Raw genomic sequence first — 144,179 nt, forward strand, 5'->3', positions numbered from 1 at the left:
ACTTAAAGGTGATAACAGAGTCACAGATAAAACGGACAGAGGCAACACGCACACGACGAGCAGCAGCGTGTTCAGACGGATGTGTTGGAGAGCTATTAGAGCCCGTCACAGTCGGCTTGTCACGGATCAGCTGTACACACACATTGCACAATACTAATTCTGTGCACACATACGAGCTGACAGGCCCCCCTGCTGTGGCACTGATGCAGAGACATCCTTGGCTCAGTGTTACTGACATGCACACTGCCTGCCTTCTGTGGGAATAAGACAGCAGCAGCAGGTATTTCTGATGTGCAGACTTGAGCAGTCTTCAAAGATAAGAGCTGAGGCTGAGTAGCTTCGCTGCCATCTGGGTAGAAAGGAGAGAGAGAAGGAAACACCGGCGGTCCTTCATCCACCGGCGCTGGAAACGTTTTGCTGAGACCTGAGAAAGTAACAGGGTTTTACTGTCTTCTAAGAGATTCTTCCCCAACAGAAACAAAAAGCTTGGTTGACAGTAAATTTACTCTGAATCAACAGCACGTAAATCAAAAGGAAAAATGTGTGGAAATGGACACTTCCTAATCAAGATCTACTCAGTTTGACACAACTAAACTATGTTCAAGACTGAAGCAATTTGTTTCTGGCAGACTCAGGTTTCTTGTGCATTTTTAAACCTTCATTCAGAAATCCATAATTTTCCTTTCTGAAGTGTAAATGTGATGCGACACAAACCTATTTTTCTTAAAGTAGTTTAAACTCAGGGTAGCCTCGCTCCAAACGCCCGGGCTAAGCAGGCCGAGTGAAAGACCAGAAATGAGCAGCCATGAAATCAGACGTCTAGCGTCCAGATTTATTCCGGCCCGGACTTCGGCGTATGTCCTGTAACCTAGCAACTGTGACGGCACTAACCACAATAAGTGTGCAAGGTTCATTTCACATTTAGAAAGTTCTGGTCATTTACTGAGAGTTTTTTCAGATGATTCACCAGAAAAACAATTGAGACCAATTATATTTTAACACCTAAAGCATATTATGAAATCTTGGCTGCCTAAACCGAGCAGAAAACTATTTTAATGACTTCAGCAAATTTTAAATGAAAACAAAAAGTCAACTAATTTATAAAAGCAGTTCAGATGGATTATCTACAGTACCTATATCTACAAAAAAAAGTTTATTTTTTTTAAATTAAGCCGAATAAATGTTTAATTTTTTACTTCAGTGGCACAAAGTTCTCAAAAAAAAAGAAAGAAAAGAAATTAGAAATCAGTTACTGAAAGTTTTACAGAACTACATGGGAAAAAGCTGCTAAGTGAAAAGTGTTGCAGAAGTAAATAACTCTCAGCTCACAAAAGACACTTTAGATTATTAGAACATGAACAGAAGGTAAAATATTACATCTGCATCAAGGTTAAATGGTTAAATGAGGAGGAATGTACATCCATCTTCTTAGAAACCAGATTCATTTATAGAGTCTATTGGGTCATTCAGCCTTCAGAGGAAATATAAACAGTTACATGTTGTCTGTATTATGAATGAGACCTTGAATATCTTGAACATTACATATGATGATGAATGTATGAGATCAGGTGCCTGAAGAAAATCTATTTTGAAGGTTTTGACCCTAAACCTAGCAGTAGTTACACATTAAAATCAGATCTAGAGTTTATAAAGAAAGATGCAACCGAACGAGATTTTTTTCACATGATTTTGCTTTTCTTTTTAAATGTGTTAAATTAAACTGATTCAGTACTGAGGTCACTTTAATTAGATTGTAAATGTATTATTTTTACCTTGCTAACCAAATTAAATATAACTCAAAGGACCCAAACAGAAAATGCCCCACCTTTAAGGCTTCACACTGCCAGGCAGCTCAAATTGGTAAGAATATTTCAATTAGATTTTCCTTTTATCATGTAATTTTGATGGTTCAAATTTCATCATAATGATCCATTGTTACTTGTATGTTGCAATATATTTGAATTAAATTAATATTTTTAGATATTTTAACATAACAGAATCATTTTCTCTGCAGTAGTTCTGTGAATCCAAAACCCTGAATCTCCATGTTTTAAACCAGACTATGGTTTAAAACATCAAATCAAGCATGTGTCTCTGGCATCTGAGAGACTGAAAATTTGTTGCCTTTCAAGTCAGCACCAGGGTCATGCATTGCTTTTCTCCTCAGTGCAAAGCTGGCTAAAGCATCCAGGAGAGGCTGCAGACGTCTGGTGCCAAACATCTGTAATTTAGGAGGAATTTACGACAGGTCAGTGTGAGACGAGGAGACGCAGGCTGAGCTGCTGGGCTGTCTCCTTAATGAGGAGAGGAAGAAACTTCCTTTAAAACAGAATATAAATGTACAGGAGAAGCCTCTGTGAATGTGTCTACATACCGAAACGGCTCCTGTTTTTAAAAACATTGCCTAGAGCCATGAAACTGCAACTATATGCAGATCAGTCTGATTTACATGTGGTGTTTGAGAAAAAACAAAAACAGAAAGATGGAAAAGCAGGAAGAAGAAAATAATGACAGAGTAAGAAAGGGACAACGATGGGGGCTCAGAATCGCTCCTCCATGAGGGAAGCAGCCATCCATCCATAATGCATCACAAGTCTCCTAGCAACAGCCAGAACCTAGCAACAGGATCTTAGCAACTGCAACAAACTGCCCCCTCTTTGTGTACTGGCCAATAAGGGCAATGTGAATCAAATTCGAGGTGCCCAATCACGAGCCTCGGTGCTGCAACAAGAGTAGAGTGGGTGTGCTGCTTCACACGGCTCTGCTGGGCTCTGCTGGGCTCACAACACAGGGAAAGTACAAACACAAACAGGAAATCATGGTGTCAAAAGCTGTCAGGGGTCTCAATCAGTGCAAGTCCCGAAACACACACATCCAACACGGGATGATTGGGACGCCCACAGCTTTCACACACACACACACGCGCACACACAAGTTTTACCAAGCACTAACACTCCCATATCATATCCACTGTTTAACACAGAGCACTAATAAAGCAGGTGATTAAACGCTGTCTGGAAACGCGTCCACAGGGTGTTGGTTGCAGTTTGGAGCTTCATTTCTCAGCATGGGAAAAAATAATCAGAAGATTACAGGACGAAGGGGACGAGTTGGTTCCTGTGAACGAACCCCAATAAAATGTCCTGTTCATGCATCAGTCTGTACAGTATGCTGTTAAATGGTACCTCATTTAATCTCATTAACAAATGCTGCCTAGATAAAGAATTAATGTCAACAAATTAGATGAAAAAAAAGACCCTACTGAAAAAACAACCTTTAAGCAGCTTCAAACTATCTATTAGGATATATAGTTTGAAGCGTTTTTACTGCGGGTCTGAAGTATTTGTGGATTTTAGCTGTCGCAGCCGGTTGTTCCCTCCAGCCACTGAGAATACCAGTGCTCCCAGTGATGCCTTGGAGTCAGTGGTGGTTCTCCAGCGTTCCCAGTCCAGCTTGTCACATTGATTTTATACTCAACATTTAAGGAATGCACACCTGTGTGCTCATTTTTGTTTCATTAAATAATGGAAACAAAGATTGGGGGTTGGATGTGGATAACGCTGAATATTTGCATTACTGATAAATTCAAGATTGTTGTACACAAATAAAGTGGTTCATCTATGTATGCCAGAAACTTACTGGGATTCCTTCAGTGCTGTTATTCTGGCTCATTCAGGCTTTCATTACTCTGTGAGTTGTGCCATTTCTCCTCTCTCCTCTGAAACGTCCCTCAGCAGAACAGCTGATCTCTTTGAAAAGGCTCAGCAGCCATCAGTAATCAGGCCGATTTGCAATTCAGATGCATCAACCAGGTGAGAGAAAAGGTTTAAATATTAAACATGCTGAAGTCCAAACGTGACTCTGGCTGATTGCAGGTCATGTCAGCTGGAATCTTGATCTAATTACTTATTTAGAGAGACTCATTAAGGCGGCTTCAAACTTTTTTTTATTTAACAAATGCATTACTGGAGATCACAGACTGTAAATATCTGAATGAATTAAAGTTGGAAAAGTTGATATGCTGGACATTTTGATATTTTTATTGTTCCTTTTTATGATGTCCAACAAATCTTTGCATTTTAAACTATTTGCAAGTCTTGTAAAATCTTAACTTTTGCCCTTGTTTTAGTTTTACCAGATAAAACAGGGTCTCTGATCCTGAAGTAGTTTAAATATGATATTCAAGGGGAATCCAGGATTCCACCTGCTGCTGCTTCCTTTTCCTTTCTGTCTAAATCCACTAAACAGTGAAACTTTCTCCTGAAGTAAAGTCCAAACAAGAGTTTCTTAGCGGATGTTTGTGTGATGTTATGGAGATTTGACCTGTTTGTGGCTGAGAGGTAGACTATCTTTCACTCCTCTCACTCTGCTTCAGACTCCTCCATCACCCCTCAGATTAATCTGAAGCTTCCCACTGTGGGCTGACAGTTTCTTCCTAGTTGGGGAGTTTTCATTTCAGACAGTGTCAGACGGTGACTCCACTGTCCTTAACAAGTGTCTGAGTCTCTGTCAGAATTGCATCAGTCTTATTGCTGGAAACCTGCAAGTTATTTTATTCCCATCCCAGCCTACAGCTGTTCAACCTGTGGATGGCTTTACTGTAATATTGTCTTTTTTGCCAGAATGCATAGCAGCAATAACTGATCAAGCTGATCAGAAAGTGGGAGAGGCTGAAACACCAGCATCCAACTGAAACATGAAACAAAGTTTGACATAATCGTCCAGATAAACTGCAGCTGAAGCAAGCAGGCACATTAAGGCAACCTAAAGGTTGAAGCTTCAAAGCTCTTTAAAATCTAAATGAACTGTACAAATTCACACACTTAATCTTAGCACCATTTGTCTGTGTTGCACTCTGTCAAAGTTAACCTTAAGTTAATTTAGTGAAACCTAATCACAGCTCTACATTCATGACTCGTCATTCCTGCTCTGCTTTCTCTCATCTCCTCCTTCTCGTCCTCTGAATCGATGTTTCCCTGCTTCTCTCTCCATCTCCTTGCTTGGCATAACTACTTTTTTAATTTGGTCGTGGAGGAGAAAATTAATTACAAAGCATTTTGAATTATGAATTGCAGTACAGTTTTGTAACATATTGCCTCATTTCTCACTGAAGCCGAGATGAGAATCTGCAGGTATGGAAGGTGGGCGCAGTGTTCGGAGTGGTCTTCTATATTAGATGAATTTTATATTAACTCGATATCATCTTCTGACAGACGAAGGCCTTTATTCCAAAATGATATATAAATTAAAGATGAAGATTAAAAAAGTGCTAAGTGACGTTCCTTATAGGCATTTTTTCTTGCTTAGCTGTAAGTTATTGCTCTCTTTGGCTGCAGCCATTTCAAGCTTTACATTATGTTGATGCAAGATTAAAATTTAATTCAATTTTGTTTTAGAATTAAAATCCCTAATTTTTGGATATACATTTCATCATGTTTTGTTTGTTTTTATTTACAAACGAACCTTAAGTAAAGATGTTACCGGACCATTCTCACTCACTGTTTGACATTACTCACATAGAAGATGACAGGATGAAATAGAAAAAGGTGGTTAAGTCAAGCAGTCTGAGTCACAAGTCCACTCACAGTGCATAAAAACTGCAGAAATACACTGCTGTCTGTGAACATGTCTGTGGATGCATCCGAAACCATTAAACTAGAAACATACAAGTTGACTGAAGCAAATCTAAGCTCATAGTTCCTTGTTGCTGTGGCACCACATTCATTTTAATTGCTGTTGTGAGCAGTCAGCCAGAGAGCAAAGATACAAATGTCAGGAATTAAAACAAAGCTTTTCACATTCTTCAGTATTTCCAGACTACAGGCAACATCTGCTATTCCACTGAAGTTGCTGAGGGAATTCATTTTTGCAGATGATCCAGCAGTTAACGTCAAGATAAATGAAGATTTGCTTCATGGTGGCAGCATGTCTTGAGTTTGGATTTTCCCCAAACTCCCTGGACAGGATGTGGATTCTTTATTTTGCTGACATCAGAATCTATCAACTACAGGTTATCGATGGCTTAGTTCAGGGGTGTCAAACTCAATTTCACCGAGGGCCACTTCAGCATATTGGCCCCCCTCAACGGGCCACATTGACGGTACAAATCAGGAGAGCATCCCTGCTAAAACACCCCAGACAAAAGGTTGACTTCCCTCATTCAGTTCTGTAGAGGCTTATAATGAGTCAATGGTCCAGGTGTGTTAGAGAAGGAACCATCTAAAGCTGCAGATGGTAGCTCTGGAAAACTAGACTTGGGCACCTCTAGCATAAATGTATAAAAATACAATGTTAAAAATAAATTAAACACCTCATATTGTTAAATAATTGTTTTTATGCATTGAAGTTTTAAATATTACATTTGAGTTTCCATGGATGTAAAATTACTGCTCAGTTTAAAAATTACAATATTTAAATCAGTGTTTAAAGGTAAGAAAACAAATGATAAAAACAAGTCACATGTGCAGACATTATAGACTTTACGCAAAGATGGCCTTGAGTTTGACACACGTGCATTACGCCATAGAACTGCCAATTGGTAATTGAAGTAAAGTAGCTTCGATTTCAAAGAAGCCTACATTGAAGTCAATTGGCAAATGAACCATCACCAAAGAGGAAGGCTCTTCTTGTCTCACTGCACCCCAAGAGATGCATAACCTACAAAAACCATTTCTGTCTGGTTTTGAACCAGAGACCTTTTGCATGTAAAGCAAACATGATAACCACTACACTACAGGAACTGAACTTCTCTGCTTTGTTTCAGTTTGAGGTTCCAAAGTTGATGATGTGAGATGCAACGCATGAAAATGTCAACTGAGACTTGCACTCAGATGCCTGGATTCAGAGTACAGACCATGACACCACAGAGCCTTGTTGACCTTTAGTAAACACCTGTGATGAATAGAATGTGCAAAATCTGTTTCTGTCTGGTTTCGAACCAGAGACCTTTTGTGTGTAAAGCAAACATGATAACCACTACACTACAGGAACTGAACTTCTCTGCTTTGTTTCAGTTTGAGGTTCCAAAGTTGATGATGTGAGATGCAACGCATGAAAATGTCAACTGAGGTTTGCACTGAGATGCCTGGATTCAGAGTACAGACCATGACACCACAGAGCCTTGTTGACCTTTAGTAAACACCTGTGATGAATAGAATGTGCAAAATCTGTTTCTGTCTGGTTTCGAACCAGAGACCTTTTGTGTGTAAAGCAAACATGATAACCACTACACTACAGAAACTCATGCTGTTTTCACTGTTCCTGGTAGATGATCCACATTTTGTTAGAGACTAATGTCAACGATGGGCATGGAGCAATGTCAGATACTTACAGATCCTCTCAGAGAGCACAGTAACTTGGTGAACAAACTTATACTTGTGCCTAATTTCACATTACAGTCCATAAACTAAGCCTGGGATCAAAAAATTGTATTGAAGATGTCATTAGCAGAGACAAATGGTTCTACAGAGACTTGGCTAAATGCCTATAAAATAAAATCAATACTTACAAATAAAAAATGGTTCAAAAATAAAATTAACACATTAAAATAAAAAATATCTGAAATACAATCAACGCTTGAGAATTAAAGATGGTTCAAAAATAATATCAACACTTCAAACTACAAAATCTCTGGAATATAAAATATTATGTATGTTGTTTTGAAAAACATTAGAATATAAGCACTTTTATCAAATCTACATTGTGGTAAAATCATGTAAGTTCTTCTTAAATCCATGGAAACTCAACAACTTGTAAGGTAGGTGAGTTAGCTCAACAGGTTAGAGCACCGTGCTGGTAATACTGAGGTCAATGCCGAGGTCGTCGGTTCAAACCCCGTATGGGGCAATTCATGTGTAAGGTCTTTCAGACAATCAACACTTCAAAATAAAATCAACACTTCAAAAATAAATAAGGGTTCAAAAATAAAATCAATACTTAAAAATGGTTCAAAAATAAAATCAACACTTCTAAGTAAATAAGGGTTCAAAAATAACATCAACACTTTACAAAAATAAAATCAACACTTAAAAATGGTTCAAAAATAAAATCAATACTTACAAATAAAAATGGTTCCTACAATAAAATTTACAGTTCTGTTCAGTCCATAAAGTAAGCCTGGGATCAAAAAATGTATTGAAGATGTCATTAGCAAAGACAGAGTCTTGTCTAATACTTAAAAAATGGTTAGGAAGCACATTACAAACCTTTGGTTGAATTCAAGTCTCCATTACAGATCAGAGAAATCAACGTTGTGTTAATCCATTTGGATCAGACAGATCCAACTGACTGATGAATTAGCGCAGATTTTTCTGCAGATGGGAACCAGGAGGAAGTGCGTTCAGACCCCAGCGGGTGATGCTAATTTAAGTGAAGTCACTTAATTTATTATGTTATTGGGGCCAGTCAGTGGTTTTTGTCACTACGAGAAAATGTAGATGCATTTATCTGCTTAATCTGTGATGGGATCTGGATTCACGGTGAATATTAACTAAACCGCATAAAATGCGACTAAATAGCCGATGTTAATATGATTGTGATTTCACGGATAAAAATAGTACATGACCGGCTTGTGTTTTTGTTTTTTTATGTTGTCGGTCAAGATAACGGTTAACAAAAAAAGTCTAGCGCGACCTGCCGATGTCTCAGTTTTATTCGCTGGTAAAATCAATAAGCAGCTTGAGGTGACTCTGCTGCTCTCTAGTGGCGAGAAGCCGTAATGTTGGCTGGTAACAATCAGAATGCATTGTGGGAGATGTAGTTTGTAGTCAATTCGTGCTCAAAACCTATTTTAAGTCAATCATCAGCCTATAAAATGCTGGGCGGGCCACATAAAATGACATGGCAAACCACATGTGGCCCGCGGGCCTTGAGTTTGACACATGTGGCTTAGTTTATCTTAGACTTCCACCATCTCAGCAAAGAGTTAAAAGCAGGCACATTGGTCAGACAGGTGCAGTCATGCAGAACAGACCTAAAGTCCTCAGATGTTGACCTGAAGCTGGAGCTTCAGCAGCTCATTCTGACCGTTCAGAAAGGAATACTTCAGGTCCATGACTCCTCATGGGTCCACCACTAAGAGAGCCGAAGTCAGACAGCTTAATGCAAACTTACTTCAAGACCTTTGCTTTTCAAGAAAGCCACTGCTTGGCGGAAAGCATCAGAGTCGATATCCAAAGCGAAACTCCCCGGTCCTGAAACTAAAGGTGTCTAGTTACTCGTTTCCTCAGAGTGGGTCAACATAGGTTGGTGCAGTCCAGTATGTTACTTTGTTTGTTTCTATTGCAAAAGCAGATCATACAGCCGACCTGTTCTGGACCCTAAAGTCGCAAGTCTTTAGGGTCCAGGACAATACCAGGGTTACAATGGAGATATTGGTGTCACACAGGACAGTCCATTTATTGGGCGACAGGAAAATGTTAGTGCTTGTGACAAGCACAAGACATACTAGTGTTTCATGTTTGTGGTCGCATGTTGACTTCAGATTAAAAAAATGACAAATTCAGTTTCTCAGAATTGAAGAATCACATTGAAAATAAAGAATGTTTTTGTCATTTTTAATGATGGAACATTGTAATATCCATTTCTTTTTTTCTCAGACGAGCCTAGGAAGAAGAGAATGATTGTGTTAATTTGGTGAAAATGTTCAAAAACCACTCTTCATTTTCCTTTAATCAAAAGAAAAGGTGTTAGAGAAGTTCCTCAGATGCAGCATGTGACTATTGTGAAAAAAAAGAAAAGAAAAAAGTGTTTTACATATTTGCTATGTATGAGACAGTCTGTGAAAAAAAATTAAAAAGCTCTCCTCTGCCTTTTCCCAGTGCTCCCAGAACTAACTGCAGGAATACACCAGAAACAAGCAATCAGAGCTGGGTGGGGTGGGGGGGGTCTCACCGCTGGCAATCATGCTTGTGTATGTGCTGCTCACACTCTCTCCCTCACAGTTTGCAGAGCCTGCCAAAAATGCTAAAGCTAGTTAGCATGGCCACCGATCACAAGTTGCATTTAGCACATTGAGCAGCATGTAGACGAGTGTGATTGACAGCACTAGGACACTCCTCCTTGCTCTGGTTGGTTGTTTTTGACCAGGAATGGCGCATTCCTTCAGATCATTGGACATGTTTGTAATTTTTGGTCTTTGCAGCCGTCCTCTGGCAGGGTGAGGTCAGCAGAGCTACAAACACAGACGCTCAGAAGCAGGGATGCAGGTTTACTGAGAAATTAGACTCCCACTTTCACACTCTATACTCTTCCCGAGCCCCTTCTCCCGCCCTCCAGTCATTTACATTTATATTGAATTAGAAGCCATGGTGGAGAGCGAGTGGAGGCAGCCGAAACTGATTATAATGGGAGATTATGGGCCGACTGCACCACCATTATGTCGTGTAATTACAAAGAGTTGGGTGGGGGGGAGCAGGAGAGGGAGGGGGCACTGGATTCCCAGATGCCAGGATCTATTTCATTTAGGGAAATACTGTCTCTCTGCTTTCTCCTCCACTTATTCTACCTGTAAATATTATACAGGGCTGAATGCCTCCTGCTGTTACACCGCTCTTTATGGGTCACGATTTATTGAAGGCAAATATCACATGAGGCACTAAGGAGGATGTGTGGATTCTCCCCTCCATAAGGTTTTTACAGCTGCAGCTCGACCCACTTTATAGCTTCATTTGATTGCATTGATCTGGTGGTGTAATGCATGTAGGATTACTGGTCATGCACTCTAGAGAGGCTCTAATGGCTTCAACATAATGTAAAGCCTGTTGGAAAAGATCATCCATTGTGTTTCTGCTTATAAACTAGGTGGCAACTTGAATGAAGAGTGTCTAGTAATTCTATTGGCAGTTTGAGTAAATTCTGTATTATGGGAGCAGTAATGGGAAGGGATGCACTGCTAACTTAAACAGGAAATTACAGGGAGTGCAAATCAATTACATGCTTACATTTAAAAAGCAACTAGGAGTTAAAAGCCAGCATATAACACTACCTAATTTACCCAGCTCCCATCAAATCAAATACAATTAACTCAATTTGCATGGATGTTTGAACAATATATCTCACAGCACTTTTAACACCTGGACAGAAAACAACAATTGTGGGTGATGGAGTCTCATCCTGGATCATATGGAGGTGCTGCAGAAAATTAAAGGCGATCCACAAGTTATCTCTGGCAGACAATTAACACAAACCAGAAAGCAATTGTGTAGCTAATGATAGGTTTAAACAAGTCTTCCATTTTTTCTAACCTCATTTAAAGCTTTACAGGCTGGATCGACACTGCACAGCAATGCCAGTATATCAGAGTTGATCAATAAACACAAATGCTTTAAGGTCAGGAGTTTAGGTTTTTCTTGAATTTATACACCTGTTAAAGTTTTAGTCCCATTAGTTGCAAATAATTTGTTTCTTGCAGTCAATTGAAAAACAAAGTAAAAAAAAAAGTGTTTCATGTGTTTTTTTCTGCAACTTACACTTGAGTTGTTTGAGTTCTCCAATACAATGATACTTAAAAAACAAACTGAACAACAAAAAATGTTAGCATTTAAAAACAGATCAGCCTAAAACATCCAGATATTTTAAACAGCTGAGACCATTTAATGGCATTACATTGCTTAAACGTCTCCATTTACTTTTTTTTAGTTCAGGAAAGTAACCTGTAAGTAAATCTGTGTGTTTGTCGCAAATATTTGGGGTCAGAACTTTTTAAAAAATTCTGAACTTAAAGAATTGTCTTGCTTGACTCAAGATAAACACAAACAAGAACAAAAAAAAACTAAACATGGAAGAACAGGAGTACGAAAAATGTTCCATTATGCAATCAGACTGAAAGTGATCAGAATGTCACAAAGCAGATCAGCAGAGAAGTTTAAACGAAATAAACAGTCTGTGCAGAAGTTCTTGAACTTTTACCTTTAACAGAACTGAATGAAGTCTTAAGAACAGCTCATCTGTTAGTTCAACTTTATGACATTTTCCTGCTTCATCACATCTGATTCAGATATTTGCTCATCAATAATCAGCAGGATATTCTTACAGACACACAAGATGATTTTTAATGACTTATTGCATTAACAAACTTATTCACATGTGATTTTAATTTCATTTCTGATTTAAACACAAAATTGTGTGGTTTGTTTATATGGGCAGAATATCAACAAAGATTTGCACACAGGAAATGCAGCTTGTGTTACCAGATTGTTTGATTACCTCAAGCTTGTGCACTAATGCCTCCCATGACAGCTCCCGCTGTGAAGAGGTTTCAGCATCAGCTTCCAGCAGACTGCTCTGCAGAATAAACTTAAGAATTACACAAATCAATGTCCACACTGCCCCCCTTCTTCCTTTGCTTTTGCAGAAAGTCTTCTGGTGCTGCACAGGCTTCTGTCCTAATTGCCTTTATTGGCTGAACCTCTGAAGGTGTGAACAGACAGGGGAAGATGGCAGAGGGGATTTCAGTGTGGCTGCAGTTCAGTCTGCCATTCTAACGCCGATCTCACAAAACCATGTATTTAAACTGAACAGTGCAGTGCAACACTCCCAAAGCTCTCCAAAGGGTTGCTGTTGCTCTGACTATCAGCAGTCCAGCAGACAGAGCAGGATCTGCTGTTCATTATCTGTTCTCACTCAGGGATCATTGGATGATGTTCAAAGCAGTTAGCACATTAGAACAACATGATTTCCTCAATACCGTGAGCACCCAGGAGGAAGTCTGCTCACCGCAGGAGTGTAATCATAGCATCTTATGACTCCCACATATAATATGGCAGATAATTAAACTAAAGAGCAGTCAGTAATGCTTAGGATGGTTTCTAACTACTCAAATTAGTTTGTATGTATCTAAAAGGTGAGCACTGGATGAGTTCTCTCAATTCTGCAGAATAAAAGCTTCAGCAGTTCCATTATTTTCTTTAAAAGCATCTGGTGGACAATCTTGCATGTTAGTCAAAGACATTCAAAGCAGTGCAGACTCCATTAGGGCCACTTCTCCTGGATCCTTTTAGTGGTGGTTATGTGCAGGTTGTCGAGGCACAGGTGAGGATAAGTGGGAACCTTTGAGTGACTGTCTTTGTTCCTCTTTTTAGTGATACAGTTCCGAGGTTTCCTCAAGTTATGACCTACAGCGTGTTGAGTGTGTCAGTTCCTCCACAGGTTCAAACATTCTCCACCAGATGAGAGAAATATGTTCTCTCTCACAGGGCGGCAAGAAAAATGACACCATTCTGTTCTTGCAGTTTGTTCTTGACACATCGTCCTGGCTGAACCTTTCTCTGCTGTGGGCTCTGACAACCACTGTGCCATTAGTCAGAAATTTGAAGTGGGTGAGGTTAGTACTCTGATTCATGCAGCAGTATGAAGGGCCCTGTGATGACTTCCCAGGAGTTTGGCTTTTGGGTTTCTTGTAAAGTATAAAATGTGCTGGCCAGAGAAACTCAAATAAAAGGACAAATTTCCCTGTTCTTGCAGAATATGTGCAGAGCTGAGGTCTAAGGCTGTTCCTTTACCAGAAAAGGTGGACTGCTCCTTCCAGGCAGGAGGCCAGACTTTGCCTCAAGCAGAAGAGTTAAACGACTTTAGTGTCTTTTTTTGAAAGTGATGGCAGAGCAAAACACAACACTGATAAATGGAGAGGAGTTTCATTTGCTGTTACGCAGGCCCTGCTCCTGTCTGCTGTGGTGGAGAAAAACCTGAACATTACAACCAACAGGTTCTATTTCAAATGAGCTCCCTTTCTAAAGCATGGCAGAGGTAAAATGATGGGGGAAGACACTTGTACTTTAACTCCTTTGCTGCTTAGTACCTTTATATATCAATGTTTATACAATATCTATAGATAGCATAGAAAGCAGAATCAAGAAATGACTTTAGGTCTGTTTCAAATGCAAAAATCTGTTGAGGAACCAGAGTAATTTTCTGCTCTGGTTTTTCTGCCACTGCATTTTCACTGCTGGAAACAAAACTAAATCAGACAAGCTGGTCAGATATCTGTCTTGAAATCAGCCCTGCTAGGGAGGCAGTACTTTTTGGACGGGACCTGAACTAAACATAGAGCTTCATGGTGGGAGGATGCTAAATATTTCTCACTGGTTGAATATCCTCAGTATTTTATTTCAGTCCTCCACTGCAGGAGTTCTGCATTTTTTGTTTGCAAACATAAAAATGAAGCCCTGTCACTCAAGATGAATATCACAGTGTTTTACAGAGTTTGCATTCAAACAGACTGATATGATTCGCCAACATTAGCAGAAATATTTAATTGTTAATGCATAAGCTTTTGCTTTTAGCATATTTCCAGAGACTAAACCTCTCTTCAAACCACGTCTAAGAGTTGTTAACTGACAAAAAACATATTTTTCAGTGTTTATGTTCTGAGATACAGACTAAAGCCCAGGACTGTTAATCATTCACCAATTTTAGATTGGACAGGAGCAGAGACCTTGTGGCAGCAGCTTACCAGGGTGTGGAGAGGAGAAACATCCAGATCAGTGGGTGATTACTAATCGTCTCTGAGGTAAAGCTGAACAAAAGTTCAGCCAGCCCAAATTCCAATATCTGTCTAAATGGAAACGTTATCGTTGTTAAACTCATTCAGAATCTATTTATGTCGTGTAGTGTCGCGCTATTTTAAATGTGTGACAGTTACAAAACATCTGCTTTAAACTGATGTGTCATTAAAAAACATCTTGATCACACTAAAACAATCTACAGAGGCAAACAAATTGTATAAACTGACCAATGGCTCCACCTAGTGTTTTTTTTTTTTTTTTTTTTGCTGTGCTGAATGTAAAGCCTTCACATCTCCGTCCAGGAACAGCTGCCTGCAAGAACATAATCATGCAAAATTCACGGAAGAAAAAAATTCCAAACGGAAATAACAATTGCACAATGCAGAACGAGATTTTTATAATTGTCAATTAGTATTAAAAACGACTCAAAGGTATATAGTTAATACTGCAGCAGCGAGGACCGGAAGTTCCACAGTTAAACTTAACCTAACTTTTTAAAAAGTGGTTTGATAAAAATGCCATAACAAGAAATTGAGCACAAACGATTAGATCAGTGAGTTTAAATCATTTTACATTTTTAAATTAGGCTTGCTTTTAGAGCACAACGTTCCAAAACCTGTTGCTTATTTTCTGTAAAGGTTTCAAAATAAGATAGATAATAATTGTTCATGCAAAATAGATAATATTGGAAACATTTAATTAAAAAAGATTAAATTAAAAAGGGATAACTTTAAAAATACAATTAAAACTTTTCATATTTGGACACGTAAAACCCCACACAAAGTGGACCTTGCTAACTTCATATTTCCATATATATATATTTATTTTAGAGCATATACTTTTCTTTATAAAAAATCAAATTTAATTCTAAATCATAGCTTATTATTTTAGCAATATTTATTTTTGTTAAAAAAACATTATTTTAGAAGTATATTCAAACCAAACCTTTTATTTTGAAGTGGGCACATTCACCGGAAGTAAACACGTGCGTTTCCTGTTTTACGACGCTTTAAGGTTTCTATTTTGAACTTTTACCTCTTTAATGATATTTTTTGCTGTAGACAAATCGTTGTAGCGATGACCGCCATTATTCCTCGGATAGAGCAGCTTTCTGCCAGAGTTGTTCGGGTTTTAGGCTGCAACCCGGGTCCGATGACTCTCCAGGGAACCAACACCTACCTGGTCGGAACCGGGCAAAGGTGACTGCTGTCAACACGTCAATTCATGTTTTTGATCCTTTATCGTTGTTTTATTTAGAAATAACCGTTATGAACTCTGAGGAACACCTACTGTTCGTATTTTATGCTACTTTCAAACCTTGTCAACCAAATTCAGCAGGGAAAAAATCCTAAATTTAAGCAATACTTGCTCAAAAATATAGAAAATGTGAGAACGAGTGCATTATGAATTGTAAGTCTCTGTTGATTGTGTCGGCTTTTTTCCCCCTACGATACTCCTAAATCACATCCAGGGCATTAAAATTCCTGCAGAAGTCGTTTTCTAGGGAAATAGTTCTTCATAAAAGCAGCCGAGAAAACTGTTTGCCTACATTCAAAATGCTTTCTAATAGAAAACTAACCATCATGGTTAACCAGCATCCCCACAGTTAAACGGCAGCATCATTGTGTGGGCAAACTGGTCAGAAATGATGGGAGGATGAATGGAGCAAAATTCTAAGCAATCCTTGAAGATAATTTTGCATTAACTGTTTCTTTTATGTACGCAATATCTTGAGATGGCCTGTAACATTTTGGTATGTCACTATTCACTGACAGTTATTTGCTGATCTTAAGCTCCTTGAACTTCAATTAAACAAAAAAACATTGAATTTCTTTCTGACTTTGGTTTCAGACGTGTGCTTATCGACACTGGAGAACCTGCTATTCCTGAATACATCAGCAACCTGAAAAATGCTTTGGGACAGTTCAGCACCAGCATCCAGGAGATCATCGTCACTCACTGGCATCACGACCACACCGGCGGAGTGGAAGACATCTGCAGAGATATAACTGGTTTGGTTTGTTTCTGTGGGTTCAAACAGGGCTGGGCTGTTTGATTCTGTTTTTAATCAGTGCGTATTCCTGCATGATTGCTTACTGAAGGGGATGAAATGAATGCAAACAGCTTTTCTATCCTGCAGGATCTGACGTTCGGGTCAGCAAACTCCCACGTGCCACCCGGGTCACAGAAATGGCTGGAAGCAAGTCGTATTCTTACCTAAAAGACGGAGATGTTATCCAGACTGAAGGAGCCACTCTCAAGTCAGTTCACATCTTCCACTGGGAATTAGCATATTGAGTAAACTAAAAAATAAGTTACAACTTCTAAGGTGAAACATGTTTGAATGGGAGGTCAGTTATATCTGAGCCAAATTTCCACATTTCAGAGTGCTTTTCACCCCAGGCCACACTGACGACCACATGGCCCTGCTGCTGGAGGAGGAGCAGGCCATCTTCTCCGGAGACTGCATCCTGGGCGAGGGCACGGCCGTGTTCGAGGATCTCTACGACTACATGAAGTCTCTGAAGATCCTGCTGGACACACAGGCTGACCTCATTTACCCCGGTGAGTACAAAATTAGCTTTGGCAACATGTTTGTACACATTACCCCAGAAAGTTATTCTTTGGACACGTTGCAGTGTGATGTCGCAGATGCTAGAGCCCGCCCCCCCATCTCCCTGCTGGAGGGCAAAAAGCTGCTCACCGACGATGACAAGTATTGGTTTTAGCTGTCAAGTTGTCAACATAACGTGTTAAATCTTAAATGTATGCGTGCTATGTAAAAGTGTTTTTCTACTAATTGTCAACATAACAACAAATAGATAACAAGATCAGGAAGAAGTTTTAATCAAAAATATAGCAAGGGAGAGAGAAGCAGGTCAGGTTTGGGGTCTGTGTGTATCATAGCCGACACAGAGAGCAAGGAAAAAATAATATGAGTGGTTTTCAGTTGTTCTTCAACAACCTTTCAGATGTTTTCCCTTTGTTGTGGCACACTGCACTACATTAATAATACCCACATCTCCAGGCTTCATTTAGTTAACGAAATTGTTCGACCTCGGTGTGCGGCTATAGATGGCAAGTAAAAGAAAAAGTCTTTTTGCCCCCCAGCGCTGTGTGCATGCCTGAAACCTCCAGATGTAAACAATAACATGGAACATGTCTACACTAAAATGCTGAGAGCCAAGAACACCACGTTTTTCACTACACTGCTGCGTGGTGACAGTGTAGATAGCGCTGTTTTCCTGGTGTTCCTATGCAGGACACGGACCTGTGGTGCAGGATGCTGGCGCCATGATCAAACACTACATCACCCACCGAGACCAAAGAGAACAACAGATCCTGAAAGCTGTTCAGGATGGAGCAGGAAAGCCTTTTTCTTCAATGGAGCTTGTAAAACTCGTCTATAAGGTCAGGAAGAATACTCGGTCTCTTTGAAGCTTTTTATTTTAAGCTCTTGAATCACACAGGTGTGAGTGGTTCTACACTAACCATAAATAAACACACATAGTCTGCTTTTCTAAGTTAGATTTGTCTATTAAAAACACCACAGGTTTGCAGAACCACAGTATGTACAGAAATATTTAAAAGCAAAAAAGTGTAAGTGATCCAATTGTTTTTATGACAAACTTTAAAATGAAAATGACCTACTCCTCCCTGAATATTTCAGCTTATTACAGGTATCATATTCCTACCATGTATGTATTATTAACTTTGATAAACAGACTTTCAGACTCAATTCAGAAAAGGCTTTCAAGTTAATGTGCATTATTTATTAAAAGCACACAGTATCCTCCTTTTAATTTTCACACTGTCTGTATTTTACAAAGTTGGAAATATTTTCTGATGAATTTGTCTGTATTGTTGGTGAAGGTTTTCCGAACATGAATGGCCAAACCGTCATGGCCATTTAACCTTACATTTAACCTTTGTGCCTGTTTTTCTCCAGGACACCCCTGAAAACCTGCACCAAGCAGCTAATGTCAACCTGGTTCATCACCTCACGAAACTGGAGAAGGAAGGCAAGATCACTTTAGGTATTTTATCACTTCCTCTGCTGCAATAGCTAATGCAACAATCCATAAACCACTTCAGTTCTCATTCTGGTCTAATGCAAACATGCTTCTCCCCCAGTGGATCACTCTTCTACGAGCAGCAAGTGGAGAAGTAATCTTTGATGTCCAGCCAAACTTAGATGAAATAATATAAATGCAACGTTCAACCTGAGTGATGAAAATCCATCCAGACGACATCTGGGAATCCTTTTTGAAACCTAGTGATCACATTACACAGTGATGGGTGTTGCTGAAAGCCTGAGAATGGAAAGTATTGCATGTTTTTTTTAAACATGTTGCTTTACATGTTTTTTAAAGGGGTAAATGTCTTGTATGGACCATGTTGTTGCTTGCATCACAGATTTAAAATGAATCAAAAGGTCATTTACAGCCTTGGCTTAGACATCTCCTACAGAGTGAGCTCCTGTCTGTTTGAATTCTTCTGCTTCTTAAAAATTAGGTTTATCATACATATTTTCTACAGTTTTTCTGCCCAACCGAAAATTTGATTTACTCTTAACTGCTTATCATTTATCTTTATGCCTTCATACAGGTGGATTTTGTTTTATAACTGTGGTTATCATTTTTTAAATTACCAATTTCTCTCCTTAACTTGGTAGATTTTGTCCCCTTAACATTTGTTCTTGGACTGTAATGTGACGTCTGTATGAAAATAGGTGAACACGGATCCAGGTTATCACTAGGTGGCAGCATCTGTTCAGTAACCTGATCTGTCAATTGTTATGAAAAAGTAAAATAAGAATCCAGTAATATGAAGTAAAAAGGTTCTATTTTTCTTGATGAGGTTGTAAATAAATAAGATTCACATTGAGACTTATTGTCTGTCTTTTATGCATATGTTATGTGAGTTGTTCTATTTTTCATTGTTAAACTAATGTTTAATTTAATTTTAATAAAATATGACATTTGGAATGTGAACAGCTGAACATGATTCCAACTAAATCATTATGAAGAACCACTATAGAGTTCCCTCATTGGTTCTGCTGGGTGACCTCTTGAACTCTGGATCTCATCTGTTTCTATATTGACTCACGGTGCTGATGCAGTCTGACTACATGGGACTTTCTTTGTGTCAGTGCTGCTGTTTTGAACACAAACCGCTTTAGTATTTGACTGGTAATTTTACTTACAGTTAGCAAATGTCATTATGAAAGACTTTAATGACAGAAACATGGAGAACACAGAAAGGTCGATGAGAAGAAAAAAAAAGTCAATATGCTGCATTTGGATACCAGGTTACAGAATTTAATGGTTGGTTGGTTCCAACTTTCACAGTCCCACTTTCAGGGAACTTGTTGGGAGGTTCCCTGAAAGCTAATTGAAGATTAAAACATGACATCTCCTAATGGTTTTCTGATAATTACTCTATTTTGGAAACTTTCCAACAATATTCTGTGAAGATTTCAAGAGAGGTAAATGCAACTTCTGCCACAAGATCTTTGAAGAAACTTCAGGCCACATTTACTAAAATGTTCTTGTCAAGATTAGATCTTTAAGAACTTTTCCATGAGCATATATACAAGATCAGTTATACCAATCGTAACTTGACCTTCTGGGAACCTTAAAGGAATGCTCTCGAAACTACCTTTAACATATGTACCGTAGTTTGAATTTGTAGGGACCTCCAGGGAACTTTTTCTGAAATTTGGTTGCAACAATATTGGTGTTGGCTTTGAAGATCATAGAATGGTCCTTAAATGTCTGCAAAATGTTTGTTCATCCTTCACAGCTTGACCTTTAGAAAACATGCAGGACTGTTCCAACATACATCTGAACCTTTAGGGTACCTTCCTCCAACAACGGTTTCCTAAAAGTTTCCTTAAGTTTGATTGTCTTGAAGGAAACTGAGTGAATGTTCCCTGAAGATTGTTTGACCTTAAAGCGACGTTCAGTGTCAGTTATCACATTCAAAGTGTTTTGTTTTCCTGAAGGTTGACTGCCACTTTTCAGAGTGACTTTTAGGGAAGTTGAGAGGTTCCTTAAAAGCTTGTAAGTTGGTTGCAACAATTATAGGGTAGGTTGGTTTCCACTTTCAGTTTGACTTTAGACAAATCTTAATTAAATGTTTCTCAAAGCTTACAAAGATGTAGGTTGTCACATACATGGTGTGACCTTCTGGGTACCTTTCCTAAGTGATGTTTTCCTTAAGTTTGGCTGCAACTTAGTTATAACAATAAACTTTCTTGATTTAACAATATGATGCTCCTGTATTTATTTCCCAACTATGGCAGATAAACACCTCGGTACTGTTGCAGCTTCTTAGTGTGACTTTTAAGGGATTTGAAGAAGCATTCCCTATAGGTTCCCTGTAAGTAGGTTGCTTTATAACAGTTCCAGAATCTGCAGGAGTTGTTCCTAGAAGGTCCCTGAAGGGTTTGTGAAGAAAGTTCTCATTTTTGTTGCTAAAAATTGACTAAAATATTTTAGACCAAATATGCCCCAAAATTTAGGAAACTGTCTGCCTCTTATTAAGATAAAGGAAATGCCACTTTGTTCAATTAAAATTAGCAGATATAAAACATTTTCCAACAAAATTATTTTATGTTGGAAAAGCAAAATGGCCCCCAAGTACTTTCAACTTTGGGATTGTGGCAAAACGTTGGTCCACCCCCACCCTCATGCTTAACTGGATATTCAGTATAACGTTCTGAATATTATTTACTGTATTATTTAGAAGATTTGTTGTAATCCCCCAGTTTGAACTTCAGGAAACTTGAGGGAATGTCCTTAAAGGTCTCTTGTAAGGTTATATCAGTCATAAAGGAATTATAATATAATCCTTAAAACGTTCCCTGAAGACTGATTTTAGCTTTGACTTTGGTTTTCAGGAAATGCTCTTAAATGGGTTGTTTTATGTTATCTCCAACGTTCAGAATTAGAATATATATTAAAACTTTTGTAAGCCAATGTAAATGACATAATATTCAAAACAGCAAATGTTCTCATCCGTTTTTTCCCCCCGCAGCGAGTAGCTTATTCATTTACAGCCACAGAGACTTGCTTTCTCAGGTTCAGTTTTAAACTTTAGATGCGAAGAAGCGGTGAGGAGCTGAGTTGGTGGCGTTACGAGAAGAGAGGAGGTGGAGGTGTAGCAGCCAGGAGGAAGAGGAGGAGGAGGAGGAGGAGGGGGTCTACTAGTAAAGATAAACAGCCGAGGAGCCTCTGAGCCAGATGAACATGGCGGCTCCGGCTCTGGACGCTCCTGCCGCTCCGTCCCGCTGACCCTCACAGCACCGACGAAGTCCCCGCTCTACAGCCGCCCATGGCACCTCAACTCCCAGGTAAGTCTCTGCTCGACCCCCCCTCTGCTCCTCCAGTCCCACCCCCTCGGTAATTTCCAGCACCAACAGTGGTGGAGGGGCTTGTGCAAAGTGTCTGTCAGTTAACATCAAGGTTAACCTACTTTAGGCTGAATTTATTTTGTGCTGTCTATGGCGCGACAGTAAGGATATGACATTTATGGTGGGATAATAAAGATTTAACATGGGAATAAAAACAGCCTTCGGGAAATAACGTTTCTGACCGAGAGAAGCGGCAGCTGCTGGGTTTTATTTATAAGCGTCGCTCTTTTCGTTTAATTATTTCAAGTTGGATTTAATCTCTAACAAATGTAACTTGTTTGAGTTCAACATGGATGAAATATGACTGAGATGAAGGCACTCATGTTTACACTTGACATCTCAAGTTATTCCGTGACAGGTTCGTTTATCTAGGACTTCCTCAAACATCTCAACCGTCAATTCAAATCAACATAAGTCACGACTTCCGGTTTAAGGTTTCAAAATAAAACGCGAAATAGTTCTGATTCCTGAAATTGAGTTATTTTTATGGTTTCACTTAGTTTGGCGTGACCAGAAATTTATTTATTCATTTATTTTTTTTTATCAGTAATTAGATTCAATTAATTAATTTAATTTATTATAGACATATTATTCAGACATTGATCTATTGAGGCTCTTCTTGCATGAATAGCTGCATCTGTGAGACTTGGCACAACAGTGCCACAGATGATCAGCCCTGGTTTTGTCTGGGATCTCTCCTCTTCCTCTTGGCAAAAAAAAAATCATAGATTCAGTATGGTGTTAAGGTTGAGGCAAGTTTTACACATTTGCCAAAAACCATGTTGATTTTCACGACTTCTGGAAAAACATTTGGCAGCGTGACAAGTATAAAAAGTGGAACTTTTTGGGCATAGAATTAAAACTAAATTTGTAAAAACAACATCATAGCAAATATGGCGGTAGTCTGCGTCCTATTTGCTTCTCCAGGGCCTGTATATAATTTATAAAACCATAAATTCTGCTGTCTATACCAGGATATCTTGAAAGAAAAAGTCTAGACATAAATTTGTCTTGCTTAGCCCTAGCGAACAATTCTCCAAAGGTCACCAGCAGGTTCACATCTGCATAGCTCAAAGTAATAAAGTACATAAATAAAGTAAAATAAAACTAACTGAAGATTTTGGAGAGGCTTAGTCAAAGTCCAGACTTAAATTTAGCTTAAATGCTCTTTAACAAATTCAGCATTTTTAAGGATAATTTTCATAAATACTTGTACTTTTTTATGCAACAAGCATCTTAATATTATCACTTAATATGCACTTATTTTGAAAGTACATTTCCGGTGTTTCTCTAAACAAGAAAGTGACTCCTATAGAGATTTGTTAGGAAGTTGCTAGAAAGCATTAATATGAAATACAATGAAGTGCCAGCGTTTTTGTTATTTTACTTTATATGTAATTTTCTTTTCAATAATTTATGTAAATCAATAAAACGCTGTGCAGATGTTGAAGGAATCTCTGGACTGCTGACCCATTATGTTTATTTTAATACAACCAATAAAGACTTCATCCTCTTTTAACAGGAGGTGACAGGTTTCTGCACAGGTCTTCTGGTGTTGCTGAGAAGTCCCATGCACTCTGTTCAGAATTCACAATCCAACACGGATGTCATGTCTAAAAAACACATTTTTTTATTGATATATGACTGCATGTTTTGCATTCTTTGTGGTGGCTGGTTAAAGCTCTTCGAAGGCAATTGACATACCAAAACATAAATCATTTGCACCGCAGAAAGTATTTTCCCGTATTTTCCCAGTGACATTCTTCCTCTCAGAATCCCATATATCACATTGTGCTTGAACGCATTCTTGAATCATGGCATCTGATGAGGATCGTGTCACCAGCCAAACGTGTTATTCGGGTTATTACACACTAGAAATTAAGTGCAGGTCCTGACTTATTGTTTAACTCTGCAGTTTCGCTCTGTCAGCGCAGCGGAGGAATAAGAATGTGCCTGTGTTTGCTGTTGCGCTGGTATGTTCATGTAAGAAACCTGTCAGTTTGCCTACGTGACAGGTGCCATCTGACTCCTCTGGCTCGTCTGGTTGTGTTATCTTTGAGGGCTGGACTCTTGATTTAGTTTTTTAGACTCTTTTTAAGGCCTGTTTGCTCTTCCCCGCACCCAAAGGTGAACTTTGTAATGGATTACAACATGTATAGCAGGTTTCCAGAGCCTCTTGGCGTCTAGCCTCCTGCCTTGGAGGATACCTGATTCTTCAGATGCTTATTTTCCTTGTTAGGAATTTGGAGCAAGTGTGAACTTTGACTGTTCCACAACATGAAAAAAAAAGTCTTCCACAGTTTATTGTTGTTCAGGGATCCACCTGGATGTGACATAATTGTGTTTTCCAAATGCCTTTGGTATAATTAACCTTACGTTCACTACCAGGGTAGTAATTTCACCCTTGAAGCATGTGGTTTAGAAAAATGTTTGTCTATTCTAAAACCAACCTGTAGTCCTGCTGGAAGAGTGAAGGAATATACGCCAGATCAAGATCTTAACTTCAGGTTGGCAGTTTGCCCAGGGAGGGATCCTTAGTGGCTTGAATTGACTGAACCACGTGAGAGATCAAGTGACGTCCTGACCAATGACAGACAGAGGAGGAGGAGGAGGAAGGGCTGAGGACTGGCTGCCAGTACAAACAGCATCATGGGAGACAGTGAAGCTATAAAACAATATGGCTAATGTCTCACTGAGCCCTGTTCAGTTCATCATTTTAACATTGGAGAAAGTATAGCACAACTACATGCCTACTGGGGATAAGACAGGGTCTCATCCCAATGGTGATGCATGGTGGTGGCAGCATCATGGCGTTGGGGTGTTTTTGTTCAGCAGGAACAGGAGAGTCAAGAGCTTATGGGAAAATCGATTGAGCTAAATTCAAGCTATTTTGCAAAGATGAATGGACACAATTTCAGCATTAAAGACGTTTACTTGGAGTTCCAGAGAAAGGCACACCACACTTTTCAGATTTTTATTTGTGAAAAGGCTGAAAATTAAAGATACTTTGTTTTGGTCTATCACATGAAGTTTGTGGTTATAACAAAATATTGGAAGACAATGCAGCCTGGAAATGCAGCTAGGTGCGATGCTATGTGACATGCTGCGTGACATGCTACGTGACATGTTATGTGACATGCTATGTGACATGCTGCGTGACATGCTATGTGACATGCTATGTGACATGCTGCGTGACATGCTATGTGACATGCTGCGTGACATGCTATGTGACATGCTATGTGACATGCTATGTGACATGCAACGTGACATGCTACGACATGCAACGTGACATGCAACGTGACATGCAACGTGACATGCTACGTGACATGTTAAGTGACATTCTACGACATGCTATGTGACATGCTACGACATACAACGTGACATGGTATGTGACATACTACGACATACAACGTGACATGGTATGTGACATGCTATGTGACACGCTACGTGACATGCTACGACATGCAACGTGACATGCTATGTGACATGCTACGACATGCAACGTGACATGGTACGTGACATGGTACGTGACATGCTATGTGACATGCTATGTGACATGCTATGTGACATGCTACGTGACACGCTACGTAATATGCTACGTGACATGGTACGTGACATGCTATGTGACACGCTACGTGACATGCTACGACATGCAACGTGACATGCTATGTGACATGCTACGACATGCAACGTGACATGGTACGTGACATGGTACGTGACATGCTATGTGACATGCTATGTGACATGCTACGTGACATGCTACGTGACACGCTACGTGACATGGTACGTGACATGGTACGTGACATGCTATGTGACACGCTACGTGACACGCTACGTGACATGCTACATGACATGCTACGACATGCAACGTGACACGCTACGTGACACGCTACGTGACATGCTACGTGACATGCTACATGATATGCTACGACATGCAACGTGAAACGCTACGTGACATGCTACGTGACATGCTACATGACATGCTACGACATGCAACGTGACACGCTACGTGACACGCTACGTGACATGCTACGTGACATGCTACATGATATGCTACGACATGCAACGTGAAACGCTACGTGACATGCTACGTGACATGCTACATGACATGCTACGACATGCAACGTGACACACTACGTGACATGCTACGTGACATGCTACATGACATGCTACGACATGCAACGTGACACACTACATGACATGCTACGTGACATGCTACATGACATGCTACGACATGCAACGTGACACACTACGTGACATGCTACGTGACATGCTACATGACATGCTACGACATGCAACGTGACACGCTACGTGACATGCCACGTTTTTTCCAACAAAAACCAACTATGGGCTGTTTACATCAAGTCTTACCAGTGAAGTTTACACTGCAGTACAGAAGTTGCATTTATGTGTATCTAACATCTCAGTGGTTTTAGGGATATCCATTTGCTGTAGTTATAGCTCACGTTTAGCTTTAGTTTCCACTTTGTGATAACTTTACTTCTTCTAAAACCGCAGTTAGGAGTTGTTTTTCTTTTTTTTGTTATAAAGCTTTTCAGTGTATGGTGAACCACAAACCACCCTTCTGCCATGTGTTGGACTCTGTTAATAACAATGTTACCACATAAAACAAAACGTACAAACAATAAAAAAACAGCCTTATTGTAAATAACTAGACATGTTGAAGTTCACCATTTTGGCCACCATCAATTTAACTTCATTTTTACCTCCTTTTTTTCCAGGATTGTTGATGCATTTATAGCATAGACAGCATAGACAACCAAATCTATTGTATTTTACATATTGACCTTTTAGGGATAGTTTGGAAGCAGTGCTTCGCCCAAGGACACTTTGATTATGGCGCTGGGCAAACCACAGTGTAATCAACAACCTTGTGATTGTGGGACGTCTGTAGCCACTGCCACTGCAAATTATCTGCAAGTTTAACAGAATTTCACGTTCGCTCTTTTCCTACAAACTACTTTAATTCTGTTTCTTATCCTCTTTACTTCACAGAGCAACATCTCAATCCAATTGCTGAAGTCCTAATCAACCAACACTCATGTAAATGCATCTTTACCACACAAAAGAGATAACTTCAGCATGTGTGTGTGTTTCCAGGTCCAGTTTGTCCATGAAGTTCCACACGTCCGGTTCATTTTTACATTTATTTAAATGTACCATGGGCGTGTGTCAGCTTGTCTGCTAATCTATGTTTGTTTACGTCTAGCCTTTCTTGCTGCCACTAACTAATCAACCGCATGCTGCCCCTGGCTTTCTGTCACGTAGCAGAGACAGTCGTCTTCCATGTCTGATCCTCCTGGGACCAAGTGCTCTAATTAACCATCACAGGCACATGCACAGACTCACTCACTCCCAGAGCCGTGCCACGGCTCCTTTCAGAGCCTCCTGTTTAACCCCAATGCCACAATCACAGCAACATTCTCTCAGCAAAGTTTAGAAAGAGCCACTATAAGGGTACTTAAGGGTTTTATTTCTAAATTCTAGCAGGCACATGGACTTTTTTGGATAAACTATGGCATTAAAAGTCCACCCATAAGGATTCTAATGGCATGTGTGAACAGGAAGAAAATGTTTTTTTGTGCAAATTTGAATCTGGCTGCATTGTTGGATTTTCTATGTATTTTTACAATGTAAAAATTGTACTACCTATTGAACACAATGAATCAGTGTAAATGAGCCAATATCTCCCCCTCAGTATTTTTTCTTCTTCCAATCATTTCTCATATTCCAACATTTATTTGTTGAAACTCTGACTTTCTCATTAAATACAAAAAATCTTTAGGAAAGGCAGCAAAGTTGCTTTGCTTATGGAACATGAACAGTTCTGCGTGTACAGTCTGCAGGAGCCTTCTACGTGCAGACCACCATACCGAGAGCTGTGCAGGATTACGCTCCAGACCAGGGAGCCAAGTGCAGCAGGTTGCATAACAAGTGCTAATTTGGTTAGCTGGATCTGACGGCGGCTGTAATTCTCCAGCACTATGACAGCAGAGCTGAGGTAGAGGGAGCGAGTGACTGCACAGGCCTGCAGTTGGATGTTACAAGCTAATGGCATAACAAGCTTTTGCAGAGCAAACAGTGCCGCTGGCCAGAGCTCATTCAGATGTTCCCCAGTGAGATGGGTTATCCACACAATGGGCAAAATTCATTCAAGCCAGATTGTAATGCTGTGAGCTTTTCTTTTTTTTTAAACTTGACTCTTTTTAAAGATGAAAGTTTTGTTTTTGTTTGTTTGTTTTTTATTCACATGAATGAGTCAGCACAGAACTTTCCTGTCCCCAGATGATGTCAAAGACTCGTAGAATGTGTCGCAGCTTGGTTTATTGTTTTCAGTTGTTGCTGGAGGGCACGTGCTGCGAGGCATTTCAGGAAACAGAACAATTGTAAAAATGAAATGGGTCTCACAGCAAAAGAGACTCATCTATACTACATTAGCACTGAGAAACAATTAGCAAAGAAGAGACGAAACAAGAAAAACTCTGATGGGGATTATATTGTGATTTTTAAAACTGATCCAGTATAAACTATTCCAAATAAATGGCTTCAATTTATTTTTTGACTTTTATCCTGACTAAAGTGACGCATAGAGTTCACACAGTGATCTGATAAAAGTAAAATATACTTAATGTCACAATGGAAGTGTTTAGATTAAAGCATATTCATGTGTTAGAATGGCTTAGTTAAAGCCCAGAGAATCTGAGGCACTCACCACCTAATCTGACAGATTATGAACTATGCTGCAAAAAAGAATGGACAGAAAAAAAGTCTCTGTGTAAAGCTGGTAGATGACTTGCAGCTGTAACTGTAGTAAGATGGTTCTGCAAAAAAGGTTCAGGATGACATTTCAACTTTTCACTACTTTGTATTAGTGAATCACATATAAATAATAAAATCTACTGAATGTTGTGGTTATAATGTGACAAAGTTTTTTAAAAAAGGTGCAAGAATATATTAGCACCTCACCGTGTTGTGCATTTTTCATGAATGTAACTCTGACCACGACTGATACGTGTCTGATGTGTGGTTGCACTGTAAAACAGCTCACGCAGCTACTGATGTCTGTGTTACCATAGAGCTGCTTGGTAACAGAAATTAATCACAGCCAGGAAGTAGGCCGTCTCTCTGCGTGGCCCTCGTTGACTCTCCACTGCTCCCCTGTGCTCTCCCATCAACACGTGTGCCTGCGCCGTAGAGTTTTCTTACCACAGTGTCGAGTATGCAAATAATTAACAGTCAAACGCTCCACAGCATCCTGCAGCATATACCTGTGGCTTTGTCTGTGCAGGATGAACTTTGCCTTGGGTTGAAACATGGGGATGTTTAGTGTCTGTGCCAGAGATGGTACAGACACAGGAACATTTACTGCCGTCACCAATAAAGATGCAACAACATTATACCACACTTAAAAATGTAGAAAAGTTAAACATTCAGCTTTAATCAATTTATTCAGGAGGGAATCAATTCCATCTTAATAAATAATTTTTTGACAAAGTTAAAGGTGGTACAACTGTTAATATCCCTGATAATCTCTTTAAAGGAGAGGAATTTTGGAAAATTGACTTGAGTTTTAAAACTTGTTGTAATGCTATCACCTTATCCAAAATATACCCAGTTTTGCTTTGACTCAGTCATGCATGTTTGAGGAATCCTTGAATCTGCCGCTGCAGCCATTGGGGGTGCCTTAACAACTGCAACATGCAATGCTCCGCCCGTTTACCCAAAGCTCCGCCTTTGTGCATCAGTCTCCAGCTCCTCTAGACTAGTGGCAGCAGTAGATGGAAAACACGTGGTGGAGCTTATCATGCAAACTGCAGTGCTCCTTAGAACGATTAGCGGCATTAGTGGACAGCATGTAGAAGCGTTGGTATGATGACCTGTGAAGGGGGAGTGTCAGAAAGAATAGGAGTAGGAACAGAATCCAATTTAAAGGCATTGGGTATGCCTATGATGAGAAGTAAAAAAAAACAATTAATTGGCTTTGATATACACAGCATTTTATTACAAATGCAGGTAACAGAGTTACTCGATTCTGGTATAAAATGGCAGAATGTTCCTGGAAAATAAACAACAGGTTATCTGTTTTATTCTGCTGGATAATGATCCATACTTTATGTCCAAGTAAAGACAGAAATGTTTCACAAGATGTAAACACAACCTTCTTCCTTGCAGAAATGAAAGAGAAATTTATGCAAGAAGGAAACAAATAAGATCACACTTCCTATTGCTTTGAAATGTTGAAGAAGACTAAGCGATGTTCTGGCCTCGTCCTAATGTCTAATCAAATTCAATTAAATTACTTTTTTTTCTGCATGTTTCAGTGAGTTATAGTAGCGCATTAATTATAAAACAAGTCTTTTTAACAGGTCATCCCATTTATTTGTTTATTTTTTATCCACCTTTGTCTGTTTGCAATGGTCAACACAAACTTCTTCCTGAAATTAATCATCAATCTGAAGCACACTGAGTCCTTGTGTCATTGTGCATACAGGAACGACATTTGTGCTTGTGTGTGCAATTTGTGAAGTTTGCACAGCAGTTGGGAAGAGATCAGCTGTCCGTCCCTCCTACACGGACACACACTGATGCACACACACTAACTGACGAGCTCTGAAAACATGCAACCCTCCCAGCAGTGGCAGGTGCATGCTGAAGTTTCAGCGGTTTGCGTTCTCCAGGATGACTGCGAAGGCCGCAGTCCCACATGTATCTGCCCTGAGATGTGCACGCGCTGGGAGGGAGGAGGCGGCAGCAGACGCTTTGACTTTGGACGCCAACCAAAAAAAACAACTTCTTCTTTTTGCTACATTTTCATTTGGTGTTTTTCAGTTACACTAACCCCTCCCCCTCTTTCACACTGGCCCAAATATTAGACTGAGCACTAAGAGGTGATAAGACTTGGTTAAGATGAGCTGCATGAATTAGATTAAAAAAACTTAACTGTTCAATTTTTAAGCCAAACACAATGCTGCAAAAGCTTTCATACCCCTTGAACTGGTTTACATTTTGTTGTGTTATAAACTAAAACACCAATGTATTTTATTGGGATTTAACGTATACAGTAGCACATAAACCTTGACACAAATTCTTAGTGAAATTTAAGTCTGGACATTAATTGGCTCTTTGAACCTCTGTGTATATTTTAAGTCTTTTGTAGACTCAAGATTTTTTTCATTGTTGTCATGTATTTCATAGGAAAAGCATCCCTACCACCAAGTTTTACCACTGGGATGTTGCACAGTTTTAGTTTTCTGTCACATGAAACTTTATCTTAAGTTTCTCTCTTATCTGAGCAGAGCACCTTCTTCCTCATGTTTGCTGTGGTCCAATTATGACCAAATGGGATTTCCTCCAACACTGGCTCTGATTATTTCCAACAGTTTCCATTGCAACTTTGCGGAATACACTAATGTCAATACGCCTGAAAAACCATCTCATCCTAGCACAAAAATTCCTGTGTTTCCATTAAGCAAATTTATTTTCAGAATTCCAATTTGTGCAATTGCAGGCAGGTCAGCTTTTCTCCCTGACCTGTCTACTGCTGTCCATAGTCTTCATGCTGTTTGTTCTCTAATGTCCTCTAAAAATCTCTCAGGACTTCACAGAATTTTCACAGATTTTTTTTTCTTCTTTGTTTAAGATTTATACTGAGATTAGATGAGGATTCCTTTTATAGACTAGGGGACTTCTAAAGATTGCACTGGATTTTACTTCAGGGTATCAGAGTAATGGGTGCTAAATGCAAATACACTGGACCTGTTTATTTGTAATCACTCCGTTTGTTTAAATGAGGTTGAGGACAGGAAGTGATTCATCAGAGAAGCTTGTAATATTTCCTGAAAAGGTGAGGTTCATCCAGCTTTTCCAAGGTGAGGCAGAGCAGCGCGGTGCTACCAGCGCCTGGCGAGCAGGTATAGGCTCTCTGCTGTTTTTGTTACGGGAACTGCAACGTGACACCCGATCCCCGACTCATCAGTCACAACACAGCTTTGTGTTTCTTGAAAACAGTACAGCAAAAGTGTGCCGATTAAAGTCAGATTCAAGCAGGTTTTCCTTCAGCATCAGCTGTTCAAATAAAAAGGAGACGTCTTTTTTTCATCATCAATGTGAACCCCATAGCCAGTGGGAACTCTGTGAATCTGGACCAGCACCACACTGGTCCAGGTCAAGCTCGCGGTGTGAAAAATGCCTGAAAGCACTCGGGCTCGTCCTCTGCTGTCATTATCTGGGAAAAGCTCCAGGTTTTGTTGTTGCTGCTGGCTGGCGTGAGATTTCCAGAATTACCAGTGGGGGATGATTCAGGTGATATTCAGCCCAACTATTTCATTATGAAAGCTCAGCATAGTATTTATGAAGCGCCGAGTCACATACGTGATCCCAGGCGTGGTCAATGGATCACAAAGCAGTTAAACACCTTTTTAATTCTGAGATTCTTCTAGGGATATTTGGAAACATTTGATTTTACTTATTCAAGAAAAGTACGCATTTACTGTTTCAAAGGTGTTTATTTTACCACCTTGCGTCTGATTCGTCAAAACGGGTAAAACGTCCTGCTGGTGTTGTCTGGGTCCACCTGCTGCTGCCTGACGGGTTCTGACCCACCGGTTGGCCTTGTGGTGAATGCCACCTGGGTGTTGTTAGTAAAACAGGTTGTGTTCTCAGATGGAGTGGTTGCTTTAGTATCGGTGTCTATGTGGCCAAACTTTGACTAAACAGCAGGACAAGCCCCTTTAAGAGTTACCGTATATTGTTATGGAAAATATTTAATGATTTGCAGTCATTAACAACTGAAATAAAAATAATGTCACTAAAGAAATATTATTTATTGTTACAAAACATTAACCTTCCAAAGTATTACCTTCCTTTCGTTCAGTCGTATTTTGTCGCATTACGACTACAAATGTCAATGTATCAAGGTTTGAATTGTGTTTTTATCCAGCCTCTTTTTCTCTGAAACCCCAAAATAAAAGCCAGTTCAAAAACTTGTCTTCTGAAGCCACTTGAATCCTCCTAGGTGTAATTTAATCTCCATATTTACATGCTAAACTCTGGACCTTTATATTAAACCCGATGTTTTGCTGTTTGTTACAGAGAGGACAGACTAATCTTCCAAAGTGGATGCTTACCAGGATGCTTTGTGTTAGAGGTTGGTGTGCTTTTGTTTTCTGCCTGTTTTTTTCTTACTTGCGTTGTGTCTCATTTGTTACCCATATTTTAAAATCATACATAAATAATTTAGATATAACATCATGTTTTGTGAGACTCTCAAACATCTTCACTCTATTACAACTTCCACACTGAAGAGTATTATAGTTAGCAGGATCTTTTGACACACTGTTTCCTTTCTAAAAAAGAAATTTGAGTTTTAATTTGGTCACCGACCAGAACTTTAGTTCATCTTAACACTTAGATATAGAGCACTAGCTGATATGGTGGTGGATCTGAGTTTAAAATCTAGGCCTTCACCTGCTCTCCAGCCCATTTCTCGGTACACTTCCTTTCTCAACTGCTAGTTTCTGCAAATTATTTCTAGTCTCTTCATTACATTTCATTTGAGCAGCCTAACAGAGCTCAGCGGTGGGTGGCCATAAATGCGTTATCTCAAGTGTACAACATGATTTCCTGAATGGGGAGACTAACTTATGAGTACTCACACTGGAGCTCATACTAGAGTTTATAGAGCCAAGCTTCAAGAGTAGAAATTTCCGGAACGCGCAACAAGCTACTGAAGCAAACAGGAACACCCTGACATGACAACATAGAAAGTGAAAGCTGAGAAAGATGTGAGGGAGGCAGTTAGGCTGACAGTATTTGTGTGAGTGTGTGTGTGTGTGTGTGTGTGTGTAGTCCTGTTTATGTGGGAAGCTGCAGTTGTTCGCTGAATTACCTTCATCACTGTTTCTTTCTCTGCCGCTCGTCTCTTTTGTGTTCTGCCCTGTCACTTAGGCTAGAACTTGTTATCAATGCAGCGATGAGGTTTATTATGAAGGTGGCGGATGCAAATCAAGTGTGTGTTCTTCTGCTTTCACCGGCTTTGGTATTTGCTGCCACTAGTTAAAGGTAGTTTTACAAAAAAGTAGGTCTTGGACAATTGCATTGTAAAATGAAAACCATCCACAGTACGATACACCAAAACAAAAGAACAACAGGTCATGCAAATCCTTTTGTACCTAGAAAGGCAGTGAGAGATAAGGGAGACAGGTTTTTTTTCTGGACATCAGCTAATAGGAGGGAGGAGTGTGTATGTGTGTGTGTGTGTGTGTGGTGGGAGGAGACAGGGAGAAGTTTGCGTGTGTGTCTGTGCGGTAGAGAGAGAGAGAGAGAGAGAGAGAGAGAGAGGCAGGGGGAGGGGACAGGGAGCAGAGAGGATTTGTGGCATGTAGTTAGTCAGCTGTCATTAGATGCAGATGACACACACACGGGTAATCTCACAGAGAAGAGAGGGGGGAATACACAACGTGCAGATGACAGTGGCGCGTGTGTGTGCATGCGTGTGTGTGTTTACTGTGTGGACCGTGTGAAAACCAGCTCGCTGGCCCGGTTGGCATGAGATTTTCAGCCGGCTCGCGACTTGTTATGGACTGCTTCAGTTGTTGGCAGAGGTGAGTTACTATAAGGATATATATGACAGCAGATTTAAAGGCACAGTCCGGGAAGTTGAAGTGGTTCAACTTTATGAATCTATTTGGTAGTTTTCTGTTCTTGTATACAAGTTAAATATTGGAAGAGCAAATTATAAGCTAATTATTTACCTCTGAGAATGTTCATATGATAAATATTCAGTTTCGGATCCTTATTGTTCATAGATTTATTGCATTTCCAAATCTCTCCGTTTTTATATCAAACAAAATACTTTTAGAGCACTAAGAAACTTTCACTTATCTTAAACTGTGTGATTTGTTAGTCACCATGTTGTCTTTATGTTTCATTATTACCAAATGGGGATGAATTCAATTCACCCAGTTGGCGTGGTTGTCTTACTCAGTCCTGGACTTTGAGCTGTCATGTATTGTTGTTGTGGGTTGTGACACAGTGTGTGCGTGTGTGTGTGCGTGTGTGTGTGTGTGTTGCGAAGGGGAGTGGTTATGATGGACTGGTGGCTCACAGATTGTGGAGTCAGCAGGCCTGAAGCTGCCCTGTCACCTCAGGTCTAACCAGCCGACTGTTTGCTCAGTTTGCTTCACGTCCAGAAAAACAACTGTTTTCATTAAAAAGCAGGTTCCCAGACTTTACAGGTAAAATCCCAGGATTGAGTCTTGAGGCAGGTTTTTATTACAGGTTTGTAGTTTAGTTTAAAATGTAGAGATGTACTAATAATTTTGTTTGTACCTAGTCTAAAAAATAAAAGGTTATAAGTTCTTATATTTCCCTTACTTATAGCTTTTATCACTCCATTGTGTGTCAGTCTTGCTTTTTGATGATGTAAGTTGCATTTGACACGGCACCACACAATCTAAACAGCAGCTTGGCCAGGCTGCCACATATTTTGTTTTATTTATTTATTGTTTGACATGTCCAAATAATTATCAGGCTGGTTGTGGCTGTTAAACAATACTCAGTTGGTTCTAAGGGGTCAGGGAAATATATTTAACACAATTACAAGCGTCACCTTAAAGCCTTGGTTTGAGGCGGGTTAAATCTGTTGCTTATGTAAAATTTGAATCGTTCATCTGAAATTCACAACTAAATACAAGACTGATCAGGCCAGGCAGCATCTTTTCAATCTGTAATTGTCCAATTTTGGTGACTCTGCATGAACATCCTCAGATTCCTACTTTGAGCTGACACATGGTGTGGTCACCTGCTGCTGTAGCCAGTCCAAAGTTTGATATGTTGTGCCTTAAGAGACAGTTGCTCAGAGGAGGCTATCTGAGCAACTGTTGCCTTTCTATAAAACGTGAACCAGTCTTGAACCAGTATTTTCTCTATTCTCATAATTCTCTTTGGACCCAGGAGAAGGTTGTGAAGAAAAATCTCAGCCTTTTATGAAACGCCGTCTCTTGGCAACATCCATGATAAATGCAATTTCTTCTCCATTCAAGGCACAGTTTGAACTTGTTTGAACTTCAACGAGTCATCTTAACTGCATTTAGATGCCTAAATGTAGCTAGTTTTCCTAGAAATTTGTGGCTAGTGTTCGGCAGGTAAAATGTTGAAAAATCGGATTCTTTTTTTCTGGTTTATGAAATCGAAAAATGCCCACTTTTACTAAAGATGTCCCATCTCCAGTCCAAACAATGTGAACTGTGGTTGAAGTGTCAAAAGAGGTCTAGATAAAGACGTTTACTGATCTCTGAATGTAATTTTTAGGCTTAACAAGCCTGACTTTCAGTGTCTTTGCTTAAGCTGAGGTTAAATGAGATGTGTTGTCTTTCAAAGTCCAATATGCAGTGTGTTATTCTTGGATAAAAGTAAGAAGAGCTGACCTGAAACATTCATAAATATATGCTTGTGAATGTTGTCTTTTGGAAGTCAAACAGAGGGATACATTTTAATCATAACTTAAAAATTATTTTAAAATTGCTTTGCTTTGGTGCTCAGTTTGCTGTCTAGAGACTGCAGTCCTTGATGTGGTTGTTCTGTTTTGGTTCCCAGTCTTGGCTCAGTTGCTGCATGTCTTCCTCCTCTCGCTCCACAACCTTCCTGTCTATTTACTGTTCAATAAAGGCCAATAATGCCAAAAAATCTTCAAAAAAGACATTTAATTAAATTAACCTGCACGCAATTCCTTAGTGTTATGTGTATAATTTGTTAGTAGATCTTAGAAAAAAAAAAAAAAATTATGTCTAAATTGGCAGGTCAGACATCAGAGAAAACCAGTACAATATTTAAATTTAAAGCTCCCACATGAATTTTGCATATTTGAAATTTATACAAAATGTGTTATGTATAATCTGAATATGTTTTATGCAAACATATTCAGATTGGTAGAATGACCACAACAAAACAGCCACTGATAATTTTACTGCCTTAAATACAAATGGAAATTATTTTCCGCTAGACTTGCAGTCATATTAAACAGCCACGGAAGATTCACTGAAGAATTCATAACACTGACGCTGCAATGCGTGATGTAGCAGGATGTGGTGAATCTTGTTTCTTTTACAGTAGGAATGAATTTCTAAATGTGGACAAGGACTAAAAGCAGAGAAATAAAATTATTGGCAATGAGAAACTACTTATAAAACACCTAGTAAGGTCTGGTAATACTAGTTAGACATCTAGTAATCTACCTTTGTTAGAAATATGAGCATTGAATTGTAGCTTTTGAAGGAACCACATGAGAAGGCATTTTTGTGTAACATCATTTTCTCTGTGCATTAAATGATTGTAAAAAAGAAGCACATCATTTATCAGTGCTAGAGTTTAAATGTACAAATAATGCTGTCTCAACTGTGTTTTGTCTTTATTTGACCACAGATTTCACACTTAATCATAACAAGAGAACATAAAATGTTCTCGGAGTAAGAAAACATCAATTGAACATAAAATGGGGGTTAGAATAGATCCCTGTGGAACACCTGTAGTTACTGTTAGGTGCAGGAAGATCATCCTTTTTGATTTATTATTACAAAACCACCGGAAATCAATCAAATCAAAGCTTGTGACTGAGAGATTCAAATGTCACACAAAAGAAACTAAACAGAAAGACTGAAAAGTGACCTGGTCACAGATGAAAGACAGCTGAATATTTATCCCAGAAGTGATGAGCAGTGTTGCTCTTTGCATTCTTATCTGAGCAGGATAAAAAGTCTGAGTGTCAAGAAGTCACTCAGCTGTGACTGTATGTTAATTTTCTCACTGACAACCTGCAGCTCCTGCTGCATTTCAGTCAATCAGTGAGCTGTAGCTGGACTTTGACCGACTGGTCAATAGGACAACGTAGAACTGCTGCCATATCTCCCTTTTTACACCATGTGATTTACTCTTCCATTCTTCCAAGTTATCAATGTATCCCAATGCACATTTGAGCTTATTTTAGTGTTTATCTGATGAGCCAGAGTGGTTGAGGTTGTTTTCTACATGTATGTCGCATACCGAACGGAAAAGGTCTTTATTGTGTCACAATGCATTTTTAGAAATAAAAACATAACACAAGGCTACCAGCCTTGTGTTATGAAATAACTGTGAAACGTGAGCTGAAGATGAAGAAATCCTGCTCAGGAGCATGTGTGTGCACATTGAGACCAGTGTATCTGTGTTTGCAGTGCAATCCTGCAGTTATTACACATGGGACAGAAGACAGCGAGCGTTTCTGGCAATAAGCAAAGCTTCCCTCCCTTCTTCCCGCTAACTCTACAAGTTTCACTCTGATTTCCTGAGAGTGATTTCTCATGCATGTATTCAACTTTTCTGAAGAAGCTAACTATGGACACCAAGATTCAACTTGGTTTCATTTCCTCCCTTACCGCCATAGCATGTAGTGCTTCCTTAAGGGTTTTTTATTTATATTTATTTGCAATTTCTTATTTTTGTGATTGTCTTGATGTGCCTGCACACATGTGTCAGTTGAGTTAGCATCCGGGCATGTTCAATGTTATTGATTCTGGCCTATAATCGATCAGGCTCTAGTATTACATGAGGCTGCTCATGCAGAGTGACTATTATCTACTGCAACCATCCACACACAACTGTTTGTGTTAAAGGTGTTATTTCATTTAGTCTCCATTCGTGATTAGCTTTCTTGTTGTTGCATAAAATCACTTTTAAATCAAACAGTTTAGTTCCTAAATGATTTACTCTTAACCTTCCTCTCTTTCCTCTCTTTTCTATGAAGTAATTCTTATAATGAGTTTATTCATTTTTTCTTAATTTAGAAATGAAAACAACATTTTAATTGATTTCTGTTGACGTAGATTAAAGATAGAAAAGTAACAATGGCTGAGACTTCCAGCCGCGCCCCGGTGACACCAGATTACGCTGCTACACAAATACCAATTAGTGTTGTTTGCTACAAAAAAGAATACGGTGCGGTTGGTCCGATTGTTGAAGTGGGTCAATTTGTACAGATGGATTTTAAGTGGACTCACTTCTCAGCACACAGGCAGGCATTTACTTTTCTTTCCAGCACACTGGTGCCAGAAGTCTTTGGAAACCTAATCATAAGTTGTGGGTTTTTGTGGGTGAGGGGTTCAGTCTTATCAAGTCCTTTGTTCGTTTGCGACCGCAATGTTGGATGTTCAACCCGATTTGTAAAACTGGTTGGTTTTTATTAGGTTTCGGTAAGACAGCCTGATTAACAATAGTGTTGAACAAATTATAAAAGTTGTCTAGATTTTGACTTTGAGCATGAAATTTTTCTTCTTCTTTAGCTTCAGATGGATTTCAGATTAAATTATACTGGATGTCTTAATATGCAAAGAGAGTTTTAGCTGCAGTGCGTTTTGTGTTAATACCAGTTAATTCCTCTTTGTCCTGCAGCATGATTAATGAGATTTGGTTAACACATACAGCTTAGGTAGCCAAACTAATAAACTTAACTGAGACAGAGTCTTGGTCCAATTGTCAAACTTAATTACTAAACCTTTCCAACGTGTCCCATAGCTCTTCATTGTCACTTGGTCTTGTAACTGTATTCCTGTTTAAGTGGTAGTGCCTTTTTTAGTGTCGGGTCAACAGCTTTATTTTGTAATTTACTCAAATTCAAACACTTCCAACTTCAAAACTGTGATTGCTGCTACTCGACTGGCCATCTGTGTCAATCCTGATTGGTAGAAACCCACTAGGTGAATGTTACTTTTACTTTAAATAATGCTAAAGTTAATTAGATCTTTTTACAGGACACGTAGTGGTCTAACTGGGACCTCTTTAAAAATTTGCTAGCTCAGCCAAACATTTCTTTGGAGGTCTTATTTGCTTTGTGATTATTTGCTGAGTCAACTCCCATGAGCCTCGGGGTTGTCAAAGGAAGCAGCAGTCGAACTCTTTCTCCAGTGCTGCCTTGAAAGGGCAACAAGCCACCAGCCATTAAGGCAACGCCTCAGCATAGCATCACCACACCAAACACCTGAGATGTACGGAAACAGATTTGATTTACTGCTGCATGTAGATGTATGCATAGACAAAACGACTAACCCAGCTTTCATCACAGGTCCTTCATCATGGCATGGTCATAATACAGCCTCTGCAGGATATTAGGCCAACTTTACTGTGCACTTGTGTGTCATCAGAGAGTTTGTTGGTTTTTGCTCTTCTGCCTTAACAGAAGCTGGGAAACAAACAGGAGGGGTCCCTCCTCCAGTTTACAGATGTCTAATCCACTGGTGTCAAAGTCTTTAAGTCCTTAATTGATCCTAATTGGTGCTTTGTGATGAAATGATTCCTTACTTAAGTTGGTGATGCATCTGTTTATTGGGGACACATTTTTTTATGGTTTTTAAAATTGTTGGTTATTGTGAATTGTTTATACATAAGCTAAGTTTCCCTTTGGTTATTTTATTTAGCAGCAGAGGATGAGGTGAGATCCAAATTATAACATACCAGGGGAACTTAAATGTCAAAGACCCTTTTTTATGCAAGAGATGGGATAAAAATCTTCTTTGGAACTATGTATAAAATGTTGAGTATGAAAACAATAGCCCAGAATAATCTTAGAATAGTTGGATTGCTTTACTTTGGTAACCGTCCCCTTTTGACAGACCAACACCGCTACACCTCTCTAAGTTGGTGTACAGACAGGGAGATCTTTGACCATTACTTTGCACATTATCTCTGGATTGTCTCTTTAATCTCTTTTCTCATCTCACCCCACAGGTTGTCGATATAATTTATACCTATTTTTGAATCATTATCCTGTCGACTCATGGCCATGCTGACCCATTTTCAGTTTTCCAGCAGAGACCACTGGATTTTTATTAAAAATATCCAGATATTTGAATGAGAACATGTTGCCATGCACTCCATCATGTTTACCAGGACATTTAAAGGAGAAGCACTATCACTGATTCTCCACAACACTTAAGAAAAACAATGTTTGCTTTTTCACAGTAAACCTTGTTTTACACCACGGTCTGTCGTTAGGCTTGGGACGGGTGCTTTCTGATAAAAATATTCACTTTTAGTTGAATGTGTGAAAAGCACATAATTCTATCCAGTATAATTATTCAGATGGAGAAATAAAACTTTATGTTGTGGCTAAAATATTTGATTTTAGAAGCTATAAAAACTTTACTGTGAAAATCTCATCAAAAGAAAAGATTTACAGCATTCTTCAACTGTGGAGAAAGACAGACAGATGGACGGATGGACGGATGGAACTGGAGGCTGAATCAATCAATCAATCAATCAATCAATCAATCAATCAATCAATCAATCAATCAATCAAATTTTATTTGTATAGGACATTTCAGCAGCAAGGCATTTCAAGGTGCTTTACATAATTAAAGAAAAAAAAAAATAAGAAGAGCATGTGACATTGAATAAACCGTAAGAAAGAATGTCCTACGTCAGTGCTAGTGAGCCATGGAGGGAGTCATTTAGGGAGTAGGAGTACTGCCGAAATTAACGTGGTGGTTTCAATTCACAATGAAGAGGTGTGACCACCTCTGTCACACATATGAGTTTTTGAGAATGAGGAAAAATAATTTCCTGAACTGTTCTTTGTGACAGCGGAGCTGCACAGTGTGTTAGAAAAAGAGCTCTGCTGCTGCTCCAGAGAGTCGTGTAATAGGTGGGATGGATTCTTTATGATGGAGACCAGATTGTTCAGAGACTTCCTGGACCAAGGATTTTTCCAGCTTTGTGAATCAGTTTGTTGATCCATTCTCTACCGAAGGCTGGTAGAAGATCAACGATACTTTGTTTCATACACGAAAGGATCGAAGCCACTTCAGGAAGTAGAATCAACTCATCTCAATCCAGTCCATCCCTGGTAAACCCAACCACTGCAGATTCATCTCAGTGTTTCTACTGGTGGCATGAGACTGAGTTTCACCAGAAATCCAATGTGTACAGAGTGAAAAGGAACGGTGAGAAGACCGTCCCCTGAGGGACTCCTGACCACATTAGCTCCCACTCTGGTTTAGCTGAAACCCCGCATGTTTATGATGAGGATGGTAGGAAATTTTTTTTTTCCTGGTATAACTCACAAGCAAACAGTTGGCATACAGCATCAGAATGTTTTCCTGAAGACTTGGAGACTTCCTGATGCCACGCTTTGCTGCAGTGCTTTAACATTGGTCAGTAGAGGCTTTTTTTCCATCTTGGTCACTGTGGTGAGACACAAGTAGGTCATGTTCTTGTTTGTAGATTTTGTAGATTAGTTTTAAGAGAGTAGATCTTTTTCTACCTGCCATTAAGATTAACCTGAACACTCCCTGGGAGAAATTGACCTTTATGCCATATTGTCATATTTATACCTAAAAGGAAGTGAATTGAACTTTACAGTCTACAGACTGATCTAATTTGCTAAGTAGATCTATTTAAAAAAATGGTACATTTAAAAAAAATGCTTCAGTTTTATGGATTCTTATTGTTGTTTTAAATAGTTTGATAATAATTTTTAATAAAATAAATCTGTGAATTTTCTTCAAAATGAAATAATAAAAGATTGTATCTTCTTTATTTCTTCAGTCACTGAGATCTGATCTTTGAACAGAGGAGCTAATAAGTGAGAGAGGATCTGAAAACAAAATGCTGATAGAAACATTAGGAAGAATAAAATGCACAATGGCTCTGCTGATGTGAGGTTCATTTCATTCCAACTAATTAATGGAGGCGCTTCTTTCAAAAAGTTTCTCGGAAGCAATTCATCCCAACAAACACACAGACCTAAAGGGAGTGAAGCTGCGACTAAACTGATTGACTCAATTCATTTCTGGGGATAAAAGCTCTGACATTTACTCAGTCAAGGTGTTATCACATTAGGCATAGAGAGGCTCTCCGTTATCCCACTATCAGCTTTAATTTTCTGCTCTCTGTCATTACATAAGACATCATGGTCCACTTTTTTGTTACAAGCTCAAAACCTCAATTAGTGTGCAAGCTAAGGCCTGGGGATGACTCATTACCTTAATAACAGCCCGTAATGTATTGTACTCCTATGACAACTATCATTTTGAGAGTCTTAGGTCTTTCACAAGGGCGGCTGTTGCCTCATCTTCCCAACCATTAGCTCAGTCGCAAATGAAGGGGCTGTTACTTATTGATGCATTTTGTAGAACCTTCACTCGTGTTTTGCTGTTTTTTCGTCTTTGTAAATGAAGCTAAAATCAAGAGCAGCTCTGTGTCTCTGCCTCTTCCCCAAGCCTGACCTCCATCTGAGTGTAATCTGACACCTACCTGCTCTCTGTCCGCTGCAGCACAGCAGCGCAGAGAAACCACAGGGGTTTGTTCTTTGAAAACCAGAACGACGGTTTGGTAATAAATGACTGCTAACACTTTCAGAACCACAATCCTGACACTTTCGTATGAGTTCATTCACAAAATTTGTAGAGATTAAAGAAGTTTTGTATATGTCTTTCACAGAAGTATTACTTTGCTTTGTGAGGAACAGTTTTGCCTTCTTGACTTTAGATTTGCAGAACCCAAACACATGCTTGGTTTCTATTGGAGACGAGAGCCACTTAAGCAAGCGGTGATCAATCCTCAGCTTTAATTTCTTAATGGCAGCATTGACCCTCTGGCCCTGTCCCTTCTCTCCAGCTCAAATTGTTTTTAAATGGCTTCGCTTTGCAAAGCTCTCAGCTCCTCTGATTGCATTAGCATTGGGCAGAGCTGGATGAAGGCTTTTGTTGCAGCCTGCATTAGTGTTAATTTATAATGCACATGTTTACGTGCCATATGTGTACCTTTGCGCATGTGTCTGTGTATTGTGATGCAGACAGATATTGACGTGAACATCCAAGCGATGTCAGTCGTGAGTGCTCAGACTTTGTGTCTGTGTGTGGAGCTTCTTTGTGATTGATTGGAAGTTTAAAGGAGCCTTTTTGTATTGATTTCTGACACCATCATGTGGGACTGTTGCATGAGGTGCAGCCATGAAACGTGAGGACTTCAACGTTGTGTGATATTACCTCTTAAGGTCACCTGTTTCCTCTCAGTATGATCATAATTAAAATATAACTGGTTCATTCTGGCGTCATCTCCTGAGAGTCTGCTGTGAAAGCGTCGCTGTGGCGCTGGGTACGTTTAAAGTTCGGCAGAGTTTCAATGCAGTCGAGGAAATTTCCACTAAAATGTGACGTATTCATTTATACTCGTCATCTTTTTGAGTTTATTAGCTGTTGGAAAATGGCTAGTAAGTGGTGAAGTGTGGGTCAGAGTGCCAAAATTGTTAAAATATGCTTAAAAATGATGAATGTGAATTAACTCAGTTTCCAGAAGAAAATGAGAATGATTTGTGTTTAAATATACTTCACTGCAATTTTAATATGGTACTATTATCTTTTAGCTTTTGCACTCTTTGTTGAGCAGAAGTGGTATTATTCTATGGTTTTATTTTACTGCTCAAAAATGTGAATGAATACACTGTTAAAATACTGTATGCCACCATGGCTGTTTACAAAATTGAATTGAATTGCGAGATTCAGTAAATGTAAAAATGACATTTTGTAGACATGAATAAATCTCTGACATATTCTTTCTCTAATTATTGTGGCATTTAGCAAACGGGGATAATCCTGCTGATTCCAGCTGACCTTAAACCAGAGAAGTTTGGTCTGATTTAATTCAGACAGAGAAATAAAGGTGTGTGTGTCTTCCTAATGGGTGTGTGTTGTCTTCTGTATATCCTGAAGCTCAGACGGAAAGCCTTGTTGTCTGAAAAGTTGCCTGCGTCTTGTCGCTGAATGAATGCTCAGCTTTGGGAGGGCGTGCTGCCCGGACCAAGTCAGGGAATCCCCGAAAATCTCATGCTGTGTTTTCCGGGTATTTTCTCTGCACAATGTTTCAATTTTTCTCTTATCAAGTAGTTGCCTTCAGGCAATCAGATGATGGATGTTACAATGCTTTACCAAATTGGCACTCGCTGTGTACGGAGATATGATTTTCGATGCTGAAACCATGATGTTAGCATGAAAGTTCAGTCATGAAAAGAAGCGTTGATGATATTAACTAGCATACTTTCTGCACTAGTTGTCTTAACGTTTTTCATTTGTGTTGTCAGTATCATTCTATCTGCCGTTTCCTCCCGTCCTCTCATCCCGTATGGTGTAATTAGGCCATACTTTCCTCTGCCTTCAGGCCTGATTATTTAGAGCAACAAATGACCCACCTCCCGTTTTCTTCCTGCTGTCACTCTCTTTACCCCCGCCTGTATCATTGAACAGCATTTGTTCTTGTCAACATAATTTCTGTGTCGGAAAGATTTTTCCTAACGACACATAAAAACTGACGGCTCGTCCGTTCTTATATTTCCCTTGATACAGTTTTAAAATATTTCTGCCTCCTCTTCTCTGTCTTACTGTGATTCTTTCTTGCTAATCTCCTTTCTCTCTCTCTCCCTGTTGTTTTCCCCTTTGCTTATCCCTCTCTTCTGCCTTCATCTGCGCAGTATCAGTCCCACTGACCAGCTCTTATGTAACTGTCAGGTGATGTGTCCCAGCCTGTTGAAGGGCCTTAAAGGCCCACTGTCCCTATAAACACCACCTCCCCCCTGCGTTTAATTATTGGACTTCTTCATCATTGTCTGATTGTGTGAAAATGATTGTCTTAGATGCACTCTTGCAGAATAAAACGGATCCTTTCTAATATTTTTGAACTGAAAGGAACAAAATTGAGATTTTATTCTCCTTGCAGATGCCAGTTGTAGGCAAGCCCAGAGAAACACTGATGGCGGGAAATTAGAGTCTGGGCACACGTTGAGCTTTACTGGAAACACTTTATCTCTACTTTTAGCCATCAGGTTGGTTGGAAAATAGTAAATTGGCTCTTATTGCTCACTGAATGCATCAGAACTTGTTCTTTATTAAGGTCCTGAATGTGGTATTATGTTTGTTGCCATGCCTTTGGTTTTAAGGTGTGTTTCACCAGTTCTGCTCATTTGGAGGTGTACAGCGGTAATCAAACTCTGCTGTGGATCAAAAAGGTGAATTCTGGTCTCTTGCAAAAACAAAAGAGAGACGCTTTACAGTTTTGTTTACATTTTGTATAGAAGGAAGTTATGTGTCTTCTTCTGAGGTTTGGTGTCATTTCCTTCACTGGTTCTCAGGGGATGATGTGAAGCTGGATATTGGAAACAAGCTGGAAGCAGATGGTAAATTAAAATATATTTCAGACAACAAACCTGCACAACCAACCATGTTGTTGTATTCAGAAGTTCATTTAAAGGATGGAATGAAATGTGTATTTTTATTTTGGAACGTAATAAAAACTAAAATGTGGGTTTAATAATAAAAGTTGCTTTGCAAACTTTATCTATAGCACATGTTCAACTAAAGGCATGTTATAGAAAATATTTTTACAACTTAGTGTACGTTGTGCAGGCCTATGAAGTAACTCAAACAGAGGTAGAGGGCAGAGGTAGAAAGATCAGCTAGAATAGAAAATTTGCTAGAAAATGTAGAAAAACAAATTGATAAAGCAAGATTAATTGTTTGCATCATGAACACTGGGCCTTGCTTCATATTGTTACTGCAGCTCAAGATCTAATTCATACTAAATCACAAGCCCATGATTTAGTCCAGGTTTGATTGGTCTATCCATTTTAGATTTTGAATCAGAGCTGATAAAAGTACCCCAGAAACTTAAAACTTAAAAATACCCCTTTACTGAAGTTCCAGATCACAACGTGTGAATTGCATGCGTACATATTTACAAAAAATATATATTTATTTCCCTTTTTTTAAATTTAAGTTTCTTTTTTTTTCATTTTGGGTGCAGAAATTTGGCAAATAAAGCTGATTTTGATTGTTATTCCTCCACCAGAAGCTTTGTGACTACACTGTATCGGCAGCTCAGGCCAGAAAAAAGCTTATCCTGGCATTTCACATGACTAAATTGTGTCCCTTTTACTGAACCATATGGGGCAAGTCTAGCAGCATGATACGGCCATATGGTGCGTCTTTCTTGCTCCATGAAAGCTTTATTTCAGTGTGACCTAAGTTATGTTTTGTCTCTATTTTTGATTGAGATTACAGGAATATTCCCCAAACATCCCAACCGTCATTCATACTGGAGTCTGACATGTTAAAGTGAATGAGGGAACAGTGAGAGTGCCTACGTGAATTAGCTATTTCTATCTGAAGTAATTACTGACACCCACTGTATTCCCACTGGGCTGCCCACATATTGCCTTCAGGCTCATTACAGTGGTACATTGTTTTTTGTGACTCATAATCTGTGTTTGATAATGCACTCTGCGGGTTGTTTACATCACTGGGAGATTAAAATTTACCTTTTTTTAAATATTGTGATTTATTGTGCTGACTGAAACTTTTTTTTTTTAATTTTCAACTTTACCATCATCTTTTTTATTTGTAGGGATCCGATCTTAACTCTTCTTACCTGTATGACTGGAAACTTCAAACACTCAGAGACGAGTATACATTGTAATGAGGCAAACATTACTATTAATAAAGGAAGTAAAACATGGATGTTTGAACTTGGGAGTTAATTAGTCTGCTGCTGTCATATGTCATGGGCATGTCCAGATAGGGCTTGTTTAAACAGCCCTGGTCTCTGACCTGGAAAGGAGTCCTGACCAGATAAAGTACTCTGAAAATGTATTTACCAACCTACAGATTTCTGCAGTTTGTGGGTATTTTTGTCAGACATAAAACAAAAACAGCAAAGTTTAGATTTATTAGCCTGATTTCTGCTGCTGCTGGAGAATCAAAGAAAAAGTGACTCTTTGATTCTCTTTAAGCGTCAAAGAGAATCAAAGGTTTGCTCTGTCTGTGTAATTTGGTGTGTTGTCACTAAGTGTCTGCTTTCCTGTCTTCCTTTGGTTTAGGTGCTGATAACTGCTGAAGATGAGTAGTGGTGGGGGGGACACTCCTGAGCCCCCCAAAGGGGAATCTGTGAAGAGGAAAGACTGTCAGTCAGACCTCCTGGGACCCAGGTGAAAGACCTTCCTTCAAGAAAAAAAGAAATAATAATAATAATAATAATGATAGAACATTTTTAGATGTAGCAGTACCTTCATTTTCACAGTGTGCTTTTTGTCTCTTATCCTTCCCTTTTTAATTCTTTGGGGTTTTTTACTTGAGGATTTAAAAGGGAGACATCTTTTCTCAAGTTATGAACTAGAACTGAGAACAAACCAAACTCTGAAAAGCTAATAAGGATTTGGACATTAGTTTTAAATCTGAACTCTTTTCTCCTAGGCGAAGTACAGACACAATGCCTTTGTACACCTTGACCTGTTTTACATTTTATTATGTTACCAGCAAAAAACAAAAAAACACACAAAAAATGTCCATTTATATTAAGATTTTAAAGTAATTAAGTAGAAGAAATTTGGTACATAATTTGTATCTTTTCTTAAATGAAATTCTGAAAATTAGTTTTACATTTCAACCCCATTTTCTCTCTTACAGCTAATTTAATCTCAGTATAAAAACGGAAACAAAAGGTTCTTAGATGCTATTAGAGTAAAAACAGCACCATGAAGACCAATGAACAGGAACAAATGCATAAAGATTACTATCTTACAAAATGTAAAGCACTTTAAAGGTATTTCACATTTGTTATAAATGAAGGATTGCTGTTAATGGTGGTTCAGGAAGTAAACAGTTGTGGTTCATTTTTACAGACAATAGTTTATGTAATGACACAAGTTGTCATAATGATGCTCAGTTCTTTGCACAGAGGTCATATTTCTCATTAATGTCAGGTCACTGATAGGTCACAAAGTTAATTCAGGGTCACCAGGCAGGTCTTTGTCTCACAAAAAAGCTGGTCAGTGCACAAAGACAAAAGCTTTTCAGATGTAATGTCCAGCTTTGTACAGTGATGTTTGTCTTCACAATTTCCACCACTTAGTTCTTTTTTCTCCAGTTGAGTTTGATTCATGTTTCTGGCGTCATTCCCTGCTGTCCTGCAGCCCGAAGCGAAGCACCGAGAGGCGCAACAGGGAGCAGGAGAACAAATACATCGAGGAGCTGGCAGAGCTGATCTTTGCCAACATCAACGACATCGACGACCTCAACGTCAAGCCCGACAAATGTGCCATCCTCAAAGAGACGGTGAAGCAGATCAGGCAGATCAAGGAGCAGGGTGAGCTTTTGTGTCGCTTCTTCCTTTTTTTGAAGGATTTGGTGTTGGATCCTCAGCCCTGCTAGATTAAATAGGAGAACATTGCTTCACAAAAATCACTGCTTTCTACCTATTCAGAGCGGAGAAATCAAGAAAATTATTAATATGATTTTATTTTTCCTTGGGCAGCAGTATACAAAGAATAGTTTTCTATTTCTGAATTTATTTTGATTAACATTGTCTAAAATTTAAAAAGTATAGAATTTACTAGATATTGGTTTGGATGTTTTTCAGTGAATAAAGTAGCATAAGCAAACATAGCCGATGCCTGGATAGACAAGATCATACACCAGTTTAACCGCTTAAAGTTTATTTTTATTGCACGTTTCAGCAACAAGGCAGTTCACATCATATTTTGCTAGTTAAAAAACGATCAATGTTGAGGTTTAGAAATTTTCAGCTGTTCCTGAAGGCAACATGTTTAACTGTTGGGGAAAATCCTCAGAACAGCATTTTATATGATCAGCACTGAGTTTGGGCTGATTGGATGCTACTGTTAGCCATTAGCGCTAACTAATTTTAAGGCAGTTTTGAGAACAGGTGCCACTTTTCCCAGCTCATTAATGGGGTTTTTGTTATGGTAGTTTCTGGACTTTCCAGTTTCAGATGTCCTGAATAAAGAAATTGAACGGCTGCATAAGCAATTTAATTTGTTTTTCCATTAGAGTGTCACAAGCAGCTTATTTTCTCAGATAACCATTTATTTATCACTAAGTGGGCCTTTCAGTGTTTCCCGCCATGAAAGGGGAACATCTGCTAGAAGAGAGTGTGATAGCTGTGGGTACTAGAAGAGCTCAGAACTGATGTTTATAAAACTGAAATCTCAAGAGCCAACGTAGACTCCTTAAATTTAAAAAGTAAATAGAAAACAATCCCCTTCACAGTGGGAGCCCACAGACTGTGAAAGGACTGTAATGGTGAGACAGCCTCTGCTGGAGCGCTTATATAAGAGTGACCAACATGAAATGAGCCTGCAGAGAGAAGCAGGAGGATCTGCTCCTCCGATCTGTCCCTCACTTTCTCTTAAGCTTTACTATTTCTTCACAATGTTCTCACCTTTTTACACTCTTCTGCCTCTTATTTAATCCTCTTTGCATAAATGTCACAATTTTACAAACCATCATTTTAATATTTGCAATCACTTAATGGATTTCTCATTATTTTCGTTCTTCCTCCTGTCTGTTCTGTTTTCAAATTTTGTCTGCAATCTTCTCTCTTTCTCTTTACTTGATTCCTCTTCCTGTTTGGCTCCAGTTCTTTTTCTTGGTCTTTTTTTCTTTTGTCTTGGTTATTCTACTCATTAAACACATTTTCTCCCTTCAGTTTTTTCATTTTTGCTTTCTTTCTTTCTGTTGCAATGGAGAACACATCAGATATTAAAAAGAAAGGAGGCATCCTTTCTTTTTAATATCTGCACTTTTACCTGGTTAGATTTTTCTTTTATTTTCTAATCTTGTTCTTTTTAACCCACAGCTCCAAGTTTGAATACAAAAAATATGGACATGAATGTGAAAGCAATTTGGGTGATTTCATTGATATTTACTTAACATTATACATAACTGCATTTATTTTGGGTTGAAAACATCTCTGAAGCATGATGCTGCCACCACCAAGTTTGACAGATGAGATCTAGTGTTGTAAGAATTAGAAATTTCTTTCAAGTATTTTTCCCCTGAGGAGGGAAAGTTTCCCCAGACTTTGAGAAACTCAGACATAAAATCATTAAAATCATTTCTGGACTTGGATTTTGTCGTTATTCTAGAGTCTGTTCAGTCCAGTGACAGTTGCCAAAAAATTACATTATAGGGAAACAGAGAAACTACTAGCTGCACCTGAACTTCATCACCAGTTATTAAATGATTGGATTCATCTTTACTGTGTGGAAGTTATTTTGTTTTAAATTATTCTATTCATTTTTATGTTCTTGAAAAGACTCCATAATAACTCAAAATGTATATTTATACACATACGACATTCATGCCTGTTGTGAGTGTAGAAACTTCGGACTTGAACGCGCGTCCTGTCATCTTTCCTTTCATCTGTTCATCTCTCGCTTGCTCATCTCCTCCTTTTGTGCCTGCAGTCACCCAGTTGGTGTCCATGTGTCATTGCACTGTTTGCATCTGAAAACAACAGCTGAATAAGCACGGGGATAATGCTCAAGTCACACAGCTGTGAGGTCAACAGCAGAAAAACACACTATTGTTGAGGAACATTTAACTGATGAGCAGGTTTTTTTAAGAACAGTAAAAAGGAATAGGGAATGAAGAAAATACCACTGGAAAAATGTTCATCCTGTGCTCAAATCAGTTTCCAGTTTAGTTTTTACACTAATCTTTAGGTTAACCGCACTCTCAGATTGCAAAGGAATAAATGCATGTATTGGTGTAGGATACAAATGCTACACAAATGTTATGGTGCAATTCCTAATATTTAGCTTGTTGGGTGTAAATACTTTGTACCTGAAATGTCAGATAGAGCCGCACTGATTGAAGTTTCACCACCAGAGAGAGAGAAAAGAAGCAATATTATTAGGACAGATTGACACAAAATCATCAAAGTTCATGGCCAATCTGTTTATTCATAACCATTATCCAAATGACATAACTCATTAAAAGTTAGGGAGTTTTGGCTTTTGGGTAAAATTAATGGAAAACTTGCAAACTTCAATACAATGACACGATGAAAGTAGGGTATTTAAGTAGAAGCATACAATGATGAGTCCCCTCAGTCACACAATGTATTGGAACAAAAGCCAACAACAGTGGGTTGTGCCAAAACAAAAAGTCTCAATGTCTCACTACCATGTGGCCTTGAGGAGCTGCTTGACAACGACGTCTCATGCTGTTCACAAGTCGACTTATTGTCTGCTGAGGCGTCCCACTCTTCATGAGGGGCGGTCCTCGGGTCATTGAGGGTCTGGGGTACAGTTACAAACCTCTTCTTGATGACTCAGCTGGTCTGAGGCCTTTTCTATGGGATCCAGGTCTGAAGAAAATGCAGATCACTTTGTTACAGGTTCAACAGTTTACAGCTGCTGTTCCCTAATGATGCATTGTCGTCCATAAAGATGAGATTAGGTCTGGGTTGTTCATACAAGGGTGCAATGACAATGGATTGTTATTCAGGTAGTATCGACTTTTCACTAAAGCATTCACAAAATGAAGGGCAGTTCTGTTTTCACTAAACACACCTGTCCACACAGTAAAACTACTGACACCAAAGGCTCATTTGGTGACAGCGGTGGCTGGTGCACATCATAGAACAGCACTGAGACTAACGGACTGCGCTGTGGTCAGGTGCCCTGCAGGTCTGGCGTGACTCCTGGGTGCCTCTCACCTCCCTGAAATTTCCTGGGAGTTAAGTGTCATTGAACTGGACGTTTCTATTCGTTTCTATGATTCTTTATGTGTCTCTTTGTCTCTGTTGCAATCTTCTGATGACACTCTAAGCTCAGCGGCTGCTTCCGTCTGAGAGCATCCTCTTTGAAACCTGGCAATGGTGAGGTACTGTGGATCAGTTGTTAGATGTCATCTTGGTCTAATGATATCAAAATGTCAGCAGTCTGGTTGCCATTTAAATACCAATTCTGACTGAAAAAGAAAATGTAGTGTTTGATTCATGTATTTAGTCGTTAAGCTTCTTGTTGGAGAACAGCAAGTTGTGCAGGAAGTACTTGAACATTGAACTGTTGGACATGTGGATTCAAAAGTATAAGGAAGGTCACATTAAGTTCACCTGTAAAGGTTACAGTGTGGTTTCGGCTCATCTGAAAGCTGAATATCCCTTGCTTTTATGAGTTGTGTAAATGAAAACTGCTGCTTGGCTCGTGTGCTGGAAGTGCTGCTGAATGAAGTTAATTTGAGCTAATGAGTTGTGCACTGGGTAATAAGGAAGATATGCGGCACCAAACTGTTAAGTTGTTTATGGGCAATCCTGAAATATGTCAGCTGTCGAGAAGTTCACAGAGGATTTGTTTTAATTTATTCACTAGAGATGATTCTTTTGTTCTTTTTGAGGAAAAAAAATAGGAAACTCAAACATAAAATCAAGTCTGGTGAAATAAATTGTAATAACAAATTTTATGGATTAAATAAACTTTGGCAATGCCTTGAATTCCCTCCTGCTTGCACTGTAGTGCCATTCCAGGCTCTGCAGTGACAGAGTTTTAAAGGCTGATGACTCCACAGCTCCAGTCCCACAAAAGGAATGTCAGCTATGTGGCCGAATGGGGCCATGGGAGGCTTAACAGTCCGGTGGTACGGCCATGAAGGAAAGGGAAAAAGTTGGTGCAAAAATGTACAGGAAAATTGTGCAGTGAGCCGTGCTGTGAAAACCATGCCAGCCACTCAAATCTCCATGTCCTCTCACTGATTTCCACTCTTTGTTTTAGAGTTGAGGTATAACCGTGAGGTTAACTTTACCAGAAGAGAACGGCTTTCCAAAGAATGCAACATGTGGAAGGTCTTCATGCCCTGTGTATGAAAACACAAAGTGGGTGCGTGGGTGACGGCTTCATCAAGATAAAAACAACACTGTCAGCATTGTCTGCTTAAACAGACGACCTACGGCAAAAGCTTTACCATAACAAACTGCTTTTCCTACAAGGAGACATTTAACATACAAAATTATTTATTTTGATCTGTGTCTTCAGATTTGACATGTCCCTTTGACCACAGCATTAATTATTCAAGCATTTATAACATTCTTTTCTCACTGACAGGCTCTATTATCTTAACTTAAAGGTGACGAGAGATAAAAACATGACAAAAATCCCCTGATCCCCTTTTGAACCACCTGCTTTTATGTTGCTCATCTCAGAAAAGACTCTGGTGGCTAATGCAGAGGAGGTGCAGAAGGCAGACGTCTCCTCCACTGGGCAGGCCGTCATCGATAAAGACACTCTCGGGCCAATGATGCTGGAGGTAGGTCCAACTGTCTATGTTTTTTAAAACCCTTCTCTCAATATTTTGTGAATGTGTCCTACCTTGAATGTGAGTGCAATCTAATGTGGAAGATGCTCACGTGGGATCAAGCATGTTACACCAACGGGTTTTCAATCCTGCAGACTTATAACACAAACTTTGATCTTATTGTTAGGGTAAATAATAAAAAAAAAATCTAAACAGGAATAGCCTTAAAAGTTGCTTTAATGAAACCTGTAATTTCTCGAGTCTTTCTTCTGGTGTTAGAAAATCAAACAAAAATTCTCATTCTTTCTTGAAAGTGATGATACTTCCTGGAAGGTTTGCGTAGGAACCTGGTGTGACTCCTTGGCCAGCAGTAATACCTGTGCAGCAATCTGCGATCAGTCTCCATGGTAACCAGCCTCCATGGCTGGCTCCTCCTCTGCCATTACCAGATCAACTTTTAAATCGGTTACTCATCACAGGATTAACATATTTCACAGTAGACGCGCTGCACTGCCATCTTGATTGAAAATGAGCTAATAGGAAGCTCTAGTGCCAGACATGTTGCTATGGGAACACTAGTAAACAAAAACACAGCAGTCTCTTTACTGCTGGAGGAAATGCTCTATGTGGGCAGAGAAAAGCAATAGTGTAATGTTTCAGTCAACTCTGAACTAGTCTCGGCTGCCCAGCCTTTATCTCGAAGACACCACATTATGTGCGTCTTCACTGGGCCAGTTCAGCCTGTCGGGCCGCCCCTCAGGAGATAGGCATGTCCCTCTCTCTGCCCTACATACTTCCCTGAAGGCCATCCTTATCTTTAATAAAATAATAATAAAAAAGTCTTTATTAGAGTGTAGAGTTAAAAACCAACTTGATTTTCCTAGAAAAAGACAGGCTGCTGCAGATGTGAGCCATTCTTGAAATAGTCCAGTAACTTCCTTAGATTTCATAATAATTATTAGATCAGCTGCATGTGTCTAAGTCCCCTTTCCTAACCTTAGCTGTACAAAAAGACACAGCACAGATAAATAATTATTTATTACATGAAAACAAAATGTAAGTACAGAAAAATACCCAGATATACGCATAATGTGTAAGATCTTATATTTAAATGGCTCTATTACTGTGTCTTTTGAATGTAATGTAGCTCAGGAAATCAATATGCTATTTGGAAATGTAATCCAGTTATTCAGTTTTTACTTTCATATCAAAAGGTGAAGTTACTCTGCCTACTCTGAGCAGCAGTTCTCCACAGATCTAATCCACTCTGAATGCATCAACGTGTAGCCATGCTCCTGAACAAACGGGACAAACTCCATCCTGAGGGAGACGCTCAGCCTAGAACACCTTTCTGACTGGATCTAGTGTTGCTCTACACGTGACTAGTGGAGATAAGAGCTCTGCTGACTGACAGTGGAGCCTAAGTATGTCCGTGCACGAGTGAGAGATGACGTTTACCATGGGACCCAGCGAGGTATAAATACCTTTGGGAAAAGCCAGATTAGAAAGGAAGGGGCGGAGCCTGACCCCATACACACAGACTAACTATATATGTAGTATTCAGAAGCACCACCGTTGGCAAAGGTGTCTGCTTGGGGTCTGGAAGATAAACATTAACATGCAGTCAACATTTCAATTTATGTTTTTTCAGCAGCAGTGCAAATGAATGCTTGCATAGATTGAGTTATGTAAAACAGAATGAAATGCAGCAAAGGTGTTTCCTCCTTTGAACTTATTAATTTTCACAATGTTATAGAAATATATTCATCCATCCATTTTCTATACCAGCTTTTCCTTTGCTACTTAATATTCTGCACAGAATAAAGTTGTGTAACTCAGGTAATGTTTCTGGCACATTTATTTTTAAAATACAGTGGAAGCTGTTTATTACCAACAAAATGTTGAGTTTCATTATGAAGCCATTAATGTTTTACAATATATTTTGAGCTAAGCTTCTTATCATCAATGTTTCTTCTTTTCTCTTAATAAAACCAAATAAACTGTATTTGCAATTAATTAATTTCCTTATTACTTCCACTCCTAAACTTCCCCAGATCTTTTTAATTATCTTTTTTCTTTCTCTTTGTCATTTATCCTTTTTTTTACATTTTACCATCATGCCCGTCACTTTTGCCCATCTCTTCTGCCCTCAGGCCCTGGACGGCTTCTTCTTTGTTGTGAACATGGAGGGAAACATCGTGTTTGTGTCGGAGAACGTCAGCCAGTATTTGCGCTACCAGCAGGAGGAGCTGATGAACACCAGCGTCTACAGTGTGCTGCATGTTGGAGACCATGCAGAGTTCATCAAGAACCTTTTGCCTAAGAGTCTGGGTGAGGAAATTGGTAAATTTGCCACAATATAGTGTATTTACTTCATTTTGGAGTTTTTCAAAAGCTTTTCAAGTGTGTAAGTTAACTTTTCTTCTGTGAACATATTTTGTAAAAATCTCTAAATTCTTCTAAAGTAATATGTTTTAGTGTCATTTTAGTGTTTCTGATTTCTTTAAACTTGTCAACTGTGTTGTATTGGACAGTAGATTCATAACAAACTTTACATCCTAAATAATTATGTTTATTACATTTTCCTGTTTTTTTGTGTCTTTGTCATGCAGTCAGTCATCGCAGCACCGACTCCTCCAACAGGAACAGTCACACCTTTAACTGTCGTATGCTGGTCAACCCTCACGCCGACGGCGAAGCGCACCAGGCCGTCGATCAGCAGGACGCAGCGCAGCAGAAATACGAGACCATGCAGTGTTTCGCCGTCTCTGAACCAAAGTCTATCAAGGAAGAGGGGGAAGGTATGCTTGTTTTTCTAACCTTGTCTTTAATTTTGTCTATTTTGTACTTTAAATGTTTTTTCTTCTCATTCTTGTTTGTTCTGCTAATTAGCCGAAAATTGCTTTGGTTTTTCTTTTTTACCTGGATTTGGTCTGCCTTTCGAAAACCATCTTGTTATGTTTGTGAATTTTCTTTACACATTTCCACTGCTCAAGAAATCATTTTCTGCTGCTTTTCCTCATCTCTTCGTCTGAGCCTTGACTTTCTGTCACTTTCCCATCACTCGTCCCAGTGCTGCCCTCCCAGTCTCCTGTGTCCTGTCCTCCTTCCGTCACCACTTCTCTCTGCCTCCCCTCCCATCTACTGGGAGAGACTAATTAGTGTGTGGCACTTTGTCAGCTTCCCATCTAATCCAGTCACACACACATGAACACGGGGGAGAAGAATGTGTCTGCCACTCTAATTTTAGACGTCTGACAGCCAGATATTTTGCCAATCTCTCCCCTGACACGATGAGGATATCTGGTGGACAGGCAGAGGTTTGCAGGCTGACTTGAAGTTGCATCACTCTGTTGGTTGACTTGTTAGTACGACCAGATAGATTTTGATTTATTTGTCAGTAATGAATCTTGTTAATTCAGACCAAGTGGAAGGTTTCTGAACATGAACTCCCTGTTAGGATCATGCATCTCTCTCCTCTGCCCCTGAACTCTTCTTACAACACTGGTGGAAAACAGCATTCTGAGAATAATTGGAAAGCTATTGATTAACCCACTTACAAAGATGAGTAGAAACCTTCAGAAGTAAAATGTAAAAAAATAACGAGTCGATATTTGTTTACAGGACTGTAGATACGAGGACGTTAATGATGGCTGTTGATTATTAGGTCAGACGCGTTTTTAACTTTTATTAATGCAAATAATGTAGAGCTCTGGACAGACAGCTGGCGAGGTTTTCTAATTTGTGAAAATACTAAAATTATAAAGGGCTCAGAGGTAAAATAATTCTATCCAACAGAGACGGCCACACACAGCCGAGCAGGAAAACCCAAGCCTGGATGAGATCAGTGTTGCTGTGTGTTGTGATGTAGCCTTTGCCATATATAGTTATGGAATTACTGACAGTTTTTCCTCAACAATACAGATTTCCAGTCGTGTCTCATCTGTGTGGCGAGAAGAGTTCCTGTCAAAGAGAGGCCTGTGATGCCGGCGTACGAGAGCTTCACAACACGACAGGACCTTCAAGGTACGGCATGGCTGACGCACTGGGCTGTTAAAATACTGTGACGTTTTGCACTGTGTGAGTCAATTTCCATAACATAATATTAGTCTACATATTTACATTTGGCACTCAAAACGAACATGCTCTGTGTTCATAGGCAAGGTTAGGCTAAAGGCTTATTTTTTATCTGTAAAATTCTAGAAACCAATTTGTTGTGTTAACCTGTTCAGGTAAGATCACCTCTCTGGACACCAGTGTGCTTCGGGCATCTATGAAGCCCGGCTGGGAAGACCTGGTCCGGCGCTGCATCCAGAAGTTCCACCTGCAGAGTGACGGGGAGATTTCCTTTGCCAAGAAACACCAGCAAGAAGGTTGGCATAATGTCTCCTCACTAAATTTACATTACATTTTGAGTTTTTGGATCTCTCAGATCCAAAAAGATCAAATATCACAGCAGGTTTCTTTAATCGACACCCTGTTTTTTTCTCTGTCTGTATGCAGTATTAAAGAACGGCCATGCCCTCAGCCCATTGTACAGATTCTCCCTGGCAGATGGCACCATAGTTTCTGCTCACACAAAGAGCAAACTGGTCCGTTCTCCAGGCACCAATGAACCGCAGCTCTATATGTCGCTGCACATCCTGCAGAGGTAACCCCCCCTTTTCCTGACTTTTACTCTCCTTTCACACACAAACCTGGTAGTAAAACCGTCAGCCACTGCAGTCCTGCATCAAACACCCACTGAAAATCATATCTGGGAATACTGTGCACATTAAAAAGTCAAAAGAAAAAAGTTCCTTTGAACTCAAATGGTACAAACCATTTCTCAACTTTTCTTCCAGGGAAAACCTGGGGGGCATGGCTACAGACATTCCCAGTGGTCAGGACTCGGCCAAGTCAGTGACCCCAACAAGTATGAGCGGGTCCTTCCCCTCACCTGATGCCAGCGTCGCCGGCAACAGCCATCACTCCACCGGAGCCTCCTCCACCCCTGGACGTGGTTTTGGGTCTGTTCCAGGAAGGGCCATCACACCTCAGGGAAACGGCCACGCTCTGAAGCTGGGCAGCCCTTCTGGCCAAGGAAGTCCAAGCGTCAGCTCAGGGGTCCAGAGTGCCATGTTGTCTCCTCGTCATCGCCAGAGTCCCAGCGCTGCCGCAAGTAGCAGCAACTGCAGTAGCCCTCATCTCCTCCAACATACGCCTGGATCTTTCTCCCCTGCAGCTGGTTTGCATTCACCTCCATCCGTGTGCAGCACCACAGGAAACAACCAAAGTTTTAACTCCCTCAGCGCGCTGCAGGCTCTCAGCCAGGGCGCCAGGATTTCCCCAGGGCTCGCTGACGGACAGCATCCAGAGTCACCTGACAGAAAACCAGCCGCTCTTCAGAGTAATCTTCACAGCAACAAACCTGGTAGCCAAATTAGCAAGAGCAGTCTCAGCTTAGAGACTGACTTGTTTGGAACTTTTGAAGAGCAGGAAGAGTTTTTGTCATCCCATGACGGTTCACAGGCTGATGGGAAAGATGTTGATCCTGACACTCTGGGCGGTAACGGAAACCTTGCTGATCTTGCCGATGCTGCAAACCACCATCTGACCACCAAAGGCCACACCAAGTTGCTGCAGCTCCTCACCACTAAGTTAGAACCCTCTGATCCTTCCTCACCACCAGGTCCCATAGGAGATGACCAGAGCTGTAAGGACCAGCTGTGTGGAGGCGCCGGACATAACAACCAAACCACCTCATTAAAGGAGAAACACAAAATTCTCCACCGGCTGCTGCAGAACAGCACCTCACCTGTGGAGCTGGCCAAGCTAACGGCGGAGGCTACGGGAAAAGATCCTATTGGTCCAGAGTCCGCCTCAGGGGACAGCATGGCTGCTCTTAGTGAACTCTGCACCAAACAGGAGCCGGGGAGCCAGGGAAAGAAAGACAATGCATTGCTGCGCTATCTTCTGGATAGGGATGATAATGGCATCCTCGACAAAGCCATCAAAATGGAACCAAACGACGGACTCAAGCTGACCTGCATTAAGACGGAGAAGCAGGATGAAGGTTTTAATTTGGCTGAACAGGTAAGAATTCAGGCAGTTTATCTAGAGAGGAAAAATCTAATTCTACACGGTGTCTACCTCTTAACTTGTCTGGGTAGAGCTTTCATTTAGATTGACTTTCGTAATTTTGATGAAACTTGGCAAAAAAACAAGAAAAAAGAACTTCCACATCTTCATCATTGCCTCAATACTCAGGAATTAAAGTGAGAAATGTACATAAATTATTACACTGTCCTTTTATTTTACTGAAACAAAGAAAGAAGATGTAGAAACAACATGTGACAAACTTAGCAAACACCTTGCATCAGTTAAACCGTCTTTTTCAGTGGTAGGGTTATGGTTATGGTCTTTGGTTCAGTAGGAAATGGTTTTACTCCAGTTAACAGACCTTTGTAGTTTATTGAAACCTGTGGACAAACATTTAAGTTAGGCTCCTATTAAGTTGAGGCTTGGACTTTGATTGGGTTAACATCTTCAAACTAGATGGCCGCTCATTTGGCCACTCTAGAATATTAAAGAGGCCGGGTCCTGTGCAAACACCGGCCCAGATCCACAGCCCTGCCTTGTCCTTAAAAGTCAGGTTGTTTAAAGTGATTCTGACTAGTAAAAGTCTTACTTGCAGCTGACAGGAGTCTGGAGTAAATTTACAGAAACTAAAACTTTGCTTTACATGATGTCATGTAAAGCAAAGTTCATTGAGTTTGCACTTTTTGTCTTGTTTGGAAAGAGCATGTGGATTGGCAAACATTAAGACAGTTCAATGAGTGAAAGGCAGATGGCAGAGGTTCAGTTTCCAAACAAAGGATCTGACCACCCGACCAGTGGTGCGTCCGGCGAAGGGGAAGTTGGAGCCAGAGAAGAAGAGAGTTTTACCCAAACTCCACAAAAGAAAGCCTTTTCCATGAAGGGGGTTTTTGTTAAGTGGTTATTAAATCTGTTGTGATTGTGACTTACCAGCTTACCAAAAATATTAAAATGTCAATTTGGATAGTTTAATATCATGCAGTTTTTAAAAGATAGAGAAACATCAGTTAAGTTATTGAAATTATAAGAAAAATGCAGAAAGCAAAATCATTTATTCTTCCTAAAGATTTCAATTTCTTGAACTATTGTTTTTTAAACAAAAAAGATTGGGAGCTGACATGCAGTTAAGTTTTATAAGAATTAGAACTAATCAATCTTTGATCTGTATCAACTGCATTTACAATATCCACATCTGAACACTAATTTACTTCAACCACTGTCATGATTTGCTGGATTTTGACAAGAAAAATATCAAATTTAAAAAATTGAATAGGAGGTGTAGTTCAAAAGGAAGAGGAGGTGTTTATCATATTGTCTCATGATATGTTGTGTCTCATTGCATTGATGCAGATGCAATGCTTTTGTCGACCATTATGCCAATGATTTCAAATATAACCTCTAAATATTTTGCTGTCCTCACATGTAAAGCTTCCCAAACCTCTGTGCGTCCTACTGTACATCACACATGACCTCATTAGTGCTGCAAGCTTATTTTTAGCTCTCCACTCTATTCATCAGCCAAACAGCCCTAGGAAACCATATCTGTCCACTCTGTGTGTGTGTGTGTGTGTGTGTGTGTGTGTGTGTGTGTGTGTGTGTGTGTGTGTGTGTGTGTGTGTGTGTGTGTGTGTGTGTGTGTATAAAGAGTTGGGTTACGATGTGTTACTGGTGAGGGTTGAGTGGGATTTCCGTTTCTGTCAAAGTTGTCATCAGACTTGACTTATGATTCTTTGCTTAAAATCAGTTTGGAGAAGAAAAAAAAACATTTTAGAAAATAAATGTATTTTAATGCATTTAAATAAAGTTAAAGAAAATAAAGAAAAATGTAAAAAAGTAAAAAACCTAGACTAAAGTAAAATGAAATTAAATAAAGCAAAATGAAATGTGATAAAATGATGTAGATTAAAACAATCCGAACTTAAACCAAACATGTTTTAAAGGAGAGGCATTTTAAATTCAGGATGCCCATTTGTTACATCAATACCTTTTTCAAAACAAGAAAATCTTTTAGAATATTAAGATTTTCTCCTTTAAGGATCAGATGAAGTAGTTTTAGTTTAAAATCTTATTAAAACCGAACTTTTCTTGTAAAGGATTCAGTGGAAATGTGAATTTCTCTGATAAAAGGCAATGTTCTGCAGTTTAATTGTGCAAATCAGTTTTGATTGATCTCAAAATTTGCTTAGCAGGATTTTCATTAATGTCTTGAGTATGAGAGGATGTCATGGAAATAAATCTCTATAATAAATTGCTTTTATAATTGCGGCTACTTCCAGGCATCTGAGCTGGAGGACCTGCTGGAGGACCTGCAAAACAGCAGCCAGCAGCAGCTGTTCCCCAGTCAGCCTCCATCCTCTTCATCCTCTTCATCAGCCGTGCCAGCTGGCTCCTCTGTGGACAAACACACCATCATCACTGACATCCTGCAGATGAACGACACCGGCAGCAGCAGCAGCTCCCCCAGCCAGCACAGAGCCTTCCCTCCCATCGGAGCCGCAGGTACGTCCTCAAAGGGATGTTTCAGTATGTCCAGGTCTTTAAAATAAATCAGATGGATTAAATCTAATCACTCCTACCAACATTTTAATAGGAATGAAAACATGTTGTCATTGCAGCGAGCTTTAATGGTGTCAGGCCGGGCCAGGCCGGTCAGGGGGCCCCTCCAGGCCGGAGCATGTCTCTGGACAGCAGTATGGGCTCCAGCCCCACCAGGCCTTTCCCTCCTCAGCACAGAAACATTGGGCCATATTCCTTGCAGCAGCAAAGCATGATGGGAACCCACACCAGCATGAACCAGGCAGCAGTAACCAACACAGGTCAGACTGAACAGTCAGTGAATTTCTAAGCACTTTGTCTTCCCCAGAGCTTTGGGAAAGTGGAAAATGTATCTCTTAATTATGAAAAATGAAATGACATCAGAGGAATGTTCTTTCTTTCTTTCGGCAGGCCTTCGAGGCTCCATGCAGCAGGGCTGGGGCCCCCATGCTCCAACAGGGGGCAGTGCAGGACCCATGATGGCCCATGGAGTGAGTCGAATGGTACCCAACATGAATTCTGCACTCCCCACAAGAAGCAGTGGTCCAAATGTCTCCAGAGCTTTGGTCAGCATGCAGATGATGGGCAACGGTGGGAAGAATCAACCAGTCAGACGCTCCCAAACTGGCATCCATTTTGTGCAGACGTTGACATTTTTCCTTCGTTTGCCACCTTAGAGTTGGACATGGCAGCTCCGCCCTACCACCAGCAGCAGGCTCCGCCCAATCAGACGGCTCCGTGGCCAGACCGAATGATGATGATGGATCACTATGGAAACCAAAGCAGGTTTGACATTCAGTCCAGCCTAAAGCATAAAGGAAGAACGAGTTTTGATTTAGTTTAGTCTGATGAGAAGTTACCTTGCAGGCCACCGTACGGCGTCCCTCCGGAGGACGGGATTGGTTGCTGTGGTTCTGGATCTGAAGGGCAGACGGATGAAGGTGCTCTGCTGAACCAGCTGTGTTCGGTGCTGAAGGACTATGAGGGTCTGGAAGAGATAGATAAGATGCTGGGAATACCCACTCTGGCTGGACAGGTGAGCTTGGTCCAGTTTGCCTTAAAGAGACAGCACCAGAAATCCTGAATGCATTTCTGGACCTGCATTATTTAGCATGTATTATTTTTTATATGTATTGTTCCTGACAAATAAACTTCACCCATATTGAGGTTTTGAGAATAAACCAACAATAAAATGAAATGTTTTTGAATTGATGACATTCTTCATTAAAATAAACAAACTTTGGGTACTGTACTTCCATACAAATACACCTTAACTCTTTGTTTTTAATCATTACAATCATGAATTTCAGTGTTTTTGTTTAGCATTTTTATTGGATTTTCAATGTGACAGAACAAAACACAGCGGTGCATAACTGAGAAGTGGACAGGGAGAGACTGGTGGTTTTCTAATAGTTTCATTTTTTTTTAACTATTAACAACAATATGACAATTTTTTTTATAACTGTGGATTTGAATTCAAATTATGCATCATTTTTCAATCCAATTGAGTTTTATTCATAATTCGCAGTAAATATCATCTCAAAGCACTTTACAAAACATAATTTAATTTCAAACATGCATACATTCCAACTGATCTTAGTAATCAAACAGTACAATAAGATCAATTACATTTTCAAAGTAGTCTAAAAGGTTTCTGTCTAAACTTTTTCATCTGCTTCACAGTTTCACATCAGTTTGTGTTTGTCTGTAAAGTCCTAATAAAATTGATCTTTGTTGCCACAAAACATTGAAAAGCTCAAACTATGTTGGTACTTTTTCCAGGTGTTGTATAACAAAAACAAAAACCTCCATCTCCCTCTGCAGGGTCCTCTTTCAGAGCAGGACCAGTACCTGGGTCCGTCGGACTCTCCCTCCGGCCTGAAGCCTCCCCTCTATGGTCAGCAGTATGGAGGGCAGCCCGGTTATGGCGGCATGCCCCCTGACGGCTTGTACCCTGCCCCATCCATGGGGGGCCACATGGGGCCCCAAAGGATGGCCCCGGCAGGCTACCCGCCCATGATGAGAATGCCCGGCGCCCCAGGGCCCCGGGCCCCTGGCATGAGACCTGCTGGTCCCAATCCAATGGTGCCGCCGCAGCCCAACAACCTGAGGCTCCAGCTGCAGCACAGACTCCAGGCCCAGCTGGTAGGCGCCACCTTCATCACCTCTGTTTAGTTTTGAAGCTTCTGATAAAAGCAGCCAGTATTTTTTTTTTTTTTTTTATTAATATGTGCAGGTTAGTACAAAATATTTCTGCTTTGGCATTTAAAACATTTGTTTTTAAATTATATGTGTAAAAGCAAATTTTCTATATTTCAGCTTTAAATTAAGTAAAATTTGTAATATATGGATTTGACTAATTTAAAAAATGTCTACATGGCAGGAAAACATTGTAGTTTTTAATGTTTAACTACGAGGTCATCTTAAGCATCCTAGTATTCCTGCTAAATATTAACACTGCTGTTACTTTAGATTAAAATTGAATGCTGCAGATATTATGTGAATATCTATAAATATGTTTTCTACAATATGCAAGTAAAGACAAACATAAAAAAAATAGTGGATGGGGGTGCTATTTAAATGTTAACATTTTAATTACAGTTTAGATGTAATTAATTTAAATTATTGCAACCACTGTAATGTGGTTGCTTATATGACCCGACATTTGGTACAATTAGGAAAAACAGTGCTGAACACTGTTATGCTGGACCTCACTGTGGTTCCATGCTGAACACAATCTGGTATACAAAGGTGCATAACTTAATATGCAGAAACTGTTGCTGGGACTTTACTAATTTTGATTGGTTATTACAAAAAAAACATAATCACCCTCTGGAATCACACATGATGTTAACTAGTGGTTAAATAAGCAAATCTGAAAGGTCAAGAAGAAGTGAACGTGGCACAAAATGATCTGATAAGTGGTGTAATATGATTAATCTGAGTCACATAAGATGTGGCTCAGAATGTCCTTTTATGTTTTTTAAAGCCATTTTGTTCTTATCAATATTTCAAAAGGGAAGGTTTGTCTGTTTTACTGCAGTTAGTCATTTAATTTATTGCTTCTATTCTCTAAATACCGTTTTAAAAATTCAGTCTGTCTCTTTTTAATCCAGTGCTTATCTTCTTCGTTGCCATTTAATCTGAAACCATGTCAGAATGTTCAACGTCATTCTGAAACTGCAGCCATTTTTCTAAGTGAAGAAGACTCACCGAAGCAAACAGGTTGGGGTTCACTGGGTTTAAACTGCAGCAAACAGAAAAAAAACCCAAAAATGTTTCACCTTTCCTGTTTAATCAGCATAGTGTCCCTGGGACACTTTGCAATAAGCAAACTCCAACACAAACTCCATAGATACTTATTATTCACAATCTGGCCTTTTTATTACTGTTAAACGTGCAAACCAAAGTATTTGACGAAAGACTCTTCACTGCTGTAATATGTGATGTTGGGACAAGCTGCCATCTGGTGGAAAGTTGAGGAAAAGCACTTTCCGACACCTTTGGCATGAATATGACAAAAGACAGTATCACTAACTTTGTTATTATTATTTTAATAGACAAAGAAAAATATACAGATACATTTGGAGCATATTAAATTAATTTATTGATCGTTGTGACTGAAATAATTGTTACTCAAATTGCAAGATGATAATCATGAGCAGAATTTTGACAACCTGTTTCTAGTCAAAACAAAAATCCCCCTTTAGCTTTTGGTCAAGTGGAAAAATCTTCCTGTATGATTTTAATGTCTTTCAACATTTAATGGGCTTCATGTCTTTTCATCATTTGAGGTCTATGACTGAGATTTCTGTTAAACTTTACTAGCTATGGTAGACAGTTTGTGGCCTTCACACAGAGCCGTCTGATGAAGTCTTGGTTCTGTTAAAGCTTTGGGTTTTTGTGTCTTCTGTAGAACCGTCAGCCAGTGATGAACCAGATGGGTGGAGTTGGAAATATGAATCTACCTCTAAGATCTAATGTATCGACCCAGGTCAGCTGCTTGCATACATAAACCTTAACCATCTTCTCCCCTGTGACTTTTATTTCCCTACAGTTCTTACATCTTAAACATTTCCACATTTTGTCATGGTGCAGCCATGAGCATTGATGATCCAGTGAAATGGTTTAGATCAAGGAAAATGCATCTGTTAGAGTTTTCCAGTCAAAATCTAAACCTAAATCCAACAAATAATCTGTGACGAGACTTAAAAACTAATGTTCACAAATGCCCCTTTCCTCCAACCTTCCAGTTGTTATCACATGTTTTACGAAACATTGATTGGGCTGAATACAAATACAAACCACACTTTTCAGATTTTTATTTGTAAAAAGAATGTCAGCCTTCAGCCACATTTTTTTTAACAGCAATGCAAAAAAAATATGTTACCTATAAGTTTGTTTTATTTCAAATATACTGAGATATTTGCACTAGACCAAAAATACTCGGTAAGATTTAGTGTTTTTGCGGTGAACTTCCTGTGCAGTGCTTCCTAGCAGACTGTTTCCTCTTCCTGTTTTGTGGTGATGCCAGAAATGACCCGGCTGTGTTTGCTCCATCAGGGACCTGTCAACGCCCACATGCTGGCGCAGCGTCAGCGCGAGTACCTCAGCAACCACTTGCGTCAGCGGCAGCAGCACCACGCGCATCAGCAGCGTGCCATGATGATGCGGACTCAGGGCATCAACCTGCCGCCCAACATGCCCAGCGGGGGCGCTGCTCCCTCGCCGATGCCCATGGGGGGTGTCAACCCCCGGGTGCCGCAGGGCAGCATGCAGCGGTTCCCCTACCCGGCCTCTGGTTACGGTACAGGACTGTCATCTCCTCCTCCTCCTCCTCCTCATCCTGGCTCCTCCAGCCCCTTCTCCTCCTCTCTCTCCCCGAGTCATCTCCTGGCAAGCCAGGGCATGATGGGAAATGTAGGCGGGCAATACAGCGGCGTAATGAGCCCACCGTCACAGCACAGTGCCTTCCAGTTCAGCAATTCAGGTATTGGATTAATTATGTGCTTTATGGAGGATAATGTTACAGTTGGTGGTGGTGATCTAGATCAGGGGTGGGCAATCCTGGTCCTGGAGGGCCGGTGTCCTGCAACTCTTAGACGTCTCTCTGGTCCAACACACTTGAATCCAACAGCTGAATCACGTCCTCAGTGCAGTCAAGTTCTCCAGACTTCTGCTAACGACCTCATTATTTAAGTAGAGATGCATCTAAACGTTGCAGGAGACCGGCCCTCCAGTCCTGGAACTGCCCACCCCTGATCTAGAGTCAAACAGCTTCAGTTACTACAGATAGAAACTAAAGATCAAGCTGAAATCTGGGTGACGAACTCTGACCTTAACCTTCAGAGTCACATAAAACCAGTGTTTTATCACCAGAAGAACATTTCCAGGCATAAAAAAATGAATTTTCTTTAGTCACATTGATTACTTCAAGAGTGTCCTTACAGGTCTGCCTAAAATAAAAATAATCATCCTCTAGCTGCAGCTGATCCAGAACGCTGCTGCTGGCGTTCTGACTAAAACCTGGACGATAGAGCTCATCACAGCAGTCCTAAAGTCCTTCCTGAGCAAACCTCCAGAAAACTTCAAAACAGCCGAAACATTGAGTTCTTTAAAATCTGAATTAAAAACCCACCTGATTAGATTTGTCTTTGATTAGTAGTAAGTGAAACATTGATCAATATATATGCTGTGCCTTTGCTTCGTGATTTTGATGATATTTGACAACATGTAATGTTTATTGCTTCTTTCATAATTGATGATTGTATGAAGTTTTTATGACGTAAAGCATTTTATATATAAAAAAAATGTGACTTTATCACATATTTGCTCTTTGGATGCTAGTGATTTAAATCAGTCACAATCTTTTGTGTATTTTGCTCAGATATTCCAATTAATATAATTTCTACAAATCATGAACTGAAAACTTCTTTTTATATGTTGTTTATATGTTGAACTTGAGCTCACCTGCATCTTATGTTTTCTGTTTTTGCAGGTATGAGTCAGCAACAACACCAGGACCCGGCGTCATGCTTTCCATGTGGGGCTGGCACGCCACAGAGCCCTCTGCTGTCCCCCAGGATGGGGCAGGGTCAGAGCCCCATGCTGCAGCAGAACCAGGGCCAAACGCAAACCCAAGCCCAGGCGGCAAACCAGGGCGGACCGCCAAGCTACCAGACGAGTGCCGACCTAAACGGATGGTCGCAGCCTGCAAACATTTCCACCAGCAACAGGTAGCAGCAGCTTCTCCAGGTCAACGACATCACAGCCAGGCTTTCTTAAAGCCCTGCATCACTTTTCTGCTCTTCTCTCAGCGTGTACTCCCAGCAGTCCCAGTCTCAGTACTCGACTCAATCCAGTGGAATGTACAGCAGCAGCAACATGAACCTGGGAGTCACCATGGCCAGCAGCAGCAACATGAGTTCAGTGGCGGGACAGATGGGCTCCATGAACGAACAGGTGACAAAATCACTGCTTCACATTTAAAAAGCTTCGACGTTTCAGCAGTTTGTTGGGCGTAAAATCTATCCAGTCTTGTGTATGAACCCTGTGTTGTTGTTTTTTACATATAAGTAACTGAGGAGATGTAAGTGGGCTTGTCTATGTCACTGTTGGTGCAGGTGGGCGACAGCAGCCTGATGCTGGAACAGTTTGGAGGAATCGATATGTTGACCCAAGAGAACAATGTCAATTCTGTGAGTATTATTTTCCATTCTTTTCTTAATCTTAAAAAATACACACAGAAGTAGTACCAAGTAAAAGAGCTCTTTTGCATAAGTGACCCTCAAAGTCTCCCTTTTATTATTTCCAATATAAATGAAAAAGAACCAATATTGTTTGGTACAAATTGTCATCTTGCAGTAAGAACATTGTCCTTTGTAATCTTTCCCTTTACTTAGCTATATGCTATTTAAAAAAAGTTCAATAAATATTTACAAAATGTAGCATTTCTAATTATTCAGTAATCTTTCTTCACTGTGTTTTTTGTAGAACTTTTGCTGACCACGGCCTCAGTTGGGACACGGTATGACACTCGGACCCCAGCTAATACAGACACTCTGAACTCACAGAGAAGTGTGAAGGTTTTAGAGGAAATACTTACATTCATTTCAGAGGACCGAGGATGGAAGAAAAACTTCTGAACTTCACTCAGACTGGCCTAGTTCCAGTTGTTCATCAAATCAAACAGTTTGAAATACCATGAAAACTGTCATCTGAACCACTCTGGCAGCAAACACACCTGTAGGACAGTCATTATATTTCTGATTCTGTCTTCAGGAACACATTTTAGTCTTTATCTCTGGGTTAAAATATTCCATTTAGCTTCCATTTTTCCATTGTAATTAACTGAACTGAACACACAACTGAACAGATACCACCTAACTTTATGATGAAGAAGGATTTCACTGGCACTTATTCAACCAATAAACGAAAACATCCAATGGCCTTTTTGGGCTGAATCAGCACAAAAAGGAGCTTTTTGTCTCCAGAATGTGGATTTTGGCATCTTTTAAAACATATATGTACATTTTCTTGCTGAATATTTTGGCTCATGAATTGCTGCTGTAAAACCAGCACATAAACTTTACATACAAAAGCTTTTAGGTAGTCAGTTTAATGACACACATGGTAAAAGCCTCTATAGACGAGCTGCTCACAGTGGCTGTTTGCTGTAAGGAGGTGGTCCAGTTTCCCAGGTTTGATCCTTTAGTCTGAGGTGAAATGTTTCTGCTTGACTACTATGTGTGTGTTGGTGTGTATGTGTGTGAAACTCAAACTGTCACAATTTCACACTGTAGAGATGTATGACATGAATCTTTTGATTTTTTTTTAAACTCCTGGTTCTATTTTAGAGCCCGACTGAACGTAAAAGGAAAACTATATGAAAGATTTTACAGTTATTTATAGTTTTAAAGATGTTTTAGATTATTTGTATGGAAGAAAATCAATTATATCTTTAAGATCTTTTGAAATGGTACTCGTTGATGTTAATTTTAAAAATAATATATATTTGAACTGCTGTAGTACATAGGACATGTGTCCCCTATTTAATGACTTTTCAAATAAAGGTGAATGTGTATAAATATCAATCAATCAATCAAAATCAATCAATCGATTGATTGATTACGTGTATAAATAGTGTACATAGATCTGTATCACCCCTTTTCCTTAAGTGGTATCATGAAGCAGCAGTTTGGACTTTCATAGATGATCGACAGAGAGTAGAAATATGCCATAGGTTAAACTAAGCACACTGTCTCTTTCTATTCAAACAAACTTCCTGGTGGATGTATTATTATGAAGTTTGAAACAAACAAAAGACAAAAGCCTCAGTTGTTCTGTAATGGGCAGTGCTAGCCTTTAGCTAAATAGCACTGTTCAGATGCTAATTGTTAGCATGTAGCGGTGAAAAATGTCACAACTTGTGTTTTATTCTGACTTGTTGCGTTTTGACCAAATTTGCTCACGCATAGTAATTGTTTTTCTGTCATTGTGACTTAAATGCATGTGCAACCAACAAAACTCCACACTTTTTTAAAATTTTGTGTTCAGTTCGTCAGTGAGGAACAGCTTTTATATGTTGTAGATATTTTTGTTTCTGCCCCAGTACAGTGTGTCCTGCATGTGGAAGAGAGCAGCAGCTGAGGAACACTGTTTTAGATAAATAATGCTCCATCATTGCTTTTCTATGCATTTAACAGTTTTCACACAGATAATCTCAAATACTGATTTATTTATATATATTTTTTTGATTTGTCAAAACTCTGCATTGTTAGCTCTCACATTGGGTTTATTTCATACATACACGTCACTATCATGATATTCATTGCTACTCAAATAATGGAACACGACATTGATAACATGTCTTATCTCATGTAATACTATGCAAATGCTTTGTCTGTGCTGATGAAGATTCATTAGCTTGCAGATGTTGCATGTTTGAAACTGAAAGTGAAACTGAATGCCATATGTAGTTTGTCATAAATTCAGCTTACAACTGTCTGAAAGCTTTTATTCCCCGATTATCGCTAAATACAGAAAAATCACACAGACTGTGATAAAAGTAACATAACTTCCACACTATTCAAACCAAAAGCAACATTCATCCTTCAAAGATCTGATGGGACTTGATGTTCCACATAATCAGCTAGTTGGGCTGCATAAAAAGCAATTTTAAATATGCCAAAGTAGATGATGTGACACATCCTATCCTTTTGAACTTTTAATCTTAAATTGAATCTGAAATCTGTAGTGTTCAACTGCCACTGGAGGGCATGACAACAATGTTAACAATTTTATAACTATGTTATATTTTTGCTTTAATTTAATTATACTTGCAGTTAGATCTCCTTTACCCACAATAAACAACAAAACTCCTCCGTAGTGACTTTTCTAGTTTAGAATAATCTAACTCTAAAAGCAAATTTAAACATGCTTTTGTATTTTGTCATTTTATCTTTTTGTTTATACTTACTTTAGATGCTTGTTCAATGAAAATACATCGTTAAAGATTCAGCATTTACTTAAGCTTTATTTACTTATTTTACTTTTCCCTCAAACTATTTGACTAAGAGCCTTTACAATTCAAACTGAAAGTCAGGAATGTTTCGGGAATAGCTCAGCTAGTTTCGGTGCTTTTCATTAGGTGCTTTTTCTTAATAAGCTTTTAATTGTGAAGGAAACTGTTTAAATTCAACATGTTTTTCTTGAATTCCCTGCTTAACATTCTGTAGCATGAGGAAAACTGGGAAATGAAAACTGGAACACTGTAAAGAAAGTTGGAATTTAGTTTTGTCTCCCTGTTGGTGCGGCAACTATTACTTTGTTCTTTACCCTCATGATAACATGAAAAACCTCAGAGATTAAACCTAGGCCATAGAAATGTTCTGAATGTCTGAAGCACTCAGTGAGATCACGGTGAAGATGAACACTCGTGTACATTTTTTCCAGATGTCTTATATGAAGGTAAACTGTTTATCTTGATTTAAACTGAGACAAGAATACATACTGGATAATTTTGTATATTGTTATCGATTGCGTACAACTGTATTTCATGTAAATATGCATAGAGTAATGCCTTAGCTTTTTGATTTTTTTGTTTTGTTAGGTGTTTAGTTGTAAGGTTTTAAAGAGTACCTGGTGTGTCGGACTCTGCTGACTTGGTGATGCTCCACTTTATGCAGTTTAAAAGCAGGAATGTTAGGTTTCCTCACAAAAAATGAGACTTTACAAGCTGTGATAAACCTCTTAAGATTTGTTATATTAGCACATCCAACCGTTTCTCATCACATTATTTGCATGTACTGAAATACTCCCTGATTAGTAAAGGATTTTGTTTTTAAAAGGTAATTGATTTTATTAAATCTGGCTATTTAAGCTAATTAAACTACAGTGGGCCATGAATTATGGTAATATTATTGTCAGATATTCAATGAGTTATGTGGTGATTCTAATTAAATGTACTTGACTTGATTTTAGAATCCATAGCATCAGGGTTTTCCTACTTATACCAACAAATTTTATGTATTTTTTCAAAACTAAAACTTTAAACTTTAAAGGATGTTTTAAAAATTGAGAAGAGTGAGAATATATTGAATTTTACTTTTTTTTTTCCAAATCTGTATTCATTGCTAGGGGGGAAAAAATACTAAATTTGGAATAAACAGCCGAAGCCAATTACAAAAACATATTTGAAGCAGCTAAAATATCTCCATCAGTTCAAGCACTTGCTATGCTTAGATGATTTTGACCGCTCCGCAGATATCATCTGGCTCTTCCTCACACAGCCATTAAACTGCCAAGCTGATTTTATATTCCTGTTGATTTGCAGGAGATTTATTTAGTCATGAAAATAAAAACATCTGTAGATTCACTTCAAGGAAATCAAACCAAAATTCAGGCTGTTTGCAAAGAACTAAATAGTCAGAAATGTGCTATTTTTCTTTTTCTGATTTTCTGATAAGTACATTTTGTTAGATTTGATTAAAATATTCCTCTCCTTTAAAGTAGTCTCAGGATCATGGTCTACATTACTAAAAGCATAGTAAAGCAAATGAAGCAGATTTCCAGTGTTTGTTTTTTTTTTTTTTTTTTTGTTAGGCACCACAATCTGCTGCAAACTCCTTTTGACCAAGGCCACTGTAAAATATTAAATGCTGTAAATCTAAATATTAAGTCAACCAGAGAGTGTTGAGGTTCAAATTTGGTATTTTTAAAAATCTTATTTGAAGTATTGTCTCTGCTGTGGAGCTGACCTGAAACGTCTCAGCAGCTGCACAGTCCAGTTCAAACTGTTTATTTAGTGAGTTTTTACCCAACAGTTGTTCACCAACTTTATGCAAACTGTTGACTCTGATGTTGCTTCTGCCAATGCTGCTTGTTGATTTCTGATTGATGCCACTGTAAATAAACTATTTTTATTGACCTGATTTGCCCCTGAGTTTCATTGCCAGCATAAATTAATTTTCTCAAAACTAGAAGGCAATTTCCATTTTCCACCAGCAGGTGGCGCCGTTCTACTTGTGTTCAAATCCATGTTGTGACAGAAAGTGAAAATGTTTTTATTTTTATTTTTTCACTGCTTGGTGTTATATCAAGAATAACATTAACACACTATTCTATTTCAAAATGTTTTTATTTGCATTTCTGTGTTCAAAACCGGAGTGTTTCAACTAAGAAACTTTCCAATTTCAGCTATTTAATTAATTTTCCCTCTGATCAAACCAAACTTAAACTCTGTGTTTAAAGAAACTTGTTTCTGATTTTCACTGAGATCCCAAAGTTTGTAATTTCCAAAAATATCAGTGTCTGGGAAAGGTCAGAGTATAGGCTCAAAACGATTTTGAATTTTTGTTTTAAATGTGCGTCACTGAAGTTGTTGAAAATATAAAGACTTGACACCCAAATTCTAGAGGTAAATAACTTAAGCAGTTCCTCATTTTGGATCTTGGAATGAAAATTGAAGAAGTGAGGAGAGGCAGTTATATCACAAGACATCTTCTTGTGCTGCAAGCAGAATTTTGAAACCAGCCAAATACCCAGTGCCCTCAGCGTGGCCCTTTGAATCCAAAGCTCCCATGTTTCCATTGTGTCTTGTGTAAAAAAAATGAAGAAACTGGTTGATTTGGTGCCACAGGTGTGAGGGGACACGCTGTACCGGCAGTCATAGCTGCCGCCACAACGCCTCTCACACACAAAGCCAACGTGATCATTTCAGTCTGACATTGTAATACTGAACCAGACATGTTCAAGGTCACTGAATATGGCAAGTATTGAGCAGTATATCTGAGACTATTGTGTCTGCAATCAGCTCCTTTTGCAGCAGTTACATCACTGCATCCAGATATCCAGTCACTGTGTCAGCTCTCCGTGTCCCTTGTGCTTCCAGTGTTTGGATTGTGATGAAAGTTGTGAGTTGAGGCTGATAGTGAATGACTTCCTGGCTATGAAGTTGTAATGGGATGGAATTTCCTCCCCTCCCCGTCCGGGAAGAGACGGCAGCCCTGATTGGTGCGTTCAGCCGCCAGTCAGGTGGACACCTGCGTCAGAGGCTTTCCAACTTTGGCTTTGCTCTGTATGCCAGATCGTGACAACCAAAGGCAGATAAAAAAAATGAAGACCTACCACTCTGCTTCCTTTTTCCACAACTGAAATCAGAAATTAAATTCAAATTAGCAGAAGGGTGGTAGCAAAATATTATATTTCAGCAGTTATGTAACTCATGTATGTGAGGAATTAACACTGATATATTTTAAATATTTATGTTTCTTTTCATGTTTTTATCTCTTTTGGTATTTGTCATAAATAATCAGATGTTTTAATTGCCACATTTACAATTACTTTTACTGGTTTAAGAAATTTAAAAGTGGAACTGTGATTATGAACACCAAAACTTCTATTTTTATCATTGCTGAAAAACAAAATATAGTAAATTCAGGACATCTTAAACACATAATTTATAAAAGCAAGAAAGTTTTGCTCTGCCACACATGGTCTCCTTGAGACATTTAACAATTTGCAAAGCAGATGGTACTGTTTTTTTAAAGGTCATTAAAATAATGTTCTTCAACTTAATGAATTAATTTCAGAAATGGTGTCATATTGATAACTTTTTAATCTTGGAGCATGTAAAGCTTAAGTGATATATCTATGCCCTACCTCTTTGTAAAGCTATGTCATTTTGTGGGTTAGGTTAGGGTTAGTCTCTTGCAGGGGTTTGGAGATGAATGCATTTGTCGTAGCTGGTTGCCATATGGCTTTTTAAACTGCGAGAGTAACTAACAAAATCACAAAAATTGTATGGGAAGTTCAACTTGAAGTCAGAAAAACAGCGCCCTCTGTGGGCACAGATTAAACTTGAGTTTCCAAAACGTGTAGAACAGATTCCGGTACTTTCTACCATTAACAAATGCCACGATCAAACGCAGAGAAAGGCGACTACAACCCGTCCCCCGCGCTGTTGTGACACGTAGAAGCGGTAATGACGTCACGCGTCGAGACGTTCTCCATACGTTGCTAGCTGGCTAAAGACTTCTATGAAACGTAGAACAAGAGCGACGCCAAGTGGAATGAGCTTAGGGTGCGTTCACACTGCAGATTAAAGTGACCAAATTCAGATTTTTTTTTTTTTGACGTAATGTATCTGATCTTTTCATGGTGGTGTGAACAGCGCAGGTCGGATTCTTTTAGAATGCGACCCATATCCGATACGTATCCGATTCAAATAACGTCCAGGCCGCATTCATCCGAACTGAACATTACTGATACTCAGCAAATTATGCGTCCTGATATGCGCAAGTGGGAAGAAAAACAACTATGACGGACTATAATGAGAATTAAGTTGTTAATAAGCTGCACCGGTTGGACAACAACTTCAAATATGTAAGCTAAGCTACACCGTTAGCCTCCATGTTTACTTCCGCAAACACTGAGCACTTCTACTGAGAACGCTGACGCTATTGCGCCCTCTACTGCGCATGCGGGACACTTTCAGGTCATTTGCCCGTTCAGACTGCAGAACACATACAGGTCGCATATCTGAGGCAGTGTGAACGGCCCAAAAAAAAAAAAAAAAAAGAAAAAAAAAATCCGATTTGACAAAAAATCGGAATTGGGTCACTTCAGGCTGCAGTGTGAATGCACCCTAAATTTTGTCACACCCTCATCATGTCTTTTTCAAAGCCAAAGCCTGCAGTTCATGTATTGGAGAAATAATTAAATGTTGATGACATTTGAGGATATTTCTTAAATGTTTTTTGTGGAATCCTTTATGTGGCCCAGCCTCACCCAGACTCTGCCTCCAGCGGCCCCCAGGTAAATTGAGTTTGAGACCCCTGGTCTAGAATTTTAAAAGAGATCAGTAACACAGAAGCTTTCATAGTAACATAACCTTTTTAAAAATTAGAAATAGATAGCAAAGAAAACAAATGTTCGGTCAATCTTTGAGAAGGAAAATTAAATCCCTCAACTTCAACATACAGCAAAAGTATGAGAACAAAACAAAACCACAATAAAACGTGTCTCATCTGGAGACACGTTTTATTCATGTCTCAAGATTGCATGAATAAAATAGAAACATTTTCAAAGAATATATCAATGTAGAAACCCCCCCACAAAAATAAGACAGGCAGTGACAGTGGAGATGACAGATAAGCAGAATATTTTAGCAAACAAAACCAGCCACTTCTTCAGTCTGTGATCTTGTTTCAGCTGATTGTGGTTCTGAATCCTGTTTGAGCCACTTGAAATTTACATGAAGGATTATCCTGATGAAACGGGGGAAACCCGCAAGAAGCGCATAATTACAGGAAAGTTACTTAAATCGTCTGTTTTTAAAACGCAAAGGAACAAAATTGCGGTTTAAAACTAAGACAAGAAAACATTTTTAAATGTTTTTTAAATAATATATTGCTGTTTTTCCCTCCATCTCTTACTTTTCCACAGAGATGCGGTGGAAAATCCTCATCCTTGTAAGGAAAGGAGGCAGTAATCTGTCCTGTTGTAGGATCTTTGGAGAGGAGGTGGAGGAGGAGGGGGGCGGTACCCGCTGCGGCCCTTCAACTGCCTCCCTCTCTTCTGCCACAGATACCCCCAGTGCTACCCTCCGGTGGGCTTTCTGAGGAGTTCAGCTAAACTTCACCGACAGCCGCGCAGAGACCCCGGGCAGACCGAGAGATGGCCGGAGCGACGGGACCGAAGCGGCAGGACACCCGGAAATTTTTTGAGAATCTTTCTGGAGCTGGGAAATGCATCGCCGTGCTGACCAGCGGCGGAGATGCTCAAGGTAACAGAGTCAAGTTGGACTGTAAGAGGGAGCTGGAGTCAGGATCAGCGCGGGATCAGAGAGCTGAATCTAACCCGCTCCTAAAGCAGCCTATCAGGGCACTTTCTGTCTAAACCGACTGGAAACATTAAAGTATAAGAGCTTAATAATTTCTCCGTAATTTATGTTGATTTTAGTCTATCAGTTGTTTATTTTTAATTTGAGAAACACTCCAGACAGGCATTTGTCCGATAAAGGATGTATCTGGCTAAGCTTCCCAAATTGCGCATTGCCGGGCAGCAGGAACAGCGTGTGCTTCGATATCAGCGCGTCACGACAAGGGAAGGAGAAAGAAGTTCCTCCTAATAAATTTTCATATTTTACATATCAAATATTTTTTCTGCTAGGGATTTAAGTGTGTGCTCCTGAGTCCTCCGGACTGTTACGCAACAGTCTGCGCTCGCCCCCCGGTGTCTCTGCTTTCTGCGGGGATGCTGCAGCATTCTTTGCAGAGGGAAATGCTACAAGTTTTAATAAACGCGCTGGAGGTGTTTCTGGCAGACAGCAGAAACACCGCGTGACTCAAGGCTCGTGCATACATGCAGAAGCGGGTTCAGTGTCAACAGGTGACTGATTACGTCGTAGCTCTTTAATGCGAGGTGTTCTAAATATGCAACGTCACCTGCGCCATGCGTGTATGCACAGATGGCGCAGGCCCGCGCGCGCATCCCCCAGGGGGCTTGGTGTTACCACCGAACCTGATCGGCATGTCAGAGCCTTAATTATCTGCTATTTCCACAAGTCGGTGCAGCAGTTCCAGTTCCAGTAACGCAACCCCACATGACAGGATTTAACTGCACTCCAACTTACTTCTGAAGATTTTTATGTAGATTTTTTGGGTTATGTACTTAGAATATGTATTAGTCATATATATTTCTTATGGATATAAAAATTTTCAAAGTGCCCCTCATTTCATTTACCAGCTGTAAAATGTTGTGGTTTGAACTTCCTGTCAGCTGTTTTGTTTTTTTTTTGCCTCAGAAATAATTCCTCCCGCATCACGGAAGCTGAGTCACGACTGAACCAACATCAATTTATGTGAATTAAACAATCTACATCCGGCGCAGCTTTTCAGATTAAAACAGCTCAGTGTCGCTGTTAGAGGTTGCCTATTTATTTAGAAAGGGTTTGGAATCTACTTCCGGTGACCTTCAGTGACTTAACGTCTACTGTCACTGAAGGTCAAACAGGCTACGTGAGGAGCCGCGAGTATTACAGAGATGATGGTGTGATGGAGAGACTGAATTCTGAATTTGTAGAGCAAAAATAACGTTAATAATACCTAAAAAAGTTGCTTTTAAAGCAGTATAATAATGATTGCCATTAAAATTCAACTTTTGGATGATTTTTATGTAGTCAATGCTCTAACTGCATCCCTGCAGCCTGCACAGAATGCACCTTTAACCTCATTAGAGTGTGATTACTGATCGGCTCTCCACATGCATAGAACGTGTTGTACTTTGCCATGTAGGACACATACATGCACCAGTTAAACCAGTGCTATTGTTGGCTGTTACACAACACTGTGTGCCTATAGGCTGCTGTGAGAGTGGAGGGATATGCTCTTTCTCAGTTGTCAGAGCCCCTGCTGTGCATCCTGGACAGTCTTTGTATTTAGGACAGGCTCCTTGTGGCAGCAGCTGAGATTTAATTATAACTGCACCTTTAAAACTGGGCAGCCAGTGTGAAAGTGATGCAGTCAGACTCATTGAGCTCATCTGGAAGCACTGATGTCTGTGTGCATCTGAAGCCCTGAGCAAATACTACTGGAGAGGTAGTGTTTGTAGTCTAGATGTTACTGTATAAAAGCCCTCCATGCACAAGCTTTCTGCATGATTATAATCCATCTAAATCAAATATCATGGGACACTGTATGCTTCGGGGCAGACATCATTAAGATGTAAGGGATGCTGTTTGGCCTGGACTCCCTTATTATTCTCTGTGGGTTTTTATCCTGGTGAAAATAAGATTAAATAAATAGAAAAAAAGATCTTAGGACTTGCAGTTACGTAAACCAAGGTTAAAGAAGTCACACAGGGCTTCTGAAGCATGTGGATAGAGAAATAGACTCACAAAGTCCGTTTTTTTTTGTGCCATCTGAAAACTTATAAGCTTCAAAAGACTTGAAACTGAAGAGGAAGTTTACTTTCCAGCAGCTTAGTTAAAACAAATGACCAGAGAATTAAACAATTTAGATCAAAACATGATCATGTGACCTGTATTCAATTGTGAATCTGATTTGAATCTATATCAAATAAAAAAAGAAAATTAATATATTTTATATACATCTTCATAAAATGCCTCAAAAAGCCTTGAGAAGGGTTACTTCTGATGTATCTGAATAATTGTAGTTAAATAAACATGTTAATCATGTATTCTTTTAAAACGCTCTGCATCTTGTGGTTTGAAGTCTGGTTTTGTGGCTGAGTTTACAGCAGCTGCTGTATCCGCTGTGTCACGGCTCAGTCAGCTTCAGGTGTGTCAGGTTTTCACCAGGACGTGTTGATGACTGATGATGGGAGGTGATAACCTCACTGCATTTTCACGATTTGTTAGATTTTCCATCTGTCTCACAAAAACACACAAAAACACACACTCACTGCAGATAGATAAACCTACGACTTTCCTGCTCATTTTTATCTATTTGTGGTATTGATTTCTCTAAAACTCTTTAGGTTTGCTGTCAAATTCAAACACATTTGAGATGTTTGCATCGACTCCTGGTTACCAATCAGCACTCAGTCCTGATTAGTATGCAGCTAAATGCCTGAACACACAGCCGCCCTGTGCATGGTGGAACATTATTTACAACCTGGATGGAATCAAATGGACTAAACTGACATTGACCAACTAAAGTGTAACATTCAGTGTATCTTTAACTTAAAGATTTAAACCAAATCTAACTGAAAAGTTATGCTATGATGTGCTTGATTTTTATTTTTTACACTTTAATTTATAGAGATTCTGCAAAAATCAGACTGTGCATTTAAACTGACATTAAATCACAAACAAGTGACTCCATTTTCTAAGTAGGGAACTTCTGAAGGTGGTTGTATTGTTCCTGTTGTACATAAAAGAAATAATTGGTGGCTAATCCCTAACATGCTGGAATTAAACTAATCTGTGACATTTGGAAACTAGTTAAAATGCAAGATTATGTGATAACTGTTCTCTCCATCCACTGTTTCACATTTTTAATCAGTCACTGCTTCTTTAAGGTGCCTTCTGGTTGTTTTTGTGCTTCAATGCTGCAGACTGCATGTTGGTCAACTAAAGTTGTTTATTTGCTGGTCGTCCTTAATGGAAAGTAACTGGACCTGGTTTAAACTGATGAACTGGTCTGTCGTCATTCAACTGGCAGGAAGCTGGGATTTCCTGCTGCTGCTGCTCTGCTTTTATTAACATAATTCACTGTAAAACATTGTGCAGCTTCTTTTCACATATAGTTTGTTTTGATTTCAATAATTTTAAAATTGATGGTCTCAAACTGCTCATCTTGCTTTAGCAAATTTCAGATTGCATGTAAAACAGCATCCACACGTTTCTGTGTCAGTGACTGAGGTAACGGTGAAATTACGCACACTGATTAATTCTAGTGCTGTGGGATTCGGCTTGGGACCCTCTTCTCTCTGCCAAGTTTAGTGAATGAGCTCTTGTGATGATGCTTTTGGGCAGAGTAAAGAATGAGGCCACCATGCGATGAGTAGTCACATCCCACACATGGTGCGGACCAGAGCCAGAGAAGGGATGGGCTGTGAGAGCCGGTGTGTGTTGTGTTTACAAATCAACTGAATACCAAAGTATCCAGAACGTCACCATGAGCCTGGCTGGAAATAAAAAAACTCCAGTAGAAAAAGAATCAGTTTCTATTGAACCTTTTTTCTCATTATACTGGAGAATACATCGTTTTTACATAACTTACAAATGACTTGTGTTTATAATTTCATTTATTAGGTTTGAGCACAAAGTGTTGAATGTAACTAATTTAGATATTATTATTAGTAGTAGTAGTATTATCCACACAAAATTAAATCAGATTAAAGCAGGAGGAGGTCAAATTTAATTTGGTCAGCTGCACAACTTCTTCATACAGGTTAATGAGTTATAAACCGCTAAAAGGTTAATATAAATATTACATTCAGAGAAAAACGTATCGAACAGAAAACCTGCCTGGCTTCTCTGAAAACAAACTGTAGGTGTTTCTTTTTCTTTTTTCGCTTCACCTCATCATGTGTTTATTTTGTGTTGCTGTTCTTCCCAAAATCTTTAAATCTCTGCTCATCCTCAGCTTAACCAAAGTACTCCCATCCTTTAGAGCACTTTCTTGAAAACTTGAACCAGGTGTTTTATTCACCATGTTTGTTTTTATATCACTGGTTATGTAAAATATTGTGATGAACTTTGCAGATGTACTTAGAACAAATACCCCTGAAGAGTTCACATACAGCGGTTTGATGAAAAGATAAAGAAAGTAAAATAAGACAGAGAAAATAAAACCTGTTTGCTGACTAAAATTATTAATGAGTAACCTGTTAATATACCCTCACAGCTTTTCAATCATATTTAAGCCAGAAGTCTTCTTGTAGCTATATTCTTGCCTTTTGTATTTCCAATATAAATTTTTTACATTGAAAAATATTTAAACGAAAAAACAAGAACTTCACAATCAGTAACCCTGTAGGAACCAAACCCAAATAAAATGCAAAATAATAAATGCAAGTGACTCTACGCAAAAAACTGCAACAATTTTGCTTTTTCAAATAAACTAAAACTGAAAAGGCAGTAGGATGAAAAACATGGCACGGACGTAGACCTGATGGTGAACCAAAGGAAGCCGGGTATGAGCATACAGGAAGTGATGGATTAACAAGACGTGTGTGACAGTTAGCAAACAATGACCAGGTGTCAAAGGTCAGAGGTTATTCGAGGAATATGCTTCACAAAATGAAACAGGAAGAAAAGCTATCGAGACAAGACAATGCAGAAAACTCAAACCAAGAAACACCAACAGGGGTCACATAGATACTTAGAATATAGGCAGAGAACATAATTTAAACCAAGAAGTAAAAAAAATAAATAGGTTTTTGTTATGAATAATTGCATTATGTGTTACAAGTCAAAAACAAACATTCAGGCCACCAGGAAATATATGTTTGGCTGCAGGAAGTCTGTTCTTGTGCACTGAGATAAATGTCATAGGGTTCTATGGGGAATGCTCTGTGCAGCTGAGCATTGTGTATGAACAACATGCCCTGCAGTCACTTCACCACAGAATACTGCAGGGTCAAAGGATCACAGCAACATTTAGCAGCAGCACAGGAAATACTCCACTGGACTACAGAGCATAGGGCCTTGAGAATAATGATGATTTTCAACATCTTACTTTTCCTCACTGAATAAACACCCTTAAATTAAACACTGTAAATTGTACAACTCCATTAAAAAATGCTTTTTAATCTTTGCAAAACAGTTTATGTTGCACCTTTCCAGTCATAATGACCAACAAAAACTGTTTGCACCAGACACACATTCACCCAACAGATACCAATGCGCAGATTGGTAGGAAACTCAGGGCTAAAAGCCTGAGTTGCTTTTAACACAAATCTATATGTGGCAAGAGAAAGCTGGAATCAAAGCCACAACCTTTGGATTGCAAGACTCGTCACCTTCGTCTCTGAGTCTGAGGAACAATGAAAACCTAAAATCCTGCCTTTAATCCACATTTACCTCAGAAAACGACCAGAACATTAACAGGTTCTGATCAACCTGTTAATGTAAATCAGCAGCAGCTCTGTGGTCCCAGACTTACTCTGAGATTTAAAGCCTGCCTCATGTCTAATTGCACTAAGTGCTCTGACAGGCTTTTTTCTGACTTGGCACAGCGTCCTCTGGGCTCTCCGGCTCTCCGGCTCGCTCTCTGTCTCAGCTTCACTCCGTTTTGACCTCCTTTCCTCCAGCCTTCATCTTGCCCCTCCCTGTTTATGCTGCTGGTTTCAGCTTATTTAAAGAGCAGGACACTGAGGTCAGTCGGTAGATAGGTAACCGAGGCCATGAAGGTGTCAGATTTACACTACATGGTCATTATGGTGACAGGATTGACATTATGAAAATCTGTAAAAGTTAATTTAAAATGTTGTAGCTGAAATTCATTAAACTTTTCCTTTTTTGGCAGTTTTTCATGCAGTGCCTTCAGCTTTTTCACATTTTGTCACAATACAACTGAGTGTATACCAGAGATTTTATTAGGTAGATCAAAATAATTAACACATAGTTGTGGGGAACAAATAAATCATCCCATTAAAACTGAGAAAAACACTAAATAGATTAAAAATTAAGTTAGAGATCAGCTTTTAAAATAATCTTCTAAGCTTGAAACAGCTCACAGGTTACTGTTCAATCCAGCATGTGGAAAAAGTAGAATACAAAAGGAGATCTACAAACCTAAACTTGACAAGTCATGGAAAGAGTTAATCAGGGAAGGAGCCAAAGAGCACATGGTAACGCTGGAGGAGCTGCAGAGATGCACAGCTCAGGTGGAAAATCTGTCAGCCGTGCATCTGTAGATCTGGACTTCCTGGTCGTGTGTCAGTGTGAGAAAACCTCACTGAGGCTTGTGGTTGTAGAATGTTGTAAAAATAGATTCAGAGGTGTGAAGCTCTTAGAGTTATGGAGTTATGGGACTTTATTTATGCAGTGTGTTTTAACCAAAGTGCTATTTAAGAACTTTTAGCTCTTGAATATAAACAAGTCAATAAGTTAAGTACCTTTCGGATACAGTCTCTCTTGGTTGTTTTGGGAAAAATAAGCATGAGACGTGACTCATTTGTGACAGATGAGCTTACTGTTTATCATATAGCACCAATTTTATGTCTGTAGCAATAATCAACTTTCTGAAAATGCTTGAAAAGCCTCTGATTTTCTCTGTGTTCCCAGGCATGAATGGAGCCGTCCGGGCTGTGGTCCGAATGGGGATTTATGTGGGAGCCAAAGTCTACTTCATTCACGAGGTGAGAATGACTCAGAGTCCAGACATGACGATGGAGAGTCTGCAGTATCTGCCACTCTCAGCTACACACTAAATCTGTGCTGACAGCTCCTCTGTACTGGACTATCACTGGGAATCAGGGACCAGCATGAGTCAAGCTGACTTCTCCAGTCTGGCCTGAAAACATTTTAAACGTAACATTACATTTTATTCCTGAGCACTAATTCGCTTTTATTTTAGTTTTTATACACTAAAACGTGATATAAAATAATTCACATATAACTGAGCTGTACTGGGGAACATTAATGTAAGTAATTAAAACTAAAAATTTACAGTTAATATTTCACATCAGGCTCATAAATATGATGATTTAAATGGCACAAGCAACAACAAATGAATAAAACGTAAAACATTTTATTAAAGTAGATCTTAGATTTTAGAAGTGGTTTGTTGTTACGTTCCTAAATTCAGATGTTTATTCCGTTGAAACAAATAACTAAATAATATTTTCCCTCCTTTGAATGAAAAACTCTTAAACTTCTATCTTTAAGTGGTGTTTTTAAATATCTATTTTTTGGCTACAGGGTCACCTGAAAGGCATCTGATCCCTCTATATGATTTGCATATGTTTATAACCCACAGTCAGCCTGACAGCCTTTGCATATATACATTATGTTTTATGAAGCTTGCATGTTATTCAGCTCCATCTTCTAATGTGTTAAATTTGATGACAGAGCAGTTGACAATACATGAATTACTTTTTTATCACAATTAATTACAGACAATATTAGATTCCTTCCTGTATAAAAATGATTCGGATTCATGTATTTATATCCAGCCATTTTCAAAGTGTGTTTACGTGTATTATGTTGTATAACCTTTAAAACAATGATGGTTCCAGGGGAAGAATGAAATTGCTTTTGTGCAGCATTTACTTAACTTCAGCTAAACTGTCCGGTTAGTCTGGGTTAACCGCGTGAAACATAAAGCATACATTAAACTGCAGGTATTTGTGTGGAAGCAGATTACTACAGGAAAACTGAATTAACAATAATCCAGTTGTCTGACTGTTTTAAAGCAGTTTTTAATCTTTAAATTCTTACTGCTGCTTATTGCTTTCAAATGTGGATTTTTGAAATAAGAAGTGACTGATTTCTTGCCTTGTTGTTGGTTTTTCACCTCAGGGGTACCAGGGGATGGTAGACGGTGGAGACTACATCAAAGAGGCGACGTGGGAAAGTGTCTCCAGCGTTCTGCAAGTGGTCAGCACAACCTGCTGCTTAAGTTTCTGCTACACGCTCTTCATGTCCCCTTATTCTGCTGTAAATCATGGTGCTCTCAAGTGCCATGAACTGTGGTATAAATGTTATTTGCATGAAAAAGCAGGTTGAGGTTGTGGACCTTATTATCTGGAGGAAAAGTCTTTGAAAGCTTCACATTGTGTGTCTGAACTATAACTTCATACCGGGAATTTTGTGTGAATTTTATATTCTAAAATCTTCCAGTGAACATCCAGCAGTAGATGAATAAATACAATTAAATATTTCCAAAATGCACACAGAAATTGTTAGTCTTAATTAAATGTTTAAATTGCCTATTAGGCAAATATTTCTGAAATAATCTTGCTTAAATACTGTAATAAATGTTTTTTTAGTAAGTCTCTGATCATACAAAGTTTATTTTTCCTGTAAACATCTGGATCTAAAATCGCAACTGACTTTTGCTTTTCAAGTCTTTGAAATAGAAAAACATGACTTATCCAGTCACACCAGCAGATATCTGAAATTCTTCAAATAATATGTAAAGTTTGACTTTTCATAGCTGCTTGTAAATGGTCAAACAATTGTAATTTGACAGAATATGAGGGAAATGCAACAGAGTAGATTTTAATAACATATTTGTGTCTTTAAGGAGTATCATCCGGTTAGTGGATACTTTTTAAATATTGGAAATACTTAGTATTCTTCCACCAAGAGGCTTTTGGCTCTGCGTAGTTTCTTTGGGAGTTGACTTTCCTGTCGTTTATCTTCACTATTAAGGATTTAAAGGAGGATATCTTTCCTTCTGATAAAATTTGACTCTGGTGGGACTCGAACCCACAACCTTTGAATAACCTCAACCATCTAGAAGTCCAATGCGCTATCCGTTGCGCCACAGAGCCTTTATCTATGTGTTTGCTGGTATTCAGAAAAACCTTAAACATGTAAAGCACAGTTTTTCCACCAAGAGATTTTCAGCTACGTACAACCTCTTTGGTAGTTGAATACTATTGTGAATTTTTACCTTGATTCGTTTAATATAGAATTACTTTCCTTTTTTATAAATGCAAAAAGCATTTATAAAAAAATAGAGCAATGACTGACTCTGGTGGGACTCGAACCCACAACCTTTGAATAACCTCCTCAACCATCTAGAAGTCCAATGCGCTATCCGTTGCACCACAGAGCCTTTTCTCCTGAGTCTCCAATTTTTTTCTTTGTTAGTTGAGTTTCCTACTGTGCATCTTCAACATAAGTTGTCTAATTTTGAATGACTTTCCTTTTTTATAAATGTAAAAAGCATTTATACAAAAAAAAGCAAGCAGTGACTCTGGTGGGACTCAAACCCATTAATTAATTAATAATTGTAAACATCCCATATATTGCAAAACGTTTCACATCCTAAAGAAATGCATACTAGACGTTGCCAAACTCTGCAAATGCAAAGAATCACAGTTGTCCAGAAACTTAATGTTTCAGTGTCATAAATGTGTCACAACTATTGAATCATATTTAGAGTAATTGCTATCCTCTGTCTCTAGGGTGGCACTGTCATTGGCAGTGCCAGGTGTAAAGAGTTTCGCTCCCATGAGGGCAGACTAAAAGCCGCTCACAACCTGGTTCAGCGGGGCATCACCTACCTGTGTGTGATCGGTGGAGACGGCAGCTTGACCGGAGCCAACCTGTTCAGAGAAGAGTGGAGCGGCCTTTTGAATGAACTCATAGAGCAAGGTGATTGTTCACCTTAAAGTCTGAATTTCTGTGTTTCAGCTTTACGTACTGTAACTCTTTGTTCTTTCATTTTGTGCAGGGCTCATAGATGAAGAGGCAGCCAGAAGTCATTCTCAGCTTCACATTGTCGGGATGGTTGGCTCTATCGACAATGACTTTTGTGGCACCGACATGACCATCGGCACCGACTCAGCCTTGCATCGGATCATTGAGGTGGTGGATGCTATCATGACTACGGCTCAGAGGTGAGTATGGTTGCAAAAAGACCAGAAGATATGAGTAACTCCTTAAACTGATAGAACCGTTTCTTTTCTTTGTTTTCCAGTCACCAGAGGACATTTGTGCTGGAAGTCATGGGTCGACACTGCGGGTAAATTAATTAAAGATGCATCACATTACTGAAAAAGATACAAAATGCAAATTCTTAAAAACATGTTGCAAGTTTTGGAAGCTTATCTTTTTCTTTATAAAGGTTGTTCTAAGACATATGATGTTATGGTGCCAATTTGGCTGCCTATGTTTTTAATAAATGCATTTCAGGCCAAAGTCCAATTTACATCAAAATAGTATGGATGTCTATGTGTGTGTTTAGATACCTTGCTTTAGTCAGTGCCCTCGCATGTGGAGCAGATTGGGTTTTCATTCCAGAGATGCCTCCTGAAGACGGCTGGGAAGACAACATGTGTCAGAAACTGTCTGAGGTAACCTGTGTGCTTCATCTGTAAAGAGGCCAATCATCTTAGAAGATGTTTTCATTACAAATGCATAGAAGTCTTCTTCATCACCACTCTTGGGGCACACAGTCAGTCAGCTCTAGGACCATGAATGGCATTGTTCTGTTAATCATAATAGTTTACTGATGAAATTATAAGATGATGTCTTTCTCAAACGCAATCAGTTCAGTCGGTCATTTTGTGGTCTGTAACACATTCACAGTTGAAACTATTTACATAGTGTTTATAAAAAACAGAACTTCCTTAAAGTTAAACGTTTACATACACTAAGAGAGCCAATATGATGAAGTCCTGGTTTCGTAGGATTCTGGTTAATTCATAGCTTTTAAAGAACAATGAGGTGAACTTGCAGATGTATTTAAAGGTAACGCCTAAAGCATTCTGCTCTGTTGTGTGATATCATGGAAAAATCATTCCAGACGTCAAGATGAGAATTTTGGAAAATCTGTCTGAGTGAGGGAGTTTAGATTTTACAAGATCTCACAGGCGTCAAGGCTAATAAACAAACAATAATGATAATAAATTCAAGCTTTATAGTTCCCTGAGGAATGTGAGCTAAATGAAGGCTGTGTGAGATCATTGTTTGGAATAAGAAGTCAGTCCTCTGTCCTATCATTAAGAATGTCCTCATGTCTTAGAAAGCTCAGTAAAACTGCTGCTATAGTGAGATTCAAACCCACAACCTGTGAATATACAGTATATTACAGGTCATTAAGATGTTCTTGACTGTACCACAGAGTATTTTAGTCACTTTAATGCAAACAGTACATCACCCACTGGTCAGTGATTCAAACAGGTGTTCGGTCTTGGCAGTCACATCGATATCTGTGTCAAATAATGAAGGATAGCTAAAGCAAATCAATGGCAGTTGTGCTTATGAAGCCATAAACTCCAAAGAAAAATGGACAACAACTCAAAGTCCAAGCTGCCCATGAAAAACTAAAATATTGCTAAGCTCCTGTTTCTGTGGTCTGGAGCACAGACTGTCAAACAAAAGTCCCACAATATGTAAAAAAATATTTTATGAACAAAATTAACCATCATAATGAAAATACAGAGGATTTAGTTGTTTATAAACATGTCTAATACATTTCATATCAACTTGAGCTAGTCGCATTAGAGTTCACATTATTCAGTCCAGTTTTAGGTAGAATATTAGTCACTTTACGAAGACAGTTGTAATCGGATCAAAATCATTTTTGAGAATATATTTTCATTTCAGGAATCAGTCGCTGCACTAAACATAGACAAGGGAGCAATTAAATCCAACCTTGGCTAGAATTGAAAAAGCAGGTCAACTCTGAGACAGCATAGTTTCAAGAAGATATCATGAAATATTTTTAATCAATAATTTTTCACTGTAACATCTGTTGTCATAGGAATAAATGCACAACCTTTTTAACCCCAACCAAAGCACTTGTAAATGAAAACTGTGCGGTTTGAACACAGAGTTCCAGGCATTGTGCTGTCGTTACTGTCCAACGTACTTCATTGTGCTTTTGCTGTTGTCTAGAGTCGATCTCGAGGTTCCAGGTTGAATATTATCATAGTTGCTGAAGGAGCCTCTGACAGACAAGGACAACACATTACCTCTGATTTAGTGAAGAAAGTGAGTAAAGCTCAGTCTCAGACTGATGCAGAGGAGAACCAACAGCTGGAACACTAAGTGGAAATGGATGGTTCTCGAGAAGTTTTCATAAATAATTTCAGTTTGGTTGAGATTCTTGCCATGCTGACAGGAATGTGGCAAAGTACAGATGTCAACAGGCAACAAGTCGAAGTTTCCTCCCGTTTTGTTCTGAGATCATCCTCCACCGTTCGATCCAGCTTGTGGCACTGCAAAACGTTTTCTGTCATGTTTTCAAATACTTGTGCTTTTTATATTTCTCTAGAACCGTGCTGATAAGAAAAGGCTGAACATTATTATTGTAGCTGAGGGTGCCATTGATTGCCACAACAAGGCAATAACCCCTGATTATATCAAGGACGTAAGTATGGTCGCGAAGCTTCGTCGTCTGGTGGATGCTCCAGTCCTCCCCCATAAGCATGAGTTTTTTCTTCTCTTCACGGTGTTGGTTTCCTCACGACGGAAACACTTATCGCCTTTTATGCTTCACATGTGGTCATTTCTAAAAAATAAAAAATGCTCAATTTAATTTTCCTTTTTTTTTGTTCCGTTCTCGCATCATTTTTTGTTTCAGCCCTATTTTTGTTCTGGAAAGTTGACCTTGCATGTCCGTTATTTGGCACACACCAACATGACAGGAGATGTTTTGCATGATTTCTCCTCTGTTACTTTTGTGTGATTTGTCCTACCTGTTTTTTTTAAGTCTGTTTCATTTCAAGAAGCGATAAAGTCTTCCAAATACCAAGCTAATAGGAGGCACTATTGTTTCAATGGGAACCTTGAGTTAATGTTTATATTATAATATACATCTATAGACATTATAGCAGGATATATTCATTTTAAAAGCAATTCCATTACTTCTGTTAATATATGATGTCTGTCAAAGCTGGTAGTGAGCCACCTGGGTTTTGACACCAGGGTCACCATCCTGGGCCACGTGCAGAGAGGTGGGACTCCATCTGCCTTTGACAGGATTTTGGTAAATCATCATGAATCAATTACAATTCCATTTGTTTCACTTTCATGGAGATGGATTGGTAAACCCCTGCTGAAATGACTCCCCAGGCCAGTCGGATGGGCGTGGAGGCAGTGTTGGCGTTACTGGAGGCGTCCACAGACACGCCTGCCTGTGTGGTGTCTCTAGTTGGCAACCAGGCTGTTCGACTACCGCTTATGGAGTGTGTTCAGATGGTAAGGCGGTTTGTTCGTGTTGACCAGAGGTATGGTGAAAGTTATTTTCTGAAACTAACCCCAGGTGCTTTTACTCACCATGTATCAGTAGTTACCAGCAGACGTGCTCAAAAAGAAGACCAGCTACATGCTGAATGCTTTTGTTTTTCAGTAAAGCAGCTGTTCTGTTTTACCATCAGACTCAAGAGGTGCAGAAGGCCATGGATGAGAAGAAATTTGATGAGGCGGTCAGACTGCGTGGCAGGTAGGACAGAGACAAAACTCATGAAATGTGCAAATAAGCCATCTGCTAAGAAATTGTAAAGCAATCATCTGTGTTATCTAAAAAGTTTAACTCTGTTTTCAATGTGCAGGAGCTTTGAAAATAATCTGAGCACCTACAGACTGCTTGCTTCTCAAACTGCTCGCTCTGATCTCCAAAATGTAAGAGCCACTGCAAACAAACACCACAAAAAACATGAAGAATACAAACAAACCAGAAATCCATTCTTTTAATTTCTTCGATGCATCTTTTCCAACAGCTGCTCTGAGATTTGTACGTTAGCATAAGGTACCGCCTGGTCAGGTGCATCCTGGGTGCTGCGGTCTTTTTGTGACACTAACAGAGTCTCTGTTTTTCTGTGACTGACTTGAGGGAGAGGAAGAGAAGGAGGCAGGGGATGAAGAGCAATCTCATGTATGTGATGGGTCAGCTTCTGCAGCTTCTGCAGGTGTAGTTTGCACCATTAGTTTTAGGCAAATTAGCTCCTTATCAAGCTGTCGGCTTCTAATTACCATTTCAAATAAATCCCTTTAAATTAATAGTTTCATTTTGTCATGGTAACAGAGTGCCACAAAAGGGTCAGTGCTCCCCACCAGTTGCTCTGTCCATCTTTTCTTATCTGTTCATGGCTCTGCTTTGTTGTAGAATTGCATTGATTATGACGCATAGACACACAGGTAATGACTCCTATGCCTCACATAAGTATAAAAAAATAAGCATTGAGTCTGGAGAGAAAGATGCTGGCAACATTACGCATAACTCAAAATTATGTTAGAGTTTTTAAGTGCATAACATACATTTGTTTTTCTGAGCTTAGCTTAAGCTGAATTAAAGGGACGACTGACAACACTTATCTATATGAATTTGATAATGTACCTTAAAAATTTCAGATGAAAATGTAAAATGATTCTGAAAATATGACTTTTTTCTAAGTCACTTTAATGTTCCAATGTTAATATCAGAGTCAGAAATTTGACAGTTTTTGAGAAAGTTTTATTTCACACTCAGGAGTTACTTATTAGACAATTTTCAGTCAAATTGAAGTTTTGGTTTCTTTATGAGCAGAAGTTTTGAAATGTTTTCTTTTTGAGGTTCTGACATGTTGAACGTCTTGTTGGTCCTTAGTGCTCAGCAGATTCTTAAAGCTGATGGCTGCTGATGTTTTCTGTGGTTATCATGAGAAAACAAAAGTTGCTGCTTCTCTGCATTTCTAGAAGCATGTGGCTTCTTGCATGCAAGGTTCTCATTGCAAGAACTATTTCATTTCCTCAAACACTTTTAATGCTGAGGTTTACATATGCTATGTTCAAGCACTAAATGTGAAATTCACGCATTAGGTGTGACTAAAAGATATGGCAATGCTTGGTGTTAGAGCATATGGCCTTAGCATATGCAGAGTAGCCGGATTCTGCTTCATCTCCTGCATATTCAGCACCTTTCAGGGTTACGTGTCTTTGTGTGAAGAATCTGCCCTCCATTATCCTCAGAGCTCCTTTAACGTGGCGGTGATGAACGTCGGCGCGCCGGCCGCCGGTATGAATGCCGCCGTGCGTTCTGCCGTCAGGGTGGGAATCACAGAAGGCCACAAAATGTTTGCTGTCAACGACGGCTTTGAGGGCTTCTACAAAGGACAGGTGAGTCACCACAAACAAACAAAATAATAAAAAAATATACAACTTTTTTCTTTGTCCAATTAAGTATAAAAATTGTACAGACATAAATAGGCTGCCAAACTCAAAGGATGCATCAGTATTTTATTAATAGACAAACCGCTGAGCAAAATATGAATCCTCAAACTGTTCTTTGGTCATAAAACTACAGTTTGTTCACATTAAAACTGACTTCCAGCCTCCTCCAAACTACTGCAGCACATTGTTTCAGAGTAACTGAAGGTTAGCTAGAATAAGCTTTCTCTATTTTCATAAGAGATAAAACTATTACAACAAAGGCTTTTAACAGAGCCTTCCTTCTGTTAAAAATCATCAAACCACCACTTGTTTAAGGAAATACATGAGTTACTTTCAGAATGGAAGAAAGCATTTTTTTTTCTGAAAATATAATTTGACTAAGAAATCATTCTCATGACTTGAATTACATCTGGAAAACAAATCATGCGTTATAACTGATAATATTAAATCTTTTTCTCCCACATTTGAAACTTCCACATGGAACAGTTTTTAGCTTCTGTTCTTTTCAGTTTAATTGCTGTTTATAGATGAGTTTCCTATAATCAGCTTCAGGCGTACGGTGACGGTGCAGTTGTTTACGCCACAGGTAAAACTTTTGACAGTTCTGCAGACAGACTACACTCAGGTTTTGAGAAAGTATCGGCATATCTAGATGAGTCGCACTGGGTCTAAATGTGAGAAAACAGGAGAAAAATCAAGAATGTGTTTGAATACACTTTGATGTTCTCCTGCTCTTTCCTGCCTGCTGGGATCAGTGGTGCTTATTTAACACCATGAGTGGATATGTTACTTTTCTGTGGCATCATTCATTTAATAGTTTGAATCTGATCATTTTTAAGGATGATAAAAATAATTCCCTACCCTCTGATACTGTAGTTGGTTGTTAGATCAGCTAATCTAACAGTAAGTGTTACATCTACATTCAATTATTATTGATTCTTTGCTCCAACATTTGCATCACATGTGAAGACTTTCATGCTCATTACTTTGAATGTTTTTATGTCTCCAAAAGTCTGTGACAGCCTGGATGGTTAAACTGCTTATATGATGTTAACGGCATTGTAAGGTGATGTAATGATCATTTTCTATGGAATACCCAGAGTGCTGAAATGAAAGGCAGATGTGATAAGGTTAGTTTACCGCTCATAGCATGCAGGCAATAAGTTCTTTATTACAACTGAATAAAAGTTACCTTGTGTCATAAAAAGAAACAAGACAGTAGTTAATTTTAGTATCCTGCTTGATATGAGAGCTTTAAAATTCAGTCTGCATGCAGCCTTGCCAGGCGTCCTGGTAAACGGACTCGGCTGAGCCCAGATGCAGGACATGAATGCCCCGTCACTGACCGCCTCCTCTCAGCCATATGACCACAGTGACAACAGCAGCAGCGTCCTGTAAACAGTTCTGCTTACTGTAAGCCAATTACAGAACCTTCCCCAGCAGCGATTCCATTCATGCAAAGAACCGGTCTGCAGCATGCTCTGCTAAGGGCAGGCACACACTCGCTTGTACACACACACGGATACACACACGGATACACACATACGTGTGTTTGGATGTTCCAGCAGAGCCGTGCTGACCTGTGGGAAGCGATTACTCTCCGAGGTGAGTGGTCACAGAGGAAGATTAGACATGATTGAGACGTGAAGCAGTGATCCCCGAGTAAAAGCTCCTCTAAATAGGACACAGACTGCAGGGAAGAGCAGCTTGTTTGGTAAAACTCTGCTTGCACTCATGCAATATGAAAAGAGTAAAGGGGAAAAAATGAGCCACTCTCTTTGCTTTGCAATATAAAAATAGCAATAAAACATTAATCTTTTCATAATCGTATTGGTAAATGTTGCTTTAGCTTACTAATATTTATCCTTTCTGTCACATAACAAATCTAAATAAATATGTATCACTTGAGTTTGTTGCTTTGAAACAGCAAATATCTTTGTTAATACAGCACACCTCATGAACAGCTTCAACACGTCGTCTGTCTGTTAGCAGGGAATCAAGATGTAATCATGGAACAGGAATTTCTCTCTGTATTTCCCCTGCAGTCGTGTAGAAGAACCTCAGCAGCTTTTTGTTTTATTGTTCTCAGATCAAGGAGATCAAATGGGGAGATGTTGGAGGCTGGACCGGCCAGGGAGGATCTCTGCTGGGGACAAAACGGTGAGAACAAAAACATCCAAACACGTAGTTTGTAACATCTTCAGTATGAAGAAGACATAGCAAACAAAATGATTTGATAATATTTTATTTATCCCTTTCAGTTTCTTTTGCTGCATCTTTGATCATTTTATAGTTGGGAATGAGTGACGTCTTATTTCCTATAAAACAAAGTCCTAAATAAAGCAGATTGTCTCTGTTCCCCGTTAAGAACTCTTCCAGCAAAACATCTGGATGAAATTGCTGAGCAGATGAGGATCCATAACATCACTGCTTTACTTGTTATAGGAGGATTTGAGGTATGTTGCTTTTTTACTTATTAGACAAAGTTATATTTTCTATTAAAACTTCAGTTTTTATTTTAATATTTTTAAATATAAAAGTATTGCTAAGCTTTTAGAATTTCATTCTGTTGTTTTATGCTCTGTTATGATTGTTCAGTTATTGATTTTGCTCATTTTATTCATTGTAAGCTGTTTCCACTGCTGCTGTCCTGTGTTTTACAGTGGATCTTAAAGTGTACACATCCCTGCTAAACTGACAGGCATTTCAACAGATTTGTTTGTTTTTATTTTACTTTATTTATTTCTGTAATGTGATATGTGTCACATTAAGCTGATTTCGAAAGCCTGGCATTTTAAACGGTGTTTGTACACTGTTCAGATCCACTGATGACCTGTTCTTTATTTTCAAGTCTCTTTGAGTTGTTTGCTCTCACTAGCTGTCTCTATTTAACATCTCAGCTAGTAAAAAACATGTCTTGACTTCTTAACTTTTTAAACATAACACCAATTGATATATAATGAATTGTTTCAGGCTTTACTTTTAACACAGGACTGTGCAAAGTATTGAAATGACATGAAGTCATTTTCAGAAATCTGGTGCCCTGGAAGCAACTTCTAAAGAAATTAGGTTTGGTTTAAAACTTTTGCACAGTACTGTATGTATATTATTTATTGGCAAAGCTGCAACACCTGTTGTGCACAGCACTGGCTGCAGTGCCAACTTATTGCTCCAATAATCACAGTTATTTATTGATTCCATTAAATAATGGATAAACTGTTTTAGGGCTGAAACGATTCCTCGAATGATTCGAGTACCTCGATTACTAAAATTCCTCGAGGAAAATTTACCTGCCTCGAAGCTTCATTAATTTATGTTTTATTAGTTAGCGCACCGTGTTCCGGCCGGGACTTCATTTGCGTTGCGCGGAGCTCTCACTTCCGCCTCTGAGTTGTTGACAAAAGCTAAGTCTCAGCGGCATAAAGTCCAATCTTCAAGATTGGCCCGTGGGGATTTTATTGATTGATGATAATGCCCGACTTTTTATCGTTTTTTGGGGAACCTATAAGCATCCTTAAAATGACTGGGGGAATGCCTGGAGTACGGCAGCATTTCTCCTCCGGGGCTGCTGGTTGAAAGCGAACGGCGGGAAGAGCGCTGAGGTGAGCGAATAGCCTGAACAGGGCGGGCGGCTGAGTAGCTGATGCTTACCGTGTAAATGTAGCTTTACCGACGAACCGCACAATAAATTTCATATCCCGGTCTGAAGAAACGGGTGGCGGAGCGCATCGTACATGGCTGGTAGATGAGTTTCTGAGTGTGACCAGTGAAGGTGTCGTAAATATCCCGTATTGCTTACCCCCGTGTTCGTCCCCCGGTCTAACGGTTCGTCAGTCCGCTGGTCTATTTCCTCCCCTCCACCCCATGTTCGTTCATTCGCCCTCTCCTCCCACTCCAGGCGGCATTTCCCGTATTTTCAAACCCAAAGCGTGACAGGTTAGGTGGCAAGGTGAGTTTAATTAATATATTAAACTCACTGAAGATGAATACATAAACTAAGAGCTGGATTGTAGACATTTTTTATAAGCATATTTGTGAGCCTGCCTCTTTGTTATTAAATTCAATATAATTTCAGATTTTTCTATAACTTTTCTTCAGGTTAACTTAGAAAGTGAGCTATTATTGTTACAGGTTAGTTTTCTAAACTACAAAAAAGCAACTGTTAGGGATGCTCAAATATGAAAAATTGGACTGATATTGATATCTGATAGTAACCGGTATTATGCCAGATTTACCAATATTTCATTTTATAATTTTTTTTATCCGATTACTCGATTAATCGTAAGAATAATCGATAGATTACTCGATTACTAAAATATTCGTTTACAACAGCCCTAAACTGTTTCCAGGTGTCCCTGACAGATCAGTGCAGCTTTGCCGATAAAAGAAAAGCTAAATTTTTTCATCTTTGTATCTTTTTTGTGCAACAAGCAACATCAGCTTCCTGTGCATGTCTGGTGCCTGCAGTGACTGGCTCGGCTCTCTCCCTTTGGCTTCTCCCTCCACTGCGCTTGTCTGCTGAACTTTGTTTTTCCCAAGAATGCCTGTAATTTTCCCACCACATCTCTCCCATCAGCAGCCCCCCGTCCCACATCATACTCCCTCCCTCCCTGTTGGGAGACAAACCACATTCATCATGAGTTTTGTCTCCCCACTCAATTTTCACATCACAGGTCAGATCAAAAGGTTACAGCATGTTTGGAAAAGTTATTAAAATCTTTCTTAGCGTTCCCTTCTTTTAAACTGTACAGACTTTTGTAACCAAAGGAGAAGAATTGAATGTTAAACCAAACAGCTAAGCTTTGGATCTTATTGCTGTTGCAGCTTCTTCCTGGACTTTTTCTTACCTAAAAGCTTTTCTATATCCTGGTTCTCATTCTGCTATGTTAATATCTCAGCATTACGCCTCACTTCTCCACCATTCATCTCCTGATCCCAACCAATAAGATGCTGGCTCTCCACGCTGCAGGCATACGTTGGATTACTGGAACTCTCCTCGGCACGGGACAAACACCCCGAGTTCTGCGTGCCCATGGTTATGATCCCAGCCACAGTCTCCAATAACATACCTGGTTCAGATCTCAGCATTGGCTCAGACACAGCCCTGAATGCCATTACTGACGTAAGTGTGGCTGACTTTGAGCGCATGCGAGTGTCTGTGGATGTGTCAGTCAAACGCCGTCCAGTCGATCAGAGTTTGAGACTCTTCTGACTTCCAGCTCGCTTCCAAGAATCAACAAACAGGAAGTGACAATTGAAGTCTTCTTCTTATTATTAATAGAGATCTAGTATTGGAGAAAACTCATGCAACTGAATGATATGGCTTTCTTTGAGACATATTGAGTTAATTTTACAAAGTTAGATCAGTGTATTTAGACAATAAAGTGATGAAATATATCAAATTAACAGGGAGTTGTCAAACAAGCGAAGCAGTAGAACTGGGCTTAAGTCAGATACCAGATTTAGGTTTAATTAACTCCTGGAGTGAGTCAGTCAGTTATGGGGTTGCTGGTATTTGATTCAGTGTAAAAAAAACACATTTTTGGACCTAAAAATGTGTCCATTTTTGGTCCATTTTCCCAGCATACACAATCCAATTCAGTCCAAATGAAGCTCACGTCAATCCATTTCATTGGTAGTTTGTGAGCTGATGTTGAATCTTCTTCAGCTATCACAGGTTCTTCTTTTAAGGTCTTTTAAGCTTGACCTTTAGCCTTTAGCTGCTTAACCTTGGCTGACCTTGTAGGAAAAATCAAAATACACCTGCTCTCACATAGAAAAAGTAATTAAATAACAGTGATGGATACATATAGTACAGCAGATATGAATAAAAAATAGACGTCACACAGTCTGTAGTTCTCTCAACACACCTGATGAGTTTAATTCTCCCTAAATGGAGCTGATGAGCTGGAAACATGTCTCTGCTGTTGGTTGTTGGAGGTGAGTTGGTCTGCAGAGGTAAGTCAGAGCATGCAGTGACGTGTTGCATGTCTGCACCTCGGTCGTTGTGGTCTTGGTGTGTTGTGCCAGTGCAGTTTGCTTTTTGTGTGCTGATAAACACTCAGGAAGTTGCCAGCGCTCCGACTTATTTCCCTTCCAAACGACACAGACTGTAAATTTCCTCTGAAAGGCTCGTTAAAGTCAAGCCTGCTGACTTTCTGTTTCAAGACTCATTGCTGGATGGACATAAATGGAGGCAGGTCCTCTGCAGTCCCACCTCGGCCTTTATCTGTGTGTGTCAACACCGTGACTTGTCACTGCGATGACCTCACCCTGCGCCCTGCTCTGTCCCCTCTCAGCCAATGAGAAGCCAAAGCCCCATCCCTGATGTCCTGGAGAGAGCCAGCTAAGCAGCCCACCCATTACAGAGCTGAATGTTCACGGCTCCAGTTAAAGTAAAGCGGCTGCCCCGTTCATGTATCCTTCATTTTCTAGCTAGTATAAAACATGAAACTGCTTTTAGCACGGCATGTTTTGTAGACAAAACAGAGTTGAGTTGAAACCCAACACATTTCGATAGAAAAGAAGGATACAGGATGAGGGAGCCCAGGGCACCATAATCAGTTGGTAAAGACACGTAGAGCTGTAAGTTCCCCCCCTAGTGGTCTAACTGCATATTACGGGCCACCACCATCAGGCCTTTGAGTCCCTGCTGGAGCTGTGCGAGGCCCGGGCCAACTACAAGGAGTTTTGCATTCCCATGTGCATTCTGCCTGCCACCATTAGTAACAATGTGCCGGGCACTGACCACAGTCTGGGAGCCGACACGTCGCTCAACGCCATTGTGGAGGTAAGGCCCAAAAACAGAAACACAACCAATGAGTGATGAGTCCAGAAAAACGAATGAGAAGACAGTATATTAATGAGCTGAATTTTTACTGGAAGATGACATCAGATCCTCTGTAAAGAACGTAACAGTAACTGCTTGTTGTTTTAAGGATAGAGTTTGATGGTTTTAAGGGTTGTAATGCCCCAGAATAACCATGTACAGATTTAAAATCATAAACTTAAACGTTCTCACTTATTGGTGAGCCAATGAAAATATAGTTGCAAAGGAAGTTTGATCATTGTTATCTAAACTACGTCTGAAAGTCTAGATCGGGAAAATCAGGCAAATGCTTCATTGTTGCATATTTTGGGGTATCTATTAGAACTTAAATAAAAATTATTGAGGCCTTCTTGTACAACCAACTTAAAAATACCTACAGGTTCAAGGCAATAAGAAAAATCCCAAATGAATCTGGTAACATGTCTGCTGAGCCCCTCAGCACCACTTCAGATATCAAAGGACAAACAGAAGCTTGTGAGTACGCTGCCTGCATGTTTAACTGAGTGTCTTCATAAGTTGTTTACTGCGTAGTTTACATATTAGTGTGTTGCTTATGCAATCTGCATGTTTTGATGGATTGAATTTTGCCAAAAGGACGTTTCCATTGAAGTTATGGAGATAAATTGAATTCTGATTTGGTTGATTTCACTCGTCCAGTGAGATGCACAGCTTGACTTTGAATGTTTCTACACCTTCAGAGGTTAAAGACTGACTCCACTTAGAAGAATAACATGTTCCAGTGCTTCAACATAACAAGGCTGACTGGGATTATTTACCATTTAGGCTTGATTATTTCTTTTATTTCTTATTTCTAATTGATACAGATTATTTTCTGTCAGGAAATTAAAGAATATATTTGCCGCTTTAAGTAGTGAAGCTTTAGTGTCTAATTTTTATGCAAACACTTGAATATAAAGCTCATGATTTTAACATCACTGCAGCACCATATGAGGAGTCAGCCTGTGTATCTTTGTGACATTGATACCCTGCAGGGATTTTATCCTCTAAAGCAGAGCTGCTGCTGTTTTGTCATATTTTCATCTGTCATAATTATGCCATTTATTATTTTATCCTCCAGTTTGAAGGTTTTCTGATTCCAAACGGATCATCAGTACATAATTCCATCATATGTTGTGTAGTATCTGACAGGATCCAGCTTGACTTGTCTCAGCTCTGCTTTTGAAATGTGTTCTCTGCAGCAGCATGCCCCAACAGAGACGGAAATGTTTAGATTTTTTTTAAACAACGTAACTTCTGTGTGAATCAGACATGCGATCGCATCAAGCAGTCTGCCAGCGGCACCAAGCGGCGGGTCTTCATCATTGAGACGATGGGGGGCTACTGCGGCTACTTGGCCACGGTGGGCGGTCTGGCTGCAGGAGCCGACACCGTCTACATCTACGAGGAGCCGTTTGACATCCGTGACCTGCAGGTCAGATTCAAATACATTTTAATACAGCATAACAATTATGAACCTGCTGAGTAACTCGCACAGATGCTTTATGATAACTTGGTACATCAGACTTTAGTTCACATGCATCTTGCTTCTGCTGCAGTCAGGTTGTGTCAGGAATTTGCACGTGAGCCAGATTAAAGATATGCATACAAGGGACTTTATAAATAACCTCTGAGCTGCATCATTCATTCCATAGCAGCCAGATCTCTTTAGAGGATTAGAGACGGCAGGACTGTCAGTGTTTGCTGTTACTGTTACATTGTCCCAAAAACTGGATGTTTGTTTTCTTTAACTGTACTGATAAGAATGTTAATAAATTGTACTTTTTTGTTTTCAAATCGTTTCTAATGTTTTACTGAGGGGTAGTGGAAGGTTTGAGGCATTTATTAAAAATTAAAGTTTCCATGAGAAGTTAAGAGTTTTTCTCATTTAAGATTTTGTTTAGATGATAAATACACTCTGTTATAAGCAGATAAGAAAACTGCTTTTAATCATATTGACTTTATATGTAGCAGACAACAGAACGGTGATGATAAAGAATAAATGGAGTAAAATTTGAAACATTGTCTAAAATAGACTAGCATATACAGCAGCAACAACAAACACAGCGATGTGGAGGAGAAGAGGACGTGCAGGAGGAATGGCATGCAGAGCAAGATCTGAACATGCCATTCACTTCACATTTAAAACAACCACTCGTAAACAATGTGCTGTGCAAAACTACAATAACAATGGCCTATGAATGATTTCAATAAAGTGAGATAAGCATTAGGTATATTTTTTACAATTTGACAAAGTCCATACATGTTAAACTTTAAATACTAAAACCATGTACTGATTTTTGGGAAATATTTAAACTTTAGAAAATTCTTTCATGTGGAGAAGTGATTAAAATCTCACAGAAGAACCTTAATGGACTCTTGAACAAACATTAAATAAACATTATCTCTCCTTATGCGTTCAGTTGCTAAAAAAGTGCTGGTGGTGCCCTCTGGTGGTGCTTGTGTTGCACTGCGCCTCTGTGTGGTGTGGAGAAAGCACACAGACACTGAGGAGTCTCAGAGTTGCAGCTGCTTGTCCAGGTTGGAGGCAGCAGGCGTCCTTCCCTCAGGTTCCCGTTAAGTCTTCCCTCTGTTTCCAGGCCAACGTCGAGCATCTGACGCAGAAAATGAAGACGAGCATCCAGAGAGGCTTGGTGCTCCGGTGAGTTTAATTCTTTTTGCGAAAGATTATTACGTTTTCAATTTGCTGGTGTCGGTCTAGCTTTAGTCAACACACAAAAGTCTAACGAATGAAAATGTTAAACTGCCATGAAAACGTTTCCATTGTTGAAAACTCTGTTATGTGATTTTCCAGCCTTTTAAACCTCAAAGTGACCCTTCAGGCTTCCTGTGATGTTGTGTGTTGCGGTTATTTTAGTCCACTGCAGTGTTTAAAATGCTCCCAGCAGGATGAAGCTCGGTGGAAATAGGACAAATGTAATATTTTGAACAGAGCGTAGGTGACATTGTGAGGCTGTGCTGAATGGTGCACCTGCATAATAATTTACCACAGCACACCAAAAACAGAACTGCAATGGATGGAGAGTAAAACACAATACACTGCAGTTTAATGAACCTAAAAACAGGATGAACTGATCTGGTTTAATACAAGAACAAATTCTATTGATATATTATGTGGAAAAAGTTTTAAACCACATCTAATCCCATCTAATCAACAGTTTTCTGAAATGGGTAACACTTTATTTGAAGGGGGTGAATAAGACTGTCATGACACTGTCATAAACATGTCATAACACCTGTCATGAACATGAATAAGCCTTCATGAATATTTATGACTGTTGTCATAAAGCGTCATTCGGTAAATTATGACACTTTTAATACAAAGTTGACATTATTCAAAATGTCTTTGTTATGACAACTTGACATTAACCAGGAAATCATTACTGATATAAATTTGTTATAAAAGTTTTACTGATTGCACTTTAAAAATCAGGTAACTTTATGTTATTAAAGGTAAAGTTTAAACAGTGATGATTTCTTGGTTAATGTCAAGCTGTCATAACAAAGACATTTTGAATAATGTCAACTTTGTATTAAAAGTGTCATAATTTACCGAATGACGCTTTATGACAACAGTCATAAATATTCATGAAGGCTTATTCATGTTCATGACATGTGTTATGTCATGTTTATGACAGTGTCATGACAGTCTTATTCACCCCCCTTCAAACAGTGTTACCCTGAAATGTTTTTCAAAAGTTTTTTTCTTGGACTGTGGCTGCTTTTTAGCTGATATTAACTGAATAATTAGTAAGGCTATCTGCTCAGGTAGTGCTTCCTGTTTTAGTGTTTAGTTTGTGAGCTGTAGGTTTAACTTGCATTGCTTTGATAGCAATGTGAAAGCCATAGCTGTCTGTGTCTTTGGTGTGCAGAAATATTTCCTAACATCTGTAGTTATCTGTGTTGTAACAAGCAGAAAGCAAAACAGATTTTTCAGCCACTTTGACCTTAAAAAGGATGTTGAGCCACAGATTTGCCTTCATGCCTGCACTCTTCTTAAATCATATACCTGAATATATCGTAATGTGGGGCATCTTCTTCACGTCAAGTATGTCGTCTTTTCCCTGTTTTCATTTTTGCCTCTGTTGCTTATTTTAGAAATGAGAACTGCAACGAAAACTTCACCACTGACTTCATCTACCAGCTGTACTCTGAAGAAGGCCGAGGCGTGTTCGACTGCAGGAAGAACATCCTGGGTCACATGCAGCAGGTCCGACTCATAAACTCTGGTCTAATGGTTTAATTATCCCTTGAATGTTGATTTTTTTAATGGTCAATTGAAGTATATCTTTTAAAGTATTCATAGTATTTTAAATATAAAATCTAATCTTCCCTTTAACAGGGCGGTGCTCCGTCTCCCTTCGACAGAAACTTTGGCACCAAGGTTGCAGCTAAAGCCATTCAGTGGATCACACAGACGCTCAAGGAGTCATACAAGGAAGGTGTGTCACGCTACCTGCTTATGTGCTTAACACTGAGAAGGATTCATTACATATTAATGCTTTTTGGGAGATTTTCACTGTGTTATGTCTTGGCTGTTTGCATTTTGCTTCCATGCAGGGAGAGTGTTCACCAACTCAGAGGACACCGCCTGCCTGCTGGGGATGCGCCGAAGGGCCATGGTCTTCCAACCTGTAGCTCAGCTCAGGGAAGAGACCGACTTTGTGTAAGATGGAGATTCTATTTTTACCCTTCCAGTCACGCTGTCCAAAGACCTACATCTACTTTAAAAGGAAAATATGTTTAGGATTAAAACAGAACTATTACATCCAGCACGAAACTATGCAAGACATATCTTGGAATGTGGTTGTTGATATGCACATAAAGTCGACTATAAAGCCTGATTTTAGTGTCATTTAGATTGCAGGAGAATATCTTCCTGTTAAACATCTCTTCTATTAATCAATGTATTGATTTTGACCCTAATCCACAATGGGTCAAAATGCTCCAAACAGGTTAAGCTGGTTGGATTCCTGGTGTTCCTGTTTGGTATCATTGAGTGTTCAGAGGAGCCACTGCTACAACATTCACTACAGAGCAAAAACTGAATTTATTTAAGTAGCATTCCTCCAGGATACTCAGTGCTCTGTGTGATCTTTACTGCTGGCTGACTGTGTGTGTTGGGGAATGCTGCAGCTCCATCACTGCTTCCATACACTGAACAAAAGGAGTTGGTGTCCCATATTTAGCCCCACAGCTGCTCTGCATGTCCTTCCAGTAATGTGCTGAAGGTGAGACCTGGCCAAAGTATTCAAACCCCTGAAACCTTCAATAATTTATCACCCGATTTGTTTTTTTATTTGGTTTGTGAAGGTCTCAGAGTTTTGCTAGACTCTTTCCCTCCAATCTGACAAAGTTTGAGGCGTAAAGCTGGAAGTGCAGTGCAAGATAAAGTATTTTGTTATGGAGGATGAATAGTTGATTTTAGGTTAAGGGGCTTTTCTTTGTAGAACATTTTGAAAACTGTATATCAGCATCGTCAATTTTAATGTAAGAAAGGGTCTTAATTTTTTTTTTGCAAGTTAGTTTTGTCTCAGGTTAAAAAAAATCCTCACATTCAGTTTCTTCTTTTGTTTTTTGGTTTTTTAGCCACCGGATCCCGAAGGAGCAGTGGTGGCTCAAGCTCCGTCCCCTGATGAAAATCCTGGCCAAGTACAAGACGAGTTACGACGTGTCCGACGCCGGCCAGCTGGAACACGTGACCCGGGTACGGCCCAAAGAGAACGACGCCTCGGCCGCCATCTGAACCGCTGCCAGACGACGGCTTTACTCCCACAGGAAACCTGCTTCACATTTCAGTGGCAGCTGCTCACACTGATTGATTCCTGCATATATATAAGGACAGATTATAAAGGATAAAGGTAAAATTTATAAAAGGATTTATTGTATCAGTATGGCACTTTTCAGAAGGAATGTTCAATTTTTTAGGTAAAATTTGCGGAGGGTCATTTGGGAAGAGTATTTATTTTAAGCAAGCTAACATCTAACAAAGCTTAGATAGCCAAAGTTATTCTACATAAATATATGCACTACTCATGATGTACTGTATTTAGGTTTCAGTGCCCCAAATGTAGCCATGTCTAATTATTGTTTTGTGTGAACACATCTCAGCCGGGGATGAAAATCTTTGAGTAAATTTGGCTTTTATCACCTTCACCTGCACTTTGAGCTACACAGTCAATGTTACCACCCTAAGGCTGCTTTTAAAAAGGGAATCAATGTCTGGGGGATGAGCGCGCTCTCGAATGTCCACACGTCGACTGGAAAATGCTGTAACCCTGAAGGCTTCAGTGAGCAGGTGTGTGTACGGTCGGAAGCTAACTGTACGTGTGTGTCGTGTTGTTGCCTTAGCTGCTTGTATCCATCCTGGGCTTTCTGTGTTCGCACCTTTTAGTGGTTATTCATGCAGCCTGTTGCTGTGGCAAAGCAAGTATTTGGAGGATGTGTGGAACAGCCCTTTGGTAGTGTTAACGTGACGTGTGTCCTGTTACAGAGTGAATAAAGCTTTTATGGTGTGGAAATGCTGAATGTTTTGCTCATTTGGTAAATAATGGGAATGCGGATTAAAACATGTTTTTTTGTAGAGTTATTAGTCAGGAAACCAGATTAGAAAGTTAATAAAAGTTACAGTTCTTCTGAGGATCTGACCCTTAGTTTTACTCATCCTCTGATCTGTATTGTGCTTTCAAATTTTATATCAAATCTCAGATTTGTTGTATGATTTAGTGTTAAATATTGGTCATTAAAGTGGGGTATTCATTTTAACACCAAAAGTAATAGTGTAAATTTAGCGCTTAATGTTATTTTAGCCTCAATTGGCTTTTTCTTAAAGAATCCAGTCCTTCCCAATCCTGTCGCCATGCTCTCGACCTTGAGCTGACATTCGGCTTTGAGTCTGAAGAAACATCCACTCCCCCATAACCTTGTGCTGTCTGACCATTTTAATAACCTTTTAGTTCATTTTTAGGATTCCAAACCTGAGAGAAAAGTTCATTATGGTATATCTTTACCAGACGATACTGTAACAACTTTTAAATAATCTTCCACTTTTAATTTCTTCAGTATCACAGAAGCGGCAGGTGGTAGGAATTTGATCTTTAGCCCTTTAGAAATTCATGTTCTTGTTCAGAGTAGATTTCTTTAAAAAGGTAATTATCCAGCTTTCTATTCACACTGGTCTGCATTGGTTTTGAGTTTTTATTAGTTCTGCACCATAGTCATCCAAATGATGATGCTTGAAGTAGACCACTCTGTAATGACACGAGTTTCGCTATAATTTTATCTTTATATTCTAATGTAATGAGCTGTATTTGTAGTCCTGAACCCAACAGGACTTCATTTTTTCAGTTAGTCTTGGTAAACTAAAGCCTGTGTTGCAAGAATTTATGAAAAAAAAGTCACTTTTTGACAAGAAATCCCACTAAACTTAATGATTTAATGACAAAGTTTGTTTAGTGATTCTACTTTCACAAAACAACTCAGATCTAGTTTTGTATTCAATGTGTTACAAATGTTTTCCATCAGTCTTATGTACATGATGGAATATAAAACGGTTTCTGCTGCCCGTTCAAACCGACAGCCATCAGCTTTAGTCGTCTTCATGTTGTGAGTTTCTGTCTCTCACCAGCAAGAAAAAAACAACAAAAAAATGTACATTTGTGTTTGGTTTTCAGTCCATTCAAGCTTTGTGTCCAGTTATGAAAAAACATTATTTTAATATCCACGTTGGATCTTTCTTGATTGCGTCGTTCTCTGGACCCAGGATGGCGACTCCACACGTGCTCTGACCCACGCTGAGGTACCTGCAGCAACACAATCAGCTGATTTCCGCTTCGTGTGCAAGAGTTTCCCAAAGGCTAACTCAGATTTCAACAGTGGAGACATGAAACAATCATTCATGCTGAGCTGTTTTACCTCTCAGCCACTTCCACCAGGCCTTTATGATGCACAGCAAAGAGCTGTTCTCTGTAACTCTGCTTCATCTCATCTGTGACTCCACTGCGGAAGCGACTCGTTCCTGCTCCACAGAGACGGGATCAGAAAACATCAAATCAGTTTGTTCAAACTACAAGTTAATAAATAAAGAGCAAAATGTGGGTGCCATATAGAAAATGAAGTTAAGGGAAAATAAAATCCAGGAAAAGTTATTCCACCCCATAAAAAAAGCATCTAAAATGTTACAAATAGATTCTGTGACAAAAGTGTTGCATCATCACCTTTATCTGAAGGAGCCACGGGTGAATCTACAGCGGAGAAAACGGAAAGCTTGGCTTCATCGATGTCCTGCTGAGAGAACTGGCCTGACTTGGCCCAGTCGACGCCTCTTCGAAATGCAGATAACGTCTGCACCGAGTTCGGATCCCTTAGACACAGAAGAGAGGCTCAACAAAAGGCCTTGAATGGTTGCAAAGTTTTAATTTAGGAAAAAAGAAATCAAACAGCTCAGCTGAGTTATCCACTCATCATCTGAGTTGGGATGCAGGAATGTTCAGGGGTATTTTTTTAAACTGAGCATAATAGTAATGTTCACATTTTTATTACACTGAATTTTGGGTTTTCATTAGCTTTGAGACACAATCATCATAATTAAAATGATAATATCTAAGGGTTTTAATACGCTGACATGCTCCTGAAAGCACAAAGAGGTTGAATTTATCTACCAGAATTTTTTTTCCTTCAAAATTTAAGGACCTAATATGATCAAAGAATGATTTTTACATTCTTATATTGTAATAATTGTCATTTTCTACTGCAAAATGAAGTAAGGCTGAAGGAATGTGTGAAGTGCTGCCCACCTGTAAGAGTAAAAGGAAAAAACGCCGCTTCCTCCCATTTTGGCTCCGCCTCCGTAGGCTCCGCCCTTCTCCCGAATTTCCCCGTGGAGGAATTTAGCTGTCATCATTCTTGCCAAGATGCACAAACTGACCCATGTGGAAGATGGCAGCAAGTGGAGAGGAAGGATAAACAATGAAGAAATGCGGCTTAAAAATGTCAAACGGGACATAGTCACGGTAACGCGATCACTTTGACATGCAGAGTACATCCTGTTGTTCCATTAAGTAAGCTAAAATAAAAGTTACAACAAAGATGCAATCACTTATCAGTGGACTTTTCTGTACCTGGCATAATCCTGGTGGCAGAAAGGGACGGTACGAATACTCTCACTGACAAAGTTAACAGGGAAGGGCATCTGGAAGAACGTTTTCATTTGACATGGCTGGAAATGTGGCTCCTGTAGAAGCATAAAAAAAAATATCAGCTTAAACTTCAGTTAATATAGACATGAGTGTTGAATCCTGCATGTAATTCAGATTTCTCACTGTTGGGATAACAGATGCAACGACTAGAAAACATTTTTCTATACATCCAAACTCATTGATTATATTGGACTCACTGTTATTAGTTTTCTAGTTGGGCCTGAATCATCCAGAGGGTCGAGTGGTTTCTGTAGCAAAGAAACAAAAATACATGATAAATACATTTTCCAAGCAGGGCATCGCTTCAATCTGTCAGGAATATCTTACCTTAATAATATTTGCTCTGATTAGTTTGCGCTCTTTTCTGTTTTCAGCAACGTCTTTAATAAAACTCTCCAACTCTTTTGCTGAGTCAGAGATTATCTGTGGCGTTGCATTGATTGCACACCTGTTAGAATATGAAGGAAGCAGGAAATGAAAAGGTAAGCATTCTGCAGCTAAACTCTAAATCACAAATGTGATAAGATGCAACCACAGAAAGAAAAAAACAGATAAACTTCTCAGATTGAACTAAACTTTATTGTTAAGTGACAAGAACATGTAGCAATAATCCCACCTCATGTTCTCGGGGTTCAGAAGGTGTTTTTTGATCCTGGGTAAAACCCAGATGACTTGGCTAAGATCTGGCATCTCTGCTATTCTCTTCAAAAACTTCACCTAATGTTCAAATAAAAACATAAAACCTGATCAGTAAACCACAGCAGAGTGACGCTACCACAAAACGACGACTACAGACAACAACCTGCTCCGTCTTTCAGTCAACGCTGCCCAAAGTCAGGATTACCTGTTCCATCCCACCAAAGGTCTCCTGGAGCTCCCCGGCTGGGGTCAGGTGTCGGCCCGCTCTGGTCATGGCGTACATGTGACCAGAGTCAGAGATCCCGTTTGCTAACTCCTGCGCCGCCATCATAACCAGAACGCGAAGGCGTTCTTCGCTGTCAAAATGAGGGCTGAAAGAGAACCACCAGGCTTTTGTCATGTCATGCAAAGTAATAATCATCCACATATACTTCATTATGGAAAAACTATTCTATTTCTGTCATCTGGCCATAACATGTTTCGTCAAAAACTGGTTTTAGACTGGATTAGAAGAGGTACAGCTTCCTTATCTCACCATTGTAGAACATGGAAAACAAAGCTTAAAGGTTCAATCCATAGCAAGAAACCAATCAATTAAAACTAAATAAGTCTAATCACTTCTGATAAGAAAAATGGTCAAACAAGAGAAGATTGACAGAAAGTGCATTTGCATCCTGGAGTTTTATGAACCTGTTGAAAATGTCGCTCCATAGTTTAAACATGTGAGGAAGGTTTCTATCCAGGCAGAAGGAGAACAGGAGAACCCCCTGAAAGAGACGGCAGAAACAGCAACAATAAGCTGATAATTCCCTGCAGAGTTCAGGTTTATCCCTCAGCAACAAGCAGAAGAAGACAAAAGGATAAATGTGTTTTTGGCTGACCTGCTCAAACGTGTCCATCTGGGTGCAGTCAGGGATGACCTGCGTCGAGACAGACATTCCTCCTGTCCTCCTCTCCATCTGCTGGGCCTGCTGCCTGTAATCCAGATCTCCACAGCCCATTCTGCCCACAACAACACAACTTTTAATCCGCTGCTGCAGCTTGCAATTGTTACTTTTCAAAGCAAATTTAAGTTAAAACATCCAGTAAACTAAAACAATTATTCAGTTAAATCAACTGTGTTCATAATATTCAGTAAGGATTTAAGAATATTGTTACAAAAAGTATTTTTTAAGAAGAACTGTATGAATGTTCCTTTAGAAACACTTCTTGAGTGAATTAATCCAACTGCAAGAATAACAGTCAATGTTTCTGAAGAAGAGGAAGAAACATTTGACATTAAATGTCTTTCCAGTGGCATTTATCTCTAAGCCCACTTGGTGGAACTCACTTGGTGATGATGCTGCAGAAGAGCGGCACGTAAACCCTCAGGTCCTCTGGCAGAGTGTTCAGACTGCACATGGCTCTGAAGTACACCAAACCGTTTGTGGGCTGCTCACAGTACTGAACCGGGACATGACCTTCAGCCAGGAGAACACACCGCGTCAGAAACAAACCGGCTCGTTTCGTTACGATTAGATGAGACAAGGAGTGAACGGCTGTACCTGCAGTGCTCAGCTGAACGGCAGTGAAGGGTATCGTTGGCTGGATGTCGGACACTCTGAGAGCAGGGAGACATGAGGCATCCTGAGTTTTACTCTGAGCTGCCAGCAACTCCAGACCTTTTCAACAAGAAAACATGCAACTCAATACTCGACTCAGAAATACATGATTGAATCTCCTAGTTTAGCCTCATACCTGAAGGATACTGAGCAATCAATCAATCAGCTTTATTTATACCGTTAGGTAGATCTGGTTACAGTGAGGAGAGTCCACTTTATTATCCGACAGGGAAACTTTACATCAACACAACAATAAATAAAAATATAACATAATTCAAAATGGCCTGGTGATCAATACTTTAAAATGATAAGAAAAAAAACATGAAAAAAGGACTAAAACACAGCATTCTCAATAGGACAAGATTAACAAAGAAAAAGAAAAGGAAATAATATTAAAACTATGTTAAATCAAATTTTGGAAGCTTATTGCAACAGAAATAAAAAGGTTTTATATCACTTAGTCTTACATATGGAGATCAAAGATCTGCATCCAACTGGGAAGAAACCAGTCCACGTTTTACAAAATGGAAAAGATTATAAAATTCTAAACTAACCTTTCCAACAATAAAAATAAAATATAACAACTATACATAACCAGGCTCTACAGAGAGCAGCTGAAGTGAAGCTGTTACCTTTCTGATAAATCTCTTTTCTGTCGCTGTCGGTCAGAACTGAGATCTTTTCCTGAAGTTTCTCCTCTTCAGCCTTGGCTTGTTTTTCCAGGAACGCCTCGTCAGGACTCATCCTCAGCGTCAAACGATGCGTGTTCTCCTGCACAAATATCCATTCAAGGCAGAAATTACCATGGAATTAAAATCTGATGTGTTTTATGTCCATAAACACTATATTAATATATGCCAAGCACTGTTGATTTACCTTTTTTTTTTTCCTAAATTAGGGATAAATTCATTTGTTTACCTTAAAGTAGTATCTGACTTTGTCCTGGAGGAAGTGAGGGTTTTCTTTCAGAGCCTGTCTGAACTTTGCAACGCTGTCGCTGATTCGGAGCAGCTCTACAGGATCTCCATCGTGGTTCCAGGATGGAGCTATATACTATCAGAAACATGCAGAGAAAAAAGCCCATAATGAAGGAAGACGTCCCCGACAGAAAAAAACCGAAGGTCAAACTGAAACAGCCCTAATTCTGCAAGCAAGGTTTTCTGCATGGCTTTTACTTTATGACACCTAAAAGCCCTCGAATAAATCACTGGGAATGCAAACCTCTAATCACAGATACTTTAGCGATGATGGGTTAGAAGCAAACACCCATAACAGGATATTTAGTGTAAATAAAACGGTTTCCAGGGAAATCGGTGGCAACATGTTTAAATTATTGATTTGTGTAGAAATATACAATTCATAGAAAATAAATTCCAGATTTTAAACACAGGAAACACAAACAAACAACCCAAAACGCGTTTATGTCTGAGTGCTGAGTCCCTGGATTCCTGAAATAAGCCGAAGGTCAAACGGTGAACTCACAGAGGCCAGAGCCAGGCCGAAGTTTGTGGACTGATGCTTCATCTGGATCTCGATCTTATGAAGGAGAGATTCGATTCTCTCATCCGCAAAGCCCTTCCTGCCACAAAACCCAGAACAAGGAGGCGTAAAGTCAGGTTACTGTTCTTAAATAACTTGATAATGTAACATTTACCCTGTTCAGTTAAACAAAAAGAACAACACATCTTCATTGACCTTTAGCTCTTCCATTCGTTTTGCTTTGAGTCCATCAGCTCTGACATGTTCTCGCGTTTTGACCCAACACTGTGAGGACGTCTTCCCCACGGCGCTCCGCAGGTCACACCTCAGATTACCTGTCAGGTTTGGTTCTGTTCTCTGGCTCAGACTTTCTAAAGCTGGACTGTCTTCAAACAAAGTGATTATTTGGTTGTTTGTGGTTTTTGTTTAAGACTAGTGCCGAGTAATGATTCAACATTCTTTATCTTCAGCTATGAAATATCTGAATGCTTTGAATCAAAACTGACAAACTATTTTTGGACAAACTATTCAGAATTTCATCCTCCTTGGCAAAAACATTGATAGACAGAAAGATGGAAGGAAACATCATTTCCCTGAATACAAAGTAGGTAGAAAGGATGCACTGAAGGAAAACATTTAGATAATGTGACAAAGAGTAAAGTCTAGACATTGAATTATTTTTATTTTCTGTTCATACTTATCCAGATCTGGAAAAGTCTGACATCTAAATCCAAACTTGTTCGTCCTTATTGCTCCTTTTGAAACATGTTTTTTGCTACTTCATTGTAGTTTAGTGTCATCAGACCATAACAGCCTCCATAGAGGTAAGAAAACATAGTAAAGACAACATAGATTAGTGCTTTAGACCAACCAGCTCTGGTTTAAAATCCTGCTGTAGTTCTGCTGTCAGCTTCCCTGACCACCATGTCCCTCATGTCCTCCATTCATTCACGACGTCCATTATGATTCCACTGCATATTTAATGCTGACTGACACCAGGAGATACTTTTAATCCTTTGTAACTTTGCTGCAAACTACAATATGCAAATGATGAAACATGATTCACCTGGTTAAAAGAAGAAGTCAAAGTACTGGGACTCACTCTATGATATCGTCGATAGTTTGGTTGATGATTTGTTTGACCCTTTCTGTGTCGTGCTCAGCCATCCCCTGCAGGCCGATGCTGAAGGACGCCTCTTTGGTGCTTCCATCATATCTGTGGGACAAAAAAAACAGTTTTTCACAAAACCTCTAAGATGCAACATTTGCATGGTCAACTATTCTTCCAAGCAAAGTTCATGTACAAACCCAACAACGGAGGAGAAGTCACTTCCTATCTTGGGATCGATGAGGGATTGGTAGAAGGGCGAGTTTGGTCCAGACACCATGAGTGAAGACAGCAGGCTGAGAGTGAATCCTTCGAAGGAGTCTGTGATGCTAAGAAGAGAAACAGAAACAAGTCAGGCTGAAATCACACAGCTGGACTTTAATTTTCCAAGACTATCGATTAAAGTCGGATCTTACTCTCCCAGCAGGTAACTCATACAGAGGGTGTTCTGTTTAGTTGGATCTGGAGCCAAAGCATCAGGGCTGCAAGTCACATGGTCTTCTCTCTGGACAAAAACAGTGAAAATCCACAGAAATATCAGAGCCATTGCTAAAGTTTATGATTTTATGAAAACAGCGTGTATGTTCTTACTGGACTGCTCCAGTGAGGCTGAGATGGGACTTCTGTCCTTGCATTGATGCGATCAAACTTGCAAAGAGCCTCTTCTTGGATTTGCTGCAGATGGTTTTCCAAAGGCAAATCTCCATAAGTGAAGAACCTGAACATTTAAGAGAATGAAGGATATTCTTTAACTCCCAGTTTCCATTCCTGTGCAGCAGTGTTGGGCACGTCGTGCTTCCTTACCGGGCGTTACTGGGATGGTAGTGTGTGGCGTGAAACTGCTTAAGCTGTTCCCAGGTCAGGTCTGGAATGGCCAGCGGTTCTCCGCCCGACACCACAGAGTAGGTGTGGTCAGGGTACAGCTTGTTTTGAAGGTGCTGCGCGTATAAACGCTCACTGTCTGACTGGAAAAGCACACGGAAAAAAAGATCAGCGGTCTCATTTGTCATAAGGTTGAACGTAATCCTGCAAATAAATTTGAACAAAGGAGAAGAAGTCCTGATCTAAATACTCAAGATTTAAGATTAAAAATATTAATAACTACAGAGGAAATGTTAAAATGATGTTATACATCAAGATTAGGCACATTATTCCTAAGTAATAAGAATAATATTACATTTTACAATTCCTCATATCACTGTTTCACATCATGCCTCTAAAAACGAAACCACTCACTATTTGATCTGTTGGTTTTGTTGCTGTGTTCATAACTCTTAGTAAAAATGGATATTGTATAAAACATAATATTCCATTAATCAATGCTAATGAAAAATCTAAACCAAGTAAAGTTACTAAGAAATATTCAAGTGCAACAGTGCCTGGAAGAACTGGTAAAAAGAAGAAGAAGAAAAACTCAGCTAAATGATGCTTTTGGAAGTTTGGTGGAGCATATTTAGTAAACTGTTGTGGTTTGAAACCTGGAAACCTCCCCACACCTCATCTCCTACCAAGCTCCTCCCATTTTGAAATGAGATCAACGAAAAGACGAAGCTAAGATGAAACATTGTAGTTTTATGGTGAACTAAAAGCACCAGAACTGTGTGTTTAAATAAACTAAAAATGCAACAGTAATTGTGTGCACGCTGAAATGCACGTGATGGTGACTTACAAAGGCTCCTTTCATCTCGTTGAACACAACTCCCTTAAACACCAGCGGGGAGCTGGGATTGGTCGGATCTTCATTCTCCAGCCTCCAGCCTTCCTGCCTGAACAGAGTAACCATAAACACTCCAGTTAGATATGCAAAGAGAAAAAAACTACTTTTAGAAAACATGGCAAGGCAAACTTATTTGCACAGCAAGTTAATTCAACACAATAAAACATAAAAATCCAAAACATTGCAGCAGCATACATAAAGGAAAGTAATGAAATGTTGGAACCCAGATTATATTTAGTGATGTTCCAGTAATTATCTACCAAAGGTGAATCAAAACAAATGGGTTTTTAGTCTTGATTTTCAGTAATTTAATAAAAATATAAATGCATGGCTGACTTTCTACATCTTGCTGGGACATTAGAGCGTTAATCCTGGAAATGTTTATCAGGTGATAGAAGGCTGACTTTGTGACCGTCTCTATGTGACTCTGAAGGTCTCAGTTCATCACTAGACCCAGATTTCAGGCCTGATCTTTAGTTTCTATCTGTAATGACTGAAGCTGTGTGCCAACTAGTGATTGTTTCTTCAGTTTTGTTTTTATTCAACAGAAGAAAATGAGTGTCTACTAATCACTTGAATTATTAACTGATTATGGTCTGACCTAGCGATAGCATGTGATTTTTGTTAGCTCCAATAAAAAACTAGCCAGGCAAGTAAAGAACAAGATAAAACAAAATCTGCAAGAGCAACAATTTACTATTACATCTGTAATGTTTATTAAGAGTATACAACTTAAAGCAAGATCTTAAACCCCTTTTTAAAACAGAGTACCACCGTCTGCATGTCAAAAGTATATGTTCATTTAAAAAATGTAATTTATGAATTTACAACACCTTAATTTAACTTAACATCAGAAGATAAGCAGAATTAATTTTCTCTAGTTGCTCATGGTCAATATGAAGAGTGCAGCTGAATCTCACCAGAAATCTTGTTCTCGTAAACAAGGGAAGAAAACTGCATCCAGATAAACTGAAAGAAGGTTCTGGAAGTCTTTCCCATTTTGGGTGGAGAATGGATACATCGTGTAGTCACTGGCTGTTCACACAGAAACATAAAGCGAGGATTAATAAACACAATCTCAGCACAGGCGTCTCAATATATTTACAACCAAATAACAGCGAACCTGTGAAGGCATTCATGAAGGTGGACAGCGAGCGGTTGAGCATCTTGAAGAAGGGATCTCTGCAGGGGTACTTTTCAGATCCACACAGCACCGTGTGCTCCAGGATGTGGGGGACCCCTGTGCTGTCCCTCGGGGTCGTCCTAAACTGGACACTGAACAACAGCAAGAGCAAATAAGAAAAACTATGAAACCAGGAAACCATTTCTGATTCTATTTACAAATAAGACGCAGCTGTAATGCTGTTAAAAACTCCACAGATTAAGCAGAAGTTGCCACCAGTTTAGAACTAAGAGCTAACCGACCTGAAGAGGTTGTTTGAGTCATCCCGGGCTGCATGCAGGTACTGAGCTCCAGTTTGATCGTGGGTTAACTTCACAGCTGTGAGACAAAGATCAGGAATGGCCGCAACCTGAGGACGTTCGGGATAAGAAGCACCAAGTTTAACTTCAAGGTTACTGACATAAAAACTAAAAATGTCCTGATACAAGACAGTTAACACACCACAGGAAGCACAAGAACGTAGCATATTTAGAATAGTGTTGTCTTACTGAGATCCACAGTGATTATAAGGCAGTAAAAGTTTACTGATTTAATCATGTCATTTGAGATTTTATACTGAGGGAGAAAAAAATTCTAAAACATCCAACTTTTCAGAGAAGAAACAAAACAGTCAGATGATCAATTACTGCATCAGCCAGGCGAAAGCTGCTTCTACCTCTCTGACAGTGAAGCCGTGGATTTTCTGCCCCGGCTGGTACTCCACAGCCTGTTCCCTAGCTGATGAGCTCCTCAGCCTCCATGCTTGGTGTCGTCCGTTCAACCTGGAGGATCAGGCACATTCTTGCTCAATCAGGACTCCAGAGAATTTGGCAAGAAACTGTGCATGCATATATTTCCTATTTTCTTTGAAACTTCATAATTAAGAGACAACTCTATTTTAAAAAGAACATAATTATGTTACAGAATTGACATGTCCACCAAATATGCTACAACACTTGTACAATTTAAAATGGCAATATAATGACAACTCTATCTACTCCTCAGATTTGAAGTCATTTAATGTGGTTAAGTTGAACTTAAATGTTTTTTTGTGTGTCTAAAATAACACCTCAGCGACAAACAGAATCAATGACAGCAAAATCAGGTTAAACCCAGGTCACATGACCTTCCATTGATCCCCCTCTTTTCAATGATCACATGTTGATACAAATATTTGAACTATTTATTTTATGATTTCCTCTCATTTAGGTTAATATATGTATATTATTTTAGAATTAGATCCTGCTTGTATTTTGTCAAAGAGGCCTGACGCCGCCACTACAACAATGTGTGCTGTAATTTATTGATGTCAAAAAGGTGGTCACATTCACAGGATGTTGTGTCGCAGTTAAACATGCTTAATTTCATCCCTGAAGCTATTTGACCTTTTTAAACACATTGTGTCTATTGCAGATTAAATTAATATACAAATGAGGTTAATCTCTGAGGTTGAACTGGCTAAACAAAGTCTAACAAAAAATACAAAACTAAAGCAAAGCATTTAATTTCATTATGCAAACGGGTGTGTTTTCACATAATTGTAAATAGCACAGGTAAGTCAATAATGAATGACATGGATTTACAACCTTAAACAAACATTAAATACATCTTTGCTTTGTACCAAGAGTGCAGTTATTCACCAACTCACCGAACATGAAGTCTCTGGAGCACAGTCTTCGTAAGCCGAAACATTATTTTTATACCAGTTGCAAAAATAAACTATTTTCTGTCTGTGTCAAGCTACAATCCACACATTTCTACCATATTCTGAACAAATTCACTGTATTTAGACTTAACATCCCCGGTCTGTGTCCTCTCATGCTGTGTTGTGTAGCTGACATGCTGGTTCAACCTTGCATGCAAAGATGGCCGCCACGCCGGCGCTAATCGCAGATTTCTAAACCATCTGCCATCCACTTTAACCGATCCAGCCGTAATGGTGCTCTACTGCTAGATGTTGCACAATTTTTCACACGCGTGAGAGGGCAAATGACGTTTCAACGTCCTCATTTTTGATTGGTCAGCTTGTGAAGAAGAAACTATATGATTGGTTGAGTAACGTTAGATCTCTAAGCTTACCAAACGATGACTTGACTTAAAATAGCAGAGCATTTGGAGAATTTACTACGCTTTTAATACGCTAAATTTGGAACACTGTTTTAACAACACATGGGAATAAAAAGACGCGACGTTTCCTCATTTACATTAATCATATGGAAAAATAAAATGCAATTACAATTTACTTCCACGAGGTGACGCCATGTGAACATATTTTGGTGGCTAATACTTTTAGGACATTTCTCATTTTGGCCGTTATATTTTACTACCAAACGTAGCAATATGCAAGTAAACTTCCACCATTTTTCTATTGTTTACTTATAATCGTATTTACTGAATTAAATATAATATAAAACATTCGTTCTTTGTCTTTAACTTTTTGAATGAAAATCTGAGTTTTTCCTAACATTTCCTATGATTTTATTTCTTTCCATCCATCCATCCATCCACTTTCAACAGACACTTATCCTTGAAGAACAACGGACAGATGCACACGCATTAACACCTTAGGGCAATTTAGAGCGATCATATCGTGTGTTTGTATTGTAAGAGGAAGACAGAGTACCCGGAGAGAACATAAGACTACACAGTGAGAATATGCAAACTCCATGCAGAAAGACCCCAAACTGGGATGGGAACCTTCTTATTGCAAGGAAAGTACTACCAATGTGCAGTCCCTTTTATTTTTTATTGTGAGAAATTTTCACCTTTTTCATATCAGTCTTTAATTTCATGATGAACTATGTGACGAATTGGAGTTAGAGTGCAAATGTAAACTACGTTTTAATATGAGAAACATTATAATTATTATTTTTGATTGATCATCTCAATTCAACTTTATATTCAAGTGCTTTTAATATTATCATGATAAAATAATTTTGTTTTCTTTTGACTAAGTGGAGCTTTTTGATCGCTGGGTGTGATAAAGACAAATACAAAACTAAGATTTCACATTGTCCTGAATGCACCATCCCTGATGTAAGATGTGGGTGGCAGCATCATGCTGTGGGGATGTGAAGCTACAGAAGAAACAAGGAAGCTAATCACAGTTGATGGGAAGATGAATCGAGACCAACCTTCCAGCAGCCCACTGACTATACATACAACCTGAACTACACTGGAATACATTAGAACAAAGTATATTTATGTATTAGAATGGCATAGTCAAAGTCCAGGCCTAAATCCAATGGAGAACTGATGTTCAGAGATGATCCCTACCCAAATTGCCTGATGATAAAACAGTTCATGAAGAATAATCTGCTTTAGCAAAGCACTATAAGAAATAAATTTATGAGTCATAGTTCTTTGCATGACAGTGACTATAACCCAAAATACAACTACTAATGCTACTATTAATAATAATAATAATAATAATTTTTTCACTCAGGGTATGTTTGTTGTAAACAGACAACCTGAACAATTATCAGGACCCAAAGATTTGTGCCTTTTGGTAATTATCCCAAACCCTTTCCACTTAATAATCTCTCAGTGGGGGGCTGCTAAGGCAGTTTCATGGCATATCAAAACACGAACCCCATTATTACAGCATGTGTCTGCACTTTCAGATGGGAAAAAGCAAGGAAAGCAGTCTTACTGGATATCATAAAGGGATGTCATAAAAAGGATGTAAACCGTAGAACCACCATGAGATCCTGGGGGACTGGAATAGAAACACTAGTCATTTCCCTTATGTGCTCTTTCTGCAAAAATCAGCCTGCCTGTACTGAGCACAACTGCGACAGCGACTGCAGTGACTGGCTTTCATTTTTTTCTGTGAATATCTTTTGAGGCACCCACGGTCATCCCTTGTGTTTCCACTGACAGCATGTGGGAGACTTTCCAGCAGCATGAATAGGAGGCCTTGGCGAGGAGGCAAGAGGCTTTTTGACAGAGCAGCAGACTCCTCCGACTTCAACTTCACAGAGTTACTGCATGTTTGTTATCAAAAGAAAGAAAAGAGATAGCACAAAAGAGTGTGGAGCAGGTTAATAAAAGATATAAAAAAAATGTATTACATGAAAAGAAACTATGATAAAGCATGACGTGGATTGAATGTTAATACTTAGGTTTTGAGTCTTGGCTTATGTTGGAATGAATTAATGAAAAAGTCAAAACTGGCACTATGAAAAAAATTGCATTAGAAAGAGGAAAGTAGTGTTCATATTTTGCAGGTTTTGAATACGAAGGATAAAATTGTGGGGGTGGAAAATTAACAAACAATTTTACAAAGTCATTTTTCATTTCATGGTGACTTGAAGTTAGGCAGAAGGATTATGTAGGCCTCTTTTAGGCTGACCAAATATTGCACACCTGCTGCTTTTGAAGCCATTATTTAAATAGAGCATTAAATAGATGCTGGTCAAGCTATAAATTAGATTTTTGTAAAGCTGAAGGAAACAGGATTAAGTCGGCAAACAACTGAAACAACCAAAAACAGTCTTCAAACCAAATGCAAGTAGACATAGATAATGCAAAAATCAAATTGCTGAGACCGTGTGTAAGATATTGGCTTGGATGTAAGTGGATGGCTGTGCTGTGGTTCATCTGCTCCTTCCCTCTCTGTAATCCTCAGGATTTTATAAACGTCTGGACTGTCCAGACGTGGGTTCATCCAGGCCCGGGCGATCCATCAGTGTCAAATAGAAAACAAAACCCCCAGCTCTTCCGCCTCCTTTCGTCTTTTACTGCTTCGCCATCCATCAGCAGTTTGCTACGAGTCTGTGTTTCTTTCCCCAGCAACAACTGCCTCCATGTTTACAATCAGGCAGGATTTATGGATAAAAATGACATGACAGGTTAGTCCACTTTGCTCAAAGGCCACAGCTCAGTATGTTTGTTTCAAGTATAACAGCAATATTAAAAACAATCATCAAAGTACAGAGGCTTTTACTGATGTAAACTGAATTTTTTCAACATCTTGCCTAAATTAGAAACAGTAACTGAAATGGATTTCAGTGGATTTCTGAAAACTCAAAGTAATGCACAATTCTATGCATGGATACATAGCTTATAGGAAGGTAAACACAACAATGTTTGAGTATTTTCTTTGCAGCCTTATAAAAAGGCTCTGTGGCGCAATGGATAGCGCATTGGACTTCTAGACAGAATGAGGTAATTCAAAGGTTGTGGGTTCAAGTCCCACCAGAGTCGTAGCATTATGCATTCCTTAAACCAAAGAGGGCTATTATCTGTTTGGTACAGGAAAACCCAACTACCTCTGAGGTCGGAAAACTGAAAGTAGGTTTTCATAAGTAGAGGAAAGGTTTCACAAAATACTGAATTTATTTTAAAGAATATGTTATTAGTGTAAAACATTCCACAGAGAAAAAAATGTAGCCTTTTTTTCAAAGTATACCCCACATACCAATATTAAATATTACACCAGTATTATTTAGAGTTATTTAGGGATTATATGGCTTTCCCAGAAAATGTCAGGGAAGCTTTCAGTTCATTAAACAAATCTTGGATATTTATCCAGAAAGCTCTTTCTGACTTTTTAACAAGCATGGAAACATGATACTATTTCATGTCTTCCCTCAGAGTAAGTGTTGCTGTTATGCAGCTTCACAGATGGAATAATGGCATTAGATTTAACCTGATGTACCTGGATAAATGGAAGGAGCTTTTTATGTTCAGAAGATGAGACTCAGTGTTCAGACACATTTTATTATAGAAGAGTCAAAATCTCACTAATTAAAACCGATTGGTGATTGTTAATGGCTTTCAGTCTTGTCTGAGATTTCCTTGGACTTTTGACATCTGATAAGGAATTCCTGCATTGAAATGTCAGAAGTCCTCACAGACTTTTCTATAAGTGCGTGCATTAGGTGAATAGCTGGCCGTAGTCCATACTAGCATCGCATCCACTTTCCTCCTCACCTCTGGGGCCAATTAGAGTGTTGGAGCTGAAAATAAATGAAACGTGGTGGCAAAACAGCGTTTACTTCAAAACCTCATGCCTAATTTGCAGATCCCTCTCAGATCTGAAGAGGAATTAGCGGGGGGTATGTCGTTTGATCTTGCAGAAATGTGAATTTGAAACTTACTGAGTGAGGTGAAACTTATTGAAACATTTGGTGTTAAATGTGTGAAGACCACAAACAAAGACCCTAAGAGTGTGTAGGAAGGAATGCTCCAACTCAGCTGCACGTCTCTCAGTTTATCGCTTTTATTACAAGTTGTTGTCCTTTCATAAATAAAAACAAACTCAGTAATAACTTTACTGTAGGAAAACAAGCCAGAAAAATCAACTAATAGGATTCTCATTAATATTCATAAAAAAAGTATTTATTCACAATCTTTCGTTTCTAATGGTAAGATTTTGTGTTTTTGCTGTGTAGATTCAAGGTTCACACCTTCATTAGTGCTGCTTTGCAACGTAAACACAAAGGTGACAGATAAGTCACAGATTGTGACAAATTGCAAGTAAGACGTATACCAAACATTCAACTAAAGTAGAAGAAGTCAACAAGAAGAGTGCGTTGCTCCAACAGATGGCCTTACCTCCACAGAGGACGGATCTCAATAACATGGAGTCCATCTGGGGAAAAACAGAGAAGCAGAGCGCAATGAGGAGACTTAAATTAACAGAAGCACATACAAAACCACCTGCCAACTACCTGGAGAAGCCCTGAGTAAAAGTACCTGGAGGATTTATTGCTTTGAAGATTAAGCATGGCTCAAACAAATATTGATTAAATTCAAGATTTTTGCTCCTCAGCCCATTATGTCTCATTTTTGGTTCTAAATAAATCCGTTGATGGCGTTATTTTCTGAAAGCACCCTCACTTTACTTTTCTCACTTTAAACCTACAAATCTGCCAGCTAAGTCTGTAGCCTTCTGATGCTAATCTGAATGGATTTTACAGACAGCCGTTTGCCTGCGTTCCACAGAGTCAGAAGACTCCCTGGACACACAGCCTGAGGCTGCTGTGGACTTTATTTGGACTGTGGCAAAGCAAAAATTAAAAAGCAGCACATCAAACACAAACACAATGCAGCCACCTGAGCATACGCACGCCACACAGAGTGTCTGCACAGAAACAAAAATCAATGGCAAGTGACGCCACTGGGTTTAAAACAGTTCTGGCTGTGAATTCTCTTGGTCGAGTGTTTTAGCTTCATTATTGAGCTTTTTGTTGGCTCTTAAAAGCCCCACAGTGGGCTTGTCTGCTGACATCGTGCTGGTTTTGAATTGGGATTGATTCAAACTCCTATGCAACAACATATATAAAACAACAACAGAAAAAACCCTCTTAAGAAGAAGAAAAGGTCTCATGAGTAGCTTGTTTTTCAAGCTGGGTAGAGTTTCAAATCTTATTTACAGATTTCCATGCACAGAGTTTATACTGTGCTTCAAATGAAGCTTTGTAACCTTGACAAAAATAGTCTGAAAGAAGGGTTTATGCATGTGTAAAATTAATCTATCCATCATTCCACTTAACATTGAAGCATCTCATGCAGTCAGAAATCCAGATAAAGAGCAGGTATCCATGTATTAAAGTGTTCTGCCCTGTTTGCACATGGAGCTCAAGGTATAAACAGAAAACTTGCTGTTTAGGTGGAATATATGTTCTTATAATTAGACAGTAACAACTGATAGGGACCAATCAGAGCAGAGGTTATTGCAATGTGTTTAGAGTTCCTCTTATAAAGTACTGCAGGAGTAAAAGTATGTGTTAGGATGGAGAAAGTAGTGCTCAACCAAGTTGATTCCAAAACATATTATTAATATTCTGTAGTTTTAATTTTGCTGCAGAAAAATTCAAGTTGTTAATTTTGCAAGAGTTTACTTTTATATCAGTTCTGATGTTTGACTAGTGCCAAACATCAGCCTTGGCAGATTATAATTTCAAAAATCTTGTTTCTGATAGAAAATGGGACAGACATGTCTAGAAAGAAAGCAGAAGTCAAATGAGCATCAATTTTGAAAGAAAAAATGGCAAAAAAATATATATATCTGCCATTCCCAATAATCAGTGGAACTGACTTCAATCCATTTTCATGATGCTCACCCAGCTTTTCAGATCTTTCATTTTAGGGAATCCTGTTCATTTTAAAGCAGTTCAGCAATGGGACAACCTCCATTCTGGCTGAGGTGTTACTGTCCAATCAGGACTTTTCCATAAACTCAGAAATGTTTTTCTACACATTCATCCACCTTTACAAACGAAGAAAACGGTTTTTTTTCAGCCATGTAATTTCACATGGTTACAAAGCTTGGCTTACAAGGACATTACATTCATTCACATCTATGTGAGTCAGAACATTAGTTACACATACGACGCAAAACATCTGAATCAATCTTCACATACTTATATTTTGCTTTGAGGAGATAGCGGAATATTTTACAGGGGCTTTTAACAATATTTCATCCAACTTTAGATTTCTCATAAGTAAACTTTGTTAATGTAGCTGCAGTTAAAAATCTCCTACAGAAGAAATTTTTACGATTTCTGAATTGAGAAACACTTTGTTCTTCTTGCACCCAACATTTCTTCATATTGTTCACCCTTAATAATATGCTCCAAAGGCCAAGTACAAGAACTGCACAGAAAACGAGTTGAAAAGAAGCAAAAGTTGAAAGAAAAACACTGAAAGACCTTCAGAAATCCTGGAGAAATGTAAGAAATGTATTACTCATGTCTTATTTAAAACAGTTCATGAGAAAGCCTAACTTGGTGAAGTAAATGCAAAAAATGTGTTGCTTATATCAACATTATATTCTATAATTTCCAAGCGGGTCAAAGAAAATAATAATATAATAAAACAAACAATAAAATAAATAAAACCTAATTTTATGGCTACGTTCTGGTTTTACCATTTACACATTTGTTTTTAGTCGGTTATATTTAGAAAACGTGTTTAAATTAAACATAATTTCATTGGTAGAATTTTCAGAGAGAAAATTAATTAGCCTAAGGTGCCTAAATGGCTTTCAGTGGGCCAAGGAAAACACATTTGGATGTTAGATTAGTTTTCAAAAGGGACAAATTCAACAGCATGTTATTACTGAGGCTCATGTTGTCCTGGAAGTCATTAAACTGCTTCAGAGGACAGATATACATATAGATGAGGTGGAAGGCTTGATTACAGTTTACTCCTATAAGGATGATGTACCCTGGGGCAAGGCACTTACCCTCAAGTCACCTATCAGTTTTTATACTGGGTTTATAAATGTGTGTGTTTGTGAGAGCGAATGTGGTGTGAAATGCTTTGAATAGTCAGTATGACTAGAAATATGCTAAATAAATTCAGTCAGTTTGATTTATGTATTCAAAATACATTTATTGGTTTCAATAATTCATATTTCTGGTGGACATTCTGGATTTTCAGATGTAAAATTTTTCAAAACATATTTTCTGCCAGCAAACATACTTGGTTCAGACAGATCAGTGCAGACTGCCTCAAAACGCAGGTATCATGGAGGCGGCTTCAAAAACAATAAAAATTGGATTTAAGGTTCACCCTGATGATGGCTATTGAGAAAACAAGAGCAGTAATCAATGTCTGCAGTTCAAAAACGACCCACCAGCTGTGGCACCAAGCAGCATGTTTCATTTCAAACCTCAAATCCACACAAAAATGTCATTTCAAAATAAGGAGCTTCATTTTTATTTTTTTTACTAACAGGTTTTGACATTAATTTGGAAAACTAACACCATGTTATAATCAGATCTCTCTTAGTTCCAGTCAGAAGAAGGATGTCAGTAAAATGTAAAGATTACCTTAAGTATAAATCTGCCAGCGTATAAATAACATCTTGTAAATGGATAAAAACCCTGATGCGGCCTCCCGGTGAAACTTTGTGCTGAAAACACTCTGGGGAATTTCCACTCTCTATCACACAGAATGGGCCCAGAAGGCCCGAAGATCCTCCAAGTCCTGGTTGACTTTATTCTCGTGGTCGGGTCTTAATCCTGTGTGAGGGTAATTTGGTTAGTGAGTTATCCTCATAGTAGTGCAGTTTTGGCATCACAATTACAGTTTATTAAAACTCTGGCCCTATATTCACAGATTCAGCCAGCATGCACATATCTATTCATCTATATATTTAAAGACTTTTTTATTTTTAAGTCTGGGGAATAAGAAAAAGCTCATTTTATGCCCTCTGAGCTCAGTACGTGAGAGGTTTTTCCTCTGTTTGAGAAGCCTTCCCACCAGCCCTGGCTGTGACCTCTGGAGAGGACGGATAATAACTTCACAGCAATGAATGTTCAAAGTTAGTTTGCCCTCCACCCACAGCTATATCTCCAATTTCTGCATTCCCTTTCAAGCTTGCGCTCCTCCATTCCCACAGAATTTCTCTCTTTTATGCGCTCGCTCTCTCAGAGGGTAAATCTCGGTGTGAGAGCATCCAGCACTGGATCTTTCTCCATATCTGTTTGTGTGTAATTCCATCTACACCTGTACATGAGTGTCTTTCCTTTCTGCACCTGCTGCTATGGTTCCCAACAGCACCAACAAACAGGGAGGGAATACTTGGTTTCTGAAATCATAGTTAGCCTTCTGGCGTTATAACAAAGATCAAATGTCATCATCTTCTTATTATACAACTTGTATTGAATTGTGCTGTATTGCCATTGTACAATTATACAATAAAGATGAATTGTGTAGGTAAAAAGCAGCTCCATTTTTAAAACATAAATAAAGAACCATACATGGTGACATTCCTTTTGGTGGCAGGTTCTGGGTGTTTTTGTATGATTTTCATGATTTTCAACAGTTTATGTTCAAAAACTGAATCATATTTTTAAAATAAAGCAAATTAGACTGCCTGAAGCAATTATAAAGAGACAGAAAAGACAAGGACAGAGCAGAAAAATATAAAAAAATTTACAATGTGTGATTAACAAAAAGAAATACGTGACAAAAAAGTTATGCAATATAAGAATACAAAGAAAACAAGAAAAAACATGGATTTAAAATACTTCAAAACTTTGAAAGACCTTCAGGAAGCCTGGAGAACTATTGATCAAAAGCACATTGAGAGATGAACAGGAAGTCTGGCTGCTTCATGGCAAATACTGAAGAAATTACTGGTGGTTTAAAACTTTTGCACGCTGCTGTACATTCTCCCCTGGGAGAAATTGGTTGTGAGCAGCTGTGCTGATAAAGTCATTGGGTCTAAATGAAACCGTGTAAAACAAGCGGAGCCTGAACAGCAGAGTGCTTCCACCTGCTGCAGCCTCGCTGTAACCTTGCTGAATATTTCATAGCCGCCAATATGTTTCTGTGTCACACTTTTGAAGTGGTGCCATCGGATTTCACCAGGGTGACATTTTTTTGGGGTGAATTGTTGTTTTTTTTCTTCTTTTTCTTTTAATGTTTTGTTTCACTTCTTTTCTTCCACCACAACAATGTCAATTTAGCATACGGCGCTCATCAAAAGCAACCTTGCTGCCAGCTGCTGAACACAAACCTTCGCTTTCTCAGTCTGTTGTTGTCATATGTTTAAATTATGCATTTGAATTTTAATAGACAGGAATATGATTATATAGTCTGACAATAAAAGGAAATGGGAGTTGGGAAGAAGGGGGGTGAAAATCTTCCAAAATTCATTTCAAACATTCATGCATATTTAATAGGCTGGGCGCAAAGACTTCACACAGCAGTATAATCCCAATATGCGCCAAGTCGTTATCGCTGTCATAGGCTATATGCAGTAATTCTGCCACAGTGCACCTCTTTGGAAGAGGTTCTGGTTTCTATCGACCAAAAATGGTGTCTAAAGTCAAAAACCTCAACGTCAGTACCGCATGCACACACAACATCGTTTTCTTCTCTTTTTCACTTTCTCTGCCACTTTTTGTACGAAACAAAACTTCCTCCACACTGTCGCATTTTGGCTTTTGTTGCAGGATTGTTGAGCGCGGTGCTTGGGTAAAGCATCTCATCCTGTTGCATCTCTGTATTCTCCAGTTTGTTTTATCCTTCCCTGAAACCTCACTACTTTGGAGGTGCAAAAACACACAACCCACTTTCATATACTTAACTTTTTCTATTCTGCAACTCTCAACCTTAAAGAAAAGAGTCCTCAGCCGGAGGAACACAGAGAGAAGTCACCTAATTTTGTTCTTTGGAGATCCGCATGTGCCCTGAGATTATAAAAGGCATCAGAAAACATGGTGCAGGAGCTGTTTAATAAATGAAGATATTCCTGGAGAACTGCTGCCATAGCAGCTCATGGAAAGTAAGAGGGGAATCTATAGTGTTTGTGCTTGTTTCTGAGTGTGTTCATGTGTAAGTCTGGGACAAATTCATACTTGTGGTTTAATTTAAGTTTGTTAAGCTGTCAAAGCTTGTATTTCAGTCAATGCCAAACCATTGCTGAGTAAATGCTAACAGAACAAAAATGATATGTTAGATTATAATGACAGTTTTGCATATTGTTCATATGCCATGCACTTATTACCAAACCAGAAGAGAATATTTTGAAAGAAAGAAAAGCCTGAGCAAAAGTAAAAAAGCTGAGTAAAACTGTTGTCACATAAGACTTTTTATATAAACACAGTTTATTTTACTGTAAATTTTACCTATTATATGAATGTAACTATGAATGTAAAATACAAACTTTTGGCCTGTAAATTTATTTAATCATAAAATCACCTAAATTTACAACTAATGTGCTGTTCTGATTAACTTGTTAATTTCTATGAATGTACTATTAGCCATGTCAATATGATCTAGTTCAGAAAACACACTAGTCCAGAATCAATTCTGATATAAAATAGAGGATAATCTTCATCATATGGAAGAGGATTAGGGCCACTGAAAAAAAAAGAATTCTGATTTTAATCTATGGAACCCCATTTCTGATTAAAGTCAGAATTCTTATTTTTAATTCAGTGGCTCTAATCCTCTCCCGTATCATCAAGAAAAAAATTGCAGATGAAAAAAAAAAGTTTTCTTGACAGTCTCAAAACTTACTTCATAGTTCCTTAAAATAATAATAAAACATCACAGAACTTTGCTTAGTTACTATAAAATCTTTATAACCTGCTTTCAAAGTTACTGATGTGAAGTGTTAGTTTGACACACCAAAACATTAGCATTAGCCTGCAGTGCTTCCAGCTTGGCCAGTGATGTTGAACAGAACCAGCTCCATTAAATTCTGCTGCAATTTCCCGAGGCTAAGACAATTTCATGTATGCATTTATGCTCACATATCTGACCTTTCTCGTGTTTACTCAATTCAGAACTGGTTTTTTAATAAGTGGGTGGAAGGTTACTGTTTGCATACTTGACTGTACAAGGACATGGTGAAATTAATATTAGCGCTCAGATTTGGTCCTGTCACAGCTGGGATATGCTTGAACCAGCTGTGGGATAACTTTAAACGTGTCCCTTTTACTCAATAAAAGCACAGATCTTTTTAAAACTATAAGACACCCCAGAGTTTACTTAATTGCATTCCAGAAGATGACTTTGAGAAATTTCCCTTATGATTTAATGATTGAACATCTCTCTCTCTTTTCTGACCCCCTGTAGTCTTCTGAGGTGGCTGGTGTCCAGCAGTCACCTGCTTCCCACCAGCCTCTGGTGAGCTGTTGGCTTCAATTCATAAGTGCTGGAAAAATTACACATGTCAGTTCTGACCTAGATGGTCATGTAACGGGCAGCACGCATAATTAACCCGGAGAATGTTTATTAGGCCCAACGGCACTGTGAGCATGATGTGGGAGTAAATGGAAAAATGTGTGTGGGTGTCTGTAAGAAAGAAGGATGGCTGAGTTTTTCTCCGTGATAGAGATTTATATCCCCGTTTAATGTGAATACAGAATCCCCATAATGGCTTTATAGTAAAAGTGGATTTAAGTATTTGGGCTAGAGTGGGAACTTTAATGAAAACTAAAATAATAATAAAAAAAAGCTTTTAAGTTAGTGGCTGTTTCAGATATAATTTGATTATACAATACAACTCCTGCATTTAATCCTGAATAAGCATTTTTAAAGCACAGGAAAATAACACTCTGCATTACATTAGTATCATATTCTACATCAGCATTGTAATTATACACCATTAATTCACTTCCTAATGACTCTGTAGTTTCTCTGATCTGTTATTTTGTCCCAAGCACCAGTTTTAGCATGACAGCCTTAACGCTGCTCCAACATGGTTTCACTTAGTAAATTTCTTTAAGCGCATCAATAAAAATGCTTACAGCATAGAATTTTTTTTATATCTCACTCCAAACACACTAGAGCAGTTTGTGGACATGCTAGGCTAACATTAGCATTTTCTTTCTCTGTTTTGATAAGACCCTTTGATAAATATATTGATCATGTATTTCAGTGTTATTCCTATTGATCATGTGAAGAAAACCCTCCAGTCTGGCTGAATTAAAACAATCATATAGAGGATCATATTAACCAGATCTCCTCCCTCTATGCATGTCAGTTTTTACAGACATAGGATGGCAATTTCTGCCACCAAGGATGAACCATATCAGGTTAAAGGGCAAATACATTTTTTAACACAATGTTAGTTGGTTAATTGCTTTTCTCTTCTGTTAAATGAAATGATTTGAAAACTACATTTTGCATTTACTCGGGTCATTAGGTTCTGTTATTTCATCATCTAAAAACATCCAAGTGTAAGAGAATAAATCCGTACAGGGGAAGAAACTTTGTTCTCAACCAAACTCAATAAAACAGCAGAATAATTCAGCCTAGCATATTGGTTTTGTCTGCTTTAATGTTGCCATTGCAAGTCCTTAGATTGTGAATACAAATGGCTTTTAATGCAATTTTTCAACCTTCCACCCTCCAGTAAAACCTCAAAAGCATCATCACCCACAGCTCACTTCCATCAATCATCCATTTTCTTCTCTGCTTTGAAAACAAAGTGAATCTTGTTTGGAAGCAAAAACAATTAGACCGGCTCAGTCACAGATACTGCTGCTGAGTGGCTTAGATCCTCTGAAAGCAAGCCCAGTTTTTGATGCATCCCCCCCCAACACACACACACACACACACACACACACACACACACACACCCCCACACACACACACACACACACACACACACACCAGCGGCTCCTCGGTCGTCTCACGGTGATGTTGGCTGGCTATCGCTGCTGGCCAGTTGTCCTGCTGTTTGAGATGTGCTCCCTGCGCTTCAGTCTGCAGGGAAACTGTGACAGGCTTATCTCCCCCAATGCTCACTCACCTGGAGAAATAGAGAAAACTATTTCACAGCTTCTGTGAGAGACTTATTCAAGTACTGCAACCCACACAAGAAAATTGTCAATTTTCAAGAATTTGTTGCATTGAGAACCAGGTTTGTCTGGCGAGAAGTGCTAGTGATTGGGAGATGAACCAAACTGGAATGAGCAGTTATTCCTAAAATCTCCCTGGATTTTAAAACCAAGTTACACATTTTGAATTAAAATCAACACAAGAGTTAGAAAATATTCATACATCTCTAATCACAGGGTGATACAATTTTTTTTATTTATTTATTTATTATTTTTTTTTACAAATTTCAACACTCAAGAAGTTGAGCATTCAAAGGAATAGCTAAATTTTAGTGTAACTTGAAACAACAGTGATGGGTATTTTATTCAGGAAGCAAAATGTGAACAACATTGTTGCAGGCAGTTGATGGAGCATCTTTCAGTCAATCAAAACTGGTAAGTGAAGGTTTCCAGACTCAGAGATCCAGTCTGGATGCAACACAACACATTTATTTTCATTTGGCACCACGTGCCCTAAAACTTCTCAATTTAATCATTCAGCTTGATCTAATCCAAAATCTGACCAGACCAAACTCCATGAAGCTTCGGTCATGCAGTGTAATAAATCTATAGGGTCTCTGCTTCTCCACCTTTTTGGATGGACGCTCCAGGATGTGCCTGTAACACTTGGGTTGGTTCCACATGAACATGCCTGATGTTCACATGTGACATCAGATGATGTCCAGTAAACTTGACCATTGTTTTAAGACAACTTTTTGAGTCAATTTAATTTTGTTTTATTGTAATGTTGAGTACATTTGCTGAGTGATATGCAACAAAGAGGAAGTGAGGTAACAGGAAAAAAAAAAAAAAAAAACAGTCCAAAAACTACAGTGCATTGTAAAGCATACATGCAACTTTCACTTTTCATCTTTCATCATATAACAGCTAGATTTACATATTTACTTGGGATGTCATAAATCAACATGAAGTAGCAAATAAATGTTTAGTTACTTTTGATCTGATATACAGAGTGCTGCCATATATCTGTTTCCTTCAGTAGATTCTGTGTCTGTAACTTACAGCTAGTCTGTAAAGTCCTGTGTTGAAAGTAAATGTTTTAGTTCTGCTCTCCACAAATCTGGCCTTTATGGAAGAATGCAAAAAAGCCAAGAAGGGAAAAGAGATGAGATCAATGTCTTAACCTTTAGGGATGTATATAAATGGTATGCGCTGGAAAAGATCATACATTATCCTGCAAACACTGATGAAGCATAGTGGTGGTGAGGAGCCTTTTTCTCAGCAGGGACAGAGAAACTGGTCATTAGATAATGAACACAGGCATTCTTCGAAAACAGCTCTTGAAGAGTCCAAGATACTTGAGGTTCAGGCAAAGGTTCCACTTCCAGCGAGGAAATAATACTAATAATGTAACAAGCGAGAGTGATGTGAAATCTGATTTTTATTTAGAGGTAAAACAGTCAAAAGTTTATAAAAATTTTAAAACACGCATAATTTTCTCTCCACTTCAGTTGCACACAAGTGATAAAATGTGAATACATAACTGAAAACATAAGAAATTTGAGGTTAATTTGTTTTTCGCTGATTTGTGAAAGCTTTAATAAAATCTAGGTGTTTAATTGTTGCAAAATGAAGATCAACTGCTGATGATGAGGAACACAGAACCTCTAATGAAAAGCATTTCTTGTTTACTAAACCCGAATCAGTCGGTGAACTTTAAAACATTCTCATGGAGTTAAGCAGCGTGTTTTAGCAAACACAGGTGTACAGGTAAATGTTTCCCATAGTTACACAATCACAGTCTTTCATTAGCATCTTGCCTCTCAGGTTTCCATGGAAACAAGCTTGGTGACTTCACACGTAAATGTCTATCTTCTCACTCTGTGTGAGTGTGTGTGTGTGTGTGTGTGTGATGGAGAGTAAAAAAGGGGGATTGAAGGAGCGCATATGGCAGCAGCAGCATGTGTATGAGTTGGTCTACTTTCTGCATATGTTTGCCCGTACATTTTCATTGCTGCTGCCTTGTACAAATGTGCAAAGTGTGTGTTGTCTATGTCACAGTACACAGGGGTGACCGCTTGTACATTTGCATGCATGCATGTATTTGCATATTAAATTCTGTTTATGCAAGTAAGCATGAATGTGCAAACTGCAGCAGAGTGTTTGTGTTGACGTGTGCACAGTTGTTTACACACGCACGCGCTTATGAGCCTGTTTATCAGCTTGCATTTGTTTGTGTGAAGACACGAACAGCTATGACAGAAAAAGAAGGAGAGAACCAACGTTAACAAACACTTTCATATTTCTGAGCACTGATAGCAATGCGATCATCTGCTGGCAGAACATCTGGAGGAAAACGTATGTCGCAGCGCAACAAAAAACATGCAGAGAAAAAGAAATGTAAAACAGATTTTTTAATACAGTTAAATGATCTTGTTAAAACATCTGGCAATCACCTTTCCCATCTCTCACTCTCTCTCACACACATTTACACTTCTGTCTTTTCATTGCCTTGAATGATCAAAAGTCAGCAGAGGACCGCTTCACTATCTCAGGCAGCAGACAAAAATTAATCTCCTGTGACATTTCAGTGCTTAAGAAGAGAAATTTCATTTCACCTATTTGACACACACAGATATGCACACTTGACACCATAAACTCCACTTGAGCTCTGCCTTGATGGAGGGGAAAAAGCAAAAATCAAAACCTAGTGGGGTCTGAGGAGAATCTGAGGACTTTTTAAATGCATACTCATTTGTGCTAGCTTTGATCTTGGTTGTATTATTTATTAATGTCCGCTTCTTTAGCACACATGTATTTATTTTTGAGTTTTGATCTTCTTTTATACTCCTCTTAATTAGATCTTTGACTGCTTGAACTCACATTCCTTTGGTCTTTTTATCTGCAGTCAGACGTCCTTTGATGTCAGCTAACAGATCAGTGTTACATCATCGGCGTAGAGACGCACCTGAGCACCAGACGGAGACTCCACCACTGGAACGACATGAAGGAAAATCCACTTAATAAACAGAATGTCATGATTTCCCTGCTACCTGTGCTTCCTGATATGATTCACGGTCTTTGTGCTCACAGCTCCTCCCTTACCTGCTGATTAGCTCGTTGTTCTCACCTGTGCTCCAGCCCGTATTAACTCTTTCTCTGCTTTAACTCAGTGTGGGATTGTTTGTTGTCATTTCTTCATAGGCTTCAAGCAGGCCATGTCCATGACGTTCCCCTGACAACCGCCTCTTGCTTTCTTCGTCTTTGCACGTGAGCAACTCTTATTCTGACTCTGCAACCCACTTATGTCTCAAGATTTTGATTATTGTCCAACCAACATTCTGCCTCTCCTAACTAACTGACTTGTTTCTGACTAACGCTCTCTGGATTGTAGATGCACAAATCTCCATCTCTGCAATGGTTAAGTTCTGTAAAGCAGCCTAAAGTGTGAGAGGAGACCTAGTCATGTATGGAGGGACAACCTGTTGTGACATCTTAATACCTCTCTGTCTTCATAAGGTTTTTTTCACTATACAGTCCTGCAGGTGCAGGACACCCGTTTTCTTTTTAAGTATCAGATGCAGGATTTTAAGTCTCTGTGGTAGCGACTCCCAGAATCCACCTCAATCATGTGGTGAGGAACTACAGCCACCGTAGCTTGTCATCATTAGCATGTAAATGTGTGCGTGAGTGGAAATGACTGATTTCATGTCAAGTGTCTGAGTGTCCTACTAAAAGCGCCATGTAAGTCTAACGTCATTTCATTATGAAAATTTTGCTAAGTCCAGTATTTTTACAAAAAATATTGTAAGCTCATTAATATGAGCTCATTTAAATACAAATCTATTTATTTCAAGCCTCACCTTCATTTTCAGCATTTCCTTCTGCTCTCCTCATTACTCATTTGTATTTCCTGCAGAGTTTGGCTTGGAAGCTGTTCCAGAGAAGAATCTGCTGATCGCTTTGTAAATAAATATTCTTTAACCTTTCCTGAGTTTTCATGCACAAATCATTGCACACACCTTTAAGTCAGTATTGAATACAGCTTCTCAAACTCAGAAAAATGATACCAACGGTATCAGTTTCTCATAAGGTAATGACAAACAAATGAACTATAATGGTGAGGTATCAGCCACAAAGGTTATTTGTTCAATCACATTTATCTTTCCTTCTTCACAAATGTGCAGCAGAGTCATTTTCAGGAACTCCCAATGTAAACCAAAGCAGATGGCAGTGAAAGAAGAAAAAGCAGTGGTGACTACTTTCCCTGTCATCCATTTTCCTCTGAAGTCAGAGGTTTGCACGGCGCCGTGCATAAGTGAAAGATTTAATAAGGTACAAATGGTCAAAAGTGCAGGTGATTTACTGCGGAAATCATTGGGTTTTATCAGTAATCTGGGTTGAGATGACTGAAAAACCTTTTGATCTTTCAATTCATGACTTCTTTTTATGAAAAAAGTTAAAGTGAAATTGGTTGTGGGACTTTTTAAAAATCTCTTTCTCTCTACTTAGTGATTTGCTACTTTTGTAAATATTTGAAAACCACTTTATTACAGAATTGCAGTCTGGCTAAATGCAGCCAACTCTTTGCTTTTACCCCAAACTGGCTTCCTTAGAAATGTTTATTGTCAGCACCAAAATACATAGTTTAAAATATGCAAATGTCAGTGTATCCATAAGCTATTCAGTTAAAAAGTCTGTATCCCCTGGAGAGCCAGGAGATGTTAATTTACTCAAGGTGACAAGGAAAAGGGAGAAAAGCAATCTGGCCAGGACATTAGAGGATTAACCAGGCATTTAAGAGCAGAACTACAGTTAAGTTGGTGCCAAAAGAAGAGAAAAATTTCCAGGAAGGTGTTTGGAAAACAAATTGCATAATCTATTTATCCTAATTGTTATCCAGTGTAAGAGTGACAAAAACACCTTTGTGTGCAGAGTGAAGAAAACAGAACATGAACTGATCAGAGCTGAGCTGGACAATATGTTCAATCATTCCTGATTCCAATTTCATTGCAATATTTGATCGAACATAATATTTCAGATGATAAACATTCAAACTTGTAAAAAAAAAAAAACAACTTTAAAATTGGAAGGAAACCAGTGTCTTTTTAGTAAAATTATAAAGAGACAAAGAATGTTTGATGACTAGAAAGTGTCATCTGTTGAACAGCTTAGATATCTGTAAAAGGAAGACTTGGAAATAAAAAACCTACTGCTTCTGATGTTCAATCTAACATTCTTACCATACAAAGTGATTTTTATTCTCTTTTCATCTCTGCCCTCCTCAGCTTCCACTTCAGGTCCCCCTCTAACGCTAACAGTTTGCCTCTTTTCTTTAGCTTTTCTGTCCGTATGTCTCTGTCTTCTCTGAGTTTAAACCCTCTATGCTTCACTTTTTCTCTCCAACCTCCCTTTATCTTTGTGACTCACTCTTTCCTTCTGCCCCTCTTTCCACGTCTGACTCACCGGCTCTCTATTTTAATCTCCATCTGTGACTGCTTTGCCACTTTCTTTTTCTGTTTCAGTGTCCAAATCTTTCTGTTTGCATGCGCCCCTTCTTCCTTGACATACCTGTTATGTCTGACTCTGTCAGTCTCTCTTGTTTGGTGGCTTTCCTTCTGTTGTTGTTATTCTGCAGAACTCACTTTCTGTTGCCCCTTTACCTCCACAAACATCCACCGTGTCATTATCTCTAACTCTGTCTGTACACATCACTCCAAATATGGGTGCAAACGCTCTGCAGACTGCTCTGTCTGTCATCGGTTTTTAACGGCGTACAACCTGATTGACTTGGATCCAGCCTCCCACTTTTCAGATTCTCACACACACACACACACACACACACACACACACACCCCCCCCCCCCCACACACACACACACACACACACACACACACACACACACACACACACACACACACACCCACACACACACACACACACACACACCATCCTCCGAAAGCACTCAATCCTCGCATATATATCCGAATTAGCCTTGGTTGCCCGAGGCGACTTCCATCTTAATAAGTGCGTTGTTTATAGGCCTATAAGCAAAATGTTGCCTGCACAGCTCATTACTGCTGAGTGAGGGAAACTCCCAGGAGGCAGTCCTCTCTCTTTCTCACACACACACACACACACACACACACACACACACACACACACACACACACACACACACACACACACACACACACACACACACACACACACACCCACACACACACATACACACACACACTTGTACAAATCATGTACACCACACACTGACTCCTTTAGTTCTCCATCCATCGTAAAGTTCTTTCTTAAATATTACATCATGAATTCACTGTGGTGTCCTTGTCCTTGTTTGGAGTAAGACAATAACTCCAGAATTGGATAAAATTATTAAATGGTTGCTTCTGATTTGCCTGACTTCAGTCAGACAGCTCGTACTTTAAATGCTCATGATTGAACACAGATGAAATTTGGCATCTGCCCCGCGATGCCATCACTCCTGTCAGCATGTGATGGAGTGAACATAGCATCTCTCTTAGAGCCCACAGGTTGAAGCTGGGCTGGTGGAGGAACCAGAAGGCATAACAGGTCAGGCTCATCTGTGTTTGTAGTTGAGGTCAGAGAGTATTATTGCAGAACTTTTGCTGCTGCAGACAGAAAAAGCATCATGTTTGTTAAATAGTTTACCAATATTTATTTTATCAACCAAAATTAAGCAAAACAAGGAAAGTATGTGTTGGATTTCTTTTTCTTTTGTGCAACAAACTGGTTGACGAACTCAAAAGATGCACAAAAATGATCTTATTTACCAATGCAGTAATAATAGATCAAACTCAAAACATAAATCGTTGAGATCAGGGTGTAGAATTTAATTTCATTGTGTTTCTTAAACACGATGCAATTAAATATTTTATGAATATTCTTTTTATAAACCACAATTAAAACATGATGAATATCAGGCTATCTGTGATGGGGCTCTGTTATGACTTGGACAAAAATGACAATGTCATAATTCATTTCAGATGGTATTTCCTGTGCTCATCTTCAGGTGAAAAAAAGCTGAAGAAACTTTGCAGCCTATTTATAATGGACAACCAGGTATGTTAACAAACAGACAAAATAAAACAGCAACACCTTTGCAGCAGCTCAACCGTCCATCGCCTTCAGTGGGACTTATTGGGAGAAAAAACTCAGACTGACTCCCTGTTAGCCCTCTTTTATAGCCTCTGACTCAGCGCATGGTAAGACAAAACCCGAAATAAATAAATAAATAAATACAAAAATAAAAACTAAATTATATTTAACTCAAGTAAACCCATATCAAAACATACAAAATAAATAAATTATTCATAATACTGAAAAAGAGAAACCTGTGACTAAAAATACAATTCTCCATTTAATACGCTCGTCCTTATGACGTCATTAAGCCATCACACACTTTCCTCCCGGAAAGTGTATTTCCTCCGGAAATAACTTTGTTTGAAAATCTGAACCGGGAAAATGTTTGACACTGAAAATTACGAGCTATGATGGATATGACAACTGAGGCAGGAATAGTCACGACAAACAGTTTGTTCTGAAACCAAAAAGTACGTTACATTGGGCGTATGTTTGTTTGTATGTCGGACTTTACTACGTCACAGCTCGTGACGGCTCCTCCGTCACAAGTTTATTTCCGCAACAAGGAAATTTACAGTACCTTACATCATGAAAACACAAAATATGAAGTTATAAAAACAATATACAGTGACAATCGAGAAACTAGTAACAAAAATATGTGAATTAAAATTTTTTTATATATCAAAGTGGATAAAAAAACACAATTTATGTCTTTTATTTATTAAATATTAGGGCAGATTAAACTAATAAAAAAAACCTTATTCCATAGACTCACATTTTAATTTCAACAGCGACTGAGTCTGAATGACTGTAGCGCGTGTGGAAAATTGATGACACGACCCAAACAGACCTGCATATTGGATAAATTAAATTTTGCCTGGAAAAGATTGAGCTACAGTTTTCTGATTGCTGATGAGATTTCTGTAGCTGATGCAGGAAGAAAGGCTCATCTAGACCCTGAGAGTGAAAAGGATAGGTTGAATGTGAATTTTCAGGATTTGTAGGGATATGGCAAGTAAAAAAAACAAACAAAAAAAAAAAAACAGCTCCTGCAAGTATGAGAATGTTGCCAATGCTGTGCCATACAAAACGCAGTAAAATACCAAAATAAACTAATGCTGTCATTAACAATGTGTGCTGTTGTTATTTTTATTGCCAAAGCACTTTGAATTGGCTTGCTGCTGAAAATGTGCTGTATAAATAAAATGACCTTACCCATAAAAGTACTTCTGCCTCTGTCCTGTAAGTTACGGTTTCACTGATAGTGCTTAGTAAGTACTCATAGCTCAATGCTTTTCCGTTTACATGCATCTTGTTTTTGCTTTCAGACGACTGACATAATTATTCACTGTCCTTAGTGTTTCTTCCACGTAGAATGTTCTCCTGCCTCCGTTCTTTGGCATTTTGGTATCAAAAATACCAAAATGCACTTTTAATTTTTTAAATTAAAAGTGCTCCAGGTCCAGTCTCATGTCTTTTTTTCTGCCTCCTCCCATCTAGCTGTTTAATTGAGCTTTCTTAGTTAACTTGTTATCCATCATGATTTTATGATCACCTATATTTGAGGCTAATATAATTGGACTGAATGTATTTGTATGTAATTCCATCAGAACTGAATATGAATCAGACCCATTTGCCTCTAGAAGAAATTTTGTGGTCAGTTGGTTCTGTATAAATGAAATTACATTTAACTGGATTTAAATGCCTTTACAGTGTGCTAAAATGCTCCACCTACATCAGTGTCTGCTTACCAAATGCAAACTAACCCATTAACAATTACTTGTTTGTAACATTTAAATAAATCCACCAAGTATTGTCCATAGCATGAGTTTGTGAAAGATTTCATGAAGTGTCAGGGACAGTTTGTGACATGTTGCCACCGGGGGTTAGTTTGAGGAGCAGATGGCTGCCCAGTAAGGCAGGAAAGAGTTAATGCCCCGGCTGTACGTGACAGAAGTGTTTCTCTTTGTCACTTAAGTGAAACATCAAACATGGTGAGACAAACATATGAAGTAATACACAGAGAAAGAAAGTCAGACACACTTGAACAAACACTGAGTGACAGCAGAGACATCACACTGGTTATTACTGCCTTTAGCCTCCCTGTGGGAGCCTGGCAGACTTGCATTGTGGAGAGATGCAGGTCAACTGTTGGAATTGAGAAGCTACAGTGTATGAAACAAGAGGTTCTCAGAGGTGATTTCATTTAGGTTGTGTAAAAGCTAAGCTGTCAGATCAAGGAGGCTGTTCAAAGAAACCAAATATTAAGCCTTCTATAGGTACCAACTAAGGAGTATTTTATTATTAGATTATGCCTGTTGTTCTGCTGTAGGGTTTTACTTTTCACCTGGTTTCCCTGTTAATGGCATTTAGAATAAAACAGGGGCTCAGCACATGACACTGTTTCTCAGTTGCTCAGTTTCCTGCAGCTATTATGTTAACACTCATTAGACTTAGGGTTACATTGCTGTGTTGTTGGTAATAATCTGATGATAAGGATTTTTTTATTTTAGAAATGCTTCTTTTTTCTGTCATTCAGCTGCTGCATTTGGCTCCCAGCTATTTCTTTGAAAGGATGGTTATTATTTATGAGAATTTCGATGGACACAGCTGCTCAAGCATAATAGTAAATTTCCATCTAACGCAGGATTACGAGTGACACATTAAAAAAGACACATTAAAAAACCTTGCAGAAAAGAGCAGTGAAAAGCAAGCTTGTCATATTTTTATCCACATTTTAATTAAGTCAGGCTTTGATATTTATAATATCTTTGTGAAGAATGTTGTGAATATTTGCAAAAGTTGCTATACAAATTAACTTTACTGAATCTACCAGCCATAGAAACACTGGAATGAAAAACATTAACAGTAAACAATCTATAACTTTGCACTCTAAAAGATATTTCTATTTCCAGGTGCTCACAACTATGCAAAAAAGATTGTAGCAGTTTCTTAGTTTTTACATTATTGTTCTGACAAATGTTTGTTTTTAAGATGAGTTGTACAGAATAAATAATATTTTTGGAAAAGGTTTTCTTGGTATTGATATTGTATGTATCTTCTATCCACCCTTCCATCCCAAAGTGGAAATATCTGAAATATAAGCCTGCAAAACATGGAAATTTACTGTTAAAAACACACAAGTGTATGTGTGTGTGCAGGAACACTTCACACTAGATATTTGTTTCATGCTATGTATGTTTCAGTCAAGAATGCAACAAGAGTTTCAACAGCAGAAACTATTAATACATGACAGACACGTACTAGAAAATCCACTGTCAACAAAGTTTTTTTATCCCCTCTTCCCAAATCTACTTCTCATCTCTCAAGAGTCTCACGCAGACTGACACACCCCAGCAGTAACAATGTTAGAAGGCACAGAGTATTGTTCTTTATCTAAATCCCCCAGAGTCTAGAATAATTACTTTTCCGTGAAATAAACACATTGTGAATTTTGTTTTTCTCTATAATTTTGTTGATAATTGAATTCAAACCCCCTGAGGTGTTACATTGCCTCCAAAGCGATAAGCCAACTGAGCAAACACACAGACAGTGAGAAATCTTGACTTTTTGTGTCTGTGCTGTTAGACGACTTATCTGAATGCAGACCGAGTCAGTCTGAATAATGCCGGATTGACTGACGCTGCCAAAAAACAAAATAATTGCCTTAAAAATAACCACAGCAATCACAGTGGATCTGTGCAACCACACTTGCAGTACACACTCTCACAAACAGGCGTGCTTCCACATTCAAACACATATACTTGTGTGACTACAAAGGGCTTGGCAGTTCTGTATTTGCTTGTTGAGCTTTCATTAACAGTGATGGAGGTGCAAAGGTTTCGTTTGATCACTGTCTCATCCACATCCCAATTACTCCAGTTAGCTGCCAACAAAAGTGGATGGGGAAGCTAAGAAAGCCTTGAAGTCCACATACCCTCCCCCTCTTTTTCACTTCAAATTAGGGTCTCTTTACGCTTTCTTCATCTGAGATTTTAACCCAACATATATTTGACTTTAGGCTGCAGAGAGAGCTGGGGGGATTCATCTCTTCACTGGGCTTTAGATGAAAAGGGAGAGATTTATCCACTTGTTCTACTTTGTGTCAGATTTAAACTCACTTCAGTCAGTAGCTTTAAGAAATGTAAAGGATTGTGTTTCGCTTTTGCTGATGGTAAAATGATAAGTTGAAGAGTGGAAGGACAAGCAAGTGAGAAAGGAAAGATGTCTTTGACAACCCTGGGTTTTACATTTATTTTATGTAAATTGTACCTTGTCTTGCACGCCACACCGCAACTGGAAATTTCAAGCTGTTTTTTGGGGATTTATATAATAGACCAATAAAAAGTGGAGGAAATATGTCAAAAGGAAGAAAAAGGCATTTTTCCAAATGTTTCAAACAAAAATGTAGAGATAGTAGTTAGACTACGTGTGTGTTCAGTCAATAATTTATAGAGCCAGACTTGGTGCTGAATGTCTCAACGGGTCTTTTCCACCCTGCCCAGTGACATTTTTGTCCATTCTTCTCTGCACGTCCCAGAGTAGAAATAAAAATAATGACTTTAAACTCTAGGTATGTTTGACCATTTTAATA

At 39.0% G+C, this 144,179-nt stretch overlaps 4 protein-coding genes and 3 non-coding genes across 12 annotated transcripts; 4 read left to right on the forward strand and 3 right to left on the reverse strand.

Moving 5' to 3' along the window:
* The first annotated feature begins 15,472 nt into the window (after window positions 1-15,472).
* On the forward strand, window positions 15,473-19,390 carry lactb2 (lactamase, beta 2). The gene is made up of 7 exons (XM_014969864.2): window positions 15,473-15,700; window positions 16,353-16,513; window positions 16,642-16,762; window positions 16,888-17,066; window positions 17,764-17,912; window positions 18,451-18,538; window positions 18,636-19,390. The coding sequence occupies exons 1-7, from the start codon at window positions 15,579-15,581 to the stop codon at window positions 18,677-18,679; spliced, it is 864 nt and encodes a 287-aa protein (XP_014825350.1). The 5' UTR covers window positions 15,473-15,578; the 3' UTR covers window positions 18,680-19,390.
* Window positions 19,391-21,650: 2,260 nt separating this feature from the next.
* LOC106905193 (nuclear receptor coactivator 2) lies at window positions 21,651-74,092 on the forward strand. Of its 3 annotated transcripts, XM_014969861.2 has the most exons (23): window positions 21,651-21,858; window positions 33,031-33,085; window positions 47,831-47,938; window positions 48,923-49,095; window positions 53,956-54,059; window positions 56,201-56,378; window positions 56,660-56,848; window positions 57,972-58,073; window positions 58,280-58,420; window positions 58,551-58,698; window positions 58,892-60,122; window positions 62,402-62,624; window positions 62,741-62,941; window positions 63,072-63,251; window positions 63,338-63,446; window positions 63,528-63,696; window positions 64,485-64,805; window positions 66,577-66,654; window positions 67,224-67,650; window positions 68,659-68,896; window positions 68,978-69,122; window positions 69,284-69,358; window positions 69,654-74,092. In XM_014969861.2, exons 3-23 carry the CDS (start codon window positions 47,850-47,852, stop codon window positions 69,663-69,665), a joined length of 4,533 nt encoding a protein of 1,510 aa, XP_014825347.2. In that variant the 5' UTR covers window positions 21,651-21,858; window positions 33,031-33,085; window positions 47,831-47,849; the 3' UTR covers window positions 69,666-74,092. The 3 variants fall into 3 exon arrangements, with proteins under 3 accessions (XP_014825347.2, XP_087870469.1, XP_087870468.1); XM_088014343.1 differs by lacking the exon at window positions 33,031-33,085; XM_088014342.1 differs by lacking the exons at window positions 21,651-21,858; window positions 33,031-33,085 and adding an exon at window positions 34,312-34,541.
* A 3,602-nt stretch (window positions 74,093-77,694) lies between these two features.
* LOC106905191 (ATP-dependent 6-phosphofructokinase, platelet type-like) lies at window positions 77,695-106,830 on the forward strand. Of its 4 annotated transcripts, none has more exons than XM_014969853.2 (22): window positions 77,695-77,946; window positions 84,919-84,992; window positions 86,155-86,232; window positions 87,771-87,960; window positions 88,040-88,205; window positions 88,286-88,330; window positions 88,553-88,661; window positions 90,587-90,682; window positions 91,208-91,300; window positions 91,387-91,512; window positions 91,692-91,756; window positions 91,866-91,935; window positions 93,262-93,408; window positions 95,552-95,622; window positions 95,831-95,918; window positions 98,432-98,584; window positions 101,559-101,723; window positions 102,889-102,950; window positions 104,408-104,519; window positions 104,652-104,751; window positions 104,870-104,975; window positions 105,899-106,830. In XM_014969853.2, exons 1-22 carry the CDS (start codon window positions 77,838-77,840, stop codon window positions 106,053-106,055), a joined length of 2,382 nt encoding a protein of 793 aa, XP_014825339.2. In that variant the 5' UTR covers window positions 77,695-77,837; the 3' UTR covers window positions 106,056-106,830. The 4 variants fall into 4 exon arrangements, with proteins under 4 accessions (XP_014825339.2, XP_014825340.2, XP_014825342.2 ...); XM_014969854.2 differs by lacking the exon at window positions 90,587-90,682 and adding an exon at window positions 90,208-90,303 and having other exon boundaries at window positions 77,696-77,946; XM_014969856.2 differs by lacking the exon at window positions 98,432-98,584 and adding an exon at window positions 100,100-100,252 and having other exon boundaries at window positions 77,696-77,946.
* Window positions 87,046-87,131, reverse strand: trnar-ucu (transfer RNA arginine (anticodon UCU)). The gene is given in 2 exon segments: window positions 87,046-87,081; window positions 87,095-87,131. It is a non-coding gene; the product is annotated as a tRNA-Arg (tRNA).
* On the reverse strand, window positions 87,330-87,418 carry trnar-ucu (transfer RNA arginine (anticodon UCU)). The gene is given in 2 exon segments: window positions 87,330-87,365; window positions 87,382-87,418. It is a non-coding gene; the product is annotated as a tRNA-Arg (tRNA).
* An 894-nt stretch (window positions 106,831-107,724) lies between the features above and the next one.
* Window positions 107,725-119,150, reverse strand: pitrm1 (pitrilysin metallopeptidase 1). Its single transcript, XM_014969848.2, has 27 exons — window positions 118,861-119,150; window positions 117,889-117,994; window positions 117,476-117,582; window positions 117,174-117,325; window positions 116,971-117,085; window positions 116,003-116,099; window positions 115,138-115,298; window positions 114,925-115,051; window positions 114,750-114,838; window positions 114,534-114,662; window positions 114,328-114,441; window positions 113,229-113,325; window positions 112,665-112,799; window positions 112,379-112,517; window positions 111,690-111,806; window positions 111,476-111,605; window positions 111,027-111,147; window positions 110,836-110,912; window positions 110,351-110,516; window positions 110,123-110,223; window positions 109,834-109,954; window positions 109,704-109,754; window positions 109,429-109,541; window positions 109,105-109,230; window positions 108,526-108,671; window positions 108,224-108,326; window positions 107,725-108,111 (listed from the first exon to the last, which is right to left on the reverse strand). The coding sequence occupies exons 1-27, from the start codon at window positions 118,902-118,904 to the stop codon at window positions 108,018-108,020; spliced, it is 3,078 nt and encodes a 1,025-aa protein (XP_014825334.2). The 5' UTR covers window positions 118,905-119,150; the 3' UTR covers window positions 107,725-108,017.
* Window positions 119,151-122,333: 3,183 nt separating this feature from the next.
* On the forward strand, window positions 122,334-122,420 carry trnar-ucu (transfer RNA arginine (anticodon UCU)). The gene is given in 2 exon segments: window positions 122,334-122,370; window positions 122,385-122,420. It is a non-coding gene; the product is annotated as a tRNA-Arg (tRNA).
* The last annotated feature ends 21,759 nt before the right edge of the window (window positions 122,421-144,179 follow it).

Source organism: Poecilia mexicana, unplaced genomic scaffold, assembly GCF_051168715.1.
Source record: "Poecilia mexicana isolate PSO_F unplaced genomic scaffold, ASM5116871v1 scaffold_17, whole genome shotgun sequence".
NCBI lineage: Eukaryota > Metazoa > Chordata > Actinopteri > Cyprinodontiformes > Poeciliidae > Poecilia > Poecilia mexicana.

Bases quoted from the DNA above. Each gene is read 5' to 3' on its own strand.
- lactb2 (XM_014969864.2), top strand. From the start codon at position 15,579: ATGACCGCCATTATTCCTCGGATAGAGCAGCTTTCTGCCAGAGTTGTT. The intron at 16,763-16,887 runs GTCAGTTCACAT...TCCACATTTCAG, and splicing joins ACTGAAGGAGCCACTCTCAA to AGTGCTTTTCACCCCAGGCC. The intron at 17,067-17,763 runs GTGAGTACAAAA...GTTCCTATGCAG, and splicing joins GGCTGACCTCATTTACCCCG to GACACGGACCTGTGGTGCAG.
- LOC106905193 (XM_014969861.2), top strand. From the start codon at position 47,850: ATGAGTAGTGGTGGGGGGGACACTCCTGAGCCCCCCAAAGGGGAATCT. The intron at 56,379-56,659 runs GTGAGGAAATTG...TTTGTCATGCAG, and splicing joins CCTTTTGCCTAAGAGTCTGG to TCAGTCATCGCAGCACCGAC. The intron at 62,942-63,071 runs GTCAGACTGAAC...TTCTTTCGGCAG, and splicing joins GGCAGCAGTAACCAACACAG to GCCTTCGAGGCTCCATGCAG.
- LOC106905191 (XM_014969853.2), top strand. From the start codon at position 77,838: ATGGCCGGAGCGACGGGACCGAAGCGGCAGGACACCCGGAAATTTTTT. The intron at 91,757-91,865 runs GTAGGACAGAGA...TTCAATGTGCAG, and splicing joins GCGGTCAGACTGCGTGGCAG to GAGCTTTGAAAATAATCTGA. The intron at 98,585-101,558 runs GTAAGTGTGGCT...TGTGTGAATCAG, and splicing joins CCCTGAATGCCATTACTGAC to ACATGCGATCGCATCAAGCA.
- pitrm1 (XM_014969848.2), bottom strand. From the start codon at position 118,904: ATGTTTCGGCTTACGAAGACTGTGCTCCAGAGACTTCATGTTCG. The intron at 117,995-118,860 runs GTGAGTTGGTGA...CTGATCCTCCAG, and splicing joins CTCCAGAGACTTCATGTTCG to GTTGAACGGACGACACCAAG. The intron at 115,299-116,002 runs GTAAGTCACCAT...GTGCTTTTCCAG, and splicing joins ACGAGATGAAAGGAGCCTTT to TCAGACAGTGAGCGTTTATA.